This window comes from Panthera onca, chromosome A2, assembly GCF_046562875.1.
Source record: "Panthera onca isolate mPanOnc1 chromosome A2, mPanOnc1 haplotype 2, whole genome shotgun sequence".
Classification (NCBI taxonomy): Eukaryota; Metazoa; Chordata; class Mammalia; order Carnivora; family Felidae; genus Panthera; species Panthera onca.
This window is the reverse complement of record NC_138340.1, coordinates 156688380-156832558: the sequence shown is the minus strand read 5'-3', so window position 1 is coordinate 156832558 and position 144179 is coordinate 156688380. Positions and strand designations below refer to the sequence as shown.

At 39.9% G+C, this 144179-nt stretch overlaps 5 protein-coding genes, 1 long non-coding RNA gene, 1 other non-coding gene and 2 pseudogenes across 7 annotated transcripts; 4 read left to right on the top strand and 5 right to left on the bottom strand.

Annotated features, from left to right (window-relative positions):
* Positions 1-3328: 3328 nt before the first annotated feature.
* TAS2R39 (taste 2 receptor member 39) lies at positions 3329-4342 on the bottom strand. Its single transcript, XM_060629194.2, is given in 5 exon segments — positions 3329-3656; positions 3658-3796; positions 3799-3834; positions 3837-4174; positions 4176-4342. Coding segments are annotated over 5 exon segments (1008 nt in total).
* Positions 4343-34343: 30001 nt separating this feature from the next.
* On the bottom strand, positions 34344-41635 carry PIP (prolactin induced protein). The gene is made up of 4 exons (XM_060633377.3): positions 41520-41635; positions 39535-39643; positions 35130-35244; positions 34344-34576 (listed from the first exon to the last, which is right to left on the bottom strand). The coding sequence occupies exons 1-4, from the start codon at positions 41612-41614 to the stop codon at positions 34452-34454; spliced, it is 444 nt and encodes a 147-aa protein (XP_060489360.1). The 5' UTR covers positions 41615-41635; the 3' UTR covers positions 34344-34451.
* Positions 41636-66525: 24890 nt separating this feature from the next.
* LOC132679652 (large ribosomal subunit protein eL32 pseudogene) lies at positions 66526-66966 on the bottom strand (annotated as a pseudogene).
* Positions 66967-67004: 38 nt separating this feature from the next.
* Positions 67005-67144, bottom strand: LOC132679982 (small nucleolar RNA SNORA7). The gene has a single exon (XR_009610459.1). It is a non-coding gene; the product is annotated as a small nucleolar RNA SNORA7 (small nucleolar RNA).
* Positions 67145-67577: 433 nt separating this feature from the next.
* Positions 67578-89069, top strand: LOC144614540 (uncharacterized). Its single transcript, XR_013552340.1, has 4 exons — positions 67578-67767; positions 78531-78630; positions 86140-86197; positions 88806-89069. It is a non-coding gene; the product is annotated as an uncharacterized LOC144614540 (long non-coding RNA).
* Positions 89070-90688: 1619 nt separating this feature from the next.
* On the top strand, positions 90689-91984 carry LOC132679644 (olfactory receptor 6V1-like; annotated as a pseudogene).
* Positions 91985-100822: 8838 nt separating this feature from the next.
* LOC132679646 (olfactory receptor 6V1) lies at positions 100823-102260 on the bottom strand. Its single transcript, XM_060633372.3, is given in 3 exon segments — positions 100823-101503; positions 101506-101891; positions 101894-102260. Coding segments are annotated over 3 exon segments (939 nt in total). The 3' UTR covers positions 100823-101317.
* Positions 102261-117079: 14819 nt separating this feature from the next.
* Positions 117080-118024, top strand: LOC132677133 (olfactory receptor 9A4-like). The gene has a single exon (XM_060629022.3). It carries the CDS (start codon positions 117080-117082, stop codon positions 118022-118024), a length of 945 nt encoding a protein of 314 aa, XP_060485005.2.
* Positions 118025-132228: 14204 nt separating this feature from the next.
* LOC132675182 (olfactory receptor 9A4) lies at positions 132229-133173 on the top strand. Its single transcript, XM_060627609.3, has one exon. It carries the CDS (start codon positions 132229-132231, stop codon positions 133171-133173), a length of 945 nt encoding a protein of 314 aa, XP_060483592.1.
* The last annotated feature ends 11006 nt before the right edge of the window (positions 133174-144179 follow it).

The following is a 144179-nucleotide window of genomic DNA, read 5'->3' as shown; positions in this document are numbered from 1 at the left end:
ACATGTGGTCTAGAAAATAGGTGATGGATATAACCCGGACATCCGGGTGGATGACAAACATGAATCAGGCTTAGGAGCCAATTATCAAGAAGGGAACGAGAATGAAAGGCATTGATCAAGTTGCTACTGGAAAAAAAAAAAAAGTGGATTACATCCAACTGACAGTGCCATGATTAAAATACTGAATTCCTTTGAGTAGGTGATAAGGAATATACTTATCTCTCTGGGAGGCAGGGCTGGTATAACAACATAAAGGAAGGCAATTGAGCAGGATTATCATAAACCCAAACTAAATTCTTTCATGTTGCTGAGTAAATGATGGAGTGTAAAAAAAAAAAAAAAAAATGCATTTGATTTTTATGCTGGAAACAATCTCCTTTTACCTGGGTTTATGGATTGTGTCATTGAACTTAATGAAAAGCACTTTTTGGTCTTGAGTCCAGTAATAATAGTTTTACTAAGAATATTAGAAATGCTATTTATTGATCTTCTACATTTAAAATAAATTCATAGATGAAGCACAGAAGACTGAACGATAGTTACAGAATAGCATATGACAATGTGAAAGGAGCATGTTGCTTTCAGCAGTTAGAATGTGGAAAAGGGGGTCGCCTGGGTGGCTCAGTCGGTTGTGTTCAACTTTGGCTCAGGTCATGATCTCATAGTTTGAGTTCGAGCCCTGCATCGGGCTCTCTGCTGTCAGCGCAGAGCCTGTTCTGGATCCTCTTCCTCCCTCTCTTTCTCTGTCCCTCCCCGCTGTGCTCTCTCTCTCTCTCTGTATCTCTCTCTCTCTCAAAAATAAATAAAAATATTTTTTAAAAAGCAGGTGGAAAAGGGAGAAGTAGTAAAAAGAAGGATGGGGCACTAACATACTCTTTTATATAATGTGGAGTTGGTAGGCATGGACTATAAATAGTAGAATAAGACATTGCAACTTAAAATGATCATTCAAGGGGCTCCTGGTGGCTCAGTTTGTTGAACGCCTAACTTCGGCTCAGGTCACGGTCTCATGGTTTCTGAGTTGAGCTCCGCATCGGGCTCTGTGCTGACAGCTCAGAGTGTGGAGCCTGCTTCAGATTCTGTTTCTCCCTCTCTCTCTGCCTGTCCCTTACTCATGCTCTCTCTCTCTCAAAAATAAATACACATTAAAATGATCATTCAAAAATTTAAAAGCAATGAGAATAAGAGCCAGAAGTAGTAATGCAATTACTACAGGGCAGCATTTGATGGCAATGTAAGTGACACTTCAGTCCTCACTATTTACAGTGATGAGTCAATAGGTGTTTACAGATGGATAATACAATGTGCGTGTCTATGTGTACCTGTTCGGAGCTATGAAAGTAACCACCACAAAAACTAGAGTCAGAAATAATAGAAATGTTGCTTTGGGGAAGTGAGATTTTGGGTGAGGCAGGAGACTTACTATTCACAAAAGACCTTTTCAGCATTTGTTTACTTATTTGTTGGCCAAAAGCTGATATTACTTTGAATATGATGATGATGACAATCAGCTTGAAACAACTCTAATTTCACTTCTGTAATATTTGGGTGGAGATTTAGAAATGAGTAATAGTGTTATGTTTTTGTAAGTATTGACAATCTCATTTAAAAAAAGCTATATGTGAGAATTGGAGGGAAGATGCTTTTAATAGACAGCTTTGTAGCAATCAGGCTATTTCACAAGAAAATAAATCTTACCATATTAACCAGAAAATAGTGACAAACAATGGTGACATGTGACATGTGATATATACTTCCCCAATTATCTGTTACTTGGTTTTGGGAGTTGCTCGATGAGAAATGTAACCATTTCCATCAATACTTTGTCATAGGTGATGGCTCTGATGCTCTATTTCCAGCTGCCCATGACTGTGTGTTTTGATAGTCACTCACTTAATGTCTTTAGCCTCTGAGAATGTTTACAAAGCACATCTATGAATTTTCTTAGCATCCAGTATATTATTCAGAATCCATTTGTTAAGGTACAAGGAAGCATGCTATCATTTTGAATATCAAATACTTTTTTTTTAAAACAACAAAATCCTTGATAGGGATTAAATGACAAATAGTGATGTATGTCTAACACTCACACCTGAAATAGTCGTGTTCCTTCTCTGAAGACTTTCACGGTGTCAAGTCATATTTACTTTCCGGTAGGTTTTAAGGATGGCACATGTGAGGAGTACTGGCTAGCACAGTTAAATCTTCAGCCCAGTGAGGACTCCCCCTGAGGTGTCCATGTTTACAGATTGTTCTATAGTCTGGTTATGAAATGGGGGAAGGTAGTTCACCTTTTCTTCTCTCAGGATGGTAGCCCTTTCCACTCCAGGACATGAGTAACGAGGCAGCCTGCAGTCCAGAACCTATCCTGAATAGATTCAAGTGGTCTTGAATTGCATCTCTCTCTTGGATTGAAAATTTCAAAATTTCAAAGTTGTTTTTACATTTTGCTCTTTTGCTTTTATTTGTTATCTTGCAAGCCCATGGACGTGGAAGTTCAGAAAATGAGACCTTTAAAGAAGAGTCTATCTTCTTGAAAAGAAAAAGAAACAATTCCTCTATTTCAGGAGAAATTTAACCTAATTTTTTCCAGATAGGAAGAGAAAGTAGAATAAGTTTTATTTGGTGAATTTTTCAAATATTAAGTTCTAGAGATTGGTGATTCAACATTAGTTGCTATCCCCAGTGTGGCTCCATTTAATAATGAATATAGCCATTTGGATGTAAAATATTGCAACAAATAATTGGTACATATGTCAATTTTTATGTACTCAAGAATATCTATAAAATAAATATCCCCAAGTATAATTGTCAAATAAAAGTATGTACTTTCATATGTATTACTAAACTGTACTTAAAGAAGCAGCAATTAACATTTCCATAAATTTATGAGATTGCCTTGTCCCCATGATCACACACAGTGTGTTACCAAACTTTTTGATCTTTGCTTATCTAATAGGTAAAAAATTATATCTCAAAGTGGTCTTCATTTTCTTCTTGATATAAGCCAGGCTGAGCATCTTAAACTTTTTTGTTTTAGGTTTTGGAAAACAATCACCTTAAGAAATTAAAAAGAATTATCTAAGTTCCAACACCAAAAATTCTGACTTAATTGATTTAGGGTCAGTTTCGACATTGGTATTTCAAAAATCTCCCCCAGAGATTCTAATGTGTAGAACCGCTGCTTTTACATAGAGCAAGTGGAGGTAAAATAGGAGGCTTAGGTAAAGAATATGTCAAACATCACTAAGACTGTGCCCAAGAAGCAAAAGAGAGAAATGAAGATTAACCTTCTGTATAAAAAACCACATCAGGTGGAAGGATCAGGTCAGGTTTGGGGAAGAAAGGAGGTGGGGGGAGAGGGGTCTGGGTAAGGGGGAGGCAGAGCTGGTTGGGCTTGTTTTGTGGTATTCTGGTTCTCTTTTAGGTGAAGATGAATTTGAGGCTGAAGCTGCTTCCAAGCTCTTCTCAACCCAGGGTTGTCCTGAATCAGCAGAATGGAGTGACCAGCAGGGTAGGCAGCCATGATGAATTTGCACAAAATATTCCAGGAACTGTTGGCGTCACAGATATTGGACATATAAAGAAATAGAGCAACTGCATTGGAAATGTAGAGAATGAGAAAGTAGCTGGTAACTTTGATGGTCCCCATGTGAGCCAGTGGCATTGCTTTCCATGTGTAGGGTGTGTCTTTTGAGAGAGATGATCAGCAGGGTGGCTGCAAAGATGAACATGATCGGAGGAATGAAGATCCCCAGGTTATAGAGAAGAACCAGGTTGACCACATTGGTCTGAGGAAGTATTTTTTCTTAGAGGAGTTGGGAGAGGGATAGAAGAATTGTTACAATACATGGTGTTGATGTCATTGGAGAAGAGCACACTGTAGCCTAAGGAAATAAACATTGATAGCCACAGAGCCAGGGCATCCGTCCCGGAAATTCTCTACTTCAGCTTGAGGAAAAGGGGGTGGGAGAAATCAGCGATCTTCACGAAGTAGAAGCTGAGCCAGGCAGCAAACCAGAGGCTACAATGATTTAAGAACATGAAAGTTACTTTGAATGTACCATATATAACATCTTCATTATAAAAATGTGGGGATGTTGAGCTTAAGGTAATTTTTATCATCATGAAGCTTTGGAGAGGTATTCTGGATACACTCAAGAAAAACAGGATCCTGCTTATTGGAAACTGCCTTATTTTTAATCCATTCAGCTGTATTTATAGCCATGATGAACCCATTTGCAACGATACCAATGATGCATTCAGTGCCTATAACTGTTAAAATTGAGAGGATGTGAAATGGTGAAAATTCATTATCTGCAGGATTGCAGGTTTTTGTCATCCTGAGTTGTTACCCCTGTTTGGTGTCTGGGGGAAAATGTCTCTCTAGCGTTTGATAGGCAGATCCTCAGTAGCTCCCACTATTCATGTCATAGGAGGAAGCCTTTGATGCATCATTTCCAAATTCATTCCATTTGTTTATCTCAGAATTCTTAGCTCTAAATCTGGAGATGCAAATGATGGAAGGATTTGCTTTCTAATCCTCTTCCATGTCCATTTGGACTTGTTGGTTTTAGTTCAATTATGGGGCCCAGGAAGGACTAGAGTCAAGCCCGATGCGGGGCTTGAACCCATGAACCGTGAGATCATGACCTGAGCCGAAGTCAGACGCTCAACTGACTGAGCCACCCAGGTGCCCCAATCTTTTGTATATTTTTAAAAATTTTTAAATTTTATTTAAATCCAGGTTAGTTAACATATAGTGGAATAATGATGTTACAAGTAGAATTTAGTGATTCTCATCACTTACATATAACACCCAGTGCTCATCCCAACAAGTGCCCTTCTTAATGCCCATCATCCATTTAGCCCATCCTCCACTCAATATCCTTCCAGCAATTCTTAGTTTGTTCTCTGCATTTAAGAGTCTCTTACAGTTTGTCTCCCTCTCTTTTTTTAATCTTATTTTTCCTTCTCTTTCTCTATGTTCATCTGTTTTGTTTATTAAATTCCACATATGAGTAAAATCATATGACATTTGTCTTTCTCTGGCTGACTTATTTCACTTGAGTACATGCTCCTTTATAAACCACTAATGTGGTATTGAGAACCATGGCCTTTACTAATGCCAGTTAAGTAGAACATCTGCCTGCCAAGTCACCATTTAACTTAGTTTCACTTGTGACCTCAGGGAACTGATTGGAAATAATAATAATAAATTCAAAGTCAATATAATATATAAATCAATGTATGCTATGTATAGCGTGTGTGTGTGTGTGTGCGCGCGTATGCTAGACACTGTTCAAATACTTTATATATATCATCAAATTTAAGCCACACAGCAATTCAGTGAAGAATGTATTTTATTATCTACAGTTTGCAGATGAGGAAACTGAGGCTAAATAACTTGTCCCAAGTCACACATCTAGAAAGAGACAGTGTTGGGATTCTACCTCAGGTCACCTGGTTCCAGAGACCATCTTCTTACCACTCTTTATATTTCCTACACCCATGTGTGGATCCTTTTGTGTGCGCCAAAGACCAAAGTCAGGGTTGACTTGACTGTAACATTTTTTTCCTGGTAGTCTTTTATGATGCCTTCACTATTTAAGGGAAGAATAATTGAGTTAAAAAAAAAAGCGTAATCCAGCTTTCTACCTGTGAGACTTTCTTTACTACTCACACAGAACACTTCACTTCTGACACTTCTGGTCATCGAACGTGTGTGTGGTTTTGTTTTGTTTTGTTTTGTTTTGTTTTCCCCACACCAGGCCATTCTGTGATAGTAGCTGGGTGTCCTACAATTTACCTCAATTCAGACACTAACTGCCTGTTTATTATTATTTATTAATAACAGTTTATTATAAAAAGATATGCTAAAGGCTACGGATGATTCTTCAGGTGGAAGAGACGCAGAAGGCAGAGTATGTCCACGCCCTCCCCAGGGGCCCCACTCTCCAAACACCTCACATGTTCACCAGCCTAGAAGCTCTCTGAACCCAGTCCTGTGTGATTTTTATGGAGGCTTCATCACATAGGCGGGATTGAGTAAATCACTGGCCATTAGTGATAGTGTCAACTATCACCCGCCCCCGCCCAGCACCCCAGTCTAGAAATCAGGGGGTGGGACTGAAAGTTCCAAACCTCTAATCACATGATTGGCTCTTCTGGCAGCCCGCCCCCAGCTTATGTGCGATCGATTGGAAAGCCACATCATTAACATAACCAAAGACACCTTTATAACACTCATCTCTTCGGAAATTCCAAGGGTTTTAGGAGCTCTGCTAGAGAAACAAGACCAAATGTATTTATTATAATATGATATGATATGATACAATATACATATTCATACCATAATATACAATATCACAATGGTAAAACAAGAAGACACTAATTTTCAAGAGATAGAACTTCGTTGCAAAATGAATTACTTGACAGATAATAAACTTCTTTTGTTACATATAAATATTTAAAGGCCTACACAACATTTACCTTTCATTTAAATAGAACACTACGAAAATGAGGGTCGAAGGTATTAAAAAAAGAAAACTGGAGGCACCTGGGTGGCTCACTCTGTTAAGTGTCCAACTCTTGATCTCTGCTCAGGTCATGATCACACTGTTTGTGAGTTCAAGCCCCACATCGGGCTCTGTGCTGATAGTGTGCAGCCTGCTTGAGATTCCCTCCTACTTTCTGCCCTTCACCTGCTTGTTCTCTCTCTCTCTCTCTCTCTCTCTCTCTCTCTCTCTCTCTCTCTCTCTCCCTCTCTCTCTCTCTCTCTCTCTCCCTCTCTCTCTCTCTCTCTCTCTCTCTCAAAATAAATAAATACACTTAAAAACAAAAAGAAAGAAAACCACAGGCCCAAAATGATGCCACTTAGACCAAGTTCCCAAACCGGAGCTTAATACTCAATCTAATTGCAACTTCAATCTCCCCCAGAAATATTGCCCTAATTGTCTGGAATTTTCTGGCCAGCACTAAAGAAGTAATCTGTCACTGGGACTCTCTCAGTCCCCCCCAAGAGATGAAGTAAACTGCAAGGTAAGATCCTCTGCCCTTTTCCCTAAAAGAAAGTGACCTTCCTGGAGCCATCCTTTCTTTTCTTTCCCTGGTAACTTCCTTGCCCCTCCTCCATCCTATGAACCTTCCATTTTGTACAACTCTTCGAGGGCCTTGCTACTTGCCAGATGGGGTGCTGCCCGATTCATCGCTTGTTGAATAAAGCCAGTTAGATCTTCAAATTTACTTGGTTGAATTTTGTTTTTGTTTTTGTTTTTTTTAACAAAGGAAAAGTTCCCTGTTCCTTTACAACATAGGCTAACCAACAGTAGGGTAAAAACAGCACCAGAATCACTCAATCTTTTTTGGAATATTAAAACTAAAAGAGATGGCCATTGTATAGCAGGATTCTCACACAGAGAGACGGGGCCGCGAGGCTTTCTTTTCCAGGAAGCACTTTATTTGTCGTGTCAGCATGGGCTCAATGGGTTTGTATCCGAAAAACCGAGCCCTGAGCGCAGCAGGGTGTAGCCTTTTGCGCAATTGCAGCTTCTTTGTCTCCCATATAGGGTGACACACATAGTCTGATTGAACCCAGTCCAAGTTTCAGAGTTGTGTCAGAGTTATGCATACGTGTATAGGAGTTGATTGGGCACGTTGCCTTCCTTTGTTCTGAGAAGGCCCCCACCACATTCCTTAGGGAGGGGCTCTACCTCTACCACAATTGAGGTGCTCATTTCTAATTTTAAAATGTATGCACGGGACAAATGATGATAAAATTGACCTCTCAATTCAGAGTAAATAGACTTTCGTGAATGAACATTAAAGTAATGACAAGTAATTCTAACAAAGAGAAGGTTGGTGAGTGAGGTGTCTCTGAAAATCTTCACGTTTGTTTTCTTCTTACTTAAGGCCTCTTTTTTAAAAAAGCAAAAAGCTTATGAAGGTTTTCCGGCCTGATAAACTGTTTGAGACAAGTTTTTATGGATTTTACCATCTTGTCTTTAAATCCCTGTTTTTGAACTCCAGATATTTCCTTCAAATACAGTGTTGTAAACAACTCCGCTTGTTTCCACACACTTGTGCAAGCAGCTCAGGACCTCTGATTTGGTTTGAAGAGGTTTTTCTTGTCACTGGCTCTTCCCCAGTTCTGCCCACCCAGGTCGCCGACAGTAAGGGAGAAGGGGACAAGCTCTGTTAAGAGTCTGATGATTCTCTCCTCCTTTCTTTGCTAATCACAGTGTCTCACTCTCAGCTCTGTCACCTGTAGTGCCTGACCCCCTGGGAGGCGGTACAGATACTTGCTGGTGAATGAGTGATCTTACCAATGGCCCAGAGAACTTCTTCCTAATGACTGGCATCCAGAGAAGGCAGTTCAACCACCCCATAAATCTAGAATTTTTGCAGGTTTGATGCCCAAATTGAGTGTGGGAGTGTGAATAACAAGGCTGAGTGAGAGCACAGCAGTTCTCTGTATTAAGGTCTAATACTGTGAGAGGAACACTGGTGGGAGATCGAGAGTATGGGGTGGGGGCGTGGGTGGGGATAAGTTAGAGGAAGGGGCAATGACCTCAGCCTGTGGCTGGGCTTCCTAGTGTTCAGGGGTCGCACAGAGGCAGTGGGCAGGAGCAGGGGCCACAGCCATCATGAGAGGCACCTCAGAAGAAGCTCTGCTTGTCACAGCCAACGGCAGAGTTGCTTCCTACAATGGAAAGAACATTGTTGTAGTTGACAGGAACTCCCAGGGACAGTCTGAAGTGGGGGGAGGTAACTTTTCTAGGTGAAGAGATGATCTTTAGAGTTTATTTATTTATTTTGAGAGAGAGAGAGAGAGAGAGAGGAGGAGAGAGGAGGAGAGAGAGAATCCCAAGCAGACTATGCACTGTTAGCATGGAGCCAGATGTAGGGCTCAAAATCATGGAGCCAGGAGGTCATGATCTGAGCCAAAACCAAGAGTCAGACACTTACCCAACTGAGCCACCCAGGGGCCCTGAAGAGATGATCTTTTCAAGTAGAACTAGTGGAATTAGTAGAACCTAAATGATAAATCTGGTTTATATATCCTGGATGTATTCAAGTGTATGTCTAACCACGGAAATCTCATCAAGAGGACACTGAACCATTAATGACAGAGAAAATGGCTTCAAGCAGTTCAGTTTATTTGCTATATCTTTAAATTATTATTTTGAAATAGTTTTTGACATAGAGATGTACTGTAAATATACTACAGAGAATTCCCATTTATACCCCTAACCCAGCTTCTCCTAATGCTTACATCTGACATAACTATGGCACAATGACCAAAACTAAGAAGTTAGTACTGTTACAAATACTGTTAGTTACACTGTAGGCTTTGTTTGGATTTTTCAGTTTTCCACTGATGTCTTTTTCCTGTTCCAAGATCCAGTCTAGAGTACCACCTTGTGTTTAATCATTGTGTATCTTTATTCTCTTTCAATCTGTAACAGATTCTTGGTCTTTTTTCCTTTTCTTTCATGACCATGACAGCTTTGAAGAAACATACCAGTCAGGTATTTTGTGAAGTAGTGCTTAGCTTGGGTTTGTCTCATGTTTTCTCGTGGTTATAGGGGAGTTACGGGTTTTGAGGAATACCCCAGAGGTGAGGTGCCCTTCTCATTGCAAGGGGTACACCCTGCCAGCATCTTATTACCAGTGATGGGAAACTTGAATACTTGGTTAACATGACATCTACCAGTTTTCTCCACCATAAAGTTACTTTTTTCTTTCTTTTCTTTTCATACTCTATTCATTTGAAGTGAGTCACTAAATCTGGTCCATACTCAGGGGGAGAGGAATTAAGCTTTGCTTCCTGGAAGGAGGAATCTCAAAGAATTTGTGGACATATTTGAAAACCTCCACAGGAATATTCTGGAGGGGATACTTTGAAGCTATGCAAATATCTTGTTTTTCCTTAAACCCTTCTCTGCTAACGTCAGCATTCATTAGCAGATGTTGACTGCAACAATTAAAAAAAATTTTTTTTTAATGTTTATTTATTTTTGAGACAACACGAAAGACAGAGTGCAAGCAGCAGAGGGGCACACAGAGGGAGACACAATCTGAAGTGGGCTCCAGGCTCTGAGCTGTCAGCCCAGAGCCCAACGCGGGGCTCAAACTCACGGACAGTGAGATCATGACCTGAGCCGAAGTCAGACGCTCAACCCACTGAGCCACTCAGGTGCCCCAACTGCAACAATTATTACATTGCTGTGCTGTTGTAATTTTTTATTTTCTTCATTCCTTTTACTTGTATTAATTAGATTTCTTCTGTAAGGAAGAGTTTTTTCTTTCCCATCATTTATTTATTTAATCAAACATTAATTTGCATTACTATATACTTATGGACTTTGTATTTATTCTGTTATGGTCTAATACTATTTTTATTTATAGTGCTGCTCAGATTGGTTAAGCTTTTGGTAACTGGGAACTCTTTCATGTAGCCTCTTATGTCTTTGATATGACTCCATTTTTGTTTTTGTTTTCTTACTTTCAGGCATTATGGGATGTTCCGGTCATCCTGCTCTAACCCTAGAATTATCCTTGTTGCTCCAATCCAATCCCTAAATCCCTAGCAACCACTAATTTGTTTTCTGTTGAATACTTTTGCTTTCTCCAGATAACATATAAGTGGTTTTATACAGTATATAGCCTTTTGGGTCTGGCTTTCACTTTGCAAAATGCCGTTAAGATGTAACCATTTAAATGAATTTATAGTTCAGCCACTTTTATTGTTGAGTAGTATGACATCGTATGGATAGATCAGTTTGTTATCCATTCTCTTGTTGAAGTACATTTCCAGTTTTCGGCAATGGTGAATAACATCATGTGTATAAGTTTTCTTTTCGCTTGGGCAAATCCCTGAAAGTAGGATTTCTGAGTTGTACAGTAAATTCTTAACTTTTAAAGAAACTGCTGAACTCTTTACCAGAGTAGTTGTACTGTTTTTCATTTTTACTAGCAATGTGTGAGAGTTCAAGTTGCCCTGCATCTTACCTAGTACCTAGTATTGTCAGTGTTATGTGTGTGGGGGCGGGAGGGGGTGGTGGGTAGGGAGGGTGGGAGGTTGGGGGGTTTGTTTTTGTTTGCTTTGTTTTAGTCATTTTAGATGTATAGTGGTATTTCACTGCGATTTTGATTTGCACTTACCTAATGACTAGTGGTGTTGAACATCTGTTTATAGGCTAATTGGACATAAATTTATCTTCTTTGATAAAATGTTCTCAGATTTTTGCCTAGTTTGAAAAAATCAAGTTGTTTGCTTATTGTTGAACTTTTGAAATTCTTTTTTTTTTAAAGGTTATTTATTTATTTTGAGAGGGAGAGAGAGAGTGCACATGCATGTGAATTGGGGAGGGGCAGAGAGAGAGGGAAAGAGAATCCCTGTCAGGGCAGAGCCTGACATGTTGTGCAATCCCAGAACTCTGGGAGTTGCTCAACTGACTGAGCCATCCAAGCACCCCAAATTTTTAAAATCCTTTATCATAGTTATGAGTCCTTTATCACCTGTATGCTTTGCAAATACAGTATAACCTTGGTTTGTGAGCATAATTAATTCTGGAAATATGCTTGTCATCCAAAGCGCTTGTATATCAAAGCTAATTTCCCCATAAGAAATAATGGAAATTCAGATGATTAGTTCCACAACCCAAAAATATTCATATAAGAATGATCATAACACTGTAATCTAATGCAAAATAATAAAAAATATAAGGAAAAATAAATTAACTTACACTTCTCTTTGAAAACCTTCATGGCTGGTGTGAGGGACACAAGAGACAGGAGGGTTATTGTGTAGAACCACTTCCATCACTATCACTAACAGAATCACTGCCGTCTGTTGGCTCAATGGAATCTTCTTCTGCATGGGGGCCATTGTATACACTCACATGGATGTTGACTATAGTACAGTAGTAATAAGCCTAGTCATATACTGTATTTAATGTAACTGGCAATAAGGCGGCAGAGAAAAGGGTCTATATCTGCAGGCAGCCTGACCTAGAATGAAGCAAAGCATTCCTAAGCTTACTCTTGTATGGAAAAGCAAAGGACGGTCCATATGTGCCAAGTGACAAAATACACTAGTGCCAGTTGTGGGAAACTTCCAACATTCTGAAAAATCACTGATTTCTGCCAAACACCATGGCCTGAGACCGAGCATCCCAGCATGGGAGCTGATCACCCACAATCTCACAACAAGAGAGTGAGAGAGAGAGAGAGAGAAAAGAACCATTGGCTCAGTTGTGATCATGTGATACTCTGCATCATGTACTACTCATATTGCAAGACATTGCTCTTTTACCAAGTTAAAATTTATTAGAAATGGTTGCTCGTCTTACAGAACACTTGCAGAACAAGTTACTTGCAATCCAAGGTTTTACTGTATTTTCTCTTAGCCCATGGCTTGTCTTTTATTCTGTTAACAATGTCTTCTACAGAATGAAAGTTTGATACTTTTATAAGTTTCAATTTATCAATTTTTCTTGAATGGACTGTGCTTTTGCTGTTATATTGAACAGCTCTCTGCCAGATCCAAGGTCACAAAAACCTTCTCTTGTTTTCTTTGAGAAGTTGTATAATTTGATCTTTTATATTTAGGTCCATGACCCATTCCAATTTAACTTTTGTATGAACTGTGAAGAATGTGTCAAGGTATTAGGTATTTTGTTTTGTTTTGTTTTGCATGTGGATAATCAGTTGTTCCAGAACCATTTATTGATAGAAGTATCCTTTCTTCATTGGCTTGCCTTGGTGCCCTTGTCAAAAATCAGTTGTCTATATTTATGTGGGTCTACTTTTCAACTGTCTCTTCTGTTCCATTGATCTATGTGTCTTTTTGTGAATAACACCACCAATTTTTTTTTCATTTAAAAAATTTATTTAATTCAAGTTAGTTAATATATAGTGTAGTAATGGTTTCAGGAGTAGATTTAGTGATTCATCACTTACATTTAACACTCAGTGCTCATCCCAACAGGTGCCCTCCTTAGTACCCATCACCCAGTTAGCCCATCACCCACCACCCCTCCAGCAACCCTTAGTTTCTTCTCTGTATTTAAGAGTCTCTTATGGTTTGCCTTTCTGTCTGTTTTTATCTTATTTTCTTTCCTTTTCCTTATGCTGATCTGTTTTGTTTCTTAAATTCCATACGTGAGTGAAATCATATGGCATTTTTCTTTCTCTGTCTTATTTTGCTTGGTACAACACATTCTAGTTCCATCCATGTTGTTGCAAATGGCAAGATTTCATTCTTTTTGATCACTGAGTAATAGTCCATTGTATATATATACCACATCTTCTTTATCCATTCATCAGTTGATGGACATTTGGGCTCTTTCCATATTTTGGGTATTGTTGATAGTGTTGCTATAAACATGGGGGTGCATGTCCCCCTTTGCAACAACTTTTTTGTATCCTGTGGGTATATACCTAATAGTGCAATTGCTGGATCGTAGGATAGTTCTATTTTTAATTTTTTGAGGAACCTCCACACTGTTTTCCAGAGTGGCTGCCCCAGTTTGCATTCCCACCAACAGTGCAAGAGGGTTCCCCTTTCTCTGCATCCTCGCCAACATCTGTTGTTTCCTGAGTTGTTAATATTAGCTATTCTTCCAGGTGTGAGGTAGTATCTCATTGTGATTTTGATTTATATTTCCCTGATGATGAGTGATGTTGAGCATCTTTTCATGTGTCTGTTAGCCATCTGGATGTCTTCTTTGGTAAAGTGTCTGTTCATGTGTTTTGCCCATTTCTTCACTGGATTATTTGTTTGTGGGTGTTGAGTTTGATAGTTCTTTATAGATTTTGGATACTAACCCTTTATCTGATATGTCATTTGCAAATATCTTCTCCCATTCCATAGGCTGTCTTTTAGTTTTGTTGATTGTTTCCTACTACCAATTATTGTAACTGTGTAATAGATTTTGAAATTGAATCTTCTGTATTTGTTCATGCTTTTCAGAGTTGTTTTGCTATGAGTAGAGCCTCTCGGGGGGGAACCCAAAAACTTTGAGCAGATTCTTTTCGGCAGTAACTATCATAGCATTTCACAGGAACATTTTCTTCCTTTGGTTTCTGTTTCCTACCACAGAAACTGCCACATCTTTCACTAGTCTCTTGAAGTAAAAAGTAGAGGGGCATTCCCTTCTTTCTTTTTATCTTTTATCTTTTTTTAAAAAATGTTTGTTTGTTTGTTTGTTTGTTTGTTTGTTTATTTATTTAGTGTGTGTGTGTGTGAGAGAGAGAGAGAGAGAGAGAGAGAGAATGAAAGAGAGAGAGAGAGAGAATCCCAAGATCCCAAGCAGGCTCCATGCTGCCAGTATAGAGCCCAAAGTGGGGCTCAATCTCATGAACTGTGAAATCATGATCTGAGCTGAAATCAAGAGTCAGACACTCAGCTGACTGAACCACCCAGGCACACCTCTTTTTTTTTTTTTTTTTTTAATGTTTACTAATTTTTGAGAAAGAAAGAGCATGCACTGAGGGAGAGGGGCAGAGAGAGAGGGAGACAGAGAATCCAAAGCAGAGTCTGCACTGACAGCAGATAGCCCCATGAGGGGCTCAAACCCACAAACTGCAAGATTGTGACCTGAGCTGAAATTGGATGCTTAATCAACTGAGCCACCCAGGTGTCTCTCCCTTCTTCATTAAAAAAAAAAAAAAAAATCTTTATTAGGGGCACCCAGCTGGCTCAGTCGGTGGACCTTGTGATTCTTGATCTCAGGATTGTGGGTTTGAGCACCATGGTGTAGAGATTACTTTTTTTTTAATGTTTATTTATTTTGAAAGAGAGAGAAAGAGTGTGAGTGGGAGGAGGTGCAAAGAGAGATGGAGACAGACAAATCTGAAGCAGATTCTGCACTGTCAGCACAGAGCCCAATGTGGGGCTAAACTCACAAACCATGAGATCATGACGTGAGCCAAAATTAAAGGTTGGTCACTCAACTGACTGAGTCACCCAGGCACTCCTGGGTGTAGAGATTACTTAAAAATAAAATCTTAAAAAAAAAAATCTTTATCATACTAAATCCAGAGGCAAATGATAATCTATACAGAGTATTATAAGATCACAAGATTTACATTTCATACTTGTTATACTCTAGAGATCCCTATAGTTGATTTTGTCAAGATAGCTTTGTTTTGTTCATGGCACAATTACCTTTCATCATGTAGTAAGCTCTGTGCTTCTTTTCTCCCCCGTGCACATGCTTATGACTCTCCTTACTTACAGAGATTCTATGAAAATATTTTGTGTAGTTATAGTTTTGATATTAATAATTATTTTTCATTTGAAAAGTGTAGAATATTTTAAATAACTATAAAAAAGACTAAAGTTTGCATCTCAGCAATGACTATTGTATTTGATATTTTGTAATTATCTAATTTCTACATATTTTATTTTAAAAATATTGGGGCACCTGGGTGGCTCAGCTGGATAAGCAACTGACTTCAGCTTAGGTCATGATCTCGCGGTTCATGGGTTTGAGCCCCGTGTCAGACTCTGTGCTGACAGCTCAGACCCTGGAGCCTGTGTTTACCTCTCTCTGCCCCTCCCTCACTCATGTTCTGTCTCTCACTCTCTGTCTCAATATAAATAAACATTAAAAATTTTTAAAATTAGTTGTAAAAACAATGATATGATAATAAACATTTTGCCTCAAATAAAAGACCTGTAGTTGTCTCATAAACAGAGGACAAACTGGTGATTGCCAGAAAGAAGGGGGTAGGGGGAGAGATGAAGTAGGTGGAGTGGATTAAAAGATACAAACTTTCAGTCACAAAATAAGTAAGTCACAGAAAAGTACAGCATACGAAATCTAGTCATTAATAGTGTAATAACATTGTATGGTGACAGACGGTGGCTACACTTATCATGGAGAGCATTAAGTAATGTATAGACTTGTCAGATCACAATGTTGTATACCTGAAACTAACATAACATTGTATATTAACTATACGTCAAAAGACAACAAACCCTTTGTTGTATTTTACACTCAGCTCAGATTTGCTGTTAAAACATATCTTCTTTTTGACATTTTATAGTTCCACTTCCTAACAAATGTTGATTTATTTATTTTTAGAGACAGGGAGAAAAACAGAGAGAGCATGTGCATGAGTGGAGGAGGGGCAGAGAGAGAGAGGGAGACAGAATCCCAAGCAGGCTAGGCGCTGTCAGCACAGAGCCCAAAGTGGGGCTCCAACTCCTGAAACCATGAGATCATGACCTGAGCAGAAATCAAGAGGCCGGCGCTTAACCCACTGAGCTACCCAGTTGCCCTTTGACATTTTATGGTTTTAATCTTAAAAGCAATTCACAAAGAATAAATAAAAATAAAAAATAAAATTATTGGTATATGAAAAAAACTTTCTAAAAATGTACTAGCCTCTTGGCATATACTCTCTATATAAATTTTTACCACAACAATATTGTGACCATTTTTCTACATTGTTAGGTGTTCTTTTATTTATTTATTTATTTATTTATTTAATTTATTTTTTATTTTATTTTTAATTTTTTTAAATTTATATCCAAATTAGTTAGCATATAGTGCAACAATGATTTCAGGAGTAGATTCCTTAGTGCCCTTTACCCATTTAGCCCATCCCCCCTTCCACAACCCCTCCAGTAACCCTCAGTTTGTGCTCCATATTTATGGGTCTCTTCTGTTTTGTCCCCCTCCCTGTTTTTATATACTTTTTGTTTCCTTCCCTTATGTTCATCTGTTTTGTCTCTTAAAGTCCTCAGATGAGTGAAGTCATATGATTTTTGTCTTTCTCTGACTAATTTCACTTAGCATATTGCTCTCCAGTTCCATCCACATAGTTGCAAAATGGCAAGGTTTCATTCTTTTTGATTGCTGAGTAATACTCCGTTGTAATTAAGTATTCTTTTATAGTATCATTTTATTTTTTTTTAATTTTTTTATTAAAAAATTTTTTTAAACGTTTATTTATTATTGAAAGACAGAGAGACACAGAGCGTGAGCAGGGGAGGGGTAAAGAGAGGGGGAGACACAGAATCTGAAGCAGGCTCCAGGCTCCGAGCTGTCAGCACAGAGCCCGATGCGGGGCTCTAATTCACAAAATGTGATATCATGACCTGAGCCCAAGTTGGACGCTTAACTGACTGAGCCACCCAGGTGCCCCTTATAGTATCATTTTAATGAATAAACATGGTATCACAAAAGAAAGCAATTCATCTAAAGTCATTTTTCACATAGTAACAACAATACCAATAGCAAACAGCGCTTAAACAAGGTAGGAGAGGGAAGTAGTGTGGAGGAGGGACAAAAGAACACCATGCGAGACAGGGAAATGACCCTCAAGTAAGACTCCTGTAAACCGCAAAGAAGCAGCTCTTCTTGCATACTGTTGGCTGATGTTAGTCATAGAGCAGCATTTATTCTCAGAAGAGGCTTGGAAATGCAATCTGTGTGGAGGTAATAGTGTCTGATCCAAAGTACAATTACATTGGATAAAGAGGATTTTCTTGTAAAGCAGCAGGGTGGACATTTGATTACAAATTCAATTTTTTAAATAGTTACCTGGTTAGTTTGTCAATTTTGCGGGGGAGTGATTTTAATTATTTATATTTTTTCTAGAAAAATGTCTGTTTCATGTGGGTTTTCAGCCTTCTTTAGCATAAAATTACACCTATGAGTTTGGAGTAAACCCCCACTATTTATTTTATAGTTATTGCCTCTTTTTTTTTCTTTTTCTAGTATGGTCTGTGTCTTTTCTCATTGTTTTCTAATTAGAAGTTTTCTTGTTTTGCTAGATATCCCATCTCCTACCCTGAAGATTCAGTTCTAGGTTTTGTTTATCTTTCATTGTTTCTTTCATTTCTGTTGCATTATCTCTTCATGTATCATTAATATAATTTTACATCTTCCTTTAGTTTTATTTTGTCACTTTTTAAGGTTTTTTTTTTTTAGTTGAATGCCTAGACAACTGGTTTTCAATTTTTCTTATTTTTCTTAATGTTTATTTGTTTTTGAGGGGAGGAGAGAGAGAGAGAGAGAAAGAGCAAGCAAGTGAGCACGAGCGGGGAAAGGGCAGAAAGAGAGGGAAACACAGAATCTGAAGCAGGCTCCAGGCTCTGAGCCGTCAGCACAGAGCCCGATGTGGGGCTTGAACCCACGAACTGTGAGATCATGACCTGAGCCAAAGTCGGACGCTTAACCTACTGAGCCACCCAGGCGCCCTGCTTTTTTTTTTTTTTTTAATAAATAAGTATATACATTTACTGCTAAGTACTATGTTATAGTAGCCCTGTGAAATTTGGTGTGTAGGACTTCTATTGTCATATGTTTCCAACTATGTTTGTAACCTCCCTTATGATTTCCTTTTAAAGAATTTCTTTGAATGGGTAAAACATGTACATACTAATAAATTTTTTGAGCACATATTATATACCAGGCACTTGGGATACAGAAGTGAAACACAGGGATCCTATCTCAAGAAACTCTAAAGATTAGTGCCTATGGGTATTACAATAGGTTTTTTTTTTTTTTAAGGTTTTTTATTTTAAGTTTACTTATTTATTTTGAAAGAGAGAGAGAGAGAAAGCATGAGCAGGGAGGGGCAGAGAGAGAGAATTCTAAGCAGGTTCTGTGCTGTCAGTTCAGAGCCTGATCCGATGCAGGACTTGATCCCACAAACCCATGACCTGAACCATAATCAAGATTTGGACGCTTAACTGACTGAGCCACCCAAGTGCCCCATAGGTATTACAGTTGTAAAAGGTATTTTCTCTCAATGACTTAGTATGTTGGATGGTAAGTAGGCAAGTTGACTGCAATGGTTAAGTAAAGGGCTCAGATGAATGAGGCCAAGATTAATGTTCAGTACAGGTGCCCATAAATCAGCCTCTTTTTGTTCCTGGTACAGCTAATCTCAGTTACTGATCTTGTAAACAGTTACCCTGACACAGGAAAAAGTAATGCAACTAGGTCAAACATTTTTATTCACTGTGTGCTTAAAGAGTTGTATTCCTACATAACTTTTTATTATATTTATTAGAAAAATAACCCTGTTTACTTTCCCCTCCCCATCTCATTTCCCCTCTTCAGAGGAAATCATTTTCAATTCGTTTATCCATTTCATTTGATATTTTTCTCCATGTCTCTAAATAACATACCTATTGTGCTACCTCTTGATTTTTTTTTTTTTCTAGTTTTGGTCATTTTCTTTTGACTTCCCACTTTGCAAGATGAGGGTTTAGCTCTATTTCACTCTCCACATAACAGCTTCGTACACCCACACTCACACATTCTTCCGGTCCCTCATGCCTCCCATACATTATATATATAATAAGTGGTTAATACAATGTCTGATATTTACATCACTATGACAATGCAAATAAAGTTTGTAGTTGAGCCTCAGGTGATACCTTGTGATTACTTTTTGTTTTATATGCAGATTTTTGTTCTCCCTAGAGCAATTGAAAGAAAATTTGTTGCTTAGTTTTTTACGTATTTGTCATCAACTCATCCCAACTTTGATCCTGATTTTCTAAATATTTTTTCAATATGCTCAGCCATATCAGATATTCTATGTCTTGTAGACATAACTAGTTGATCCTTTCTATCTACTCCAAACTGGACAGGTTTGGAGACCTCTGGAGGCCTGCTGCCCTCTCGCTATTTTAGACTCTCCCTTCTCTATTATCCTGGTGAGTCTCTTTACTTTTGTCTTATGGTGAATTCCCTGTTGTCTGGTTTTCTTGGTTTACTCCCTTAATTTGGTGGAGCACTTCTTTAAATTTGCATGTCAAAAAATATCTTTATTCTAACTTCCCAACCAATGAATGTTATGGCTGTGAATTGAATTCCTCAGCCATTGCCATTGAAGAGTCTAATCACAATTTTGTTCCTTTACATGTAACTTAACGTCTCTTTCTCTGGAGGCACAAAATACCTTCTCTTTGTCTACACTATCCTGAATTTTCATAATGATATCTTTTGCTGGATGTCTATTTTACTAACTGGATTGGGATTTCAATCTGGAAAATCACATCTTCCAATTTGGGCAGTATGTCAATTATCAATTTATTGATTCCTTTTACTTTTTTTCTCCCTTCTTTCTTTTCTGAATTCCTAATATTTGTGGTTGGACTTTAACATTTTTTTCATCTCTTTAGCATTTTATTCTTGTTATGCCCAAAATTCGTGATCCCCAAAGACCACCAGGGAGCTGGGTCCGATGCAAAAGCAAAGAGCCTTTATTCGAGCTAGCTCGAGCTCAATCCCCTACCTGCACCGACGCAGCGGTGAGATACCGGGGAGAGAGAGCGAGTTTCAAAAGGACAAAGGTTTTATTGGGGCCTAGGGGCAGTTGGTGAGGTAATGGCTGTGGCCTCAGCCAATTGGCTGGGGAAGGGTCGGAGTCCTGTTACGCAGGTCGCCGGGCGTGTTTTGATTGGGAAGTTTGAACGGGTGAGCAGGAGGTTACTCAAGGGGAGGAGGCGTGGTCAAGGTGAGGGACACAGAACAAGATGGAGTCAGAGGGCGTAGGCCCACCCTTTCAATTCTAATTTCTGAGAGATTTCCTTGACTTTTTCTTCCAACCATTCCATTGAATGTTTTCATTTCTACTATTGTTTTTTAAACTTCCATATGTCTCTTTCTCCCCTCTAATATTCCTTTTTTTTAAATTAAAAAAAAATTTTTAATGTTTATTTATTATTGAGAGACAGAGAGACACAGAGCGTGAGCAGGGGAGGGGTAGAGAGAGAAGGAGACACAGAATCCGAAACAGGCTCCAGGCTCTGAGCTGTCAGCACAGAGCCCGACGCGGGGCTCGAACTCACAAACTGTGAGATCATGACCTGAGCTGAAATCAGTCACCCAACCAACTGAGCCACCCAGGCACCCCTCTAATATTCCTTTTTAATAATGCCCTGTTCTTGCTATATGTATGAAGGTGTTTTTAATTGTCTTTTGAAGTTTTCATCTTCTGACATACTGTCTATTTCCTCTAAGTTAATCCTTCTCTTTGATTTGATCTTGTGTTTCTTGGTAAAGACTTTCAGCAACTCTCTATTAATCTTTGGATGACTGTTTCTCTATGAGTGAGGTTCTCTTAGTTTTTGGATGTCTGAATATATTTTTATTTTGCTCTTATTTTAATAAGATTTTGACTAGGTAAAAAATTCTAGTTTGACAGTGATTTTCTCTCAGCACTTTGAATATTTGGATTTGTTAGTTTCTTATTTCTGGTATTTATTATTGTTGATGAGAAATATACTGTTATTCTTTAATATTATCATTTTTGTTGTATCTTTGAGAGTTTTAAGATTATCTCTTTTTAGGGGCACCTGAGTGGCTCAGTTGTTAAGCATCTGACTCTTGATTTTGACTCAGGCGTGACCTCACAGTTGTGAGATGGAGCCTCCATAGGGCTCTGTGCTGGGCATAGAGCCTACCTGGGATTCTTGCTCTCTCTTTCTCTCTGTCCTCCCCTGCTTGCACTTTCTTGTGTTCTCGCTTTCACTCTTGCAAAAATAAAAAAGACTATATTTTTAAATTTTCTGTATTTTTCTACTATGTGGCTAAACTGGACTTTTATTATTATTATTACAAAAAAATTTTTAATGTTTATTTATTTTTGGGAAAGAGAGAGAGACAGAGTGCAAGCAGGGGAGAGGCAGAGAGAGAGAAGGAGATCCAGAATCCGAAGTAGGCTCCAGGCTCTGAGCTGTCAACCCAGAGCCTGATGTGGGGCCCAAACCCACAAATGGTGAGATCATGACCTGCGCTGAAGTCCGATGCTTAACCTACTGAGCCATCCATGTGCCCCTATTATTACTTTTAAATATGTCTTGCTTGGCATTCAGAAAGGGTCCTAAATATGACATTTTATACATTTTTAAAAACTGGTAAATTTTAGCAATATCTTTAAATATTTAAAAATGTCTTTCAGACTTTTCTTTCATTCTCCTCATCTGGAATTCCTTTTTTTTTTTTTTTAAATTAATGTTTATTTATTTTTGAAAGAGAGATAGAATGCAAGCGGGGGAGGGACAGAGAGACAGAAACACAAAATCTGAAGCAGGCTCCAGGCTCTGAGCTGTCAGCACAGAGCCCAACGCTGGGCTCGAACTCATGAACCGGGAGATCATGACCTGAGCTGACATCAGAGGCTTAGCCAACTGAGCCACCCAGGCTCCCCTGGAATTCATATTAAACCTGGTTTTCTTTATAATTATTGCAAGTTTTTAGTATTTCTGTCTCCTTATTCTGCATTCCATTTAGGGTAACCGTGTAATTTATCATGCAAATGAGACAGTTTTGGGAATGAAAAAGGGCACTACAGTGATTATACAGTTAGTAAATCTGAATTTATTGGCTGAAAATTTTTATTATTTGTTGGTAGACTGGTAAAATAGATCTATTCGAAAAATATTTTTTAAATGTGGTGGGGTGCCTGGGTGGCTCAGTTGGTTAAGTGTCTGACTCTTGATTTCAGCTCATGCTATGATCCTACATTTGGTGAAATCAACACTTGGGTCAAGCTCTCTGCTGACAGTATGGAGTCTGCTTGGAATTCTCTCTCTCCCTTTCTCTCTGCCTCTCCACTGCTCACTCTCTCTCTCAAAATGAATAAGTAAGTATTAAGAAAATAATAAAAATACGGTGCACTGTTGGTGGAAATGTAAATTGGTGTAGCCATTATGGAAAATAGTATGGAGGTTCCTCAAAAAATCAAAACTAGAAACACCATAAGATCCAGTAATTCCACTGTTGGGTATTTACCAAAGAAAATGAAAACACTAATTTGAAAAGATATATGTTTCCCTATGTTTATTGCAGTATTATTTATAGTAGCCAAGATATCTATCAATGGATGGGTATATATATTGTATATACATATATATATATATATATATATATATATATATATATATATATATATACACACACACATATATATACATATACAGTATATATACATGTATATATGTGTATATATATGTGTGTGTGTGTGTGTGTGTATATATATATATATATATATATATATATATATATATAAAATGCAGCCATATAAAATAGAATGAAATCTTGCCATTTGTGTCAATATGGATAGACCTAGAAGATATTATGTTAAGTGAAATAAGCCAGACAGAGAAAGACAAATATCATATGATTTCACTTTCAGAAACAGACTCATAAATACAGAGAACAAACTCGTGGTTGTCAGATGGGAAGGGGGTAGAAGGATTGGTAAAATAGACGAAGATGTTTAAAAGGTACAAGCTTCCAGTTATAAAATAACTTAGTCAAGAGGATGAAAAATACAGCATAAAAAATATAGTCAATAACATTGTAATAATTCTATATGGTGACAGATGGTAACTATACTTTTCATGGTGAGCATTGCACAACATGTAGAATTGTCGAATCACCTTGTTGTAAACCTGTAACTTATATGACACTGCATGTCAACTATACTTCAATTAAAAGTCTTTCTAAAAACCATATATCCTTTAAAGAAATTGTGGTTTATATACACAATGGAATACTACGTGGCAATGAGAAAGAATGAATTATGGCCTTTTGTAGCAACGTGGATGGAACTGGAGAGTGTGATGCTAAGTGAAATAAGCCATACAGAGAAAGACAGATACCATATGGTTTCACTCTTATGTGGATCCTGAGAAACTTAACAGAAACCCATGGGGGAGGGGAAGGAAAAAAAAAAAAAGAAGTTAGAGTGGGAGAGAGCCAAAGCATTAATGACTGTTAAAAACTGAGAACAAACTGAGGGTTGATGGGGGGTGGGAGGGAGGGGAGGGTGGGTGATGGGTATTGAGGAGGGCACCTTTTGGGATGAGCACTGGGTGTTGTATGGAAACCAATTTGACAATAAATTTCATATATTAAAAAAACAAAAACAAAAACAAAAACAAAACCATATATCCTTGATCTCTAGAGCAAAATTAAAACTACTTTCTTGTACTGACTAACTGAACATTTAAAAAAATGCAAATAGACAACTTTTCTGTTATAAATTCATGTACTTTAATAAACTTTTTAGTCACATTTATTTCCAATACCATATCACTGATAGTGTTCTGAATAACATGTTTTTCAATACCTCTTATTATCGCTCTTATCTTCATAAAATTACCTGCAGTGTTATTCATAGTTGCATTTTATGGCTAATGCATTTGAAATTGTTGACTCTTCAATGGACTCTTCTTTATTAAGAAAATAGTCTTCACAGGTGTTGATATAATTAGTACATGCTGAGAAAATTTTGTTAAACAGATGATATTCTCAATACTAACTTTTTTAGTTAGAACTTTGTAAATATTTTAGCTTCCATTCAAAAAATCGTTCTTCAAAATATTTTACAAGATGAAACTCAAATACATTTTCCATGTCCATGATTCTTCTGAATATTTTACCAGTTTTAAATCCTGCATAATTCTCAATTTTATTTCATTGTAACATTGTAATACAGAATGTACATTTACCCAATTAAAAATAATAACTATCAAAATATTTGTTCTAGAAGTTGAGGTATTTATTTATTTATTTATTTATTTATTTATTTATAGATGTTTATTTATTTTCCAGAGAGAGAGAGAGAATGAGCACATGAGTGGAGGAGGGGCAGAGAGAGAGAGGGAGACAGAGAATTCTAGGCAGGCTCTGAGCTATCAGCGCAGAGCCCAGTGGGGGTGGGGTGGGGCTTAGGGCTTGAGCTCAGGAACTGTGAGATCATGACCTGAGCTGTAGTTGGATGCTTAACCAACTGAGCCATCCAGGCGCCTTGAAACTGAGGTGTTTTAAAGCACAATTTTTAAATTTTAAAATTAAATTTTCTGTACCATTGAGCACTCATAGTTTATTTTGTTTAGTTTCTTTTTCTTTCTGTCCTTTCTTGTGTAGGGATAAATGTCAATGTTTTCCTATTTATGAGTTGTTTTCCAATCATTGTAACTTACTAAAAGTTTTAAAAACTGAAATGTTTTCTGCTCCCTATGTTTAAAACTTGGATTATTGGGGCACCTGGGTGACTCGGTTGAGCACCTGACTCTTGATATCACCACAGAAAGTGAAACCAAGGATAAGGGGAGGCTACTGTAATCAGAACTGACAGGAACTGTTTACCAAAACGTTCAATATAATTGTGGGAAACTTAGTTAGGTTCATCTATAAAACAGTTTTTCAAAGGTTTGAACATACCTGAAGTACGACTAATGAGAAGAAGCGATGGGAGAAAGTGTGTAGTGCCATGCCGAAGTACTTTTTGGTATCCAATAGGAGACACATCATGGAAATTTTGTAGGTCAGTTATTCTGCTTGTATAAGAAAATATTTGCAAAGCTTGTCAGCTACAGCTTCTATTTTGATTGGTAAAGTAGGTCCGCTTCTTTGAATGCTATTTAAATTATGCTTGTACCACAAACAATTCCAATTATCTTTCTGATTCACAGATTTCTTTTTTTATTTAAAATGTTTTAATGTTTATTTTTGAGAGAGAGAGAGAGAGAGCGAGTACAAGTGGGAGAGATGCCGAGAGAGAGGGGGAACAGAGGACCTGAAGTGGGCATTGACAGCCTGATGTGGGGCTCAAATTCACGACCCAACCATGAGATCATGACCTGAGCAGAAGTCAGAGGCTTAACTGATAGCCACCCAGGCATCCTGAGAATATTTGCTTTTAATGTGACACTGTCCTCTACTAAAATTTGTGTTCATATTGTGAACTACCAAACAAATAATTTTTATTTTCAATGTTTACCTTTTTAAATGAGTTTGTAGCACACACCAACATGTCAGCTATTTCATCTTCAAACAGAAAGAACTTCCAAAAGCTTCACTTTTTTAATTCATGAATTGGGTGAACACAATCTATTGTTTGAATTAACCGATGCCTCTATTTGAAAGACTGATAAAACTGTTGTAAAACTAAGGTCATATTACTGGGAATTTTCTTCTGTTAATGGACTCAGCATGAATGGCTTTCAATTCCTTTTTGGTATATGCACAAAAAACATGAAAATGTAGATGTTGGCAGTTTACTTCTTCCTTTTTGATTTGGATACCTTTTATTTCTTGCCTGATTGCTGTGGCTAGGGCTTCCAGTCCTATGTTCAATAGAAGTCGTGAGAGTTGAAAATCTTTGTATCGTTCCTGATCTTAGAGGAAAAACTTGGTTTTTTACTGTTGAGTATGATGTTAGCTGTGGGCTTGTCATGTATGGCTTTTGCTATGTTGAGATACATTCCTTCTAAACCCAATTTGTTGAGTGTTTTTATGATGAAAAATTGTTGAACTTGATCAGATGCTTTTTCTGCATCTATTGAGATGATCATATAATTTTTATCCTTCATTCTGTTAATGTGGCGTACCACAGTGATTGATTTGCCTATGTTGAATTATCTTTGCGTCCCAAGGATAAGTCCATTTGCTTATAGTGTACGATTCTTTTAATAAGTTATTGAATTTGGTTGGCTAGTGTTCTGTTGACGATTTTTGTATCTATGTTCATCAGAGATACTGGCTTATAGTTTTGTTATAGTGTCTTTGGCTTTATTAGACTAATGCTAACCTCACAAAATGAGTTTGAAAGTGTTCCCTCGTCTTCAGTTTTTTTGAAGAGTTTGACAAGGATTGGCATTAATTCTTCTTTATATCATAGAAGCCACCAGTGAAGCCATCTGGTCCTGGGCTTTTATTTGTTTTGATTACTTATTCAATCTCCTTACTTGTTATTGATCCCATTCATATTTTCTATTTATTTATGATTCAGCCTTGATAGATTATATGGTTCTAGGAATTTATCCATTTTCTTCTAGTTTATTCAGGTTGTTGGCATATACTTGTTCATGATAGTCTCTTATGATTCTTTGTATTTCTGTGGTAACAGCTGTAATATCTCCTCATTCATTTCTGATTTTATTTGGTCTCTTTTTCTTAATCTAGCTAAAGGCATTTGACCAAAATGAAAGGTCGTGCTCTACTGAGAGATATGAATGAAATGCACCTTCTACAGAAGTACATTAATGTCATCTTTAGGTCTAGTCTTTTAAAACTAACAACTAACTTTTTTTTTTTTAATATTTATTTATTTTTGAGAAAGAAAGAGACAGAGGGTGAGTGGGGGAGGGACAGAAAGAGAGGGAGACACAGAATCCAAAGCAGGATCCAGGCTTCGAGGTGTCAGCACAGAGCCGACGCGGGGCTTGAACTCACAGCTGTGAGATCATGACCCAAGCCGAAGTCAGATGTTCAACTGACTGAGCCACCCAGGCAACCCGTTCTTTAGTTTTTTTTTTTTTAATGTTTATTTATTTTTGAGAGAAAGAGACAGCATGAGGAGGGGAGGGGCAGAGAGAGAGGGAGACACAGAATCCGAAGCAGGCTCCAGGCTCCAAGCTGTCAGTAGGAAGCCTGACACCAGGCTGGAACCCACAAACCGTGAGATCATGACCCGGGCTGAAGTCAGAGGCTTAACTGACTGAGTCATCCAGGTGCCCAGTAACAACTAACTTTTGAAGTAGACTTAGGTCTAGGGTTTTCATGTGGTCACCAATATTATTGTAGTCTGCACAATAGATGGTAAATGACGACAAGCATATTCATCATCAACTTTCTTGAGAAATAAAAATTGAGTACTTAATTTTTTTATTATCATACATTTTTTTTCTGAGTCCACTTAGGCCAACAGGTTTATCACTAAAAGTTCAAATTATAAAGCAAATAAGTAGTTGTAGATTTACACCACACACAAACAAATGCAAAGTACCGTATCAGGAACATTCATTCAGACCACTCTCTACATACTCTATGATAGGACTGGTCAGTCTCTATTTCTTATACACTTTTCACCTAAGCTATAACTTCTTGCATTCCTCATTGTTCTCACCAACTGGTGACCCACAGGCTTCATGCAAATCTCAAATTTTGCCCTGCTTGTGGGTGGAGCTGGCAAGAATGGCATCTTTTTTGCCTTTTTAGTACCTTCTGAGGCTGGAAGGAGACAGGGGGCCCAAGCCACTCACTAATGAGGGCACCTTGTTTTTGCAGTAAGTTCCCTGGACACTGTCCTTCAAAAGAGTAAGTATTAGACCCACTGGTTTCTGAAATGTGTGGGGAAAAGCCAGCTGGGTTTTTAGTGGAGCATCTCACATACTATTAGAGAAGACCTGGGCAGAAGTTGGAGTACTAAGTGAAAGTGTCAAACCCATCCTGGCATGTTTTAATGCAACTAATTAAAAATTTTAAATATGGGACAAATGATAAATTGCACAGGGCTCTGGAGCAAAAGGCACGAACTAATATGTTCATAGAGCTCTTCTCTAACTTGAGATGAATTCTTCAACATTATCTTCTAATTTACAAATATTTTATTCATTGGGTCCATTTCAGTTTATTAATTTTTCTTTGCACCTTAAAATGCTTCAGTGAGTATATTTTTCCTTTGCAAGGTTTCTAATTGGTTACTTCTATTTATTTCTCATTGTTTCATTTCTGCCTCTAAAATTTTTTGCCTCTTTTAAGACTGTTCTATTAGTTTAATAGTAGATTGTCATTAGATTTCTTTTTAAAAAATTTTTATTTTCTTGTAGCAAGAATACTTAACATGAGATCAACCTTTTAACAAATTTTTAAATGTACGGTACAGTATTGTTGATTATAGGTACAATCCAGAACTCTTGAACTTACTCATCTTGCTTAACTGAAACTCTAAGCCTGATGATTAGTTTCTTTATGTGTTTGCAGTTTGGCTTTGCAGTTTCATCTTGAACCAGGGGAATCTCTCCTCTCTCCATGATCCCCCACTCCCCATCTAGCATGTGGTGTTTAAGTCACCTTTTCCTGGTCCTCTGATTTCCCAATCCAGAACTACAATTGTTGCCTGGTGTTGATTTTGTTGGTATTGCAGGTGCTTTGGTTCTGTGATTTGTGGCCATTTCTAATGTGTATATTTTGGGTAACCATTTGGCTGCTGGTTGCATGTAGTTTTCCTTCAAGATGATATCTCCTTTTTAACCCTCACCCCATTTTGGACCCTAACACTTGACAAAAAGTTTAGTGTTTTATTTCGATTTTGTTGTTAGGTCCCATTAAAATATGACCTTAGCTAAAGTGGCTATACCAAAAGAGATATATCAAAATGTTTTAGAACCATTTTATGCCATTGCTATCTGATATGATATAACAGTGTTCTTTTTCTTCCCTTCCTTTCTGTGGGAGTTGCTGTTGGTGCTACAGATGTATTTCCTCAGCAATCACTGTTTTTTTTTTTTTTTTAATTTGAGAGAGAGAGAGAGAGAGAGAGAGAGAGAGGCAGAGTAAGAGAGAGAGAATCTTTTTTTAAAATCTTTTTAAATTTTTATTTATTTTTGAGAGAGAGAGGGAGAGACAGAGTACAAGTGGGGGAGGGGCAGAGAGAGAGGGAGACACAGAATCCGAAGCAAGAGAGAGAGAGAGAGAGAGAGAGAGAGAGAGAATATCTTACGCAGGCCCCAAGCTCAGTGCAGAGCCCAATGCGGGGCTTGATCCCACGACCCTGGGAACATGAGCCAATTTGACAATAAATTATATTTAAAAAAATGAAATTAATAAAAGAAAAAAAAAGACACTCAACTGACTGAGCCACCCAGGTGCCCCAGCAATCACTATTCTTAAACACCCGGAAAAATTCATCTTAGTTTGTGTTCCCTCAGGGGCAGACTTTGAGGCAAAGATTTGAATGGAAGTGTTTTTTGGTTTTTTGAAAAATTTAGGAAACGTGCGCAGGAGAGTGTGTGTGTTGATATGCTCAGGGGAACATAATAAATAAAGGGTACATTATTAAGCCAAGTTGTCAGAGTGGAAGACAAGCTTAATCCTGAGGGAGATCTCTGGCAGACGGTTAAAACGCATGCCTCATAAGTATTACACTCCAGAGACGTAATAACTTGGGTATATCCATGCCAATTTCCATGTCATGGGTTGAGGGTTTCTCCTCAAGGTTTTTGGTGCTCCCATCCCCACGCTGCTTTTCCAACCTGCCATGTGTGTGGACAGAGTGGTCTTCCATATTTCTGAAAGAAGACCACCAGCAAAGAGATACAGATCACGATATTGTGATTTATAAGAAACATATATTTGGCCATTTGGATGACCAAAATGTATTTCTAATATATATTTTGTCTTTGTCCATCCACTATTTCTGGCTCACAGCTCCTCAAACCTTTGGAATTTCTTGTGATGAGAGTGATAAAGGTCTTTTATTAGGTTAATGAGGTGATGTTTGGAAAGCCTCTAAGGATGGGGGGCTGGTAGCCAGGAGAACTGAAACCTTGTGATTGGGAGGTTGGAACTTTTAGCTTCCCTCTTTCCTCCTGTCTCTAGTGGGGGAGAGAGGCCCTTAATCACTAATGGCCAATGATTTAATGAACCATGACTATGTAGTGAAGCTTCCATAAAAACCCACAAGGACAGGGTTTGGAGATCTTCCAGGCTGGTGAACATGTAGAGGTTCTGGGAGAGAGGCACTCCGGAGAGGGCATGGAAGTTCTGTGCCCCTTCTCGCATACCTTGCCTTCCACACCTCTAACATCTGGACGTTCATCTCTATCCTTTAACGTATGCTCTTATAATAAACGGTAAAGTATAAGTAAAGTGTTTTCCTGAGTTCTGTGAGCTGCTCTAGCAAATTAATTGAACCTGAGAAGGGGGTCATGGGGGATTTCTGACTTACAGCTGCTTGCTTAGGAGCCCAGGTGACAACCTGAACTTGTGACTGCATCTGAAGTGGAGGGGGCAGCCTTGTTGGGACTGGTCACTTGACGTATGGGCTTCGATGCTATTTCTGGGTAGATAGTGTCAGAATTAAGTTGAATTGTAGAGCACCCAGCCGGTGTTACAGAGAATTTCTTGGTGGGGGGAATCCCCCCTCTCCACATTTGGTGACTAGAAGTGTTCTGTGTGAGTGTGGTAGTAGTGTAGAAGTAAAGAAGACATACAGGAGGAAAACACAGTAGGGAAAATCTGTTTTTTTCCTATGTAGGTGAAAAATCGAGTTTTTCCAACACATAAATAATGGCTGGTGAAGTTGTTCAGAGCACACAGAAATAAAGTCTGAGGGATAGGGACAAGACAGGTAAATGTAAGGCTTTTTGCTTCAGACACCTGCAACTTCATCCTTGGAGTATCTCTTGAAACACATGGCATCGTGTGCCTGGGAGTCAATCCTCTGGGAAAACAGCTACCAAACAATAATGGAGGGGAGCCAATGGAAAAATACCCCAACTCCTTCAAGGGGGACAACCTCAGAGATTCCAGAATACTTGGGTTCCAACTATCCACAGTGGAAACCCATCATTAGCTCACCCTGCACTTTCTTCTTTTTCATGTATTTCCCGACTGAAAGTGGGATTCCAGAGTTGAATCAGTCCATATACTATAGAGTCACAAAGACTCCACTGCAGGTATTAAGTGAGGTGGGGGATAGCTCCCGGCACACTGTAGTAACAGGATATTTAGACTTTAGGGGCACCTGGGTGGCTCAGTCGGTTGAGCGTCTGACTTCAGCTCAGGTCATGATCTCATGGTCTGTGGGTTCAAGCCTCATGTTGGGCACCTGTGTTGACAGCTCAGAGCCTGGAGCCTGCTTTGGATTCTGTGTCTCCCTCTTCCTCTGCCCCTGCCCCACTTGCACTCTGTCCCTCTCTCAAAAATAAATAATCAACATTAAAAAAATATTTAGACTTTAACTTTTGATAAATTGAAATGGGATGTAGGTCATGTTTGAATAATATGTGGATAAGAGTAATGATAAGGGTTGTGGCATTGGATACCTGGAGCTCTTGGCCTAGAAAAAAACCCAGAAGAAACAACAAGGTCAGGCAGGTCAATGACCAACTCAGGATTGGTGTCAACATGAGAAAGTCTTTAGTGCAGCATAAAGACATCCTCTTCTTTTGCAATTTTCAGCATACTTAATGAAAATCAGCTGTGCTCACTTTCAACAATAGCTAAATTATGGAAAAAGCCAAATGTCCATCAACTGATGAATGGATAAAGAAGATGTGGTTTAAATATACAATGGAATACTACTTAGCAATAAGAAAGAATGAAATCATGCCATTTGCAGGAAAGTGGATGGAACTGGAAGGTATTATGCTGAGTCAAATAAGTCAGTCAGAGAAAGACAGATATCATATGTTTTTACTCACATGTGAATATTGAGAAACTTAACAGAAGACCATGGGGGAAGGGAAGGGGAAGAATAGTTACAGAGAAGGAGGGAGGCAAAAACTGAGGGTTGATGGTGGGGGGGCGGGGGAGAGGGGAACATGGGTGATGGGCATTGAGGAGGGCACTTGTTGGGATGAGCACTGGGTGCTGTATGTAAGCAATGAACCATGGGAATCTACCCCTAAAACCAAGAGCACACTTTACACACTGTATGTTAGCCAATTTGACAATAAATTAGTTAAAAAAAAAAAAAAAAGAAAATCAGCTGTACTGAGAATCAGGCTCGTGATTTCACTGCAATGGTGGCAGGTTTAAAAAGGACTGATTTACAACACTAGCAAGGTTCCTATGATAAAGTCAGGACCCTCATAAGGAATAAACAGATTCTGAGACTTGGGATAGAGAGTTTATGTAGATACAAATGAAAACATTGATCTCAAGATAAGTCTGAACCTCTGAACTTTGTTAGAAAAGAGCAAAATTTTTTTACCTAGAGACCATGTACCTAACATGGATGTTTTGTCTTGAAATCTGCCCCACCTCCATTTGCATGATAAATGCTTTTTCATCCCTTCACTTTCAATGTGCATGTGTCTTTTGATCTGAAATAACTCTCTTGTAGGCAGCATATACAAGGGTCTTGCTTTTTTATTCATTGTATCTCCCTGTGTTCTTTGATTGGAGTTTAAATGGAGTGTTTAGTCTATTTATATTCAAGGTGGTTATTGATAGGTATATACTAATTGCCATTTTGTTAGTTGTTTTATGGTTGTTTTTGTAGTTCTTCTCTATTCTTTTCTATTGCTGTCTTCTCTCATGGTTTGCTGGCTTTCTTTAGTTTCTTGGATTCCTTTCTCTTTATTTTTGGCATATCTATTACCAAGTTTTGATTTGTAGTTACTATTAGGTTTATATATAACATATTATGCACATAGCAGTCTATAAAGTTTATGGTTGTTTAAGTGTAAAACCATTCTAAAAACACTAAATTGTCATTCCTTACATTTTAGGTGTATGGTGGCATACTTTACATCCTTTTATTTTGTGATTCCCTTGACTGATTTTTATAGATATACTTAATTTCACTGCTTTTTTTCTTTCTATTTTCCTCATTCTTGCTTATGGTCTTTCCTTTCCACTTAAAAAGTCCCCTTTAACATTTCTCGTAGGTTTAATGGTCATGAATTCCTTTAACTTTTGTTTGTCTAGGAACTCTTTAGCCCTCTTCCTATTCTGAATGATAGCCTTGCTGGATAGAGTATTCTTGGCTACAGGTTTTTTTCCTTTTAGCACTTTGAATATATCATGGCGCTCCCTTCTTGCCTGCGGGGTGCTGAAAACTCAGCTGATAGCCTGATGGGGTTTATCTTGTACGTAACTGTTTTTCTTTTTTCTTACTGCTTTTAAACTTCTCTGTTTATCACTACTTTGGTCATTTTAGTTACTATGTGTCTTTGTGTGAACCTTATTGGGGTGATTTTGTTGGGGGCTCTTCATGCCTCCTGGATCTGAAGACATACCTTTTGGTAAAACAGGAAGGAATGTGCTATTGGGAGGGTGGGACCCTGGAATCGTCTAACAGACAAACAAAAAATCCCTTGACGGCTGCTTTGTCAGATGTGGTATCTTTACAAGAATAGATGAGCATAGTCTCTGACACTTGCTCTGTGGCTATTGATATGATAAATGCCCCCCCCCCCCCTTTTTTTTTCATCAGGAAAAATCAATGAGAAAGAAAAGATCAAGAGTAGTTTATGTTTGTCTGGCTGGGCAGGCATTCATACACATTCACATTTTTACCCTGGTGCTGTGTTAACCAGCTGTGCCTAATGGCCCCATTGACCCTCATTTCCCACAAACATTTGGCATTCCCTAGCTTTCTGAGTTTTTCCCTACAGTAAGGAAGCACAGGGCATGGGTACAGGGAAGGGGCATCATATTTGGGAGCCCAGGGAATTTCTGATTCTGTGACCTGTCTCTATTTCTTCATCTCTCCCTCTTCATACCAATGGACAATGAGAAACCATAAACTCTCTTCAGTAACAGTTCTTTGAAAGAACAAAGTTCCAGATATTCTGGGTGCTCCGAGGCTCCTCTGGGACAGATTTGGAAGGGAAGACACAGAAAACAGAGAAGCTTATGAGAAGTTTATTTTACAGACCACAACAGATACTCCAGCCCAATTTCTGTAGAGGAACCATCCTCGGGTGCAGACAAGGGCTTCCACCAAGATCAGCCTACGGTTATGGTCCCAATGGTATAAATATATTTTTGTCCCAAGGGCACCACTGCCTCATTGTTGGGGCAGATATCTAGTTGTGCAGTAATTTGGGCCACTGCTGCTATCTTTGCAGTTTCTGAAAGAGACAAGGACAAAGATCTTCTCTGATAACACTGTAACCTCCAGTTTTCTGGCTTTTTTTACTAGTTTCAGGAACCTCTCTATTGGGACCCAGTTTCCCCCCAATCATCTGCAAATATATCTCCCTTGTTAGCTTTTCTCATACAACCCCTCACCTTTCAGACCCGGGTATAGTCCCCATCCACTCTCCCTTTTCCTTCCCTCCTTTCCCTCCACCCTTCTGCCCTGACATTCTGCTTCATATCTGGAGTAACATTTCTCTTTATGATTTCCCTACCCTAGTAGATAGTTCTTCACTTGGATGACCCCTATGCTTACTATTTTTTAAAAATTTTTAATGTTCATTTATTTTTGAGAGAGAGACAGAGCATGAGTAGGGGAGGAACAGAGAGAGACGGAGACACAGAATCCAAAGCAGGGTCCAGGCTCTGAGCTGTCAGCACAGAGCCCGATGCGGGGCTTGAACCCACAAACAGTGAGATCCTGACCTGAGCCCAAGTCGGACACTCAAGTGACTGAGCCACCCAGGTGCCCCACCCTATACTTACCATTGATGTGAAAGTCCCAGTAGAAATTTCTTGGAGCATTCTTACAGAGGCAGGTGGTGAAACGATAGTTAAAAGGACCTTGGATTGTAATGTTGCTTCTGAGGTAAGATGTAATCTGGGGAGGAAGAAGTGGGCAGAGAGGACCCAGTGTTAGTCTGGGGAGTGGGAAAGGGAAAGAAAGACAAGAGAGCATGAAAGAGGAAAAGGAGGAGGCAGAAGAGGAGGAGGAGGAGGAGGAGAACATCTTTCATGCACAAAGAGCAGGGACAGATGTAGACCAGAAGCACTGGGGAGTCCTCTTTTGTCTATCATTTTCAGGAGCTAAAGCCTAGGTTAGAAGGTTTTCTGGCAACATGTCCTGCTTTAGTGCTATGTCTGGGCTCCGAAGGGAAGAGGTAAGTGAATTGACAGGACAAGGAGAACTCACTCTGAGGCAGCCTTCATCTGAGGAGCAGGCTTGCTGTGGTTTCCTGGCTAGGGCTTTCAGGAATGGCCTGCTACCACAGCTTGGATCTTGGGTGTGGAGGCCAAAACCGGACCTTGCTCCTGGAACTATGCTCCTCCCAACTCTGTGACCTTTGATGATTGGAGTGACATCTCTCAGTCTCTCTTTCCTCAGTTGTGAGAGGAAAACAGTCACCTACCAGACTTGGCTGTTAGATAAACGGATGAAATCTTGAAGGTAAATTTCCTTTTTCCTTTTTTAACTTGAGAGGGCTTTGCAACTTGATATATAAGTTTCAGCAGCATCAGGAAGCTTTTGTCTGGTTAGTGTTCAGCAAGGGGTGTTACCCTGGAGTCCATGGACCCAGGGGGTCTGTGGATAGAATTCACTGAGTCTGTGAACTCAGATGGAAAGAAATTGTATCTTTATTTTATTAACCTCTCACTGAAATTGAACATTTCCTCCCACTATGTCATCAATGATCCTCAGTGGCATTTGCAGTGTGTGTGATTTTATCACGAAGGGAAACAGATGTGTTCATACCATTTTACAGGTTTATATATCTCAAACTATTATCTGAATCCATCACTACCTTGAACACAGGGACATTATATCACGGGGTTGCATGGTCATGGCTGGGGCCATCTGCCCATCTCCTGAAGCTTGCCCAGGTAACTGGAAACTGTGCACTAAAATAGCTTGTCAGCTCTAAATGGTGAACTCCAGCTTTCTCCCCATTGGAATTTTACTCAGAATATTTTGGAGATCCTGGCATTTCTTTCAAGAAACAAACTCTTGCTGGGGGTTTATATCTTATGACATTTACAACAGTTTATCCTAATGAGTCAGAATTTTCAACACTTGAATATTCAAAACAAAAAGTCAGAGGCCACTGGAATTCACTTGTCAAAACCAATGTACAGTTGGAGCTACTTATTCAGGCTGAGCAACAAGAACCGTTATGTAGATCATCTTTATAAGATAAATTTTAACTTGTCTATATTTTAAATGTATTGCCTTTTTAGCTAATATGTCAATAAAGTAATGTAAACAGTACCGTGTCAAAAGTTTATTTTTAATAATCATTATCACTTGTTTTTCAATATGGTAGTTTTCCTGTGTAGTCCAATGCATTTTATTTACACATTTATTTATTTATTATTTTTTTTTTTTGAGAGAGAGAGAGAGAGAGAGAGAGCAAGCGCACCAGCCAGGGAGAGGGGCAAGAGGAGAGAGAGAAATAATCCCAAGCAGGCTCCACACTCAGCATGGAGCCCCATACAGGGCTCAATTCCACGACCCCAGGACTGCAACCTGAGCTAATGTCTAGAATCAGATGCTCAACTGACTGAGCCAAACCAAGTGCCCCTATTCACACATTTAAAAGTAATTTCCTCATAAGCATTCCCTAGACTTCAAGAGATCAACAAAATGGTCCATACCACAAATGTTTAATTTTTTTTATGTTTATTCAGTTTTTGAGAGAGAGAAAGACAGAGAGAGAGAGAGAGAGCGAGAGAGAGAGGGGCAGTGTGAGTGGGGAGGGGCAGAGAGGGAGACAGAATCCGAAGCAGGCTCCAGGCTCTGAGCTGTCAGCACAGAGCCCCACGTGAGGCTCAAACCCATGATGAGATCATGACCTGAGCTGAAGTCCGACACTTAACTGACTGAGCCACCCAGGCACTCCCATACCACAAATGTTTAAGCAAAGCACTATGGTTTGCTACAAGTTCTCTTCAACCTTAAAAGATTATACAATCTTTATATTCATGATTGAGGGTATAATCTATTTTAATTTTAAATTTGTGATCCTAATACCTCACTTGATCAAAAATTTACTTGCAAAACATTATAATTGTTAGAAAATGAAGATTAGGTATTAGAATCTTCACACATAAAAATTATATTTTCCTAAATTAAAAAAAATCTGAAGATGTTTCTGTAGCCAGACATTTTTTTATATTGAAAGCTACAAATAAAAATTGGTTGACCAGAACTAACAAAATTCTTTCTAATTTGCAATGTATTCTATGAGATTCCTTGTACTTGGGTAGGTTTTAAAAAGATTGCCTAGGTGGCTCAGTTGGTTGAGCATCCGACTTTGGCTCAGGTCATGATCTCTTGGTTCCTGAGTTCGAGCCCTGTGTGAGGCTCTGTGGTGACAGCCCAGAGCCTGGAGCCTGCTTTGGATTCTGGGTCTCCCTCTCTCTCTGTCCTTCCCCCACTTGCACTCTCTCTCTCTGAAAAATGAATAAACATTAAAAATTATTTTAAAAAATTGTTCTTTTATTATTTTATTTATTATTTTTTTAATATGAAATTTATTGTCAAATTGGTTTCCATACAACACCCAATGCTCATCCCAACAGGTGCCCTCCTCAATGCCCATCACCCACTTTCCCCTCCCCCCACTCCTCAGTTTATTCTCAGTTTTTAAGAGTCTCTTAATGTTTGTCTCCTTCCCTCTCTGTAACGTTTTTCCCCCTCCCTCTCCCCCATGGTCTTCTGTTAAGTTTCTCAGGATCCACATAAGAGTGAAAACATATGGTATCTGTCTTTCTCTGTATGTATTAGCATTGTTCTTAAAACATAGTCCTATGAATCACAGTAGCACAAAATCATTTCACGTGTGATTTTGTTGATTAAGCACATTTTTTTATACCTATCACTTTTTCAGGGGTGGAAACAGACTTTCATTATCTATCATTACCAGGAACTACCATTATCACAAGACCTTTATGCACACATTCTCATTCTTTTTGTCATCAGTCATTATGATAAACAAAAGACAAAATTGAGAAATTATGATGTGGCCTCCCTCCCACCCCCAGCTAACATGCAGTATTCACATTCTTGGACTGTGAACAGACAAATTTGACAAAGCAGCCATTTTGTTCTTTGCTCAGTGATCAGAAATCTTTCTCTTACAGATATGGGGCCATTTCTAGAATATATTTTAAGGAATAACAATTCTCATACTTCCAATTCTGTTTTCTTTTTAATCATTGTACTTAAATCTAATTTGAGTTAGGAAACTCATGTATGCGCTGCCTGAGAGAGTGTACTTCTAGAAGGAGGCAGGGGAGAAACGCCTGGGTTTTGGCCATAGAACAGAGGTAGCTAACAAGGGGCAGATTGCGTGTGGGGGACAACACGAGAGGAGACTGCTGGCAGGGAAGAGAAGGACACACTCTTCCCTGGGGAGAAGCCCTAAACCTGCATGGGTCCCTTCTCCTTGTGGCCCAGAGCAGCTGGTGATAAGGCACAGGTGAGACTTATGCTCATTTCCATTTGAAAACCTCTGATGTAATAAAGGGATTGGACCTCCCTCCCACAACTGCGAATTGGAGAAAGGGGAGAAGACAGCGTGGGCTCCTTGTTGGGGAGAGGAGGCTGGAACAGGAGTGAACTTCTGACGATAGAGCAAAAGGGCAGAGGGAGGGGGGTCAACGCAGCTTTTGCTCAGAGTTCACTGCCAAGGAGCAAATCTTATCCCTTGTGTTCTGTGCAACATATCTCTTCTGCCCACCTGCCTCAATGCACTGGATGGGGTTGCAGTTTTCCTTGTGAGAACCCCCTATCCCCACCTCTCCTCTCAAACAATCATCTTCCGGACCTTGGAGGAACTCTTACCACTTCTCTCCCAGCTCATAAGCTTTTCCTCTCTTCTCCCTCTTAGCTGTGCTTTTCTTCACTACCCATTCCTTCTTTCCTTCTCTTCCTTCCTACACCTCAGGATCGGATTCCTTTATCTGTAAAATGAGAATAGTAATCTGCCCCGAGGTCTGATGATTGTTCTGAGGATCAAGTATATATGAGAATTGGGAGCATGAGGATTGCAGTTCATCATATTATTAAGTATAATGCATGATATTAAAGGGAGAGATTAATCTAATTGTATTCATAACTAAGGAGTCAGATTTGTCTCGAGTTCACCCCCTACTCCAGGCCTCTACTTACCACCATACATTCTAGCAATTCTGTTTTAACATTCATCTTCACAGTGATTTCTTCACTTGCGTTTGCTCTGCGGGGCATCTGTACCTCCATTTTTATCACTTTTCGGCCGCTTTGGGGAACAGGGAAGGAGGGTTGAGATCAGAGATCTGTCCCGTGCACGAGAAGAGCACACAATGAGCAGAGCGTAAGCAACAGGGAAGGTGTAAAGCAAAGGGGATAATGAGAGCTGAATCAATTGCTGAGCGTCAGAACCCCTGGACTTTTTTTAATTTTTATTTTTTAATTTACATCCAAGTTACTTAGCATATGGTGCAATAATGAAGAACCCCTGGAAATTTTTGATCCTTGTTTGCTTTGGTTGTTTTCTACAAGACTTTGTTTTGTTTAATATAGCAGCTTTGATGCTTTATTTAAAATTGAGCATTGTCTTTCTTTCCACTGACAAAAAATGAATTTAAAAAAAAGGAATAAAAGTATAATATTACATGTCATTTCTTAATAAAATCCTTCGGGTTCTGTTGACTGTCCACTAATGTGGGGTGGGGGAGGCTCAAGTCATCATTACTAGAAAATTCCATGTAGACAGAATCGTGTTAAACCAAAAACATCTCAGTGCACTGGAGGAATTTTTAGAGTCATCCTTGAGATCATCCTTCTTTGATTCCTGGTGGGGCCTAGGTATTTGTATTTCTTTAGCACTGCAGAGAATTTGGACATATGGCCATGTTTGAGGCCTTTAGATGCCACCCTACTTTTAAGCCACATATCACAATCTGATGGGAAAAGGAAATGGAAGCAGAGAGAAGTCAAGGATTTCTTCATCAGGGAGACCTGGGTTCAAGACTAGGAGAGTTACTTTCTTTCTCCCAGAAACTCCTGGCTGAACTCCTTGGTATTGGTGGGACAGGAGGGAATTTACGGTTTTGGCTACAATGCTTCACAGTCCCATTTTCCTATGGTAAATCATCTCAGATTTTGGAGATATTGCATTTCTTGTGCCTGTTGCTCTAGTGCTCAGTGTACAGGAATTCCAAAATTCCTCCAAAATTCCTCTCATTTGTAAATGAATTTAGGAGTGATAAGATGACCAGCTTAGCTAGAGTGAGTGATCAGATCAGCTTGCCCAGGAGTGAGGAGCTTCTTGGGATGACAGCCTTTTAGTGCTAACACTGAGAAATTTCTGGGCAGACAGGGATTCTGATCACCCTAATTAGTGCAGCTTATTTCACCAACTTGCTGCCCCCTAAAGGGCTACATGGGGTGATATCTGTGTCTGAACCTGTCCCCATTCAAAATTTCTTAGGACATTGGGCTCCATTCTACCAACTTGTCAAAACTCTGAATGTTTTACTCCAGGACAGGACATCTGGTTGTGCCACAGAGGGTACCATCAGAATCACAGTCCCAAAACCCAGCATTCAAAACCCTGTTCTTGTTGAGAAAACCCCCTAGATTTGCTGAGTGTCCCTGCTTCTCCCAGACCCTGGCTCCATTTCCTACTTCATTCTCACACCTTGCCTCCTAGAACAGCAGGTTTAGCAAGTCTGTGAGTTCTAGCAATAGCTTTAAGCAATGTTGGTAGGACTCACTAAAGGATCAGAGGCTCTGATCACTGATCCTTGACCCCATGGAGGCAAGGTGTGAGAATGTAAAGTTTACTGACCAGAAATCTGACAAAGGTGTAGACTATGGACAGGATGTGGATGAGAGCCCTAGAGCAAGACTGATTGTTACTTATAGCCTATATGCACACTGGGAGACTTATTTCCATGAACAACCTAGAAGAACCCAGTGGAAATATGAGTATAGTTTATGAGACTTCCTAAGAGGAGAGAAGTGGAACTTGAAATGGGGTTTAGGAGAGTCTCTGGGACCAGAGTTCTGGAAAGTTGAAAAGTTTTCAGGAAAGGATATAGAGATTTTCAGGCTAAGATAAGATCCTTCCCTGAAAGGATTTTTGTGAGGAAGAGAAAGGCTTGGCTCACGTGTTTTCCTGAGCTTTGTTGGTCCCCAGCTGCAGACAGAGAACCAGGAGCAGGGCAGCAGAGCTGGCTCTGAACAGGAGCTGGAGAAAGTGCATGGTGGAGGAGACAGAATGTGACGTCTTAGAGAACACAGTCCCAGGTGCCCAGCATCCTCCTTATATGCAGATCAAGCAAGTGAGAGAGCTGCCAAGCGGATCCCTGTGGTCAACTACCCAAATACCCTTCCCACTCATGATCTTTCCTTGTTGAGCTGAAGTTTGTTTTCCTATGGAAAAAGTCAACATTCGTCTACAGTGTTAGTGTCTGAGAAAAGAGATTATCCTTCCTCGTTTACTTGGTATGTCAGAATTTCACAGAGTGTCCAGGACCTCAAAAGACCTCAAAAGCTCTTCCCTCTTATGCAAATGTTTTCTTTTCCCTCATAATCATATGCATGCTGTATGTAGCTTTAGCTACAGTATGCTCCCCTAGTCTCTAGAGGCAGAGCCCAGCTGTGGGTAGCAGGTTTCAGATCACAGCTGTAGGAAACTTTTGCTATCCCCTTATGGTAAGTTCAAGAGGAGATGTTCTTCAAAAAATTTTGTAGGGCTGCTAGGGTGATTAGGATTCTCCTAGGGGTTACCACCAATCATAAGAGAGGAGAAAACTAGAGGTGGGCTGATCTGGATGATGGGGAATTAAGGCCATATAACTGGGTGACATGAAGATGTGTGTGATTGTTGAGTCCTTAATTTCAGAGACTGTAACACACACACACACACACACACACACACACACACACACACACACACACTCTATTGGTTCTATTTGAGAATCCTAATACAGCTGGTGTTTGGGAAAGGGCAATAAATGTTGAAAGGGTTGGAACCCATATTGGTTGCAAGTGTATTTGAAACTTGGGGGTGAAATCAGGTTCTAAACCCACAATATAGCAGGCATTTCAGATGGGAAGGACAAATGTGGAGTAGAGAAGATATGGCATCTAGGCAAGTTGTACTGAATTCTTAATGTCATTTTTGCTGGGCTTCAACATTCTTTGGTGTCACTTCACTAGGTGGTAATATCCCGGGGTATAAGACAGATTATTGTCTATTGAACATAATTTGGAGAGGCACTTCATGATGATATTTAAGTATATATTAGTTTAAAAATCATTATTTTTTAAAGTGATGGTCACATTGGTCAAGGGTATTGTGGAAAATGATATCCACAGACTAATGGAACATGGTGAATCTGCCTTAAGGGTTAGTAGGAATGACCACATTTTATCTTTCACTCCATCATGTATGTCCAAATATAGGACTCCAGGGTATTTTAGCTTGATGTAAATGTATGCAGATATTGGTTAAGTAATTTTGACTAAATCGGCAATAGATATTTATTCTAGAAACTGATATGATTTGGGGGCCAATAAGCCAATAGATTGCTGTAACATAGTTTCTTCAATGCCTACCCACATTGCATCAAAGATCTGGATGGAGATGAACAGTATCAGGCAAACCTTGGTTTTAACTTGGTTTTAGGAATGAAGCAAGTCCACCAGCAAAAATCCATGTGTCTCCCCAGTTGACAAAGAGGCGTCAGTATTCATGGGGTTTAATATATCTGGAAAGACCAAGTTTTCTGAGGGAAGATAGAATGTAAGTAATTGTTGCAGTTCTATAGATGGTATGCAGGGAAGTGTTTAGAATGTTATTTATGATAAAAGCTTGAGAATAATATCATCTTCTCCATGCTGTTGTTCAGGAAACTGATCTAGCAGATGGCTCCCAGGGGGAGAAAAATGAAGCTGAAACTGTCGTGTCCTCTAAGTAATGAACAGGTCCAGTAGGTTTCAAAAAACAAATAGAGATTGATAAAATCAGATTGTAAACAATTCAAGAAGCTCATAAAAGAGAATGTACGGGAGCAAGGGGAAGGGATTAAGGATTAAAGAGAAACTTGCCACAGGCTAAATTTGTGAAGAGAAAGGTGATCCTAGGTCTGACAGGGCTCACACAAGAGGGAGATAAGGAATGACCACAAAAGGGAGTTAAAGAAGCCAATACATAGTGAACGTGTACTATGTGCCTGACACTGTGCTAAACATTTCACATGTATTAACTCAATTTTCAAAACAATGCTATGAAGTAGATGCCAGCTTATTCCATTTTACAAATGGAGAAATGGAGGCACATAGCAAATAAATATATTGAGTTCAAGTCACAGAGCCAGTAAGTGGTGGAGCCAATGTTGGATCCACGTTTTGTAGAATCTGAAAGTTTTGTTTTACAATATTGGGAGCCTGTTTCAGAAATAGAATGCAAATTCTCAAATATGAAATACATACACAGGGCTTTGGAAGAGGTTGTAAGTAAGGGGCCCTAAGACTTCACATCACTAACTTTATGGTACATGTGGACAAACCAGAATTTGAATGCAGGCAGTCTGGCTCTAGAACCTGAGCTTTTAACTACTCCATTGCCTACCAGTGAGGACAAGGCCACAATGAGGCATGCCCAAATACTAATAGAGTCCCAAAGTAGGTAAGTACAAGGCCTACTCTAAGTACACATTTATCTTCTATGGCTGACCATTCTAGGGTGTTTTCCCATAAAGTTGATGTAACAATCTTAGCATTCATCCTTTCTTTTATGAATTCATCTCTCTACCCATCATCTACCTAGTTCCTTCAGTTGATGTATTCTACAAATATTGATTAAGCACCTACCTTTACAGAGAGGCTTAAGGTGATGGGCATACAGAAATGAATGAGACAGAATATAATGGGGGAGGCAGTCAAAATAACAAATTTAATAGGCTGTGATCAGAATTCTAATATTAGTTTCTGTTTATTGAGGACAACTAAGTATGTTATAGGGTTAACCTAAATGGAGCAGGCAGTCATGAGACCTATTTCTGTCTTCCCATAGATTTTAAAAAGCATCCAGAGCACCTGGGTGGCTCAGTCAATTAAGCGTCTGACTCTTGATTTCGGCTCAAGTCATGATCTCATGGTTTGTGGCTTCAAGCTCTGCGTCAGGCTCTGTGCTGTCAGCACAGAGCCTGCTTGGGATTCTCTTTTTCCTTCTCTACCTGCCCCTTCCCTGCTCTCTCTCTCTCTCTCTCTAAAAAATAAATAAACATTAAAAAAAAAAGCATCCAAGCAAACACACCTAAAAATGAAAAAAATACAAATTTGATTCAGAAGTTTTGAATAATATAAAAGTTCTTTACTATAATTATAGTTTGGGGGTATGGAGAAGTTTTACACATTATAGTACACAGACACATTTCTTAGTGTCTTCCTTGATCCCCACATTTTCCTCTTAAAGGTAGCTACTAGAGATTTCTCCTGTCTCTCTTGTCAGTGTACTGTATTCAACACCATGGTGTTTCCCCATTCTCAACACTTTTTGTACACTGAGTACTTTTGACATATGACCCTCCCTTCTGCTATACAAGATGCAGAAGTAGAGCTCTGCTCCTTTTGTCTCCTACTGCCTTGAGAATCACATACCCTAGGGGCGCCTGGGTGGCTTGGTCGGTTAAGCGTCCGACTTTGGCTCAGGTCAAGATCTCGCGGTCCGTGAGTTCGAGCCCCGCGTTGGGCTCTGTGCTGACAGCTCAGAGCCTGGAGCCTGTTTCAGATTCTGTGACTCCCTCTCTCTCTGCCCCTCCCCTGTTCATGCTCTGTCTCTCTCTGTCTCAAAAATAAATAAACGTTTAAAAAAAAAAAAAAAAAAAAAGAGAATCACATACCCTAGGATTATTGTATACAGCTTCTTCAAATAGCAAAAACAACAATGAGAGCAAATATTTATACAGTGCTTACTATAAGTCAGATTCTCTGCTAAGTGGTTAACATATTAATTCATCTATTGCTTAAAAAGATCATATAACTTAAGTATTATCCTCATTTTATGGATGAAGAATTTGAGGCCTAGAGAGAGAAAGTAAATTGCTCAAGGTTGCAAAGTTAGTAACTGGCAGAGCTGGGGTTAAAAATCAAGTAGTCTGGGAACACCTGGGTGGCTCAGTCGGTTAAGCGAACAACTTCAGCCCACGTCACGATCTCACGATCTCATGATTTGTGAGTTCGAGCCCCACATCGGGCTCTGTGCTGACAGCTCAGAGCCTGGAGCCTGCTTTAGATTCTGTGTTTCCCTCTCTCTCTCTGCCCCTCCCCTGCTCACACTCTGTCTGTCTCTCTCAAAAATAAATAAACATTAAAAAAAAATTAAAAAAAGAAATAGGCCTTATTTTCCAAATATAAGATTTTTCTAACTGCTCTAGTGAGGTATGTTTCATCTATAAAAAAACTTCACATATTTAAAACACACAATTTGATGAGTTTTGGATATATGCATATACCTGTGATATACTATCACAATAATCAAGATAAAAATATAGGATTTTTAAAATTATTGATTTTAGCTTATTTATATTAAGTTTGGAGGATATATTCTGAGTAGTAGACAGAATAATGGCACCTCAGATAGTCTGTGTTCTAATCCCTGGAGCCTCTATGTTACTTTATATGGCAAAAAGGACTCTCTAGATATCTTTAAATTAAGGGTCTTGAGATGGGGAGATTATCCTGGGTTACCTGGGGTCGGCCCATTGTAATTATAAAAATTCTTATAAGAGAAAGAGAGAGTCAGGAGAGTTAGAGTGAGAAGAGATATGATGACAGAAGCAGAAGTCAGAGAGATACAAGGAAGAGGCTGCAAGCCAAGAGATATAGGTGGCTTCTAAAATCTGGAAAAGGAAACAGATTCTTCCCTAGGGCTTCCAGAAGGAACAGAGACCTGCTGACACCTTGATTTAGGACTTATGAGCTCTGGACCTGTAAGATAATCCATTTGTGTTGTTTTAAGCCACTAAATTTATGATAATTTGTTACAGCAGCAATTGGAAGCTAATGTATGGTACATAATTCGCCCTCTAGCTTCTATGAAGTTATGTGTGTGCTTGAAAGAGCACATAATACTAAAAAATATTGTCAGTGATACAAAAAATAAAAAGAAGGACCTAATGTTTAAAAAATAGTGTAATATTACATGTCAGATAATTACACAAACACTAATGAATATGATACTTTACCTTGAAGAAGACATGACATTTCATCGTGGAAGGTAGTAGCTTGTGGGTTATTGTGAAATGGTGGGCAGAGGATTATCTGAAATCAGGTGAAAGGTTGTAACACCAGATATGAGTAGGTGTGACTTTCCTTGCTTTGATATTGGCCTCTGATCTTCCACAACCTTTAAATACTTGGGCATGTTTTGTTTTGTTTTGTTTTTGCCTTTGGATTGTGGGTCTTTCAAGGTTTTCCTCAAAATTGCAATTGTTATTTCAGTGTGTTGCTTTCCTCCTCAATTAACTTTAGGATCATGGCTGGAAACTTTTTTGTGGCTTTCTCATCTGCACTTGTGGTTTCCCCCAAGGGCTGAAGGCTTTGGAAATTATAGTGATGTTTGAAATCACTAAACCAGCAACTAAGAGCACTAAAAGGAGCCACTTATACAGGATTTGGTGATTTCTTTTAAGGTCCTCACATATAAATAGTATTGTCTTTTTTTGTTTGTAGTCCTTGGCATTTTGAACCAGGACACTGAGATATATTTGGGATGTTGAGTGTGTGTTTGTTTATACAGAAAAGGTTGTAGTTACAAACAGATAATAAAATACAACTTTGTAGGATAACACACCCAGTGGACTGAGGTACCTGGTGGATGTTTGAGTGTATTTTGGGTATTACTTTGTGGATTGTTTCAGCTGGGTACAGGTTCTATTATTCCATCTTGTGTTTCTTTTTTTTTTATGTTTATTTACTTATTTTGAGAGAGAGAGAGAGAGAGAGAGAGAGTGTGTGTGTGTGAGCAGGGGAGGGGCAGAGAGAGAGGGAGAGAGAGAATCCCAAGCAGGCTCTGTGCTGTTAGTGCAGATCCCCACACTGAGCTCAATCCCATGAACCATGAGATCATGACCTGAGCCAAAATCAAGAGTCGGACACTCAACCGACTGAGCCACCCATTGGGGAACAACGTGCAAATTGTTCCCTAATAAATCAATCAAACTGAAACAAATTCAAATTTTCAAAATGAGTGTTATTGCAGAATTGACTGCAAGTGGGAATGGAACTGACTGGTCATGAGGCATCCAGTGTTTATAGGGTACCAGTTGTTCATCTTTAGCTAGTGCCAAAAAAATCTTCCGATATTCATCCAGCCAGCGGTATGTATGAAGTCCAGTCACTCTGCATCCTCACCCACAACTCTATTTTGTCTGTTTTTGTTGTTGCTGTTGTTGTTGTTAGTTATTCTGGAATGTGTGTAACTGAATCTCATTGTAGTTTTTATTTGTATTTACCTAAGGACTAACGATAATGAGGCCATTTTCACAAGCTTATTTCCTGTTTATATATACCCAATGTGAAATACCTATGTAATTATTTTCCATGTAATTATAAATTATTCCTCATTTGGAAGTAGGCAAAGTAGCAGAGTAGTCGCAAACACAGGTCTTAACATCAGGTAGACTTGAGTGTAAAGCCTAGCTGTGCCTCTAGCAAGCAGTGTGATTCTGTACTAATTTCTTTGCCTTTCATGTTAAGTGCTCAAAAATGGCATTTATTACTATTTTCAACTGAAGCATGTACTTTCATCACATGGATGTAGCTTAATTTTCATGAAGAAAATATACTGGGGGAATTTATCTGAAGTTGCAACCAGAATAGTTACTATAGTAAACGGTTTTTTGGAGCCTTTCTCAAATTTGGATGTTTGGCCAAATCTTTATTTCTTTAAGTTTATTTTTTTATTTTGAGAGAGAGCACATGAATGGAGTGGGGGGCAGGGAGAGAGAGAGAGGGAGACAGAGAATCCCAAGCAGGCTCTGCACTGTCAGTGTGGGGCCCGACTCGGGGCTTGATCTCACAGACCGTGAAATCATGACCTGAATGGAAATCAAGAGTCAGATGCTTAACCAACTGAGTCACCCAGGCGCCCCTGGTCAAATATTTAGTAGTGGCTGGTGTTACAGGATCCGAAGTGGGAAGGAGTTTGTAGGCCTGAATAATGAGGAGATGTCCCTTGGTAATGAAATCAGGAGTATCTGCTTATTTGTCAGTAGAAATTTGTGCTTCTATGGATATTTTACTAGACTCAGCAAGATTTCTTCTTGCAGATTTTTTAAAAGAGTGTAAGCTGTTGTTCTCAACGCACCTGACTCACACAGACTAAAACATTCCACCCGGCTATTCACTAAGTCAAGGCACTGGTTTGCTTCAAGGATTTACATTTTCCTGAGTGTGGCAATGACCTTTCAGGATTCTATGTCTGGTACTGTGTGAGAATAGGGTACCTTCCCACTCCACAGACTATGTTACACCTGTTCACTCTTCAATTATTAAGAAGGAATTTAAACTGCCACGTGTTATATTTTGGTTCAGGATGATTTTAAATCTTCTTGACCTTCCCTTGGAGTAACAACAGCTCCCATTCATGTGCTATTGCTGTTGGGTTAGTGATGCAAGAGTCAGAAGGGTTTAACATAAGCCCTGTGCTGCTCCTTGCCCAGGATGCCATATTTTTTGACTGGCTAACATTTCCCCCTCTCTGGGCCATTATACTTACACATATCTTTTGGCAGTGTTCAAATTCCTCTCAAATTATTATTTTTTTTCATCACCTCCATCACATATGGTACTCCAATGTTGATGTTACAAAGATGTTCTTATATAGCCACATTTTTAATCAGCCAGTTAGCAGAGATTTTAGTGCCCAAGGTTGAGAAAACTATTCCTCACATTGAGTTATACAAAGGTATCTGTTCATGAATGAATGAAAACCTCAGACCTACATTATCCATGGGGATGGGAACCTGGAGAGTACCTAGGTGGGGGAGCCTGGAGCAGAGGTTTAAGGTATAACTAGGTCATAGCAGGAAGGAAGAAGTCTGAATGGCTCAGGCCCAGAAGAACCTAAGTCTGGCAGAGACTTTGTAGACCAAAGGAGAAGCTGGTGACCTCTATGTAGGCCAGTGTAGGCCAGTAGGCCAGTGTTAGGCAGGCTGTATCCAAATCTCTGGTGTAGCTATAAAAATAAAACAGATTGCTGGACTCTGGACCCAACAGTTTTGATTTAGAAGTTTCATGAAATGACATAGGAATGTGGTATTTTTATAAAGCCCTGTAGGAAATTCTGAGATGCCATCAATGGTATAGAGATCATAAAATACATTGGTTAAAGGCTAAATTCTTGGGGATCAACAGTTTGAGTGAAACCTGAATGCTAAAGAGATATCCAGGAAGATGGTTGAAAACAAGCCTAAAGATATAGTAACCCTGCACTGAAGTGGGTTTTCAAGGGTTTTTTAAAAATAATTTTATTTTTTTAATTTACATCCAAATTAGTTAGCATATAGTGCAACAATGATTTCAGGAGTAGATTCCTTAATGCCCATTACCCATTTAGCCCATCCCCCCTCCCACAACCCCTCCAGTAACTCTGTTTGTTCTTCATATTTAAGAGTCTCTTATGTTTTGTCCTCCTCCCTGTTTTTATATTATTTTTGCTTCCCTTCCCTTATGTTCGTCTGGTCTGTGTCTTAAAGTCCTTATAAGAGTGAAGTCGTATTGTATTTGTCTTTCTCTGACTGACTAATTTCGCTTAGCATAAGACCCTCTAGTTTCATCCATTTAGTTGCAAATGCCAAGATTTCATTCTTTATGATTGCTGAGTAATACTCCATTGTATATATATACCACATCTTCTTTATCCATTCATCCATCGATGGACATCTGGGCTCTTTCCATACTTTAGCTATTGTTGATAGTGCTGCTATAAACATTGGGGTGCATGTGTCCCTTTGAAACAGCATATCTATATCCCTTGGATAAAAACCTAGTAGTGCAATTGCTGGGTCATAGGGTAGTTCTATTTTTAGTTTTTTGAGGAACCTCCATACTGTTTTCCAGAGTGGCTGTACCAGCTTGCATCCCCACCAGCAATGCAAAAGAGATCCTCTTTCTCCGCATCCTCGCCAACATCTGTTGTTCCTGAGTTGTTAATGTTAACCATTCTGACAGGTGTGAGGTGGTATCTCATTGTGGTTTTGATTTGTATTTCCCTAATGATGAGTGATGTTGAGCATTTTTTCATGTGTCGGTTGGCCATCTGGATGTCTTCTTTGGAGAAGTGTCTATTCATGTCTTTTGCCCATTTCTTCACTGGATGATTTGTTTTTTGGGTGTTGAGTTTGATAAGTTCTTTATAGATTTTGGATACTAACCTTTATCTGATATTTCATTTGCAAAAATCTTCTCCCATTCTGTCAGTTGCCTTTTATCTTTGCTGATTGTTTCCTTCGCTGTGCAGACGCTTTTTATTTTGATGAGGTCCAAATAGTTCATTTTTGCTTTTGTTTCCCTTGCCTCTGGAGACATGTTGAGTAAGAAGTTGCTGCGGGCAAGATCAAAGAGGTTTTTGCCTGCTTTCTCCTCAAGGATTTTGATGACTTCCTGTCTTACATTGAGGTCTTTCATCCATTTTGAGTTTATTTTTGTGTATGGTGTAAGAAAGTGGTCCAGGTTCATTCTTCTGCATGTCGCTGTCCAGTTTTCCCAGCACCACTTGCTGAAGAGACTGTCTTTATTCCATTGGGTATTCTTTCCTGCTTTGTCAAAGATTAGTTGGCCATACGTTTGTGGGTACATTTCTGGGTTCTCTATTCTGTTCCATTGATCTGAGTGTCTGTTTTTGTGCCAGTACCATACTGTCTTAATGATTACAGCTTTGTAGTATAACTTAAAGTCCGGGATTGTGATGCTCCTGCTTTGGTTTTCTTTCTCAAGATTGCTTTGGCTATTCGGGGTCTTTTCTGGCTCCATACAAATTTTAGGATTATTTGTTCTAGCTGTGTGAAGAATGCTGGTGTTATTTTGATAGGGATCGCGTTGAATATGTAGATTGCTTTGGGTAGTATCGACATTTTAACAATATTTGTTCTTCCTATCCAGGAGCATGGAATCTTTTTCCATTTCTTTGTGTCTTCTTCAATTTCTTTCATAATCTTTCTATAGTTTTCAGTGTATACATTTTTCACCTCTTTGGTTAGATTTATTCCTAGGTATTTTATAGTTTTTGGTGCAGTTTTAAATGGGATCGATTCCTTGATTTCTCTTTCTGTTGCTTCATTGTTGGTGTATAGGAATGCAGCCGATTTATGTGCATTGATTTTATATCCTGTGACTGCTGAATTCATGAATCAGTTCTGGTGGGTTTTTTTGGTGGAATCTTTTGGGTTTTCCATATAGAGTATCATGTCATTTGTGAAGAGTGAAAATTTGACCTCCTCCTGGCTGATTTGGATGCCTTTTGTTTCTTTGTGTTGTCTGGTTGCAGAGGCTAAGACTTCTAATACTATGTTGAATAACAGTGGCGAGAGTGGACATCCTTGTCTTGTTCCTGACCTTAGGGGGAAAGCTCTCAGTTTTTCCCCATGGAGGATGATATTAGCATTGTGTCTTTTGTATCTGGCTTTTATGATCTTGAGGTATGCTCCTTCTACCCTACTTTCTTGAGGGTTTTTATCAAGAAAGGGTGCTTTATTTTGTCAAATGCTTTCTCTGCATCTATTGAGAGGATCATATGGTTCTTGTCCTTTCTTTTATTGATGTGATGAATCACATTGGTTGTTTTGTGGATATTGAACCAGCCCTGCATCCCAGGTGTAAATCCCACTTGGTTGTGGTGAATAAATTTTTTTATAATTTTTTTTTAACGTTTATTTATTTTTGAGGGAAGAGAGAGACAGAGAATGAGTAGGGTAGAAGCAGAGAGAGAGGGAGACACCAAACCTGAAGCCGGCTCCAGGCTCTGAGTTGTCAGCACAGACCCTGATGTGGGGCTCAAAGCTACAAACTGTGAGATCATGACCTGAGCTGAAGTCGGACATTCAACCGACTGACCCACCCAGGTGCCCCCGTTGTGAATAATTTTTTAAATATATTGCTGGATCCAGTTGGATAATATCTCGTTGAGGATTTTTGCATCCATGTTCATCAGGGAAAGTGGTCTATAGTTCTCCTTTTTAGTGGGGTCTCTGTCTAGTTTTGGAATCAAGGTAATGTTGGCTTCAAAAACAGAGTTTGGAAGTTTTCCTTTCCTTTCCTTTTTTTGAAACAGCTTTAAGAGAAGAGGTATTAACTCTTCCTTAAATATTTGGTAGAATTCCCCTGGAAAGCCATCTGGCCCTGGACTCTTGTTTTTTGGGAGATTTTTGATTACTAATTTGATTTCTTTACTGGTTATGGGTCTGTTCAAATTTTCTATTTCTTCCTGTTTCAGTTTTGATAGTGTATAGGTTTCTAGGAATTTGTCCATTTCTTCCAGGTTGCCCATTTTATTGGCATATAATTGCTCATAATACTCTCTTATTATTGTTTTTATTTCTGCTGTGTTGGTTGTGATCTCTTCTCTTTCATTCTTGATTTTATTTATTTGGGTCCTTTCCTTTTTCTTTTTGATAAAACTGGCTAGTGGTTTATCAATTTTGTTGATTCTTTCAAAGAACTAGCTTCTGGTTTCATTGATCTGTTCTACTGGGTTTTTTTTTTTTTTGTTTTTGTTTTTTTTTTGGTGTTGATAGTATTAATTTCTGTTCTAATCTTTATTATTTCCTGTCTTCTTCTGGTTTTGGGTTTTATTTGCTGTTCTTTTTCCAGCTTTTCAAGGTGTAAGGTTAAGTTGGGTATCTGAGATCTTTCTTCCTTCTTTAGGAAGGCCTGGATTGCTATATACTTTCCTCTTATGACCGCCTTTGCTGTGTCCCAGAGGTTTTGGGTTGTGGTGTTATCATTTTCATTGGCTTTCATGAACTTTTTAGTTTCCTCTTTAACTTCTTGGTTAGCCCATTCATTCTTTGGTAGGATGTTCTTTAGTCTCCAAGTGTTTGTTACCTTTCCAAATTTTTTCTTGTGGTTGATTTCGAGTTTCATAGTGTTGTGGTCTGAAAATATGCATGGTATGATCTCGATCATTTTGTACTTGTTGAGGGCTGATTTGTTTCACAGTATGTGGTCTGTTCTGGAGAACGTTCCTTGTGCACTGGAGAAGAATGTATATTCTGCTGCTTTAGGATGAAATGTTCTGAATATATCTGTTAAGTCCATCTGGTCCAGTGTGTCATTCAAAGCCATTGTTTCCTTGTTGATTTTTTGATTAGATGATCTGTCCATTGCTGTGAGTGGGGTGTTGAAGTCTCCTACTATTATGGTATTACTATCAATGAGTTTCTTTATGTTTGTGATTAATTGATTTATATATTTGGGTGTTATCACATTTGGTGCATAAATGTTTACAATTGTTAGGTCTTCTTGGTGGATACACCCTTTGATTATGATATAATGCCCTTCTGCATCTCTTGATACAGTCTTTATTTTAAAGTCTAGATTGTCTGATATAAGTATGGCTACTCCAGCTTTCTTTTGTTGACCATTAGCATGATAGATGGTTCTCCATCCCTTTACTTTCTTTTTTTTTTTTAATTTTTTTGTTAAGTTTATTTATTTTTGAGACAGAGAGAGACAGAGCATGAACGGGGGAGGGGCAGAGAGAGAGGGAGACACAGAATCAGAAGCAGGCTCCAGGCTCTGAGCCATCAGCCCAGAGCCCGACGTGGGGCTCAAACTCACGGACCGCGAGATCGTGACCTGAGCTGAAGTCATACGCTTAACCAACTGAGCCACCCAGGTGCCCTTCCATCCCCTTACTTTCAATCTGAAGGTGTCTTTAGGTCTAAAGTGGGTCTCTTGTAAACAGCATATAGATGGATCTTGTTTTCTTATCCATTCTGTTACCCTATGTCTTTTGATTGGAGCATTTAGTCCATTGACATTTACAGTGAATACTGAAAGATATGAATTTATTGCCATTATGTTGCTTGTAGAGTCGGAGTTTCTAGTGGTGTTCTCTGGTCCTTTTTGTCTTTGCTGCTTTTGGTATTTATTTATTTATTTATTTATTTAATCTTTTCTTCCCTCAGAGAGTCCCCCTTAATATTTCTTGCAGGGCTGGTTTAGTGGTCATAAATTCCTTTAATTTTTGTTTGTCTGGGAAACTTATTATCTCTCCTTCTATTTTGAATGGCAGCTTTGCTGGATAAAAAAAATTCTTGGCTGCATATTTTTCTGATTCAGTACATTGAATATATCTTGCCACTTCTTTCTGGCCTGCTAAGTTTCTGTGGATAGGTCTCTTGCAAACCTGATCTGTCTTCCCTTGTAGGTGAAGGACTTTTTTCCCTTGCTGCTTTCATGATTCTCTCCTCACCTGAGTATTTTGTGAATTTGACTATGATATGTCTTGTTGATGGTCAGTTTTTGTTGAATCTAATGGGAGTCCTCTGTGATTCCTGAATTTTGAGGTCTGTATCTTTCCCCAGGTTAGGAAAGTTTTCTGCTATGATTTGCTTACATAACCCTTCTACCCCTATTTCTCTCTCTTCCTTTTCTGGGACTCCTATGATTCTGATGTTGTTCCTTTTTAATGAGTCATTGATTTCTCTAATTCTAAAATCGTGCTCTTTTGCCTTAATCTCCATCTTTTTTTCTGCTTCATTATTCTTCTTAAGTTTGTCCTCTATATTGCTGATTCTCTGTTCTGCCTCATCCATCCTTGCTGCCATGGCATCCATTCGAAATTGCAGCTCAGTTATAACATTTTTTTATTTCATTCTGACTAGCTTTTACTTCTTTTATCTCTGCAGAAAGGGATTCTAATCTATTTTTGACTCCAGCTAGTATTCTTGTTATCGGGATTCTAAATTCTGGTTCAGACCTCTTGCTTGTATCTGTGTTGGTTAAGTCCCTGGCTGTCGTTTCTTCCTACTCTTTCTTTTGGGATGAATTCCTTTGTTTTGTCATTTTGAAGGGAGAAAAGGAATTAATGAGGTAAACAAAATTAAAATTAAAAACATTAAAATTAAAAAATTAAAAACACACACACACGCAAAAAATCGAATAAATGATGCTAGACCCTAGATGTGTTTTGGTCTGGGTGTTGAAAGGGGCTTGATAGATTAGAGAAAAAAAGGGAAAGAAAAAAAGGAAATCGTTTGAAAATTTCAAAAAATGAATACACTGAAATGATGGAGGTAATATAGAATTTGAAAATTTTACACAAAAGTAAAAAATAGTAGAAAAAATGTTAAAGAAAAATATTTTTAATAAAAATGAATTTTTCTCTCTCTGTAGTCAAGAAAAAGAAACAAAAAAGAGAAAAAAGAAAAAGAAGGAAAGAAAGAAAATTGAATAGAAGGACCAGCGAACAGACTGAAATATGACTGAAATAACTGAAATAACTTTGTTTTCCCCTAGAAGTCAAAGTATGAAGCGCTTTATAGTCCATAAACTCAGCAGGCGGAGAGACTTGTGTTCCTGAAGAGGGAGGTTGGCCCAGTTGGGCAGGGCTTAGTGTAATGGCTCCATTCTCCACTAGATGGTGCTAATACTTGCTGGGGTGGATTGTTGTGGCGCTTGTAGGTGTGTGTATGCCCGGCAGCGGTGAAAATGGCGTCTCCCAGCTACCCAGTCTCTAGTATCAGAACTCTATTCTCCCCAATCAGCAATCGCGCACCCATCCTTTGTCTTTGGCTTCCGTCCACTCCCCACTTCTATACAGTCCGTGACCAAGCCCCAAGCAGCACCTCTCTCCTGAGTTTTGTCTCAGATGTGGCTGTTTTTCCCGACCCCTTACTTCTGAGGGACTGCAGCTTTGACCCATTCCGCCCCCCCTGTGGAGGGTCTCAGTGAGCTATGGCCGGGTGCTAGCCACACCCAGGAATGTTTGCAGGTCTGTGCTACTGCTGATGCCCAGAGACTGCGGCTGGGTGCCAGCCTGCCCCAGAAAAAGTTTATGAGATAGTGTAGCAGCAGTGCCTTAGGGATTATGGAAAATCACAGCACACACCTGGCACCAGGCTTCACCCTTAATGACCTTGTTCCAGCACCCACGAATGTGGTTGTTCTCCCGAGTCCACTAGGGTCTTGCCTTTGGGGGACCACACAGCCTCTACCAGGTGTCCTCCCAGCAGGGGAACCACCTCTCCCTGTGTGGCCTGAAGAACCCAGACTCCACTCTGCTCCTGGGGATTCGCCCTTCTCACCAGAGCACCATGAGGTATTGAGCTGTGGATTTTTAGACTCTGTGCTCCCCCTGTTTATAGTCCTAGTGGAATTTAAACCCTCTCCTTTCTCTTTTCTCCTTTCTGCCTTTTAGTTCAGCCCCTGTGGCTGTTTCCACTTTTCCATTTTCTCTCTAGCTGCTTTGGTGGAGGTGCTTTTCCCGTATTCTGTAGCCCCCATCTCTCTCTGCATTCAAAGGCAGCTTCCTGCCCTCTGCAGCTTCTCTCTCCCCCAGTTCTCCTCTCTGCACCACGTACCTGCTGAATTCTGTGGTTCAGATTGTGCAGATTGTTGTGTTAATTCTCAGATCAGTTTTCTAGGTGTGCATGATGGTTTAGTGTTGGTCTGGCTGTATTTCATGGACGTGAGACACAAAAAACTTCCATGGTGTTTTGCCTTCTTGGCTCCTCCTCCTCAAGAATTTTTAGTAATGAATTTCAGCTGAAGCCCTAATGAGCTTGGAGCTTTAGAATTTAGTAGACCATGGTTTCTCACACCCCCATGTAAATAAGAACTGCTTGAACAGGTAAAAAACAAAAACAAAAATAATGGGTCCATCTTAGAAATCCCAAATCAAAATCTCTGGGTAGGCAGGGCTTTGGCATTTTAAAATTTAAATGATTTTACTTATATTTCAAATAAGTATACTGTTTGTTAAGGAGATAGTTGAACATTATTATTGCATTATTTTGATGATCTTGGAGGAAACTATTGAAACAAGACGCTGAGAGATGTAGGGAGGGTAACGAGGGAAGCATTTTTAAAAAAATTTTTTTTAACGTTTATTTCTTTTTGAGACAGAAAGAGAGACAGAGCATGAACGGGGGAGGGGCAGAGAGAGAGGGAGACACAGAATCAGAAGCAGGCTCCAGGCTCTGAGCCATCAGCTCAGAGCCTGACGTGGGGCTCGAACTCGCAGACCGCGAGATTGTGACCTGAGCTGAAGCTGGACGCTTAACTGACTGAGCCACCCAGGTGCCCCATGAGGGAAGCATTTTTACACACTTTCCTCCACTATCCCACACATAGACCTCATCCTCAGACAACTACCTGGGAAGTGAGGAGTAGGCTGTGCATGTGCCATATACAGAATGGCAAATTTTTGTAATATTCTGAACACATCCCTGTGACCTGCTGCATTTGTGAATGTTTGCCTGCCCAGGATTCTACACCCACCCCCATTTCCACCCACAGGGCTCTGATGCACAGATATCATCTTCTCCAGAGAATCTTTCCTGATGGTCTTAGCCAAAGTGATCCCTCTTCCTTCTGGGGTCTCGCTGTACTTGAAATTCATTGCAAAATTATAAATGCTTATTGTAGAAAAAAATGTAGCCAAACAAAAGAAAACAAAAATCATCATAATTTGACCACTGTTCTCATTCTAGTTCAGCTTTCAACTCTATTTTTCTTTCTCATTCTTTATTGACCAAAATATAATTATAAATTTATAATTCTGTAAATTTTATAAATTTATGATTTTCATATATATACATATACATATGCATGTATATCTATATACATATATATGTGAGGGAAAATTTTTTTTTTAATCTCTCTAAATCAAATATATCTGGAAATACATCCTAGCTACTAGACTTTTCTTCCTAGCTAATCTTCCTTTTTGGTGATGAACTTAGATTCCTATTATGTAGCTCCCCCAGTATACCAGCCTCCTTTGGGTCTATACACTCACTCTTATGCCCTGATCTGTCGAATCCCTAAGAGATAACATAATTTGTGGCCTCAGACTCAGCACACCAACATATATAAGAATGGGGAGGGAATGATATCTCGTAGTTCTTCCTATAGCAGCAAAAGCAACAATAAAAACTCACAAACCAGTATTTCATTGAATTGTCTTGGCACATGTGTGCTCATGTGCATGTGCCCATATACACATGACATATGATTTATAAATGAATCCATACTGTATATTTTGTTCATATTACCACTGTTTGCTGTGCAGTAGTTTAGAAATATTTGCCACTATAATTGGATTTCTTCTGCATTAATTAATTGTATTTATTTATTTTTAATTTTTTTAAACATTTATTTATTATTGAGACACAGAGAGACACAGAGCGTGAGCAGGGTAGGGGTAGAGAGAGGGGGAGACACAGAATCCGAAGCAGGCTCCAGGCTCGGAGCTGTCAGCACAGAGCCTGACGCGGGGCTCAAACTCACAATCTATGAGATCATGACCTGAGCTGAAGTCAGTCGCTCAACCAACTGAGCCACCCAGGCGCCCTTTTATTTATTTTAAAGTTTGTTTATTTTTATTTTGAGAGAGAGAGAGAGAGAGAGAGAGAGAGAGCACTAGTGGGGGAGGGGCAGAGAGAAGGAGAGACAGAATCCCAAGCAGGCTCCGCACTGTCAGTGCAGAACTCGATGTGGGGCTCAAACTCACAAACCATGAGATCATGACCTGAGTCAAGATCAAGAGTCAGATGCCTAACCGACTGAGCCACCCAGGTGGCCCATCTTCTTCATATTTTAAAGGCTACCTAATATATAAGAACAGAAATTATTTACTTAACCAATCCCTTACTTAAACATTTTAAAAAGTTTTTAAGTTTCTTTATTTTGTGTGTGTGAGAGAGAGAGAGAGGGCACGAGTTGGGTAGGGGTAGAGAGAGAGACAGAAAATCCCAAGCAGACTTCACACTGTCAGTGCGGAGCCTAATTCGGGGTTTGAACTAATGAACTGGGAGATCATGACCTGAGCTGAAGCCATACCCTTAGCCATCTGAACCAGCCAGGCACCCCACCCCTTATTTAAATATTTAGTTATCTTCAATTGTAACTCTTTCAAGGAATACTGTAATAATTCCCTGACTTGAATATAAGAACCATGAGGGTGGATATAGTTTGTGTGTGTGTGTGTGTGTGTGTGTGTGTGTGTGTGTGTGTGTATTTCACTGCCATATTCTCAGTGTCTAGAGCAGTGATCAGAGTGAAAAAGTCTCAATAAATTGTAGATGATAAAAGAATAAGTAAATCATTATTCCTGGATGTGGAATTACTAGGTTAAGAAGTTCCAGTTCCAAAGTACTTTTTCCAAAATGACACCTCCTAGAACAATGAATGTATTGCATTGCCAGTTACCCTACATTCTTACCCACATTGAGAGTGATTAATTCAAACAACAAACACCATCTTTTCCCCATTACATTACATTATGCCATGAATTGTGTTCTGACTTTTATTCTTTGCTTGAGTATGATAATTGCATCTCCTTTGCAGGTCCTTCTCGTCCTTAAGCTTTCAATCTTGGATGACCCTCACTTGCTAAGATCATCTATCCTAATGGTTTTTATGTGGTAATGACTCCCAAATTGTATCTCCAGCCCTGACCTTTCCCCCTGAATTCCAGATATGTTCATTTAATAGCCTGCATAACAGTTCACTGGATGTCATAAAGCATCACAGATTTCACACATCCGGGTCAAAACTTTTGATTCTCTGCATTCCCAAAACACCCCTCCCACAGCCTTCCACACATTTTAGCAAATGGCATCTCCAAGTACCCAGATGATTAGGTCAAAACTTTGGAGTCATCAATGATAATGTTCTTTCTCTTGCAACCCACATCCAATCTCCCAGCAAATCCTGTGGTTTTACCATAAAAGGTATTTATAATGCTATCTCATTTCCCATCCCTAATTCCAATCCCTTAGTCAGATCCCAAGCACCTGTCACCTGGACCACTGCCACATTTCCTAACTGTTCTCCTTGTTTCCACCTGTACCCTTATATAACCTATGCTACAGATAGCAGGCAGCATGCGATCCTTTAAAAACAAAGCAGATTTTATACTCCCGCCTCCAAAAACAAAACAAAACCCTTCCTGATGGCTTTCCATTATCTGTGGAATAAATTTCATTGCCCCTCCCCACTCATGGTCTAGGGAGCCCTAAGAGATCTGGTTATGACAAAATTTTCTGATTTCAGTTTCTATCATTGTTTTTCTCCCTATTCTGTTTCATTTGCCTTGGCCTTCTTCTCGTCTTTGAAAACACCGAGCAAACTCCTGCCTCGGGAGTTGTACCTGCAGTTCCTGCTTGGTAACCTCTACTGTAATGTACTTGAATGGTAGCCTCCTCTGTTCAGATGTGTCCTTTCCAGGGAGCTCTTCCATCATCACCTTGTTCCAATGATTACCCTCAGACTCTTTTTATCCCTCTGGCTTGCTCCATTTTTCACCATGGCACTTATAATCCAGCATTTTACTATATATTTCTTTATGATTTGCTTGTCTCTCCAAGAGGATGTAAGTCTCAAGGGGCAAAGAATTCCTATCTCCCATTTTCTGCTTTATCCAGAAGGCATAGAACAGTAACTCTCAAATAGGTGATCAATAAATATTTGTCAAAAGAACAAATGAGTGAATAAATTCCTTTCAGAATTTCAATTTCTTGAAAACTTGGAAGCAATTTTCTCAGTTCGGGAGAAAGAATGTGTAAATCTTAAAATTTCCATGTAACCTGGCAGCTTTTTAGCACGTCCGGGTGGTGTTTGCTGAAAACTCTGTACACCCTGCAGCTCAGCTCTTGGCTGGGAGGCAGTCTTCCCCTCATTTATTCACACCAAAGGAGGACAGCAGTGACAAGGAACTGAAGTCTAAGAGAGGTGGTCCTGTACAAATGTGGAAGAATCAGGAAAGCCTGAAGTTTCCTGCCTTTCCAGCCAGTCCAGCCCAGGAGAATAGAACCTTCCATTAATCTTGTTCAAGTGACTGGCTTGCCACCTTTGGTGGTCATGAAATGACCACCTCTTCATCCCTCTTCCTGTCTAGATTCTCACTCTTTTTAGGTATCTTGGGTCAGTAACTTGGGAACAAAGGTTTAACACTCTAGAAACCCATAAAGCAGATAGTTCTGTATCATGTCTTATCCATTTCCCTTTGCTCAGCAACAAAGAGCCCAGAGGACCAGGAGAAGTAAGAGGAAGTGGAAAAATAAAGTTCTCTAATTCTAGGGGCCCCTGGGTGGCTCAGTCGGTTAAGCGTCCAACTTCGGCTCAGGTCATGTTCTCGCGGTCCATGAGTTCGAGCCCCGCATCGGGCTCTGTGCTGACAGCTCAGAGCCTGGAGCCTGTTTCAGATTCTGTGTCTCCCTCTCTCTCTGACCCTCCCCCGTTCATGCTCTGTCTCTCTCTGTCTCAAAAATAAATATTAAAAAAATTTTGTTTAAAAAGTTCTCTAATTCTAGACTCCTCCTTTTTGGAAGGCCTCAGAGTTCCCTCCCTTTCATAGATTTATGCTGGAAGCTTATATTCTTAAAGAATTCTTCAAACATTTCCAGACACATGCTAGTCCTCTACTGTGGGCATCTTTCTTTGGGATCTTTCATGGTCCCTGATGAGCTCATTGTGTATGGAGCAAAGTGAAGATAGGGGACAGAGGTGAGAATTGAGACACAGCTGGGAGCAGTTGGAGGAAACACTGTGGTTTGTTTTTGTCACAGGAACTATCTCTGGGATTAGGGGAGGGGATCATTTCTGACTCAGTTACCCAATCCTGGTAGAGAGAGGGTTTTGGAGCAGAATATCTCAGAGGTAGAGATAGCTTCATGTCCCTCCAAAATTAGAAAAAAATAAGTTCCAGAGCCCTTTTTACAATGATATGGAAGCCACTGGTGTGTTTTTGAGCTGGAAGTCTGTGAAAAAATGGAGAAGTCAAAACTTTCTGGCTTTGGAATGAGAGCTACAGCATGCAGTTAAAGTATAGCTCCCGAGGAAGGATGAGAAAGAAGAGAGGACTTCTATCCGCTGGTTACGATTCTAAGCCAGAGGGTCACATGAACACACACACACACACACACACACACACACACACACACACAGTGCCACACATAGTCATACACACAGTCATATACACACACACAGTCACATACACAGTCACACAGCCACACATATACACAATCACACATGCATTCATACACACACACACACACACACACACACACAGGGAGCTGGGTCACTCTGTGTGGGAAGAAGGGAGGTTCCCTTTCTCATGTATTGGCATGTGCTTGGTATTTTCATACAGTTATGTCTCTGTCTCACAAAACCCCTTATGTAATACCTACTATTAAACCAATGCTACAAGTTAATTTGACAGAGGTAGTAAGTGACCAGACTAAATCAATGTCTAGGTGTCTTGACTTGCAAAAGCCATCCCCTTCTCATTGTACTGTGCTGCCCCTCACAATTTAAAATTATGGTTTAATCTTTGTGGCCAACGTCTGCTCCAGGAATTCAGGACTAATATCTAACCTGGTAGCTCAGTTAAGTACAGGAGAATGAGTAAGCATTGCCCGCTGGGTTTTCTGAAGGGATGGAAAGGAGGAAGAGTGGTTTGTGAGTCTCTTAAGGCCACTTGACAGGGCTTCCCAGCACATCCTCTTAACCTTTCCAGGTACCCTTTGCGACAGAGTCTGCTTCTATAGGAAAAGTCAACAGGATCTGCCCAATGGCACATGTCATGACTACATTGCCAGGACAGGAGATGGGCTGTTCTTCCTGGTTTTATAGCCTAAATAATGTCCTTGTATCAGAGGTCAATTTAATTGACCTGTCTTCACTTGCTTGCCATATCAACCACTTCACTCACATGAAACAATGGTTGCTGACTTCTCTTTTGCCAGCCTGGCACTGTCCTTATCCAAGTCCTGCCCTCTCACTCTTAATCCTCTCTTCTGCTTTGTGGTATCTGCAAAGACTGGACGCCAGATACTTTCCCTGGTTAAGTCTTGGAGCTCTGTTTCTATTGGCAAATGGTTGCTGATACCGTCCTCCTCCCTCTGCATCCTGCACTGCTCCCCGCCCCCCCCCCCCCCCCCCAAACTAGGAGCTTCGTCCATCTGGCTTGTACTCACTTTACCTATAAATTTCTGCTTCCCAGCCCTGGACACATTTTCAGAGAACTTAAGGAAATAATCAAGATGAGACCTACGGCATTTCTGCCCACTTTCTTCATCCCACCACTTTGGGTGAGACCAACGTACCCTGGTTTGCCTAGAACTTTCCATTTTAGCACTGAAAATCTTTTAAGCTTGGAAACCTCTCAGTTCTTGACAAGTCAGGATGGTGACTACCCATATTTCTCTTCTTCCAGATCATCAGCTTCTAGATTAGCATGTCCTTCAGGTCTTGGGATAATTTAAGGGGACTCTATTACACTGGGAACAGGGCCAAGCAAATACTAAAGTAATCCACTCCAGAGTGCTCTCTTTCTTTGAGATACTGTCCTTTAAATCTCCATTAGAATCTTTGCTATTGGAGACTTTCAGCTCAAGATGGCAAAATTGACCCACTTGTTTGCTTTCTTCTCTCTGTGAAATAAATCAGTGAAACAAAAACAAACAACAACAAATACACCATAGCAAAAAGAGAGGGATCGCTTCTCCTCTTTTTTTTTCTTCAAATTTTCATTTAAATTCTAGTTAGTTAACATACAGTGTAATATTGTTTCAGGAGTAGAATTTAGTGATTCATCACTTAACATACAACTCACAGTGTTCAACACAAGTCCCCTCCTTAATACCCATCGCCCATTTAGCCCATTCCCCACCCACCTCACTCCACTTATTAGAATACGAGCTCAGAGATGCACATTACATTATACTTTGAGATCCTGGAGGTCAAGTTCTGTGCTATATTCTCCTTTCTATCTCCAGTTTCTGGCACAGAGTAGAACTCAAAATTCTTTATGAAATAGATGACTGTGATTGGAAAATCTGAGAGAACAAAAGGAGCTCTAACATTGAAAACTTTGAGACCTGAATCATCACAATTTGAGACCTGAATCATAATTTCTTACACTCAGCACTGGTCGGGCCACCTGTGAAGAGTCGTGCTGAATTCTGAGAACTGATTCTCTCCACTCCAGCCTGGACCTCAGGTAAACTGTAGGCAACCAGTTGTAGAAGGTGGAAAGTAGGAGACACAGAGTGAGTCCTAACTTCAGGCAGCCTGTCCCAAACTACACAATTCACCCAGGCTCTGGAGAAAAAGAGAGGTTATCTTAGGATATTGTCCAAGTCCAATTCCTGGAATTACTTTGGCTGTGTCCCAGCTCTAGCCTGCAGGCATAGACATGTGACTGATGCCTGCTCAGGTAAACTTCCTTTATCTCTGGGAGACCTTGGAGAGGGGTGGAAGGAGAGGATAGGGCAGCTTGCCTGTAATTATTGTAGCAGTTGCCAGTTCTCAGAAGCAGTGGGTTGGATGAAATGACCTTTGGCAAACAGAGCAATATGAAGAGAAGGGTGAAAGGGAGAAAGGTGTGTTGAACTAGTGTTCTCAGCCCTCCGTAGTGACCGCTGTTTCTGTAGTGGCAGGGATGAGAATTTGAGAAAAAACTCTCGTCATCAAAATGTCTAAGCCTTGCTTCCTGCCTTCACTGTGTGGATTTACATTTGGGCTCCCCCTCTTCCACTTGGTATGGAGAAGAGCAGTGAGATTGGCTAGCTCATCTCCTTAAGGAAGTACACTTCCTTTTCCACTGGCAAAGGCATCGTATCCCTGGAGGTATAGGGTGATATCTAAGGAGATGAGAAAGGAGGGGAAGTAGGTAGTTTTAGCTGCTCACCATATTCTCCTTGGATGTAAATATCTGCAGGTATTGATAATGAGTCATAGGTATCAGAAGGGGAATGATGTGCAAGTTACATGTGCGTGTGACCTCACATGTTAGCCAAGCGCTGGTGACCACGGTCTGTCTGGAATTACTTTGCACATGTGTCTCTGTGTTGGTATTTCCAATATAAGTCAGTGTCTTTCTGTGGGTCTGTGAGCTCCAGTATATGGGTGCCAAACACGTACATTCCCAGAACTGTGTGTACACTGCTTTGCCTTATTTTCCTATTATAACCTTGGAAGTCCAAGCCTGGGGTAAATATCTAACTGCTGGCATAGGCCAGAAAGCCTTGGGCTACATCACTTACGACATTGGGCTCATTCTACAGTGTTGTTTTTGGATGATTCAGGAGACATGAATCTTTGGGACAGAAAATTAACCTTGTGACTGCTGGTCAAGGACTAGGCCGGGCAGGACTGAGTCACTGCACCAGCTATTGAAGAAGGAACTGTTTTTCTAAACTGCTGAGGGATGTACCCCAAGAAACATACCCTTATAGTATATTCCAAACAGGCAGATGATTTAGATGGAGAAATGACTACCTGTATCTGTTTTTTTTTTTTTTTTTTAACTACCTGTATCTTTAATGTTATGACCATTTTAGGGGCTGGGACAAAGCGAGATAGGAGGTGTCCCCTCACTGAACATTGGAGGAACTGACTCTGAACAAAAAAGAGGGGAATACACTTGGAGGTGCGGTGTTGTAGAAGAAGGGTACTATTTGTTAAAGTCAGCTGCATCAGGATCACTGCATACACGATATACCAATGTCACCACCCGTTCATAGAACCCAGGGATTCCAGTGAGAATGTAGCTTATTATACACTGTCTTACTTTCTCCATGAGCTCATTCCCTATTATGTATATTCTCATTCTGGAATTCTGCAATTCTGAAAGGAGAGATATAGGTATGTGGGAATAAGCTACTTCCTTCCTTTGAGCCAATACCGTCTGTTTTTGGCAATATAGGCCTAAAATATGGAGGATTAGCTGAGTGTTGTCAGAGAGCATCTGTGCAAGTAGCTGATGCTGATGACAAAAGCTGGAAGGATGCCATTAGTCATAGGCTCAGGAAGCCACTCATCAATTCTCCCAACAGTGCACTAAGAGCAAGTCTTCATGGTTTTTTGTTTGTTTGTTTTTTGTAGTTTTATGGTTTTATTAAAACAAATGTGATGTGCACATAAGCTGTCTGTCTATTCATTTTCTTTGCTGTGCAGCCTGGCATTGGGATTCGTGACTCTGATAGCCAGCTGAGCTTCTCGTTCCACTATGGCTTTACGGTTCTTGGAGGAGACATTGTAAGCAATCTCTTCACGGTAAGATTCGTTGCACATCAGCAGCACCTCAAGCTCCTTGACTTGTGGACTAGAAACTTCTGAGAGCCACTGGGCAGCATGTGCTTTGTTTTCTTGTTGCTCCCATAACCCATGTTGGGCATCAGGATCTGGCCCTTGAATCTTCTGCGCATCCTATCATCAGTGCTTCTGTGTTTCTGCCAGTTGCACTTAATTTTGACATACTGGTCTGACTGGTGCCAGATGAACTTCTTTGTCCTCTTTTTAATGATCTTGGGCTTCACCAGAGGTCTGAGGGCAGCCATTATGCCTTCAGGAAAGAAGCAGAGATGGTATCATTGAGTCCTAGAAGGAAGATTTCCTGCTCAGGCCTTGAACATTGTTGCAGACTGTCTTCCAATCTCCAGCTGCTGAGCAAACTGGGAGTAGAATGGGTACCTCTGCAAGGCTCGCTTTCTCTCCCATTTACGAAGATGGCAGAATATTAACCACTCCCCAGACACGATCCTGGGAGAAGTCTTCATGGTTTTTGATGTGTGTGCACAATAAAATCACCTGGGAAGCCTCACCCAATCAATTATATTGGAATTTCTGGGGATGGGTTCTTGGCATCAGAATTTTAAAATATGTCTTAGAAGTGGTTGTAATATGCAGCCAAGGTTGCAGAATACCTAAATTCTGGAACCCCTCAGTTCAGAAACATGAAACCAGAATATTCAACCAGGCACCTGACATTGAAAGAGGAATCACAAGGGAGACTGTTTCCTTTGTCCATGTGAGATGCGGGGTTAACTGCACACCATGTGACACTTTTACAATGTTCAGTAGACATGTCTAAAAACTAATCAGCTAGGCTGATTAGATATTCTCTCTCAGGGACTTGAAGGGGGACACAAAAGCTGTGGTGGATGCCTGACCTGAAAGTTCAGGGTACGTTGGGGCATGGGATCATTATGGTCACAGATTTGTCAGGTAGGGCAGACTTGGAGGAGGTTGGTCAGGAGAGGGAAGAGAATGAAAGAGCAGCTGGAGAAACAGAAGGACGACACAGGGGACACAAGCAGGGGAGGATGGCCAGTCCCCACGGATGCCTTTACTCCTTAGCTTGCTGAGACAGTTGCAGTGCAATCTGGGAGAACCGTAAGTAGAACTCTGATTTAGAATTTTAAGTGAGAAGGGTGCGGTTTCCTCTTAAGTCTTCAAGCCTGGCGTATACCTGTCTTGAATGCACTTCCTTTTTCTCTCTGTCACTCAAACACCTAATCCTTTCTCAAGAACAGTTTGGATGTCATTCCTACTTGGCCTCCAAGAACACACTACAATGCATACTCTGCTTCCTTAAATGAGATTTTGCTCATACCTTTATTTATTCCTTTCCATGCTGAGTTATCATTTTCTACTTCCTTGTCTCCTCTACTAGATTTTGAGCTCTTTGAGGCTAGAGGTTGTATGTGACTTACATTTTTCATCAGTGTCTAATGCAGTTTTTGGCACATAGCAGTTGTGAATAGAAGCTTGAATTAATTGAATACACTCTTAAAGATCAGATGGGCCTGAGTTTGTGGAACTTTCTGCTTCCTCATACACTCAGAAAAGGGTTAGTATACATAAAAATCTTTCTAGAATTCTAGATTGTAAACTTCCAAGGAATTTGTCCAGTAAATTCTTATGTAAAATATCTAATAAATAAAATAAAATAAAATAAAATATCTACTAAAAACCCTTAGCAGGAAATTCTCCCCTTCGGTCTTTAAACATCAAGCCTTCACAGAAAATTTAAGAGAACTAAGACATAAGAATAAGATTAGTTTATAAACTGAACGTATTTTGTTATTTAATGGTACTATGCCTGTACAAATGAATTATCCAAATAATTACAATGAGCCATTTAGCCTAGCTGCCCCCAAGATAGGATTTTGAGATGCAAACTTAACTGTTGTTATAGTGACGCCTTGATTTGAATTTCATCTGCTGTTGTGTAAATACTTAACACCTGCAATCAAAAGGGAACCATATTTTGCCTACCTTCCTGAGCCAATTACATGAAGCCTGTGGCTATATATGGAGCTCCATGGACATCCTATAAACCTCACATTATAGAAGGATTTTTTGTGTGCGACCCCTGATCTATGACTTTGGATGCATTCAATAAGGAGTAATGGACTCTGTGCTACAATCCATCACTGGCTGGTCAGACAAATGTGAACCGAGAGCATTAAAAAAGAATTTAAGCTTTTTCTGCTATTAGCAAAATATGTCCTTTATTCCCATGGCTCACTCCCATTCTCCTCACCTTCCCTACCAGCAAGCAGTCCCTCTGATCTCCTCAGTGTCTATTTTCTGCATGTGTTCTTGGAAAACACATAATGATGATTTGTATGCAGATGCTTTTATTTTTTCTTAAAAACATTTTTATTTTGAGATAGCAGTAGATTTACATGAATTTGTATAAAATAGTGCAGAAAGATTCCATGTACCCTTAACCCAGTTTCCTCCAATGGTAACATCTTAAAGAAACTAGTACATATCACAACTAGAATATTGACATTCATAGTTAGGATAGGGAACATTTCCATTAGCAGTTGTGTAAACACATGGCACCTGAAGTCAAGATGGAACTATATTTTGCATATCTACCTAGCCAATTATGGGTTTCTTATGACTATATCTGGAATTCCATGGGCATTGTATGAAATTCAAATTGATGTTCACATTAAAGTTCAACCAGGATATTGACTTAGACAGTTAAGATACAGAACATTTCTATCCCCACAAGATCCCTCATGTTGCTTTTGCTTAGTCATACCTACTTCCATCCTCCTCCACCCCTTCCTTAAACCCCTGGCAAACCCTAATCTGTTCTCCATTTCTGTAGTTTTTTATCATTTCAAAAACGCTATAAAAGTGGAAGAATCATGTAGCATATAACCTTTGGGGATTTGGGGATTAGCTTTTTTTTTTTTTTTTTTTTTTGCATTCGACATAATTCTCTGGAGATTCATGCATGTTGTGTGTATTGGTAGATTTTTTTTTTTAATTGCTGAGTAGTCTTCCACAGTGTTGATAGATTACCATTTGTTTAACAGTTGACTCTGAAAGACATCTGGGTTTCCAATTTTTAGCTACTTTAAATACAGTTACTGTAAACATTTGTGTACAGGCCTTTGTGTGAACATCTCTTCATTTCGCTAGGATAATACCTAGGAGTGTAACTGCTGAGCCCCATGGTAGTTGCATGTTTCCTTTTTAAAGAAACTGCTAAACTGTTTTCCGAGTGGCTTTATCATTTTACCTTCCCACCAGCAATGTATGAGTGATGCATTTTCTCCACATCTTCACCGGTATTTAGTGTTGTTACTATTTTAACTTTAGACATTCTGATAGGTAAATCTATGAGATTTTATATCCCATTGTGGTTCTATTTTTCCAATAGCTAATTTTGTTGAAAATCTTTTCATGTGCTTTTTTTTTTTTGCCATCTTTATATCCTTTTTTGATTGAACGCCTCTTTATGCCTTTTGCCTATTTTCTAACAGGACTGTTTATGGTTTTAATGTTGAGATTTGCTAGTACTTTATATATTCTGGAGAATAGCCTTTTCGGATATGTAGTTTGCAAATATTTTCTCTTTGTCCCTATCTTGACTTTTCATCCTCTTAATAGAGTCTTACAAAGTAAAAATTTTACATTTTGGTCAAATCCAATTTATCAGCTTATCAACTTTTCCTTTTATGGATTTTGATTTAGTGTCAAGTTTAAGGGCTCTTTTTGCCTAGCCCTAGCTCTTAAAGATTATCTCCTCCGCTTTTTAAAAATATATTTTATAGTTTCATGTTTTACATTTAAGTCTATGATCCATTTTGAATGAATTTTTGTATAAGGTGTGAGACTTAAGTCATGGTTACTTGTGTTTGTTTGTTTGTGGCTGTCCAATTGCTTGCTCCAACACCAGATACTTGAAAAAGCTCTCTTTTCTTCATGAAATCACTTTGTATCTTTGTAAAACATCAGGTGGGCATATTTGCATGGATTTATTTCTGGGTTCTGGGTTCTGTTTTACTGATCTGTGTGTCTACCACAATGCCAATATCACATAGGCTTTTTTTTTTTTAATACGTAGTGTTGATTTCTATAGTATCTAATAAGTCTTGAAATTGGGTAGATCCATTGTTTGAGCTGAAATTGGGTAGGTCCATCCAAAATTGTTTGAGCTATTCTAATTCCTTTGCTTTCCCATGTAAATTTTAGAATAATATTGTTGATGTCTATAAAAAGAGAAAAGAGTTGCTGGAAATTTGACATCTTTGCTGTGTTGAGATTTTCCACCACGAATACGGCATGTCTTTCTGTTTGTTTAGATCTTTTTGATTATTTTCATCAGTGTTGTGTAGTTTTCAGCATACAAGTCCTGTAAATATCTTGTTAGGTTTATACCTATATATTTTACTTTTTAAAGAAATTATACATGCACAATTTCATTGATTCCTTCCTGATATACATGACTTTTATTGCCTTTTTATATTGGTTTATAACTTCTAATGTTGAATAAGTGATGATGAGAGCAGACATCCTTGCCTTGTTCCCAACCTTAGGGACAAAGCATTCAGACTTTCACCAGTAAATATAATGTTAGCTGTAGGATTTTTCTGTGGCTTCTCTTTATCAAGTTGGGGTAGTTTTATTCTATTTCTATTTTTCTGAGAGTTTTTTTAAAATTATAAATGAATGTTGAATTGGTCAGATGTTTTTTCTACACTGTTTAGTATGACAATGTGATTTTTCATCTTTTGCTTGTGATAGGTTACATTGATTTTTGAATACTGAATCTGCTTGGTATCACTGGAATAATCCTCACTTGGTTATGGTGATAATTCTTTTTACATATTGCTGAATTGTTTGTTAATATTTGTTAAGGATTTCTGTGTGTATATTCAAAGACATATTTGTTTGTAGTTTCCTTTTTTGCATTATCTTTATCTGGTTGTGGTATTAGGGTAATATTAGCTTCATAGAATGCATTAAGACAAATTCCCTTTCCAGATAGAAAGGAAGAGGTTATGTAGAACTGACATTAATTCTTCTCTAAATATTTGGTAGAATTATCCAGTTAAAGTATCTTGGCCTGAAGATTTCTTTTTAGAGAGTTTTAAAATTATGACTTTACCTTTCTTGATAGTAATGGGGTATTCAAATTACCTTTTTGTATGGGATGGCTTGTGCTAGTTTGTGTCTTTTGAGGAAGTGGTTTCTTTTGTATAAGCTGTCAAATTTATGCGTGCAGAGTTGTTCCTAGTACTTTCTTATTATCCTTTTTTGTGTTCAGTGTCTATAGTAATCTCTTCTTTCATTCCTAATGTTGGTAGTTTATATCTTCTCTTTTTCTCTCTCTTATCTGTATTGTTAGAAGTCTGCCAGTTTTACTGATGTTTTTCAAAGAACTAGACCTTTGTTTCATTGGTTTTTTTTCCTGTTGTTTTTCTGCTTTCAATTTTATCAATTTCTGTTCTTAGGTTATTATTTTCTTCCTTCTTTTGCTTTCAGTTTATTTTACTTTTTTTCTTTTCTGTGTTCTTGAATTGGGAGCTTAGATTTTCGATTTAAGACTTTTCCTCTTACCTAACATATTCATTTTTAATGTTATAAAAATTTTCCTCTCAACACTGCCTTAGCTGTGTGTCTCATATCTGTTTTTTTTTTTTTCTGTTTCTATTAGCATCTCTGGAGGGTTTGAAAAAATAAGAGTATATTTAGAGATACAGTTAACACCATGTCCATCAATAGCAGATGCTTCTGATAGCTGTCCTCTGGTATTTGTCCTGAAGTAGTAACACAGAATTATCTGCTTAGAAAGGTATATCTTCTTTCTGAGAAGGCTAAGTATGAAGATACGTGAGATATATAATCTAGGTGATGCTGTAATAACAAACATCATAAAAATGCAAGTGGGCAAACATACCAAAAGTTTCTCACCTGTGTAAAGTTCACTGTAAGCCCAGGGCAGCTATCTTCTCTCTGGCCGTGGCTCAACATTTTAGGCACCTTTAATGTGCGTCTCCATCCAGTTACATGCCTCCGTAGTCAATGTGGAGAAGAGCAGACATGGAGTCTCTCAAATGCTTCTGCTACAATTGACTCATGACATTTCTATTCATATGTGACTGGCCAAAGCTAGTCATATTATCATGCCCAAATTCAAGGGTGGGAGAAGAGTGTGTGCATGTGTATGTATGTGAGAGAGAAAGAAGGTGTGTGTGTGAGAGAGACAGAGAGACAGAGAATTCTAATATGTATCTTGTTAGGCAATTGTATACATATTACAGTGTATGTCACTTTTTTAATGTTTATTTTATTTTGAGAAAGAGAGAGAGAGAGAAAGCATGCAGGTGAGAGGCAGAGACAAGAGGGAGAGAGAGAATCCCATGGGATTCGACACGGGGCTTGAACCAATGAACTGGGAGATAATGACCTAAGCTGAAACGAAGAGTCAGATGCTTAACTGACTGAGCCACCCGGGCACCCCAGTGCATATTACTTTTAACTTATACAACGTCTTTGTGAATATTTATTGCCTTCAATTGTACAAAATAAGGAGTAGAAGTTCAAAGTAATAAATTGTAAAGTCAGAATTTGAACTCGCTTAAGGCTATCTGACTTCAACATTCATGCTTTCTTTTTAACATATACAGTGATAAGCAGCCTATAATGCTAAATCCAACATCTCTATTAATTCTGCTTTGTTTGAACATTTGGAATAGTCTAGGATGATGAGAAAATAATCCAAATAAATCACCCTGGATGGAGGCAGTTGAATATTACAGAAGAGTTCAGTTTAACAAATTTATAGTTGGCCCCTTCTGTGCCATCAGGCACCAGTAAAGCTCATAGTCTAAAAGACATGTAAACTAATAGATACACTTAGTATGTGATACCATAGAAATTTGCAGAGTGCCATAGAAATACTCCAGTATTCACCTAATAACAATTGATGGAAGAAGAGTCCAGGTAGGCTTTTTGGAAAAGATGATGTCTGAATGAAGTCTTTTAGACCTCAGTTATCTCTGCTATTTTGGGGCTGATATCACTGATTATCTCCTGCTCTACTACTCCTTTTCCCTGTAACCGATCGCTCTCCTGAAAAATCCCCTTCACTCATAGAAGACTTTGGCGTCCAGCTGAGAATTATCTCTTTCACCCTCGCTTATGTCGTCCATCATTCCAGGTAACTTCTATGTCTGCGTCGATAATCCATTAAACATCTTGGCCTCTCTTGATCGCAACTCTGTTTGCTTCTACCTAAACTCCCCTCCAATGACTTGCTTCCTCTGTTGTCATTAAGTATTCAGAAAGGTGGATATTCAACTTATAGATTCAAGTCTGTATAATTTACCATTCTAATCCTGCTGCCGGTTAGCTGGCCATTCGGATCCTGTCCTCTTCTACCTTTTTTTTTTGAACCCCCAATTTATTATTCTAAACAGGTACCTGTGGGACAGAAGGACAGAGGGGTTTATGAGGAAGGCTGAAGCTTGAAGGTGTGGCCCCTACAGAAGCATACATTTATTTAGATACTGCAAGCAAGAAAGATGAGGGAGTTGATGAGGAATATAATCTGTGAACTGTAGGGGCTGTGGTAGTTTCGATTTCAGCTCTTTTTTTAACGTTTATTTATTTTGGGGGGGGGAGGAGAAGAAAGAGGGAGACAGAGGATCTGAAGCAGGTTCCGTGCTGTGAGCACAGAGCCCAATGTGGGGCTCAAACTCATGAACCATGAGATCATGACCTGAGCTGAAATAAAGAGTTGACAGCTTAACTGACTGAGCTATCCAGGCACCCCTCAGTTTCACTTCTTTACACTATAATCTTCTGAGTTGCTTACCTAAGTCCAACCTTAAATGGTTTTTGCTCTGGCTAGTTAAAATGGCAAAGGAATGTATAATAAATTATCAAAGGATGAGCAATAATAAACAGGCAGCACAAATTGTGTTTTTAAAATTTAGACCACACCTCCCTAGAGAAGAACGGGGTGAAGTTCCCCATACTGTCTCAGCTGCTAAGTGAACCTAGAACTGAACTGAAAGCATATTCTATTTAAAAGTTTTTTTTTTAATGGTTATTTATTTTTGAGAGACAGAGAGACAGAGCATGAGTGGGGGAGGAGCAGAAAGAGAGGGAAACACAGAATCTGAAGCAGGCATCACGCTCTGAGTTGTCAGTGCAGAGCCCGATGCGGGGCTTGAACTCACAAACCGTGAGATCATGACATGAGCTGAAGTTGGATGCTTAACTGAGCCACCCAGGCGCCCCTATTTTTAATATTACATTTGTAATTAAACAAAACTGAAGAATAATCATTGAATCTAGGAAAAAAGTTTTCCATGTTGAAAGCTGATGCTTTGAAAAGAGTAGATTAATAAATAGAGAATGAGGGCAGAGATGGGAAATTTCCTGGTTCTCTGCAGGCATCTTCTGCACATGTCCAAGGGGCTAGGGGATAAGTCCTCAGGTTCTTTGTCATTTCTAATTGGAATCAACACCTGGGGTAGGCACCTGGGTGTCTCAGTCGATTAAACATCGAACTTTGGCTCAGGTCATGATCTCACAGTCTGTGGGTTCGAGCCCCTTGTCGGGATCTGTGCTGACATCTCAGAGCCTGGAGTCTGCTTCAGATTCTGTGTCTCCCTCTCTCTAACCCTCCCCTGCTCATGCTGTGTCTCTCTCTCTCTCTCTGTCTCAAAAATAAATAAACATTAAAAAAAATTTTTTTTTAAACCAATGATTTTCCAAAATGGTAACTGTCATTTTCTTTGGGAAGATGTATAACATCATATTTACTTCTATCTTCTGGTAATCAGAAAAAGCACAAATTATTTCTAAAAGAAATTTTCTTTTTTCTTGTTAACATGTTAACTACCATTAGTCGTAGACATCTTGGTCTTGACTTCGGTGGTTTTAGACAAATAGAAAGGGGATAGAGAAGAGAAGTGCTATCAGAACTCAGAAGCTTGGGGTAAAAGACTCACATGTGAGTGTGACAAAAAATGCCTAAAATCTATAAGTGGTGAGAGAGGAGGTAGGGAGGTGGGAGGCAATGGTTCACACATAGCTCCTCTGTGCAAGGAGAAAATAGGTGGCTGGAAAGGTAACTGTCAGATAATTTTTTATTTCCACTCCTACATGAGGAGGGTGGATGTGTTAGGGAGGTAGAGTATCAACGGGCCCTTTATATTTATAAGACATTTGTGAATTTTGTTCACAATCATGGTCTTCTTATCCATAGCTTGTACTTTTATGTATGGTTTGAACCTAAATATCCTGAACTAAAGCTGCTATTGCCTTCAATTCCTGAACTTCCCATTTATTTCTAAGTGTATTTCCTACATAATGTTCAATTATTTGCTAGGAAGCTACAGTCAGACACACAGAATTTTGCTGTGATAAGTGTTTAGCACCCTTTTGGGAAAGGGTGCTACAGCAATTTTGCTGCAAGGCTGTAATATATGGTGATAATGATGCTTCACTCCTTTAGAAATGGTACCAGGGGGCCGATCCCTGAGAGCAGAGTGCAGAGCTGCCGAGGTCTGCCTCTTTAGGAGGTTCTATGGATTGCTTAGGATGAGTAAATGTTTAATGAGCACTTTATTCTCATTACAGGGTAATGTTGGATATCTAAGAACAACAGCATACCAACTCCTTTGTTAATTCTCATCGATTTATAATTTCCTTCTAGTTGTATTTTCTTTTTTCTTCCCAGTCTATATTAAAGTGAGTTTGACTTGGGCACCTGGGTGACTCAGTCGTTTAAGCATCCAACTCTTGACTTTGGCTCAGGTCATGACCTCACAGTTCATGGGATTGAGCCCTGTGTTGGGCTCTATGCTGAGAGAGTGGTGCCTGCTTGGGATTCTCTCTCTCTTCCTTTTCTCTCTGCCCCTCCCCTGCTCGCACATGATCTCTGTCTCTCTCTTTCTCAAAATAAATAAATTAAATAAACAAACAAAAAAAGAACTCCTGTGGTTTGCCTCCATCTCTGTTTTTATTTTATTTTTCCTTCCTTTCCCCTATGTTCATGTGTTGTGTTTCTCAAATTCCACGAGTGAAATCATATTATATCTGTCTTTCTCTGACTTATTTCACTTAGCGTAATACACTCTAGTTCCATCCATGTTGTTGCAAATGGCGAGATTTTATTCTTTTTCATACCGAGTAGTATTCCATCATATAAATATACCACATCTTCTTTATCCATTCATCAGCCAATGGACATTTGGGCTTTTTCCATCATTTGGCTATTGTTGATAGTGCTGCTATAAACATTGGGGTGCATGTGCTCCTTTGAATCAGCATTTTTGTATCCTTTGGATAAATACCTAATAGTACAAAGTTCCATATTTCAGACCATTTCAGCCCTCAGAGTTCATAATCAGTACTTGGTTTGTACAGATCCTAAGTTGCCTAACTTTTGTATTCATGGAGACTATGAGAGTGGTCTGTATTCCTATCAAGAATTATATCAGGCAAGAATGATGTGTAGGCCTCAGCAAAGATAATATTTCAAATGGTGGGAGAGAAACAGAGGAAAGAAGAGGAAAATTTGTATGTAGATCAATTTGGATGGTTAAGCTTTTTATCTTCAAAACACATCAAGTTCTTTACAATGAAAGGGAATTAGAAGTCTTGCCTATTTGCCTTCATAATTTGATTCTATTTTAACATCAAACTTCAATAGTCCTAATGTCTTAACAATAATTGTTACATCAGTTGAGAATTACTGTCATGGAAGCTAATGCAAAAAGGAAATCCAAGTGGATGATAAAACAAACTTATCGGATCACATCGTGCAATCAAGATAATCTAATAAATAGTTTCTGAAACACTGAAAAAAAAATGAACTCCTTAAAAAAAATAAAGTGTGCTTGATTCATGTGGAATCTAAGTCCTAAATGCTAAATGGAAGATCAAAATGAAATGATATTAGCAGTTAGGATTTTATGATAATGGAGAGAGACTGGTGAGTTGTTTTATGTGTGGTCGGATGTGAGGTGTGGGAAGACGGGGTGCACCATTCCTGGGGGGAGCAAATGACTAAGTAGCAGGTCCAAGGAGAGAGAGGCTGTCATGATACAAAGGGTAACTAATTTGCTTGAGTAACAAGAAAGATTCTGCTGGTGTGTGGAATGGGAGCACGGGTGAGGGATGTTGTTGAATCAGGGGGTGTTAAAGAGGCAGATATAACAGAGCTTCTGCCACTGTGAGGTTTGTGAATTTGACCGGGGGCTAATATGGAACCTAAATCAGTTTTGAGATGGTGATGCTGCTGTGTTACTTGGGGTCAAACCAACCATTGTAGGTGAAAGATTTAGGGTCCAAAGGGGAAGTTAGTATCGTGTGTGTGTGAGTGTGTGTGTGTGTGTGTGTGTGTGTGTGTGTGTGTGTACACACACAGATGCACAGATGGAACAGTGGTCATTGGGCGAGACTGTTATTTCAAAAGGGGGGAATATAGAAAGGTATGTTCCATCTCAGAGAAGATCATTACTTCCAGCTACTTCTTTAGGCTCTAAATCCTCCAGAATGTAGAGTAATTAGCACCATGAGAATCAGAGCATAAAAACTGCACCCATTCATGCGCCTATCTCCACCATTCCCGGTTCTCTGAAATTCCTGAGGTAGCATTACCATGACGTTCACCTGACTACCAAGTATTCCCCTCAAAGGAGGCCAGAGATTGACCAAACCATACCCAAATAGCCCTAAATCCAAGATTCTCTTCCAGGCAGATTTTTCACCCTATTGGCTTGGGATATTTTCTATTGCCTATACAATAGAAAGGGGAAAGACATCAGAAGGGCGATTTTCTTTTCCTAAAACAATGTCCTGCAATTCTCCATTTCTCTTCTCTACAGGTTATCCAACCATCTACCAACCCCCAGGAAGTGCAACAAACTCAGAATCTGCTCACAGGGAAAACAGCAGAAGGAAAATATAGGAAGAGTTTACATACAGGTGGGATAAATTACAGGTGCCTCCTGTTTACTAAGTACAAGCTTGCAGAGGTAGACAGTCCCTGGTGGACTCTCCCGATTTCATTCTCCCTTTAGCAGCTCTGGGGTCATTCATTTTTCTGGTCAGGACATCTCACCCTCACACTCAGAAGAGTTGCTTTACCTGTTCATGTATTCTCTCTATTGCTTTCACTCTTTGCCCAGCCGTCACCTCCTCCCAAATCAATGAGAAAAAAAGTGTTTCCCGCCAGAGCTGCAAATACATCCATGAGCTCTGCCCTGAGATGTTTCCTCAGACTTTTGAGCAGTGTCTCATCAGATTCTGGGCACTCTGAGCAGTTATTTATGTTCTGTTGCCAAGTACCCTATCTGAGTCATCACACACCAGAATCTCTCTGGTGGGTTTTCTCCATTTCTTCTATCATTCTGTGTTTGGTGTTTTTCTTACAGGATGATTAGCACAGTACATCCACTTCACTCAGCTCTTTCGGTGTTCTTTGTGATGACTTTCTAAATCTAGTTCCTTTAAACACAGTCTCCAAGCCCCCAGTGTCTCCACCTTACCTCAATCTGTCTCTACCACTATTCCCTTGGTCTCAGAAGGATCACTGACAGCTTCGAAATACAAATATGTTATAAAACTGCTTATAAGTGATTTGGAAATTCAAAACCCTTCTCCATTTTTGCTACGCTTTATCATTTGAACATTAAAGTTTTGTTGGTTGTGCCTGTCACCATATTTAACATGAACTTAACCAGGTATTTGCAACTCCATCACAAAATAAACTTACTTTCCCCACAGATTGGGGAAAAGGATGAGAAGTCTAGAAAAAGAGAGCAACAGATATCTCACAGAAACATGACTGTCATACCTCCTTTATTTTTTAAAAATTATTTATTTAAGTAATCTCTACCCCCAAAGTGGGCCCCCAATTCACAATCCCCAAGATCAAGAGTCTCATGCTCCTCTGACTGAGCCAGTCAGGCACCCCTGTCATATTTCCTTTAAATTCTACCTTCATATCCTTTCTTTCAGAGCTTAGAGACTTGTACATAGGACTTTATCCTGGGATCAGTCTTTGAGATAGATGTACTGTATATTTTTTCCCAAAAAATTCTTGTGTAAATTCACTATGCAAATAGAAGTTCACCAAGCTTGGGATATTTGCCTTACAGATAAATGGGGAACATATTCTGTAAAACAGATCTTTGGATGGGAAGATCTATATCAGGTGATGGGGAGTTAAAAGAGCAAAAAGGATGAAGAGGGGACCGAGAGAAGAGAAACAAAATAGGAAAAGGAAAAGAGGATGGAGAATGAAGAAGAAAAGGCAAGGAGCATGGGAAGCCTGGCAGGGAATTCTGATTATCAACAGTACACCCCAAAGTAGGATTCCTAGTGAAAAATCAGTGAGTGTATTATTACCTGCAATCCAAAGCCATGTCATTGTATGTGTATAGAAGGTGATATCTAGGTGCAACCGTTCTGTATCTTCTGGATATATGTAAAACTTAATAATGGAAAAATTGGAAGTTCCTCTTTGATTCTGCCAAGAAAGTCCAAAGAGATCTGGAATAAGAGAACTGTATCAACAAGGAAGAATTTGAGAAAAGTTGGAGAAAGAGAAAATGTTAAGTCTCTAGTAGCTGTTAAATACCAGGATTGAAAAGCTACACTGGAGAACACCTGACTGGCTTAGTGGGTAGAGTATGTGCCTCTTGTTCTCAGGGTCATCAGTTCAGGCTTCATGTTGGGTGTAGAGTTTACTTAAAAAAAAAAAAAAGAAAGAAAGAAAAAAAAAGAAAACCTACTCTGTTCTTCTGATGAAATGGAGGAGGACATCCATAAATGACTTCTCAGTGGTTATCCCCAATTCTTAGGGTGGGGTTGAGGGTGGTCTACAGTCTTTGGTTGGGGTCTAGCAAGCATAGAGAAGCCTTCCCATGGGCATATATCGTGATCTTGCCTTCGCTTCCTGCACTGTATGTCCTCTTAACATCATGGCCTTAACAGCATCATGTCTACACATTTCCTTCTTAAAAATGTTATTAGAGGGGCGCCTGGGTGGCTCAGTCGGTTAAGTGTCCAACTTCGGCCTAGGTCATGATCTCGTGGTTCACGAGTTCGAGCCCCATGTCGGGCTCTGTGCTGACAGCTCGGAGCCTGGAGCCTGCTTCCGATTCTGTGTCTCCCTCTCTCTCTGACCCTACCCCCATTCACGCTCTGTCTCTCTCTGTCTCAAAAATAAATAAACATTAAAAAAAATAAAAAAAATGTTATTAGATTCCCCTTTTGTTGTGTGGTTCGGGGAAGTGTACTCTCCTGCTTCTCCTTAGTTATGCTCCTGATTTCTAACCCCTGGGAAGGTAAGAAGTATGTGGGACATTCTTTTCAAAAGCTGCAACCTGGGCCACAGTGTTTATTATTGTTGGGCTCCATCTGCATAGCAGTTAATTCAAATAATAGAAGTTAATAAACTGCTCTGATGACAGAAGAAGAGATCTGGGGACAAAGAGTAAGCTTAGCTTAGCCATTGAATCCAATTAGACTTGCCTCAGAATTCAGTGGTTAAAGCTTTTGTGATTCCAATCACTCTCATCTGCCATCTTCCCAAGACTGACACTATCCCTCATTCAGCTCTCTGTTGAGTTATCTTCTCCCTGACAACCTACATCACTCTTTCCCCTTATTTGGTTTTATTTTCTTTTCACCTCTTATCATTACTTTAAATTTATTATATATTTGGTTACTTATTACCTGTGACCTTCATTATATTGTTAGCTCCATGCAGGGAAGAATTTGTCTTGTTCACTGCTCTATGTTGGGTACCTAAAATAGCACCTGGTACATGGTTGACATTTGATAACTCTTTATTAAAGGAAGAAAAGCACCTGGCTACTCTTTACCAAGGTTCTAGGAGATCCTTTTTTTACTTAGTATGTCCTTTGATTCCAGATTTAAAAACATATACACATACAGTATGATTTTATTTTATTTATTTTTTTAGAGCATGCGCACGAGAGGGTGGGAGTGGAGAGGGGCAGAGGGAGAGAAGGACTCTTAAGCAGCCTCCAAACTCAGTGCAGAGCTCCACACAGGGCCTGATCCCACAATCCTGGGATCATGACCTGAACCTAAATCAAGAGTCAGATGCTTAACTGACTGAGGCTCCCAGGCATACCCCTCCCACCCCCCAACAGTATATATCTCCAATAAAACTCACGGTTTTGGCTTTTCCTATGTTCATCTCAGCACATCTTTAGTGTGACATCTTTCTCTCTTTCTACCTCTATTGATGAATCCACCCAAGAGATACTCTCTGCTCTCAAGCTATTTCTAGCTGATTTATCCCTGTTCAGATAATGTATCCCAAGATTTCAAAAAATATTATTTAATTTTGTTCTTTTCTCTCATTTGAGCATACAATCAACCAACTTAGGTTCAGTGAACTGTGGATTGAGGCTAAAAGATGGCCCATTCTTACCATACCTAATGATAACCAACTTTGTTTTGTTTGATTACATTTATGAGACTTACGCTTTTTTTTTTAAGTTTATTTATTTTCAGAGAGAAAGAGAGAGTGTGAATGTGAGTGGGGAGGGCAGAAAGAGAGGGAGAGAAAGAGAATCCAAGCAGGCTCCATGCTACCAACGTGGAAACTGATGTGGGGCTTTATCCCATGAACAGTGAGATCATGACCTGAGCTGAAATCAAGAGTCAGACACTCAACTGACGGAGGCACCCAGGTGCCCCTGAGACTTATACTTAAAAAAAACACAGGCATCATTACTTTTCATTTTCAATTTTCACTTTTTATTATTTTTCAGCAAAATACTTAAATAATAGCACAGACAAAACTGAATATTTAGGTGGCAGGGGATGCCATATGTGATACTTGAAATGTTCATAGATGAGCAGATATATGAATTCAGCAGTGTGAAAGGTGAATTAGGTATGCCAGCATAGAATGTGCACAAGGTCGTGTACTATAAAAGTCTAAAGTACACAAATCAAAGATCATCTGTTCTTTGCAGTTTGGGGTTCAAACCCAGGTACCACGAAGTAGGTGTGTGTCCTAGAGTAAGGGCTTCCTCTGGACCATCAGCAGAGAAATGAAAACCTCAGAAACAGCTATTCACAGGGTTGTTTAAAGAATCAAATGAGACAATGCCTGTGGGAAGCACGTGGTAAAGGTATTATTGCTATATGAGAGAGAACAAGGGACAAGGAAGAAGGACTATGTAATTTCCTGATTCCTTAGGCACTGGAAGTGATGCATGTCCTTGGCTGAGTGGAAAAGCCAGGGAAGCTGGTCTTGCTGATAAAGAGATATAAAATACCTTTGGCTTTGGTATTCATGACAATGGAATCATAATTCTATTAGTGTTTCTTTGCCATAGTTTTTCATTTCTTCATAAATTTATGTAATATACAAAATTACAAATACTATGTGTACGTGCATATGTATAATTACTATTTCATAACTGTAAACAGGTCCTCAGTGTTTCATTTTGGTTTCAGTTAATATCTTTCTCTAGTGACCATGGCCATGATTCCTTCATTAGTGGGTCCCCCTCCCGCTCAGGAATGTACGTTTAGATTTTGAGTCCCCTGTTATATGTGGGCAAACTGAGGCCCTGAGAGAAGATGCTCTGAAGATTATTCTTAAGCATGAGAGTGAACCCCACTCAATATCTTGATGCTCAGGTCCTGGTGATTCCTATTTTTTAAAAGAAATGTTTTTACTACTTCAGGATTTCTCTGTTTTGGACCCTGTTTTTCCCTCCAGGGTGACCAGAGACAGGGAGATCTCTTAGCCCACTGTTTTTGCTCCTCTACTGTCTGTGTCTAAAACATCTGGTGCCCAGCTCCTTGTCCTCACTCTCTCTTCTCCTCACCCCCCCCCCCCCCTGCAGAACCCAGATCCTAGGACTATTGGGGCACACTGAGCTCTATGCCCACAGGAGACAGGAGAGAGTGAGAGAGAATAGTCAGGGTTCCCCAGGAGGCCCCTGTGGACTCACAGTAGTCTGCCTTTTTCCTCAAGCTCACGTTTCCCAAACTGAGTATAATGCTGGGATGTGCCCAAGTGTCCAGTGGAGACAGCTGCTCCTTGGGAACCACTATCGTGCTCCTATTCAACCCTGTAGGAGCACACCATCAGCGTGTGTGAGAAGGGCTGGAGGCTTCCACCTTTCCCAGTGCCTTTTGGTTTCAGATCTAACACCAGTAGTGCCTAAAGAGCAGGAGGAAGGGGATATGGAGAAAGGGTCCCAGGTAAGGTGGAGTGTTTCCGTCCTGGTGTTGTGTTATCTTCATTTACTGCAGACTGCCCCAGAGATCCTAGGTTTGGAAACTGTGCCTATAGAGAGTTTGAGGAGGACCTCTTGGCTCCATTCAACCCATTTCACTTGCCTTGTTGTCCCCTGTGTGCCACCCACCACTGCTGAATCTTGTGTCTGGACCTGGGTGGCAGGATGAGACCTACCACTGGTAAGTCCCCTACCTTCCCCTCAGCCTCTTTCATGCTCCTTTCATTGCCATCACAGCATTTGTCACGGGTTGTCATTTAAAACTTATTTATTGTCTGTTTTTTTCAACTTGGCTGTAAGGCCTGGAACTATTTTGTTCACCACCATATCCCTTGAACACCAACAGTATCTGACACAGTCAATCATATTTTTCTGAGTGAATGAGTGCATGAATGAATGATTTGAGTTTCCTGTGTCCTCTTGCACACTGGGCTATTGCTGATTTCAGTGCAGCAATGAATCCCATGACAGGACCCCACTCCCTGCCTTGGCCTCATTCTGTTCTCTCTCTTGGGGAAGACCTAGGGGTCTTCTTCCAGCCCCACTCCTTCTGCCCCACCCTAAGAGACCCGGGTTCAAGGGAAGCTCTGTCTAGTTTCCTTCTTGATGCATCTCTGTCTTCTTTTTGAGGCTTTAATTCTTGTTGCCATCCGGTCTGCTGGCCCCAGTGTGCTGTTTACTCTGTGTCCTCCCTGTGTCACCTGCCCTTGCAAAAGCCTGTGAACCATAAGGTGATATTCAGTGACTTTCTCTGCTTGCCCCTCTGTCCCATTCCTCACCCCTGCTCTTTCATTCCCTCCAGAAGCTCGGCATGTCCCATGACACTGGTGACCAAAACCACTGGTACAAATAATCATGGTGATGGTATGCTAACCCCTCTGAATTCCAAGTTGTTAAACAAAGGGTTATTTCCAGGGTGAGAAAGTTGTTTCAAAAGTCAAAAAGCATGGGGCACCTGGGTGGCTCAGTCGATTAAGCATCCCACTCTTGATTTCAGCTCAGGTCATAATCTCATGGTTCATGAGTTCAAGCCCCATGTCAGTCTCTGTGCTGACAGTGTGGCACTTGCTTGGGATTCTCTTGTCTCCCTCTCTCCCTGCCTCTCTCTCGCCCTCCCTCAAAAACAAACAAACAAACAAACAAATATTTAAAAAGTCAAAAATTATAAGAATAATTCAGTCAGAAGAATTGAGAGGGTTGATGTGGAGAGACAGTAAGATGCATAACAAGGCAGGGGGGATTTCAAACAGGTGCCATGTCTCTGGGGGGTTATTATACACAGACAGGTGAGCTCTCTACTAGGTGACACTGTAACAGAAATCTGAACAGCAAAATCTACAGCACAAAGAATTTGGATAGGGATGAACAGGATCTCTTACCTGAGAGAATCTTTACCAGAAATGTGTGAGGGAAACAGAACATACCAGGGAGTCCAGACGTTCGAGTACAGGTAATGTGTGGCCTAGACGAAAGCATGTGCTGCATAGCCAACAAAAGCCTTGGCCAGCCTACTTTGTGAAGGTTAAAGCTGCCATTGGCCTGCTTTGATGAGACACTGCATTGTCTTCTGATTGGAGAAACCAGGAGGATGTGGGACCCCTGGGCCTGAGAAAAGATGTATTCTGTAGCAAGGGAGGGAGCGGGATGCTCCAAGGGGTATCGCAGAAGCTGCACTGAGGAAAATCTGCTTGCAGCAGACACTGATGCAGAGGAAAGCTAGTTCTATGTTCAAGTTGAACCTTGCTTATGTCAGTTTTGCCTGTGTTAAACAATCAGTTTTGACAAATAAGAACTTGAGATGTAACATTATTCAATAAGTACATCAGGTCCTAAAACATGCTCCGGGGGGCCTGTCCTGAGCTGTGGGCCAGATGGCTGAGTTGGACTTGGGGGGGAATGGTGGCTCAGAGTCTGGAAGCAACATGAGGGAGATGGTAGTCCATCATGGACAAAGGGGAGGGTACCAAGTTATCCAAGCTGAGCGGGGAGGCAAGATCTTGAATAGGAAGGGAAAAGTCTGAGGTGAAATGTCCAGTAGGCTGGAGAGGGGTTGGTGGGAGGAAGGCAAGAGGGGTTTGGAGGAGGGTGTAGTAATGGGGGCTGTGCTGGAGGCCTGTTTGTGAAGGACACTGCACTGAACGGAGTGTTCCTGACTTCAGAGTCACCTCTGAATCAACGTTTTCATCCCCGATTGCAGGACTTCAAATGTTTTAGACTGTGGAACTGCAGGATGCTTTGTCACAGACACCTGTCAGGTAAGAAATATGTTGCCCTTCAGGTGGCAGTGATGGTGAATAAACCATAATAGGCCCATGGGTTGAATTTCTCATTCTTGCTCAGGCATTTATAACACCTGCAGAGTATGAGCCATGTCAATATGGGAGTGCGTAGGGAGAGATCACAATCAGGAAGGTTGTCGTGGAGAAGCAGCCTCCTGGGGGCCCAAGCCCCCTGTCTCTCAATGAGAGATGGAGTATTGAGGGCTGAACCTCTGACTGGTCCTGTGGTAGCGTTAGAGATCACGTTCGATCCTTTCTGCGGGGAAAGGACACCCTCCCTGTCTCCTACTCATCACTGCTAGTCAACAGCTGATCATGGGAACTTACTCTTTAATATATTGCTTAATTTACCATTTACTAAATACTTTTTCCATTTGCAAATGTAAGTAATAGGCTTTGGATTCTGTGTCCAGAAATTGATAGGGCACTGTGTTCATAAATTTTGTAGATTCTGTGTATTTGACATTGTGATTAAACAAATAGGTACTTGAGTCAGAAAACCCTGGATTCAAATCCCAGATGTACATTTATTAACTGCATGACTTGGGATTGAGGTCCTTAAACATCCTGAGCCTCAGTTTTTATCACCTGTGATGCGGAGATAGTCACCATCTCACAGCTTGGTCGCAGCACAGAAACCAGTGCATGGTGGCACTCAGTGAGTGGGGTCTCCCCATTCACCACTCCATGTCCACAATTCTGTATCAAAATGCTTTGACAACTGAAAGTTTTTTCTAATTTTGTGTATATGCTTGCCTTAGAAGATAAGAGAAGGAGTAGGTGTTGTTGGTGGTGTTTAAAAGAGTTTTTCCTGATCATTGATCTGAACTTACCAACTTGAGGCTCTTTGTAGCCTCTATCTCTTCTGTTAGGTGTGAATATTTATGTATTTTGCTGGAGAAATAGTATTGTACAGTATTTGGTCACAGGGTGCTGCCTAGACCCTCTGGGAGTGGATTCTGAAACACACCTGGTCACATTTTCCTTTTTCTGATAAGAAATTGGCAGGTCATGATTGCCTCATTGCTTGTCTGTTAAAGCCCACAATGCACACGCACGAGTAATCATTAAAGAACATGCATTTCCATTTGTCAAACTTTTCTTCTCAGGATTTGGAATGAAAACTCGATAGAGGTACTCATTGATTTGTTTAGCTAAGATGTACTAAGAACATACATTGTGTAAGACATGTTGCCGGGTATTGGGAGGACTATGAAGATGACAAGAGAGCGCTGCTACTGAGAAACAGGTGTTTGAAAGAAGGCCGGCACAAGAATAACTATAATGCAAGGGAGACAGGCTAACTTCCACAGGTGGGAATTCCAGGAAGAGTGAGTTCACATCTGAATGGGGGATGAAACTTCATAAAGGAGGGATATTTGAGACAGTCCCTGAAGGGGACTTCATTCTTTAACTAACACAAGAATTTGTCAGGCAATAATGGCAGGACAGGGTATTCCAAGCATAGAGAACAATAAGGAAGAGTTTGTGAAAGCAGGTTGGAGTTAACATTTGGAGAATAGCCAGTGGTCCAGTCTGGTGATAGCGTGAAGTGTGTGGCAAGAAAGAGGTAAGGGTGAGGTTGGAAGGGTAGGTGGGTAGAGCTGTGTAAGGCTAGGATAGCCAGGGGGAGTATGTGCCTGATTTAGCAGACAAGAGAAGGAATAGATGTTGTTGTTGGTTTTAAAAAAGTTTCTTCTGATCACTGAAGTAATATGCATCTAAAGGAAAAGAATTTGGAAAACAAACAAGATAAAGATTGGTATAGATATAGATACACATTGAACTGTCTATAATCCACACCCAAGATCACCCATTAGTGATTTAAAATACATCCTTCTAGCCTTTTACTGTATGGATACAAGGTAGATGGCTAACTAGTTTGATTAATTGATCTTGAGAGTAATGTATAAATGAAATCACATTGCCTTAGATTGTTACAAAAAGAGCCTGTGGACATAATACCTTAGAAACATAAATATAACAGTAGTATGTGGGTAGGTCAGATACAGAGAAATCTATAAATGAGAAAGTCATGGGGTGCCTGGGTGGCTCACGTCAGTTGTGTCTGACTCTTGATTTTGGCTCTGGTCATGATCTCACAGTTCATGAGAGTGAGTCCTGTGTTGGTCTCCGTGCTGACAGTGCAAAGCCTGCTTGGGATTCTCTCTCTCCCTCTCTGTCCCTCCCCCACCTGTGCGTGTGGTCTCTCTCACAATACATAAATAAACATTAAAAAAAGGGGAAGCCATTAAGAATGCTGTTGCAGTGATTAAGAGGAAACAAGTCCTTGAACTTGGGGGCTACGGGAAAAAGAAAGGGGGAGTGCAGATTAAAAAAATATTTCTAAGGATGGCAGTTCAAGTGGGTTAGAAGAAGGTAGGGAAAACCAGAGATCCCTTCCAGATGACAAGCCTGGATGACTGGGGGATTGCAGAATGATGAACATGATCTGGGCTTTGGGGAAGGGGAGGATTATGTGTGTATTTTTATACATGGTGAGTATATTGTGGTAGTTAGCAGACAATCAGAGATGTGGGTTGAGAATAAGAATGCTGATTTGAGATTCATTTATATTTTCTAGATTGTTATAGTTAAGGAAGAAGAGAGATTTCTGAAGGAGGAAATAGTTGAGAGAAGAACACAAAGAGCACTTGGAGTGGGCAGTCCTTGTAGTCAAGGGTGGAAGTAGTTTCAAAAATGGGTTATTCATAGCCTGAAATGTCACAGAGACCACAAGAAAGATGAGATTGAGCACAAAAGATGAAAAGAAGTCAAATATAAGGTTCCTAGCACAGTTCCAAGCACATGGAAAGAACTTCACTCACAGCAAGTATTATTACAAGGAAATGACCATTAAATATGGTAGTTTTTTTTAAATTGATAAATTATTTTATTTTATTTTTTGTTTTTTGGGTTTCTTTTATATGAAATTTATTGTCAAATTGGTTTCTATACAACACCCAGTGCTCTTCCCAACAGGTGCCCCCGTCAATGCCCATTACCCACTTTCCCCTCCCTCCCAGCTCTCCATCAACCCTCAGGTTATTCTCAGTTTTTAAGAGTCTCTTATGGTTTGCCTCCTTCCCTCTCTGTAACTTTTTTTTCCCCGTTCCCCTTCCCCTTGGTCTTCTGTTAAGTTTCTCAGGATCCACATAAGAGTGAAAACATATGGTATCTGCCTTTCTCTGTATGACTTATTTCACTTAGCATAACACTCTCCAGTTCCATCCACGTTTCTACAAAAAGCCATATTTCATTCTTTCTCATTGCCAAGTAGTATTCCATTATATATATAAACCACAACTTCTTTATCCATTCATCAGTTGATGGACATGTAGGCTCTTTCCATAATTTGGCTATTGTTGAGAGTGCTGCTATAAACATTGGGGCACAAGTGCCCCTATGCATCAGTACTCCTGTATCCCTTGGGTAAATTCCTAGCAGTGCTTTTGCTGGGTCATGGGGTAGATCTATTGTTAATTTTTTGAGGAACCTCCACACTGTTTTCCAGAGCAGCTGCACCAGTTTGCATTCCCACCAACAGTGCAAGAGGGTTCCCGTTTCTCCACATCCTCTCTAGCATCTATAGTCTCCTGATTTGTTCATTTTAGCCACTCTGACTGGCGTGATATCTTAGTGTGGTTTTGATTTGTATTTCCCTGGTCAGGAGTGATGTTGAGCATCTTTTCATGTGCCTGTTTGCCATCTGGATGTCTTCTTTAGAGAAGTGTCTATTCATGTCTTCTGCCCATTTCTTCACTGGATTATTTGTTTTTCGGGTGTGGAGTTTGGTGAGTTCTTTATAGATTTTGGATACTGGCCCTTTGTCTGATATGTCATTTGCAAATATCTTTTCCCATTCCATTGGTTGCCTTTTAGTTTTGTTGATTGTTTCCTTTGCAGTGCAGAAGCTTTTTATCTTCACGAGGTCCCAATAGTTCATTTTAGCTTTTAATTCCCTTGCCTTTGGAGATGTGTCAAGTGAGAAATTGCTGCGGATGAGGTCAGAGAGGTTTTTTTCCCGCTTTCTCCTCCAGGGTTTTGATGGTTTCCTGTCTCACATTCAGGTCTTTCATCCATTTTGAGTTATTTTTGTGTATGGTGTAAGAAAGTGGTCTAGTTTCATTCTTCTGCATGTTGCTGTTAAATATGGTAGTTAGGGAGTGTTTACAAGACCCACCAAAATTCTTACACAGAGTTGGGGTTTAACAAATGTGTTGAATGGAATGATGACTGATGGAATACAATACAAAAAGAGTGTAGGAGTTTGATAACACCTGTCCAACTCCTGGACAGGTTAATCAGAACTTGTTAGTTCTTGCCCTTTGGGAATATATCTTCTGGACTCTGAGATTAACCATGCATGCTGGTTAGTATGCTTGAGGGGCCAGGCCAGCCATCAGAGAGCATAGTCAAGACAGGCGTTGATTGTGACTTCCCACTAAGATTTCCTGGCTTCTCATAGGTAGTACAGAGAACTGGCATCAAGTGCGATGAGTAACTTCTGTGTGGTTAGGGGATTTTTACTGCTGGGATTGTCACACCTCCATGAGTTCCAGGTCCTACTGTTTGCATTCATCCTTTTGATGTGTGTGCTGACAGTGCTGGAGAACCTGGCCATTATTACCCTCACATGACTTGACTCCTGCCTCCACTCACCCATGTACTTCTTCCTCTGTAACTTCTCCCTTATGGAGATGCTGGTCACCTCCACTGTGGTTCCTAGGATGCTGGCAGACCTGCTGTCCCTCAGAAGACCATTTCCCTGGCTGAGTGCCTGATCCAGTCTCTCTTTTACTTCTCCTTGGGTTCCACCAACTTTCTGATTCTCACAGTCATGGCCTTTGATCACTATATGGCCATCTGCCACCCTCGACACTACCCAACCATCATGAATGGTCCAGTGTGTACGAAGCTGGCGGCAGTCTGCTGGGTGGTTGGCTTTGTCTCCATCATCTCCCTGATCCTGCAGAAAACACGGCTCTGGTTCTGTGGCCCTAATGTCATCGACCACCACTTTTGTGACTCTGCCCCACTTCTCAAGCTTTCCTGCTCTGACGCCTGCCACGTTGAGTGCATGGATTTCTTCCTGTCCTTGCTCTTCACGCTGGCCACCATGCTGCTGATCATAGTGTCCTACATCCTCATTGTGGCTGCAGTGCTACACATCCCCTCTTTCTCTGGGCACCAGAAAGCCTTCTCCACCTGTGCCTCCCACCTCACTGTGGTGGTTCTAGGCTATGGTAGTGCCATCTTCATCTATGTGAGGCCAGGCAAGGGCCACTCCACACACTTCAACAAAGTGGTGGCTCTGATGACTGCAGTGGTGACCCCTTTCCTGAATCCCCTCATCTTCACCTTCCGGAATGAGAAGGTCAAGGAGGTCATTGGAGATATGACCAAAAGTCTCCTCCTCAGAGACCCAGCAGCCTGTGGATGAGAAGGCCAGAGAACACCTGTCAAATCACAGGAGTAAGGATCCTCCACTGCAGGTGGGCACCTGGGCACCCATGCTGGAGCTCCTCAGTCTCCTTCTTCATCTCTCCTTCTCCCTTTATCCCCCACTCACTCACTACAGAGAACTAATGAGCTTACATCATCTGAATGATTCCAAGGCAAGTATATGTGAGCCTGAGATAAACAAGGAGGAGATGATTTTGAGGGAGCTGTGGAGTGAAAACAGTATGATAATGTCAACTAAAAGAGAGTATCCAAATAAAACCCTCAGTCCTGGGTCTGGTACATAGTAAAAACTCTGTAGATGTGGCTATTATTATAAAAATGTGCTATTAAAACCTCTCCTTCCCAGTCTGGCTGTATGGTTTTGTTTACATTCCTTTACATTTCTTTGTCTGCAAATTCTTTGGGGGTGTATTTCTTTCTCATGAACTGGCTTCAGAGTGTAGGATAGGGTTCTGAAAATGGGAGTTTCTCTGAGAAGAGCAGAGTGGCCTGGCATCCCCCAAAGAGAAGAAACTCCATGCCTCTCATTAGGACCGTTTCTTTGGGGATTATTCCTGAAGCAGAAGCACTACTTATACCCAGGAGGCCCACTTCTGTCCAGCCCCTCAAAATCCCTTGTTTTTAAACAGAAATGACTCTAGGGGCCACTTTCTCAGCACCTTCCACAGAGAGGTCCTGAGGGCTCCAGGCCTAGACTTTATCCTTTTTATGCACTCAAGAAAGAAAGGGAAGCTGGACCATTGCTCTCACGCTGGCAGCTTTCTCCTTCACATGCATTAGCAACTGTCTTCTCCGACAGAATCTTAGGTCCATGTCCCAGAGCGAGGGCCCTCTGTGTTTGGCTTTCCCGGAAGCAGCCCGGACAGGAGGTCACCAGGGCCCTGGTGGTAAAGCAAAGATAGTGCAAGCCAGTTGAGAGGGAAGAAATGGGGTGGTATTGGGGTTATGAATAACAGGGGGGTAGGGCAAGGTGGGGGAAGGCTTTCCCTGGCAGTTTGGGAATGGTTTAGGAAGTCGGGGGAGATGTGGGAGTGGGAGTAGCTCTAGTGTCTGATTTCTCGTATCAGGGTGAATCTGGACTTGGGCTGGGATTTGCAGAACAGGACAAAGAGTAGATGCAAACTTCTTCCTACTTCTGAAGCTAGTTCTGCCTGATGAGGGAGCATAATGCAGGCTGCAGGCAAAGTACAAGCTAGAGTGTGCGTATGCGTGCGCGCACACACACACACACACACACCAGGTGTAGGTGGGATATGTGTGATATTCCTCAGGCACTCCTGGCTGCCTATGAGCAAAGGAAAGGAAAGAAAACATATGGTTAACTGGTAGAGATCACAGTCATAGAGGACATGGGTCTCCATCTGTTTACAAATATCTTATTAAATGACAAGAAAAAGGCAATCTTATCAATAGCCTAATCTGCAGAAACCTGTGGACTCAGTTTCCTGGAACCCCAACGTCACCCCTCCATAGTGATATGGGGAACAAAGGCAAGAAGGAAAAATTAGATTTCCTTATAACCTACAGCCCATTGACAAATATTTGAGGCAGGCAGAGGAAAACATTCTTCCAGGAACTCCCACTGTCTTAATGTTAATGCTTTGCTAGAGGGAAAACAATTTTAGCTTGACCATAGCTTGGCCTCCAGCATCCTGTGAGTCTTCTTTAACATATGCAAATCTCCTTGGAAACTTCTCATTTGCCTTTACCTCCCCAAATCCATAGTATGTAACCAGTCACTCTTCACGACCCCAGTGCAGCTCTTTCTGCCCACGGGTCCTGTCTCCGTGCTTTAATAAAATCACCTTTTTGCACCAAAGACATCTCAAGAATTCTTTCTTGGCCATCAACTCCGAACCCCACTACCACCCCAAAACGTCATCATGCCCACAGGATACCTATAGGAGAGGTCGTAGTCCTAATGTGTAGCATGGATAGGCCCACAGAGGGGCCACACTGTAGAGCCACAGCTGTGGAGAAAGGGGTGGTGGAGGGGAACACGTCTGGGGGCCCCCACCCAGAGGCATGAGTCTCTGGTTATTACTGGGGAGCTTGACATCCAATTAAGCTCTTTTTTTAACTACCATAGGACAAATTACCATTTGTGGGTCTCTCCAAAAGGGGGCAGATACTTTTGATTCTGTGGTAAAGGGCAGCAGGGAAAACAGTTTTTCATCCTTAGAACTTTCTCTCCTCCACCTCTCAAGGGACTAATTGCTTACTCTCCTTGCAAACTTGGTGAAAAAACTTAAGAACTAAATGGGAAGCAATTATCTCCTTCTGATATGCAAACACTTTCCTTCAGCTTTTCCTCCTAAAGTAATCAGCACACAAATCCGCTCAGATTTGCCTCCTGAGAGATTCCTTCCTGCTGCTACTCTCTCATTTCTGCACATTCCCTTAAAAAATTAAAAATAATCAACAGTCTACAGCCATCTATTGCCTCTTTTTCATGGTGTGATCTTAGCAGTGAGATATCTGACTGGTCAGATTGGGAGGGTATAGCTTGCCTTGGGGCTCCACAGTAATCACCCCCTCATACAGCATCACACAGTCATGATGAGGGAGCTTGGGGCAAGCTGAGGGCAAAATACAGGCTAGCACCCTGCCCCACACCCCCTCAGGTAGAATATTTGTGATATTCCTCAGACACTCCTGGCTACCCAAGAACAAAGGAACAAAGGAAAGGGGTTTAAATGCTTGCTGTGGTAATGCCGGAAACTAAGACAAATGAAAAATTAAATTCCCTTACTGACTATAGCCCATTGACAAGTCCTTGAAACCGGCAGAGTGACCTCCCTGTAGGAGCTCAGCTGCCTCAAGGATGACACTTTGCTGGGGGGAAAAGAGAACCTTAGCTTAACATTATCCCAACATCAAGGATCCTGTAAGTCAGTTTCCTTTATCTCAACTGTCCCAAGATATATGCTGGCAATCACACTCCAAGCTTATGGCCCCCTGATATATATCTGAAGGGTCTCATGACCGAGGTTGTATTAAATGATAATAAATGGCATTTCCCTAGCAACAGCTAGCCTCTCAAGGTCCTGGAGACCTTGCTTCCAAAATTCCTTAGAGACATACTCTATCCCTGACCCCCTCCCAACCTGAGGGTATATAATGAGTTACCCATCATGACCCCAGTGCAGCTCTTCCTGCCCATGGGTCCTGTCCCCATGCTTTAATAAAATCACCTTTTTGCACCAAAGACATCTCCAAGAATTCTTTCTTGGCCTTTGACTCCAGTCCCTATGAAACCCCCATCACCCCAAAACTTCATCAATGACATTCCCAACAAAATTACCTGTGTGATGCTTGGAACAGCACTGTCCTCTCCCTTAATACAGAATGCTGAACCTCGGGCCCCACCCTAGACCTGCTGAAACAGAATCTGCATTTTTTTAAAGTTTATTTATTTATTTATTTTGAGGGGGGGAGGGGTAGAGAGAGGGAAAGAGAATCTCAAGCAGGTTCTGCACTGTCAGCACAGAGCCTGATGTGGAGCTTAAACTCACGAGTTGTGAGATCATGACCTGAGCTGAGAGTCAGACCTGACCAAGAGTCAGATGCTCAACTGACTGAGCCACCCAGGCACCCCACAGATCTGCATTTTAACAGACCCCCTGGATGATTTATATGCACCCTAATATTTGAGGAGCACTGATCTAGACAATCTGCTGGTGGAAGTTTCAATCAGGAAATTGTGTACGAAAGTCCTTGTCTTGGTGACAATACTGTGAAAGGCACTGGAAGGGGGCATGTGCTTGCGATTACCGGAGCCATCCTCCCTTCAGGACTTTTATCCCAGGGCCTATTTCTGGAGATGGTAACCAGGATTTAAGCCCTGAGACTTTTATTCTGGTCTGACTTTAAACTACTTCTTCTCCTTTTCTTCTTCCTCTTCGTCCTCCTCCTCCACTTCCTCCTCCTCTTTCTCCTTCTTCTTTGAAAGAGCTCGAGCTCGAACTCATGTGAGTGAGGGAGGGACAGAAGGAGAGGGAGAGAGAGAATCCCAAGCAGGCCCCGTGCTGTCAGTGCAGAGCCTGAGGCGTGGCTCAATGTCATGAACTGAACTGTGTGATCATGACCTGCGCCGAAATCAAGAGAAGGATGCTTAACCAACTGAGCCACCCAAGTGCCCCATGACTTTAAATTTCTTGAGAAACTTAGGCCAATGGTCCAGCCTGTGATTTGCTGTTAGAATTCTGTGTGGCCTTGACCTAGAGATGTTTTGGTTCCATACATTTGTCTTAATGTGACAGGGACTCTCAGTGTGCACAATATCAGATAAGACATAAGCCTGGTTAGACTTAAGCCAAGAAATACTGATAACAGACTTTTCCATCTTGCTGGAAGGAATCTAAGGACACCAGTTCTAGGGCAAAGTGGGTGTATGCAAGTCTCCCCAGGTTTAGAGTCACGATGTGACTAAATCATTGCCTCTTGGAATTGCAAGGCAGTGTGTGGGCCGTCCAGGCACACCTCCTCTCACTGCAGGCCTCCCTGCTGTGGGACACTTCGCAGGTCAGCAAGGAGACCTGCTGGAGCCAAGTCTAGGCATGGCACACTCCCAGCTGCGAGGCAGCCCCTGTCTTTGCTATAGCGGTCTCAGTTTTAAGATGAAACCTTATGTCCAGCCATTGAACTATTTCTAGACCTCTCACCCGCTGTCCACATTGCTTCCTCTGGTCCCTGTTGTTAAGTGGGTCTTGGAACTGGTTGTGGCACTAGGATAGACAGCTAACTGGATAGAGTGCAGTGGGATAAGTTCTTCTTATGTGTTGTTTACTTCTTTCTTTTAATTATTATATGAAATTTATTGTCAAATTAGTTTCCATACAACACCCAGTGCTCATCCCAAAAGATGCCCTCTTCAATGCCCATCACCTACCCTCCCCTCCCTCAGTGTTACAGTGTCTACTCATATTCCAAATTCATCTGCAAACCTTGTTCCCAAAGACAGCTAGCATTTATTGAACATCTGTGTCCTAGGCATAGGAGATACAAAGGCATGTAAGAAATGGGACCTAACTTAAGGAGCTCAGAATTTTGTGTGGGAAAACAAAACTATGTAGTTAGTTACTAAGATATGCAAAGCACCCTGGAAATACAGGGAGGGGGTGCCTGATTTTCCTTGGTTAAATTGAAAGTATTCTCAAACATGGTATTATCTGAGTTGAGCTTTGAAGTATGAAGAGCCACTTCACAGTCTGAGGAGGGGAAATGTGAATTCCAGAGAGAAGCAGCCGATATGTAAAATAATGTAGACATAAAAATGGCATGTTACATGGGCAATGAAAGCACAGGGAGATGGAATTAATGAATGACTCTGGAGAATGGTCCTGGATATTTTCACAAAACAGATCCAGGTCTCTCAGGGGGAATTTGTAAGTGTCCTCTGAAGGATAATGCACTCACTGAACTCACAGGACACAACTGTTTTACAACGAACTTGGGAGTGGGTACAGAGGGCATTGATGTGGAAACCTTTGCACGCTTGGGCAATTATACTGTATTCACAAAAGGTACTGTTTCTCTTCAGTGCTGGAATTTTATTGTTTGCAGTTTTGAACATGACCCAAGGAAGTTCAGAAAGAGCTTAGGAATAGTTCTGTGAAAGGACAGTTCCTTGTAGTTTGCTTCCATAGGACTTGGGATGTATCTGACTCAAGGGAAGGAGAATGACAAAGATTCTGGGTTGAATGGGGAACAGGATCCAAGGGAAAACCCAGAGGCAGAATGCTACAGTGATGCTCTGGAGCCCTCTCGAGAACTGACTGTTAAGTTTTCAGGAAAGTAACAGAACATTATTAAAAATTAAATAGTAGAATCTTACAATCAAACAGATTATGTGAAAAACAAAGGTAACAAGAATTCAAAACTCATAATTACTTCACTACGTTTTACTTTTATCTATGCTACTGAAGGTGTTGGCCTCATGTTAGTAGTTTGAAACTGGACTGGATGGGGGTGAAACTGACACCAGGGAAATTGGCAAATACTGGAGGTCAGAAAATGCTACAATTAGAGAGAGGGTGGTTAAACATTTACCAGCAGACCACTGGACCACTGCCACCTTTCTTCAGTATCTGTGAGGCATTGTTGGAAGGACCATATTTATATTCAGAAAGTGAGAGCATAAATAAGTGGTGAACTGGACTGATGTCAACATGATCCCTATAGACAACACTGAAATTTCCCAACTCGGCCTTAGAGGGTTTTACACCTTACCAAACTTCCAAAATCCTGTGTATGCAGGGACTTGCTGCTACCTGCTGGCCACTGCAGGACCCAAGCCTGACTTGTATTTGAAACATGATTCAATTCCTTTATCTTCCTTCATCAAAATTCCCATACTCTATCTTGCTCCCCTGTCCTGCCAACCAGACGAAATAATTTTGCTTTTTGGCTTCCTATTGGGATTTACATGTGTGACAATTGCTTTTTTTTTTTTTTTAAGTTTATTTATTTTGAAAAGAGAAAGGCAGAGAGGGAGGGGGAGAGAGAATCCCAAGCAGGCTCTGCACTGACAGTGCTGACTCGGGGCTCGATCCCACCAACTGTGAGATCATAACCTGAGCTGAAATCAAGAGTTGGCTGCTTGGCCGACTGAGCCACCCAGGTGCCCCAACAATTGTTTCTTATGTTAGCCATTCAGAGTCCTGTATTTCTTCTGGTTGCTTACTGGAACATGGTTGTCTCTGCAACTGGGATGCCAGGCAAATGGAGGTACCTTGGGGTAGGGCAGGCATTGTAGAGTCCTGAAATCTAGCCTTGATTCTACCTATAATTAAATCAGTTCTGGGTGTTACAGTCCTGTCCTCCTACCACCCTGCAATTATGTTCCATTGAAACCACTTCTGTGGAGTGGGAAGGCTGTTGCCTTCTGTCAAATGCTCTTAAAGCAAATGATCTTATGAGACTAACAATGAACTCAATTGTTCCCATCTCCTGAGAAACATGGTATTACAGATATTCCCTGCTTTTTGAAAGCTTTTGTTGCACCGCTTCACTTTTCCAAAAGACCTACATTAGTACCTGTTTTCACTAATCTTAAGAAATTGGGGCACACCTGGGTGGCTCAGTTGGTTAAGCATCCGACTCTTGATTTCAGCTGGGGTCATGATCTCACAGTTAGTGAGGTCAAGCCCTGCCTTGGGATTTGAGGATTTGCATTGGATGCGAAGCCTGCATGGGATTGTCTCTCTCTCTCACTCTCCCTCTGCCTCTCCCCTGCTTGTGCTCTCTCTCTAAATAAATAAATAAACATTTTTAAAAAAGAAATTGGAAGAGGATTTTTGCTTTTACAAGAAAAGGAGAAAAGCAGAAATAGCGCTGGGCATTCATTCTGCACAAGCTGTTGCAGAGGTAGTGCACACCCCAAGCAGTGAGCATGGTGCCACCGAACTTCTTTCCCAGGAACCACACTCAGCGTGTCAGCATCCAGCTGCCAGAGCTGTGACCTGAGTGAGCATCCACGCTTTCTCTCGATTTACTTTGTGCATCTCTTAGCAAGATGTGTCCTAAGACACCAGAAAAGCCTATGAGATTATTTTTTGTGTTTCTGGGAATGCTCAAAAAATGTTCATACAAATTAATGGTAATTTCTTCTTTGCTTTATGCCATTTCAGTTTAGGAGAGGTTTCATAAGAATGCTGTATTTTTCGATGGTGGGTGGGGCAGGGGGAACCTGTGTAGCAAAGGAAGTGGGAATCTACCTGGCAATGAACGTAATGTCTGGGCTGAATAAAACTATTTCTTGCACGTACAAGTGTTATCTGTTATCTTTCAAATGTTTGGGGATACTATTACAATAAATGGAATACAAATATTTAAAAGTGACTGATTCTACAATTTCTTTCTGACAGTATGTTTCTTTCAAGTGATGGGTATGGAACATCCAACTATTGTTATGAAGGAGTTGGTAGAATTACTGCAATTGCAATTGTATACACCTGATGGGAACCAGACGGATATACCCTGAATTAGAGGCTGGAGGAGTCTACGTGGAGTGGCTTCAGATCCTGGAGATTCCAACATTTAATTAACCCAACTCTGAAGAATTTCTGAGGATGAAGAGGTGGAAAAGAAGTTTGAAGAAACAGATTCTACTGTTAGCTCTGCCATCACTTTGACCAGTTCTTTTTTTTCTCAACTATATTTTTCCTTCTCTTGAGTGTGTCCAAGTACTGCCTAGCTGCAGCCCAAGAATTGGCATTTCCCTTCTGGGCTGTCTTTATGACACTCATTTTAAGTGGGAGAACCCCCTTCTCAAAACGTTTTAGAATTCATTATAGCTTTTCCTCTCTCTCGCAGGTGGAGAAAACTTTTGAGGTTAGAATCCACATTTCTTTGATCTCTAATGACCAGTGCTAAGCAGAGTGCTTTGCTCATGGTGAGTGATCAGTGATTCTTTATTTAACTGAATTTTACTATGAGGATAAAACCAAATGGAAAACATGTATAAAGTGGTTTATAAAGTGTGAATATATATGTGTATATACACACATATATAAAAAACTAAGTCATTATCGGTAAAGTTAATCTTACTTTCTTATCCTCCTTCCACTTATTCTATAAATATTTACTCTCTGAGGTGGTGAGCAGAGGATAATTAGAGAAAATAAATCCGTTTGGGCAACAGCAAACATCAGTCATTGCTCTGATGTGTTATTGAGGAGATGCAACACTTTCAACCAGAAGCTGAAACCAGGAACCTAAAGACACCCTCTGATTTGAGTGAGGGCCAGCTCAGCAAGCAAGAAATGAGTGTTTTGGAAAGTCAAAGGGACACTTCTGTTAGGAGGGGCTTAGCCTGAGGTGACACTGGAAGTGTATAGTGAGAACCAAAGGGCCACCAAGTGGGCCACATCTCCAAAGCTAGACACTATGTGTCCACCAAAAGAGCGTACAATTCCCTGCCTTGTTTATTTTCACATAGTAGACTTGTAAAACTCTGGACATTTGTGGTAAATTAGTAGTTTTTGTTGTCTTAAAATAAGTGGGGCTAGGAGTACTCTCTTGATGAGTGAAGTCATCATCATTTACTGAGAAATGCAGTTTGGTAAATTAAAATGTATTTGTAGAAACAGGCAGAATATTTTAAATTGGGGCTGTTTTACAAAACCCAGGATAGTTAAAAGCTAAGAGAAAACCATGAGTCTGAGGTCAAAGTAGTTGGAGACTTTTTAAAATTTCAGATTATAGTTGGGAGGGAAAGAGAGTGGAGCAGATGTTTCATCCCAAATCTTTCAGGAATTTCACACACACACACACACACACACACACACACACACACAGTGGATAATATTTCTTGATTGGAGAATACTTCTTGGCTGCTGTCCTTGAATGGAAAGCCCATGTACTTCCTTGTATTGAAAGTCTTACCTCTGGCTCCCCAGGCTTTGAGCTACTTTCAGAGTTCTTGTAGCTACTAGTGAGTATGGGGAGCGCTTCCATGGTGGCCTGTGAGAGCCAGACAGGGTAGCACTGGGGACTCACTGTAGTTACCACACAGAAGCACAGAGGAAAAACCCTAAAGAAATTCAGGTAGTAGTCTTCCCACCCAGTCTGGTACTCTGCCTCCTCACAGACCTACTTGACTGAAGCTGGCCAGGTTCCTCAGGCTCATCATAGTGCCTTGTAGAGGCCTTTAAGCCTCTGCATCTGCCCCCGTAGCACTGCCTTGACTGTCTCATTGCAGAGGGTAAGGATAAAGATATTGAGAAAGGGGGTGAGGACTGATGTCACCAAGGCTATGGTCTTGTTGACTTCCATAGAATGTTCTTTGCCAGACCTGACATGAAGGAAGATGGTGCCGACCTGTAGCCAATGAAGACCAGGGTGAGGTGGAATCCACAGGTTGAGAAAGCCTTCTGATGGCCGCTAGCAGAGGGGATGCTCAGCACAGTGGTCACAATATAGCCATAGGAGATGAGGGTAACCAGGAAGGAACTGAGGACAAAGGCTGAGGCCATCACAAAGTCCCAGAATTCCTGCAGGCTGGTGTCTGAGCAGGACAGTTGCAGCAGAGGTGCACTGTCACAGAAGAAGTGGTTAATGATGTTGTCATGGCAATAACTGACATAAGCCTGGAAGAAAATAGTGGGCACCATGGCTAAGAAAGGAGCTGCCCAGGAAGCCCCTGCCAACTGGATATACACATCCCAGCTCATCAAAGTTCCACAGCGTAGTGGATGGCAGAAGCCACAAAGTGGTCAAGAGCCATGTCTGACAGGATGAGGAAGGAGGTGGAACCCAGGGAAAAGTAGAAGTAGAACTGGGCCATGCAGCCATTGAAGGAAATGACTTTGCAGGGGACCAGCAAGTCTGAAAGCATCCTAGGCACTGTAGTTATGGTCACCAAGGTCTCCAGCAGTGAAAAGTTACCCGGGAAGGAGTACATGGGAGTATGTACGTTGGTGTTGGCTGTGACTGTGACTATGATGACAGTGTTTCCCATGAAGGCAAGAAGATAAAGCATGAGGAAAGGCCCACACAGCAGAACTTGCAGCTCACCAAAAGAGGAGAAGCCCAAGAGCACAAATTCAGAAGGGTGGCTCAGATTTGTCATGATCCAGGAGCTGGGTGCCTGTATGGGAAGGAAACGAGAGAGAGAGAGAGAGAGAGAGAGAGAGAGAGAGAGAGAGAGAATCACTGATCATGAAACAAAATGAACAGGGAGAGCAAGACAAGTAGATGGTCAGCGATAAACAGAGAGATAACAGAAAGTGATAGAGAGAGAAACAGAAAGAAGGAGATAAACAGAATGAGAGTATGAGAGCATCATACATTTAGGGAGTCTTAGAACTAAAAGCATTGAAAGCCATTGATATGGAGAGAGAAAAACAGAGAGGAGTGGATTAAGGAAGACAACACAGCAGCAGACATCAACATTTCTGGAGAAGGAAAGAAGAAAACAAAATTGGAACACAATTAAGAAAGGAAGACCAAATGTATGAGAGGGAGAAACAGAAAGATAGGGAGGGGAGGAAACATGGAAAGAAAGAGAGAATTAGTATAAGTCACCCCCAAGTCCTTAAGTATGGGTTGGTACTGGGGGAGGGGGTCTGTGTCATGACTCAGAGACTGTGAACCAAGATTCCTTTTAAAGGGTCCATTCAAGTCTTTCGGGGCTATGTCTCTATTGAGGACTCTCACTCATTCACATTTCTCTAGCTATGATCATGAAATTAATGGGAAGTCAGAGTTTTGTGTTAATAAATTAGGTTCCTTTGGTGGTGGTGGTGGTGCTGGGCTCTAGTATATGCATTCAAGATGGAAAGCAGAAAAGACATACAGGGTCATGGAGATAAACCTCAGAACCAGGTGGCTGCCCTGCCAGTGATGAGAAGATCATTAGCATCCGACCTCCTGGTGCTGTTTTGCTGCTGCAGTGTGTCCCTTCCCCTCCTGACTCCTCTCATTCTTGCATGGTGGTTTGGGGCACAAGCTGTGAACCTGTGTTTGAATTCTGATCTGAAACTTGTTTGTGGAACATAAATCTTCTCTTTATAACATGCTCTCTGAACCTCAGTTTACTCAGCTATAAAATGAAGATAATGATAGTACTGGGTTTCTAGGGCTTCTAGGGCTATTGTGAAGATTAAATGAGTGAACTACTTAGTATAGTGACAGGCACATACCAAGTGCTCCACAAACAACTATGGTCATTGCTATCATTATCCTATGGCTGCCAATGATCTGCCAAAAATTTCTGTCCCATCATCTCTCCACACTTCCTGAAGGCCAACAGATGGTGTGTGTGTGTGTGTGTGTGTGTGTGTGTGTGTGTGCGTGTGTGAATATTTTTACAACTTTATGCTGTCTTAGACTTTAAGTTCACTGAAAGGATACCTTTAAATTTTTCCAATTGTCAAAGGAAATAAACACTATAATACAAACTATCAGAAGTGGAAAGAGCAAAGCTGTGAATAGTTATACTCTGGCTCTCTCTCTGGCCCCATTAAAAGCTTCATCTGAGGCTGTGACTTGGCCACTAGCAATGGCCTTCCAATTTAAAGAAGAGGCTTTGTCCCTCCATTAGCTTCTATCCATCCTACTAATAAACCCTAACAGTAGGTCTAAAATCTACATCCAGAACTGATCAATTGAAACCCAATTTTGATGTCTGTGCTGCACAGGAGCTCAACCCATATGCAAACCTAAGCCACTTACTTTGAGTGTTTTCTTGAGCTGCTCACATTAAGAAATTCACGTCTGGAGATTTCTGCCTAATGGGTTCACTCTGTAACATGAGTGACATGAGATATGTGGTCCACTACCCTTGGTTAGTGTGTTACAGCTGGCAGGAGTAGTAAGGGGCTTCTGTACTGCTAGGTGAGTGGCTCCACAAGCTACAATATCTCCAGTCCTCTACTGATTTCCTAATTAAAGACTTATCCCGTGTCACCATAAAGCCCTGGGCAGCAACTTTGATGAGACCAGAGGAGAAAGGTGCTGTCTTTGCCCCTTTCCTCCCAACGATAAGTGTTCTTGATTCTCTCTACCCACCATGTCTCCAAGTCCCTGGTTTCTTGATGTGGTTTAGAGCTAAGCATACATTGGATGGAAAAGACTCCAGCAGTGTTCTTCAGGGGAATGATGGGAAAACAAGGAATACTCTGGGGATTAAGAGGCACTATTGTTTTTCTTTAGAATAATGAGAACTCCTGTGTTCTGAGTAAGTAACATTTGAGAAAAAGATGTGAATGAAGAAAGGGATAGAGACCTAGATACACCTAAGCAGCTGATGGCTTAGGTTGGTCCATGGCAGTGCTTGCTTTCTGACCCTTCCTGGATTAAAATTATGGCAGACTGGATAGATAGTGAGGGTTAGATACAGTTTTCATTTGGAGATTTTGTCTCCCTCCCAGATCCAGGGTTTTGAGATCAGGAGAAGTAGGGAATGTAGGTATTGGACCACATCACGCTCTTGTCTGAACTCTCCAGTGTCATCTGTAGAAGTTGGGGAATTGAAACAGTAAGCTTAAGAAGAGATATCCTCCTCTTGGAGCCATGGCCGCTGATAGAAACATCTTGGGAGCTGAGCAACCTGAAGGGCCTGTCTCTGACTTTTGTGAGAAGATGTACACCTTAGGGAGGGATGAAGGTGAAGGCAACATAGCATAGATAAAGGATCAAGCTCCCCAGTTAACTCTGAGTAACATCCTTCACCTCAGAGAAGTTCAGACTTTATAGATGCCACCCAACTTAGCCCCACCCACAGACAAATAATAACAAAGGGATATGAAGCAAAAGCTTTCCTATGAAGACAGTACAAGTGGATCCCAAGTTTAAGACCCACAAAGCTGGACAGATGGCCTGGCAATCTTTCTGTAGGACCTGAGTCTAGAACTGAGTTTTTAGGGCAAAGCTTTGATTGCAAGGAAGATTTTATGTCTGGACAGAAATGGGGGATAATGTAGAAAGGAGCATATTGCTACTCACTCAACACTTAGTATATACTATTAAAATAAATTGAAAATACATGTCTGAGTCTGTGTCTGAATTCTCTGTACTATTTCATTGGTGTATATGTCTACTGATCTACATGATATCATGTCAATAACATACTGTCTCAATTATTGTAGCTTTGTAAGAAGTCTTTAAGTAAGATTTGTGAGTCCCCCAGCTTTGTGCTTTTTAAAAATTATTTGGCTACTCTAGAACCTTTACATTTACATATAAATCTTAGAGTCACCTTCTCAATGTTAAAGCCAAAATAACAGTTCTGGGATTTGAAAAAAAAATTTATTTGAGAGAGAGAGAGAGAGAGAGAGAGAGAGAGAGAGAGAGAGAGAACCCACATGAGCAGGAGAGAGTGGCAGAGGGAGAAAGAGAATCTTAAGCAAGCTCCATGCTCAGCACTCAGTGCAGAGCCCGAAGTGGCACTTGATCTCACAACACTGGGATCATGATCATGACCCGAGCTGAAATCAAGAGTCAGACACTCAATGGACTGAGCCACCCAGGTGCCCCACGGCTCTGGGATTTTGGTTGAATTTGTGTTGAACCTTTAGACTAGATTAGAAAGAATTGGCTTTATAATAAAATCGAGTCTTCTGATTTGGAATATTTCTTCATCTATTTAGGTCTTTAATTTCTTTCAGTAATGTTTTATGACTTTATTTCTTGCACATAGTTTGTTAAATATATCCTTTAGTCTCTCATATTTTTGGATACTATTGTATATTATAGATTTTATTTCCATTTCTAATGTTTATTGCTGGTGTATAGCAATACAACAGATTTTTATATACTTAGCCTTTGTCCTGTGACCTTAATAACAACTTGTTAGTTCTAGTATTTTTTTGTGGACATTTTAGGATTTTTTACATATAAGGTTATGTCATATGTAAATAAATAGTTTTATTATTTTTATTTTCTAATTCTATGCTTTTTATTTCATTATCTTGCTTTATTGCATTAGCTAAGACTTCCAATACAATGTTGAATAGAAGTAGTGAGAATGGATATCATTGCCTTCCTTCCCATCTTTCCTAAAGGGAAAGCATTCAGTCTCCCCACAGCCTCCCCACAGGCAAAGGTCCCAGTAGACCACCAATTATAGCCATGTTTGCTGGTGTTGGAACAAGGATGCTAGGATGCCATGAAGCCTGATGCCAGATGTGTGTTGTGCTTTACCATAATCCCTGAACCACTGCTGATACATGATTGCATGAAATGTTTCTGGGGTGGACTGGCAACGGGATGCAGTCTCTGGAACTCTGCAGTGGCACAGTTGTGTGAGTGTTCCTGGGGGCAGGCTGGCACCCCACGATTCCTTGGCGAGACCCTCCTCTAGAGGGTCGGAGCAGGTTCAAACTGAAGGGCCCTAGAAGTGAGAGGTTTAGAAACACAGCCCTATATGAGATAAAATTTGGGAGAGAAGGGCTTCTTGGTAGGCTGAAGGCTTGGTCATGGACAGTGTAGAAGTGGGGAGTGGATGGAAGCCAGAGAAAAAGGAGGGGTGCTTGATTGCTGGTTGGTGATAGCACAGAAAATGGGTGACTCCATTTTCACCTCTCCTGTGCATGTGCATACACGCATACATGCGCCAAACTGATCCACCCAAGTAAGCTAAAGAGAGCCACCTAGTGGAGAACCGAGCCATTACACCAAACCCTGACCAACTGTGCCAACCAAGCCCTAGAGGACCATCACAAGTCTCTCCACTTGCTTAGTTTACAGACTATAAAGTGCTAAATAGTTTGACTTCTGGGGAAACTGGATGTAATTTTACTCAGATTTCATTCTGTTTGCTGGTCTATCCATTTTTTTCTTTTCTTATTCTTGGATAGAGAAAGAGAAAAAAATTATTTTTATTTTCCATTTTTGTAAAAAACATTTTTCTTCATTTTTTCCTACTATATTTTTTATTTGTGTGTGTGTGAAGTTTTTAGTCTATTTTACTTTCTTCATTTAATTTTACTCTATTTTATTGTATACAATTACAAAAATTTTAAAAATGTTTTCTTACTGTTTTTCACCTTTATTTCTTTTCTTTTTTTTGCCTTTTTCCTCCTCTATTCTACCAAGCTTCTTTCAACAACCAGACCAAAACACACCAAGGATCTAGCTTCCTTTACTTGATTTTTTGTGTTGTTTTTAATTTTTTTAATTTACTTATTTATTTTATTCTTTTTCTTCCTCCAAAATGATGAAATGAAGGATTTCACCCCAAAAGAAAGAACAGGAAGAAAGTCCTGACAGCCAGGGACTTAATCAACACAGATATAAGCAAGATGTCTAAACCAGAATTTAGAATCATGATCATAAGAATACTAGCTGGGGTCAAAAAAAACATAGAATCCCTTTCTGCTAAGATAAAAGAAGTAATATCTAGTCAAAACGAAATTAAAAATGCTATAACTGAGATGCAATCTCGAATGGATGCCATGGAGGCAAGGATAGATGAAGCAGAGCAATGATCAGTGATATAGAAGACAAACAAGGAGAATAATGAAGCAGAAAAAAAGGAGGGGGAACTAAGGCAAAAGAGCACAATATAAGAATTAGAGAACTCAGTGACTCATTAAAAAGGAATAACATCTGAATCATAGGGGTCGCAGAAGAAGAGAGAGAAAAAGGGGTGGAAGATTTATGTGAGCAAATCATAGTAGAAAGTGTTCCCAACCTGGGGAAAGACACAGACATCAAAATCTGAGAAGCACAGAGAACCCCCATTAGATTCAACAAAAAACGACCATCAGCAAGGCATATCATAGTCAAATTCACAAAATACACAGATAAGTAAAGGATTATAAAACAGCAAGAAAAAAGAAAGTCCTTAACCTATAAGGGAAGACAGATCAGGTTCACAACAAACCTATTCACAGAAATCTGGCAGGCCAGAAAAGAGTGGCAGGATATTTTCAACATGCTGAATCATAAAAAAAAAAATATGTAGCCAAGAATTCTTTATCCATCAAGGTTGTCATTCAAAGTAGGAGAGACAAAGAGTTTCCCAGACAAACAAAAACTAAAGGAATTCATGAGCACTAAACCAGCCCTGCAAGAAATTTTAAGGGGACTCTCTGAGGGGAGAAAAGATGAAACAAAACAAAAAAGGTTTAAAGTAAGAAAGACTAGAAAGGACCAGAGAACACCACCAGAAACTCCAACTCTACAAACAACACAAGGGCAATAAGTTCATATGTTTCAGTTCATATGTTTCAGTACTCACAATGGACTAAACTGTCCAATCAAAAGACATAGAGTAACAGAATTGATAAGAAAACAAGATCCATCTATATATGCTGCTTACAAGAGACCAATTTTAGACCTAAAGATACCGTCAGATTGAAAGTAAGGGGATGGAGAACCATGTATCATGCTAATGGTCACCAAAAGAAAGCCAGAGTAGCCACACTTATATCAGACAATCTAGATTTTAAAATAAATCCTATAATAAGAGATACAGAAGGGCATTATATCATATTTCAGACACTTTAGATTTTAAAATAAATCCTGTAACAAAAGACAAAGAAGGGCATTGTATTATAATCAAAGGGTCTATCCACCAAGATCTAACAATTATAAACATTTATGCCCCCAGTGTGAAGAAACACAAATATATAAATCAATTAATCATAAACATAAAGAAACTCATTGATAATAATACCATAATAGTAGGGGACTTCAACACCCCAGTTTCATCAACGGACAGATCATCTAAGCAGAAAACCAACAAGGAAACAATGGCTTTGAATGACACACTGAACCAGAGGGACTTAACAATTATATTCAGAACATTTCATCCTAAAGCAGAGGAATACACATTCTTTTCGAGTGCACATGGAACATTCTCCAGAATAGACCACATACTGGGACACAAATCAGCCTTTAACAAGTACAAAAAAATCGAGATCATACCGTGCATATTTTCAGACAACAACACTATGAAACTCGAAATCAACCACAAAAAATTTGGAAAGGTAACCAATACTTGGAGACTAAAGAACATCTTATTAAAGAATGAACGCGTTAAGCAAGAAGTTGAGGAAATTAAAAAGTGCATGGAAGCCAATGAAAATGATAACACCACAGCCCAAAACCTCTGGGATGCAGCAAAGGCAGTCATAAGAGGGAAGTATATAGAAATCCAGGCCTTCCTAAAGAAGGGAGAAAGTTCTAAGATACACAACCTAACTTTACATCTTAAAGAGCGAGAAAAAGAACAGCAAATAAAACCCAAAGCCAGCAGAAGACAGGAAATAATAAAGATTAGAGTGGAAGACAATGCTATCGAAATATGAAAAAAACAACAACACTAGAACAGGTCAATGAAACCAGGAGCTGGTTCTTTGAAAGAATTAACAAAATTGATAAACCCCTACCCAGTTTGAAAAAAAAGAAAAAGGAAAGGACCCAAATAAATAAAATCAGGAATGAAAGAGGAGAGATCATAACCAAATACTGCAGAAATACAAGCAATAATAAGAGAATATTATGAGCAATTATATGCCAATAAATTTGGCAATCTGGAAGAAATGGACAAATTCCTAGAAACATATAAACTATCAAAACCAAAACAGGAAGAAAGACTAAACTTGAACAGACCAATAACCAGTAAGAAATTGAATTCGTAATCAACAAGCTCCCAAGACTTAGGACCAGATGGTTTTCCAAGGGAATTCTACCAAATATTTAAAGAAGAGTTAACACCTATTCTTTTGAAGCTGTTCTAAAAAATAGAAATGAAAGGAAAATTTCCAAACTCATTCTATGGGGTCAGCATTACGTTGATTACAAAACCAGACAAAGACCTACTGAAAAGGAGAACTGAAGACCAATTTCCCTGATAAACATGGATGGAAAAATTCTCAACAAGATACTGGCCAACTGGATCCAATAATACATTAAAAGAATTATTCACCACAATCAAGTGGGATTTATACCTGGGATACAGGGCTTGCTCAATATCTGTAAATCAATCAATGTGATACATCACACTAATAAAAAAAAGGACAGGAACAACATGATCCTCTCAGTAGATGCAGAGAAAGCATTTGACAAAATATAGCATCCTTTCTTGACAAAATCCCTCAAGAAAGTAGGGATAGAAGGATCATACCTCAAGATCATAAAAGCCATATATGAGAGACCCACTGCTAATATCAGTCTCAATGGGGAAAAACTGAGAGCTTTCCCCCTAAGGTCAGGAACATGACAGGGATGTCCACTCTCACCAGTTATTCAACATAGTTTGGAAGTCCTAGCCTCAGCAGTCAGACAATGCAAAGGAATAAAAGACATCCAAATCAGCAAGGAGGAAGTGGAACTTTCACTCTTCACAGATGACATGATACTCTATATGGAAAACCCAAAAGATTCCACCAAAAAACTGCTAGAACTGATTTATGAATTCAGCAAAGTCACAGGATATAAAATCAAGTACAGAAATTGGTTGCATTTCTATACACCAATAATGAAGCAACAGAAAGAGAAATCAAGGAATCAATCCCATTTACAACAGCATCAAGACCCATAAAAAACTAGGAATAAACCTAACCAAAGAGATGGAAAATCTATACACTGAAAACTATAGAAATATTATGAAAAAAACTGCAGACACACACACACACACACACAAATGGAAAAATATTCCATGCTCATAGACTGGAAGATCAAATATTGTTAAAATGTCAATACTACACAAAGCAATCTACATATTTAATGCAATCCCTATCAAAATAACACCAGCATTCTTCACAGAGCTAGAACAAACAATCCTAAAATTTGTATGGAACCAGAAAGGACCCTGAATAGCCAAACCAATCCTGAAAAAGAAAACCAAAATTGGAGGCATCATAATTCTGGACTTCAAGATACATTACAAAGCTGTAATCATTAAGACAGTATGGTACTGGCATCAAAACAGACACTTAGATAAATAGAACAGAATAGAGAACCCAGAAATGAACCCACAAATCTATGGCCAAGTAATCTTTGACAAAGCAAGAAGGAATATCCAGTGGAATAAAGACAGTCTCTTCAGCAAATGGTGCTGGGTAAACTGAACAGCAGCATGCAGAAAAATGAACCTGGACCGCTTTCTTACACCATACACAAAAATAAACTCAGAATGGATGAAGGACCTAAATGTAATACAGGAAGCCATCAAAATCCTTGAGGAGAAAGCAGGGAAAAACCTCTTTGACCTCAGCCGCAGCAACTTCTTACTCAACACGTGTCTGGAGGCAAGGGAAACAAAAGCAAAAAGGAACCATTGGGACCTCATAAAAATAAAAAGCTTCTGCACAGTGAAGGAAACAATCAGCAAAACTAAAAGGCAGCTGACAGAATGGGAGAAGATATTTGCAAATGACATATCAGATAAAGGTTTAGTATCCAAAATCTATAAAGAGCTTATCAAACTCAACACCTGGAAAACAAATAATCTAGTGAAGAAATGAACAGAAGATATGAAGAGACACTTTTCCAAAGGAGACATCCAGATGGCTAACAGGCACATGAAAAAATGTTCAACATCACTCATCATCAGGGAAATACAAATCAAAACCAAAATGAGATACCACCTCACACCAGTCAGAATGGCAAATATTAACAACTCAGGCAACGGCAGATGTTGGTGAGGATGCAGAGAGAGAGAGGATCTCTTTTGCACTGCTGGTGGGAATGCAAACTGGTGCAGCCACTCTGGAAAACAGTATGGGGGTTCCTCAAAAAATTAAAAATAGAACTACCATACAATCCAGCAATTGCACTACTAGGTATTTATCCAAGGGATACAGGTGTGCTGTTTTGAAGGAACACATGCACCTCAATGTTTATAGCAGCGCTACCGACAATAGCCAAAGTATGGAGAGAGCCCAAATGTCCATTGACAGATGAATGGATTAAGGAGATGTGGTATATATACATATACAATGGAGTATTTCTTGGCAATCAAAAAAATGAAATTTTGCCATTTGTAACAACATGGATGGAACTAAAGTGTATTATGCTGAGTGAGATAAGTCAGAGAAAGACAAATATCATATGACCTCACTCATATGTGGAATCTATGATACAAAACAGATGAACATAAGGCAAGAGAAGCAAAAATAATTTAAAAAAACAGGGAGGGGGACAAAACATAGAAGACTCTTAAATGTAGAGAACAACCTGAGGGTCGCTGGAGGGGTTGTGGGTGGGGGGATAATTAATGGGTAAAGGACTAAATGGGCTAAATGGTAAAAACATAAACAACAGGCAAAATTGATCAAGAGTCCAGCTAATAAAGAATGGGGCATTCATATGGAGTACTATGCAAAAAAATTAAAAAAAAAAAGAAAGCCAAATGTGTTGATAGGAGAAATTATCTTCTTAAATTTTGGGTTAAATTGTATATTTTTGTTTTATTTTATTGAGGTATAATAGACACACAATGTTATATTAGTTTTAGGGATACAACATAGTGATTTCAACTCTATACATTATGCTATGTTCACCACAATTGTAGCTACCGTCTATCATCATACAACACTATTACACACCATTACAGTACCATTGATTATATTCTCTATGCTGTACCATTCATCCCAACAACTTAGTCCATAACTGAAAGCCTGTATCTCCCACTCCCCTTCACCCATTTTGCCCAATCTCTGTCCCCATCTCCTCTGGCAGGCACTATTTGTTCTCTGTATTTATGCATCTGTTTCTACTTTTGTTTGTTTGTTCTATTTGTTTTTGTTTTTGATCCCACATAGTGAAATGATACAGTATTTGTCTTTCTCTGTCCAATTTATTTCACTTAGCATAAAATCCTCTAAGTCCATCTATGTTGTCACAACAACAAAGCAAGATCTCATTTTTTTTACGGCTAAGTAATATTCTGTGTGTGCGCGCGCACGCTTGTGTGTGTGTGTGTGTGTGTGTGTGTGTGTGTACCACATTGTTTCTATCTATTCATCTACTGATGGACACTTAGGTAGCTTCCATATCTTGGCAATTAAAGAATTGCTGCAATAAACATAGGGGAGCATATGTGTTGTTTTTAATTAGTGTTTTTGGTTTCTTTGGGTGAATACCTAGTGGTGGGGTTACTGGATCATATCATATTTCTATTTTTAAACTTCTGAGGAACTTCCATACTGTTTTCCACAGTGGCTATACCAATTTACATTCTTACCAGTAGTACAGCAGGGTTGTATTTTCTCCATATGCTTGCCAGAACTTGTTATTTCTTGTTGTTTTGTTTTGTTTTGTTTTGTTGTTTGTTTCCAGTCACTCTGATAGGTGTGGGATAATATCTCATTGTGGGTTTTAAAAAATTTTTTTTAATGTTTATTTATTTTTGAGAGAGATAGAGAGAGAGTGACCAAGTATGACTGAGGGAGGGGGCAGAGAGAGAGGGAGACACAGAATCCCAAGTGGGCTCCAGGCTCTGAGCTGTCAGCACAGAGCCTGATGCGGGCTCAAACCCACGAACTGTGAAATCATGACCTGAGCCAAAGTCGGACACCCAACCCACTGAGTGACCCAGGCGCCCCTCATTGGGTTTTGATTTGAATTTCCCTGGCGACTAGTGATGCTGACCATCTTTTCATATGTCTGTTGGCCATTTTTATGTCTTCTTTGAAAAATGTCTATTCAGGTCCTCTGCCTATTTTGAAATTGGATTATTTGGGGGCTTTTGGTGTTGAATCATATAAGTTTTTAAAATATATTTTGATATTAATCCTTTATCAGATATATCATTTGCAGGTATGTTCTTCTATTCAGTAGGATACCTTTTCATTTGGTTGATGGTTTCCTTTGCTGTGCAAAAGCTTTTTATTTTGGTGTGGTACCAATAATTTATTTTTGCTTTTGTTTCCCTTGCCTGAGGAGATATATCTGGAAAAATGTTGCTAAGGCTGAAGTCAGAGATTACTGCCTATGTTTTCTTCTAAGGGTTGTATGGTTTCAGGTCTCACATTTTGTGTTTAATCCATTTTGAACTTATTTATGTGTGTGGTGTAAGAAAGAAGTCCACTTCCCTCTTTCACATGAGAGGTCCACTTTTCCCAGCACCAGTTATTGAAGAAACTTTCTTTTCACATTGCATATTCTTGCCTCCTTTCTCATAGATTGACTGTATACCCATGGATTATTTTGAGAAGTGAGAGAGAAAATGCCATAACAGATATCCACAGCATTTTCTGTTAAAAATATGCAGATACATGCTTAGGAAATTTTTCCAAGATTATATGGCAATCTTGTTGGGCTCAGGCAATGTCAGGCATGGTTAGGATGATTGTCCCCAATTTATACCCTTTTTCACCTGGTGATATTCTCAGATTTAGCAGGTATTCTTCAAATGAAATCTCAAATATAAATAAATATTTTGTAGCTGCCACTTTTTCTGTCTCACTCTAGTATAAAGCAGATTTACAATTTACATTTGTCAGTTGTTTCAGGTTGTAAATATAACTGCCTACATTGGCTGTCCTTACGCTGTCCCCACTTTGAAGTGCCCAGCTGGCAAACATGGACACACCATAGAAATAAATGTAAGAATCTTGCTTGAATGCATACAGACAACATGCATGCTTTAAGATATTGGTGCACATTTTAGATGTCAATTGTAATGTGTCCTACTGGGGCCTGGGGGATGCTTGTTTTCTCTGAATAGCTAAAAGAATCAGGGAAAAGTCTAGGATATAGGGGCAGAAGGGGTGATCTGCTTGGAGTCCGAGATGTCTTCTTGAAACCTTGACTTGGGGCCTTTGAGGAGGCAGTCTTGGTATGGAAAACCTGTGATTGGTGAGATTTCAGGTTTCTTCATTAAGCAAAAATTTCAAAAGTTCTGGCACTTAATTGGTCAAAAATGGGAATACTAAAACTCTGTTCCGCTTTCCGCAGTCTGATTGCTTAGGGACGCCCTGAACCTGGCGTCCTAATTAAGAACAGGTACCTCAGTGACTAAGTCCCCTTGGGAAGGAGGGTAGTGAGGGTGAAGAAGAGAGAGAGAAACCCATAGTTCCCCTAACCCTGTTATTTCTGGACTTTTTCCTAAGCTCCTCCCAAGAAAGTTGCTCTGGCTCCTGAGCAGTAACTAGATAGGAGTTAGCCTTGGCTGAGTCCTGGAGAGCCTGAGAAGTGGTGGAGAGACCCCTCTATGAAGGTGAGTGTCTTCTCACGGTTGCTTTCTGCCAAGGAATCAGTAGGAGAAGATCAAGTATAGAGTTATGGGCTTGGCTGCCTGCAAGAAGGAGGTCTAGCTTCTGAGGGGTAGAATAGTGGAGCAGCAGAATTGAGAGGCTCATCTCCAAATCCCCTCTACACAGCAGAGAGCAGACTCAATTCTTCTCTGTCCCAGTACTAAGAACAGTCACTGCTAACATTCTTCTGTATTTTTTTCAGCTAGTGCTCATTATGTAGACATTATATAAATGTAGATCACTGAGAGCTATCCCAACAGTTCTGTCCTTGACCTCTTTTCCCATCATTCCAGCCCACAGAAGCTTAGAGGAGGTGACATGAATAAGGAAAGTGAGGAAGGGAAAATGGTAATGTGAGCCATGAAAGCAAATCAAGAAGAGTAGGCTCCATGGGGTATGGCCCAACTACTTTAATGAGCATCAAGTACTATTTAACCATATAGCACACATCCAAGCAACCATCATGTAGGAAAATTTATCAGCATGACTTTATAGCTCAATAATAATATATATATATATATATATATATGTATATATATATATGTATATATATATATATATATATATATATGTATATATATATATATATATATATACACATGTCCTTGCCTTCATAGAGTTTATATTATAGTATCATAGATGAACAAAGAATACATGAAATTGGTTTCCTGTCCTTCTTCCTTGCCTTATATTTGTTCCAGAATGATGAATAGACTAACATCATAATTTTACTTACTTGTCTTGTATATAATCTGGCATCCACCCTCCCCTTGAATGTAAGCTCCACAGGGCAGGAAGTTTTGTTTGTTCTATCCACTGCTGAATTTGCTTAATGTTCAATGAAGGAATGAAATTAGTATACATATCATATCAGGTAATAAGAAGTGCTACAAAGAATGGTAAAGTCCAAAAATGAACAAGTTATTCCTAATTGGTGTAGGGTTACTGGAAAGAGTCTTCTGAAGAGATATCTGAGTAATGGGATGGAAAAGTGAGAGGTCGAGATCCAGACATCCACAGGGGCTACTGGCCTCAGATCTATCCTTGTTAGGGACAGGTGCCACCTTTCCTCTCTCCCAACATTTTGCAAAGCACATGGATTTAGAGAAGAATGATTCTGCCCTGGGAAATTATCTCCAGAGAGCTCCAGAGCTCTCATTTGTAGATATGTCTGCTCTGTACAATGGAAGTTTACACTCTGGGGAAAGCAGGGGTGTTGGTCTTAGTCCTCTGCTGCTTTTCTACTACCCCAAGTTGGGTCTAGACAATTCCAGTAAGGATGACGTGTAGGGTTCAATGTTCCAGGATTTGACCATCACCTAGAACACTGTTATGTCATCTGCTACAGTTAACATAAGAAGAATGACACAGTCCCCGGACTGGTGTGGCTGATCAACACAGCTTCATAAGTGGTCAGTTTAAACACTCTTATCCTCTGTCCCTGGAGAGAAGGCCTATCCTGTGGTGTAAAAAGACAGAGAACGTTTTCTTATCCTCAGTAGAGATTCAGGAGTCTTCCCCTATTCCAGACAGGCAGACTTGTGCTAGATTGAAGGTGATCACATTTATGTCTGACCTTGTGCAGAGCATTGCAGTCGGGGCATGTCACCAGGTTTTCAGGTTGAAAATATTTTCTCATCCTAACCTGTCTTCCTTCTCTTTGGAGAACAGGACTATGTGGCGCCATGTTACCAGTCTTTGAGCTCTAGGTTTTAAGACAAACAGAAACAAGGAGTAAATGATGAACAATCTCTCTAGTGCCACTGAATTCTGCCTTCTAGGCTTTCCTGGGTCCCAAGAACTACACCACATTCTTTTTGCCATATTCTTTTTCTTCTACTTAGTGACACTAATGGGAAACACAGTCATCATTGTGATTGTCTGTGTGGATAAACGTCTGCAGTCCCCTATGTATTTCTTCCTTGGTCATTTGTCTGCCTTGGAGATCATGATCACATCCATCATCATGCCCATGCTGCTTTGGGGATTGCTGCTTCCTGGGATGCACACAATATCTCTGGTTGCATGTGTCACCCAGCTCTTCCTGTACCTTGCTGTGGGGACCACAGAGTTTGTCTTAGTCGGAGCGATGGCTGTGGATCGTTACGTGGCTGTCTGTAACCCTTTGAGGTACAACATCATTATGAACAGCCACACCTGCATCTGGGTGGTCATTGTGTCATGGGTGTTTGGGTTCCTTTCTGAAATATGGCCAGTCTATGCCACATTTCAGTTTACCTTCTGCAAGTCAAATCTGTTAGACCATTTTTTCTGTGACCGAGGGCAACTGCTCAAACTATCCTGTGGTGACACTCTTTTCACAGAGTTTGTTCTCTTCTTAATGGCTGTTGTCATTATCATTGGTTCACTGACCCCAACAATAGTCTCCTACACCTACATCATCTCTACCATCCTCAAGATCCCCACAGCCTCGGGCCGGAGGAAAGCCTTCTCTACCTGTGCCTCTCACTTCACCTTTGTTGTGATCGGCTATGGCAGTTGCTTGTTCCTCTATGTGAAACCTAAGCAAACACAGGCTGCTGAGTACAACAAGATAGTTTCCCTGTTTATTTCTGTGGTAACCCCTTTCCTGAACCCTTTCATCTTCACCCTGAGGAATGACAAAGTCAAAGAGGCCCTTCGGGATGGTATGAAACGCTGCTGTCGACTGGTAAAGGATTAAATCTCTCTACATCAGTTTTGTGACAATGTCCTCACTATACATTTTTCAGTAACCTAGAAAACCCCACCTTTTATCTTATCATTATTTTCCCTTCAAAAATCAGTAGTGTACAACTTATAATCAGGGCCATCAAAGAAGACATGGAAGGTAAGAAACCCATTTTCTGCCTATTAGATTCTCATTCCTCAGTTTCTGATGGTTCCCGACTTGAACCATTGAAGCCTATCCTTGGGAAGTGGGAGGATTGGGTAAAGGTAATACATACATGTTTGTATTTTTCCATAGCTCAATTAATTCGCCTACAATGCATTTTTGAGGATATATTTCTTAGTGGAGGAAGGAAGTGGGAAGAAGGGGAGGGGAGGCATCTGCCATAATAAGTACCAAGGGGGAGATGCTCACATTGTTTCTTTATCAACTGTTGTAGAGATTTTCCTATATTTTTGTGCAATTTCTTGATGCGATGGCAATATGCACTTTAAATATTCTATGGTTCTCCTTTTCTCTGCTGGTTCTTCATGTTATCCAGGCTCCGTTGCTAGTGCAAAGTACATACAATGTTATATACTCTTTGCCACAGAACCAATCTAGAGTGGAGATACGGGGATTGGAATACTTTTAGTAAGTCTTAACGATGTAAAGATATGAAATATTTTGGGACATATGGGGATTGAGACAAGTAAGAATTAAATGACTAATTATAGAGAAAGAATCCTGTGTTGTACAACTGCTTAAATCTACTATGTCTGTTGAGACTACTCCCAGACCCAGACTTTCGGCCTCATGATGCCTTTAGTTCTCTGTCTCTGAAATCCAGTTGTCTCAGTACCCTGTCATAGATTTTCTCTATGGGGAGCATCAAAGAAATGAGAAGCTACCCTCTCAACTTGCAGCTCTTCAAGAATACAAGGCATGGTTTTATGACAATGCAAGTGTAGGAAGCTCATCATGTTGGAGGAAGGGGTTTGAAGGAAGGTAGGTTTTTAAAATTATTTTTATTTTTTATTTAAAAAAAGTTTATTTATTTTGAAAGGAGAAATTGTGTGAATGGAGGCAGGTGCAGAAGAGAGTGGAGAGAGAGAATCCCAAGAAGTCTGTGTGCCATCAGTGACACAGTGCTGGACCTCACTACCCTGAGATTATGACCTGAGCCAAAATCATAAATGAGACTCTTAACTAAGTCACCCAGGTGCCCCAGGAAGATGTTGGTTAAATGGTAATGCTCAGCACTTCCTGGCAGCCCTGAACTGGTGGCAGATATTCAGCCACCTAGCCGTGGATGATGGTGTTCCATAGAGTTGCAGAGTACTGTGTGAGGGTGCCTTCCCGTTTGGTGAAGACAGAGAAGTCTACCATCCATGATATAGTTGATTCCACCTCATATGGGCAACATATGAGGTGTTGGGTGGGGTCTTAATCCAGCCCATGCTCTGGTAGCTAACCAATAGGTTGTAATGGGACTGCATTGTCTCTGGGCTTGTAGAGGCAATTTAGGAGGACAGAAAAGAGAGCCTCACTGTCCTCATAGGTTTCTTTGGTTTCTGAACCTTCATCACCGATGCCTACTGCACCCTGTCCTGATCATCCTTAGTTCATCCACCACCTGTCTTCTTCCTTCTTCCTCTTTCCCCTTGTCCTTGAGCTCTCCTATTCCTCTCTTTCTCCTTCTTTCCCTTTCTCTCTTTTCCCTTTCCGCTTGAATCAGGCTCTGATCACCCACTGCTAATGCATTTCCTATTCTTCCCCTTGTCCTCCATCAACAATTCCATTCCTTTCCTGTATCTCAGGGATGCAGTGCTCTAAACTGCTTCTCTGAATGCCCCTGACCATGAGGAAGGAAGGAAAGTTCCAGGTCTAGTGATTTGTGATGGGGCATGAAACATCTTTTGTACCAAAGGGAGGTTCTTCTGTTTGGTCTTTGATCCTGAATGAAGGAAAGTTAATGTTTATGTTAGTCTGCCTGGGCTGTCATTTCAAAACACTACACATTTGGTGGTTTAAATAAGAAAAAATTATTTCTCATAGTTCTGGAGACTTAGAAGTCCGAGTTCAAGGTTCAGGCTAATTTAGTTTTGGTGAGAACTATTCTTATGTGATGAGGCCCCCATCCATTGACCTCCTTTTAGCTTAATTACTTAAGAGTCCCCATCTCCCAAATCAGCTGCACTGGGTGTCAGCATTTCAACATATGGATTTTAAGGGAACATAAACCTTCAGTCCATAACACTGTCACTGTGCCCCTGCCCTGCAAGCCATCTTATTCTCAACCAGAATGCCTACTCCATGTTCACACTGGGAGCTGGGAGACAGATATGTCTGCCCACTGAGGCTTAATTTCTCAACCAGCGGCTGTCTCCTACCCCCAAATGAAGTGAGATTCCTCACACCATTTCCTCACTACTATATACACTATCAAGTCTCAATAACATTTGTTCTATTTATTTTTTGTCTTTACTTTTCACAACTAAGTACACAGATAATCAATACAGATATCTAAATATAAATACGAGTAATATTCCATTCTATATACACATCACATTTTCTTTATCTGTTCATCCGTTGAACAGTTGGGCTGTTTCCATCTTTTGGCTGGGGTAGATCATGCTGCTATAAACATCGGGGTGCATATAGCCCTTTGATTTAGTATTTTTGTATTCTTTGGGTACATACTTAGTAGTGCACTTGCTGGATTATAGGGTAGTTCTATTTTTAACTTTTTGAGGAACCTTCATACTGTTTTCCAGAGTGGCTGCACCAGTTTGCATTCCCACCAATAGTACAAGAGGGTCCCTCTTTCTTCACCTCCTCGCCAACACCTGTTGTTTCTTGTGCTGTTGATTTTAACCATTCTGACGGGTGTGACGTGATGTCTCATTGTAGTTTTGATTTGGATTTTCCTGATGATCAGTGGTGTTGAGCATCTTTTCAGCCATAAAAGAAAATGAAATCTTGCCATTTGCTATAACACGGATGGAGTATTATGCTAAGCAAAATAAGTCAGAGAAAAACAAATACTATATGATTTCACTTATATGTGGAATTTAAGAAATAAAACAAATGAGCAAAGGGGAAAAAAGGAGAATGAGAGGCAAACCAAGAAACAGACTCTTAATTCTAGAGAACAAACTGATGGTTACCAGAGGGGAGGTGGGTGGGGGGATTAAATAGGTGATGGGGATTAAAGGGCACGCTTGTGATTGAGTACCAGATGTTTGTATGGAAATGTGAGTCACTAAATTGTACACCTAAACCAATATTACACTATTTGTTACCTAATTGGAACTTAAGTAAAAGCTTTAAAAAAAGGAATTAAAAAACACTCGTTATCATAATTCACATGTAATTATCATATTCAAATCTTAGGTATAATTTGATGTATCTCAGACATGATGTGTTGCAACTTTGTAACTTATTTTAAATATGTACCTCTTAACATACTTTGTATTCTTAGTTATATGGTCAGAGTTAAAACAAAAACAAAACTGGAGAGAAGACTACTTTTACCAGGAAGTTTTTAGTAGTTTCTGTTCAGGAAAAGTTCCTTGGTGAAAGAAAATGCTAATCCTAGATAGTGTCTGTTATATACATCTGAGAAGACATTCACTTTTTTCCTGTTTTATTTCCTACAGGTATTTCATTATATTCATACTAAATGTTGCATAAATATTGTTGTATAGGATACAAAGTAAAATAAGTTTTTTTCCTTAAAATTTTTTTAAAAAAATGTTTACTTATTTATTGTCACACACACACACACACACACACACACACACACACACACACACACACACAGCATGGGAGGGGCAGAGGAAGAGAGAGAGAGAATCCCAAGTAGGCTCTGCTTTGTCAGCACAGAGCTCAATTGGGGGCTGTAATTCACAAATTGTGAGATTATGACCTGAGCCCAGATCAAGAGTTGGACACTTAACCAGCTGAATCATCCAGGAGTCCCTACATTTTTTTTATTTTTAAATTTTTTTTAGAGAGAGAGCAGGGGAGGGGTGCAGAGGAAGAGAGGAGAATCCCAAGCAGGTTCCATGCTCAGCACTGGAATCTGACAAGGGCTGGGTGGCATAACCCTGGGACATGACCTGAGCCCGAATCAAGAGTCCAACACTTAATGACTGAATCACTCAGGTGCCCCAAAATATGAAATATTCTAGTATAAACTAATGTTCCTTATTAGGAGATAAGGAGAAAAAAGGAGGGGTGTGTAATTAAAACTTCTATTTCTTTTGCATAGCCACTGCAAATATTTATTTTCTTTGTTCCTAATGGAAATACCTCCAATGTTTTATTAATATTGATAATAATTTTTAAAACTGAATAGGTTTGTGTGATTCCAAATTTTGCTCTTAAACGTCTTTGTTATTTTGTCCTATGAACATGAGGAAGTTTTTTCAGTAAAGATGCTGAATATAACTTTTATATAATTTGATTGATTTTTATACATTGAATATCTACTGCAGAAGAAACTTTGCTGAATGTTTTGGAATCATATAGATGGAAGGAAGGTAGTATTGATTGTATACTAAGTACCTTGTAATTTCTGTATATTGTCATTTAATCCTGGCAATAAGCTGTTAGGTGAGTAGTATTGTGTTCACTTAACAGATTAGTATATAGAAACTAAATAAGACTTTAACAGGAGCACCTGAGTAGCTCAGTCAGTTAAATGTCTGATTTTGGCTCCAGTCATGCTCTTAAGGTTCGTGAGTTCGAGGCCTGCATCGGGCTCTGTGCTGACAGCCTGGAGCCTGCTTCAGATTATGTGTCTCCCTCTCTGCCCTCCCCTGCTCGTGCTCTCTCTCTCTCTCTCTCTCTCTCTCTCTCTCTCCTTCTCTCCTTCTCTTTCTCTTTCTCTCTCTCTCTCAGAATAAACATTAAAAACTTTAAGACATTAAACAACTTGCCAAAATATACTCAGCCATCAGCCATATCATTTCTATCTGATTGGGGAAAAGCAAAATTCTAAGAATCCTATTGTTCATGTGAATTCTGATGAATAGAGCTTTTATTCATTTATGATGGGAATATAAAATATTATGGCCCTGGTAATTCATAACAAACTTAGTAAGCATATGTTGTGCTTGTACACTGTGGCCTATTCTCATATGTTAATGCTTTCTTCATCTGCTTTAAGTGTCCTGATGATCTTATGAAAAAATTCTTTTTTTATATATAAATAAATGTTCATTCATTTTTGAGAGAGAGAGAGACAGAGAGAAAGAGACAGAGAGAGACAGAGAAAGGGACAGAGGATCTAAAGGGGGCCCTTCACTGATAGCAGTGAGGAAGGGAGAGGCAGAGAGGGAGGGAGAGGAAATCTCAAGCTCAATGCTGTCAGTGCAGAACCCAACACAGTGCTTGATCTCATGAACCCATGAGATCATGACCTGAGTTGAAATCAAGACTTGGACGCTGAACCGATTGAGCCACCCAGGTGCCCCAATTTTTAATTTTTTGAAATAAAAGTTTATTTTATTTGTGCATAAAGTTCTCTTCTAAATTGGTAAGTTCAATAAAGAAAAATATAAATGGTTTTTGAAACTATGAAAGAGTCTAACTTGATTGAATATTAAGAACAGATCATTCAGCAAGAACATTTTTTGAATAACAGTTACCTTTCAGACAATGTGCTGAAAATATAGCAGGAAACATAGTGGACATGGTCTCTTCCCTGATAGAGCATATTTGGTGAAGAGATACACCATACAGAGTGAAACCACACACACACACACACAAAATATATAATTAAAACTGTGGATCATTCAGGAAAGAAATTGTGAGGTTGTCTTAAGTCTGGGAGTGATCTTTGAGACAATTCCTGTAAAGGTGTGGGGGAGAATATGTTTGGGCAGAGGGGAAGCTGACTGGTAATGAAGTTGCCACAGAGGCTTCAACCCCAGGAGGAACCAATCCCACCGGGAGCCCTGGAGCTAGGATGGCCCTTTAGAATTGTGCTGACTTGTGTCCCTACTTCAAACACAGGAGCTGGACATTTGCACTCCTGCATCTACAGGTCATTGGGTACAGGCTACCTTAGAGGACAGGCTATAATCTTGGTGGAGGCACTTATGCTTAACTGAGGGCAATTTCTAGGGATAACCTCAGCTATGGGGTGGGGGGCAAGTACCTTGGTCCTGAGGGAGGTCTGGGGAAGGCACATAGCATCTACTACAAGGGTATTTGGAGAACACCTGACAGGGAACCTGAATATGTCTGTGGAGGTTAGGGAAAGCCCCTATAAGAAAGGATCATGGGGTGCTCAGTGGCTCAGTGGCTCAGTTGGCTAAGCATCCAACTTCAGCTCAGGTCATGATATCACGGTTTGTGGGTTTGAGCCTGGCATTGGGCTCTGTGCTGATAGCTCAGAGCCTCCTTTGGATTCTGTGTCTCCCTGTCTCTTGGCCCCTTCCCCGTTTGTGCTCTCTTCTCTCAAGGAGATTATTTATAATAACTCTCAAAGAATTATTAAATAAATAAACATTTTTTAAAAAGTTACAAAAATAAAGTGATCATTAACTGATGTGTGGCATGAACAAGGCAAAGCTGGGTGGGAATGGAGCGAGCACATTAAGAGTGCATTAAGAGCAAAAAAAAAATTAAAAAAAAAAAAAAAAAAAAAAGAAAATGGGGCGCCTGGGTGGCGCAGTCGGTTAAGCGTCCGACTTCAGCCAGGTCACGATCTTGCGGTCCGTGAGTTCGAGCCCCGCGTCAGGCTCTGGGCTGATGGCTCGGAGCCTGGAGCCTGTTTCCGATTCTGTGTCTCCCTCTCTCTCTGCCCCTCCCCCGTTCATGCTCTGTCTCTCTCTGTCCCAAAAATAAATAAAAAACGTTGAAAAAAAAAAATTAAAAAAAAAAAAAAAAAAGAGTGCATTAAGAGCATGCACTAAAGCCCTTGAAGGAACTAAAAGAATGTCAGTGCTGCCGGGCAGCATGGGGTGAAGGAAGGGAAAGACAGACGACATTAGAGAAAAGCATTTCTAGAAATCATATAGATCCTTAGGGCACTCGGGACAGTGACCAATGAGCAGTGAGAAGGTTTTAATCAGGGGAGAGACCTGATCCAATCTGTGTCTTAAAAGATCACTCAAGCAGTTATGGGGAGAACAGAGCAGAAAGAGGGAAGTGATGGCAGACGTGAAGGTCAGTTAGCAGACTTTTGAGGCAGGCAAGTAAGGATAATTTCCTCTCATCCCTTCTTTTGTGGGCAGGCATTCAGCACTTGGGGTAATAACCCTATCTGTCCTCCTAGATCATCAAGATGGCTCTTTATTTCTCTGGTCCATGTTGACTTCTCCTCTTGCCTGTGTCTGCAGTATACTTATGTGGAATATGGAAAAAATATAGACATGGAATGGCCTTCAGGTTTGGCCAACTTTGAGTTTGGGCAGTCACCAGCTTTACTCACATAAACAATCCAGTAAGCAAGGGTAACTTTAGGTACTGAGTCTGGTGTGGTCTATGAATGCCCATGAGGTTATCTGGAAAGAGCTGATTCTGACAAAAAGTTTAGCTTTGCAGAGGGGTTCCATGACCAAAGGTAATGAGTGGAGAGCCTCAGCAGGAGGCTGATAGGCTCAGTGCATCAATTCAAGGCTCAAGGACTAGCTCAGTTTCTGCTCCTTGCCCCTTCACTTTGGGCAAGGTAGAGATTCTGAAAGAGAGGTCAGACATCCTGTACCTCACTGCCCTGATATTTCAGAAGAGAAAACCAAAGCCAGAGAGTTGAACACTCACACACCGAATTGAATATAACATAGCTAGTGGGTATGAAAAGGAATTAGCATTCAGGTTCCTGATTCTAATCTCAATAGTTTATCCACGATTGTTCACTGTCTTGAGATCCTTTAACTTTCACCAAAGACGAATATTTTAAAATTGTGCTCTCATGTTATAAGCTTTACTGGTGGTTTATATCTGTCATCCATTTTACAAACTAAAGTTTGTTTGTAAACTTAAGAGGTGCTTGCAGAAAGTTACTCAAAAAGGTGATAGAACATGGTCAAAGAGAACATCTGTTTGGAGAATGGTCTGGAAATTACTTGTTACATTCTGACATCCATTAGGGTTAGTTAAGCCTGGTCTTCACCTTGTGTTCTTTTGACTTTCCCCATCCTCACACCTAATCCACAACCATATTCGACATACCTTACTTTGTCTACCTATTCTGTTTAGCCTTCAGTTATATACTTTATAGTTAATATAACTTTATACTTCACTTAACCTTACCTCATTTCTCTACCCATCAATCCCTTAATGATGAGCCCTCTCCTGTTATAGTTTGGATTTATTTAAAAAATATTTTCGGGGCACCTGGGTGGCTCAGTCGGTTGAGCGTCCGGCTTCGGCTCAGGTCATGATCTCACAGTCTGTGAGTTCGAGCGCCGCGTCAGGCTCTGGGCTGACAGCTCAGAGCCTGGAGCCTGCTTCTGATTCTGTGTCTCCCTCTCTCTCTGCCCCTCCTCTGCTCATGCTCTGCCTCTCTCTGTCTCAAAAATAAATAAAAAAACATTAAAAAAATTAAAAAAATATTTTCAACATTTTTAATGTTAATTTTCATACAATAATGTAGCCATTTGATGTGTAAATTTCAGTGAGTTTTAACAAATGTATATATACATGTAGCTATCACAACCAAATAATAAAATATTTTCATCACCCTAAAGGTTTCTTTGTGCTCCTTTTGAATAAATCTCCATTTTCATTCCTAACCTCAGGCTGTTTTCTGTTATTATAGATCAGGTTTTTTGTTTCTTGAGCTTATTAATGAAATAATAATATTTATGTCAGGATTCTTTTGCTTACTGTAGCCCTGTACAGAATTATCCATGATGGTGCATCTATCAATAGATTTTTATTTCTGAGTGGTGTTCCACTGTATGAATGTACCATTTATTTATCCATTCAGTTATTAATCATCACTTGGGTTTTTCGAGTTTGTTGTGAATAAAATTGCATTCATGAAGATGTCTTTTGTGGTGTGTGTTTTCTTATAGATTGGGAAAATATCTAAGAGTGAAGTTGAATTATGGCTTTGTAGGGTAAGTGTATGTTTACTTGTTGTTGTTTATATCACCAGCAGTGTACGAAAGATCCAGTTTCTCCACACCTTCACCAACACTTCATGTGGTCAAAATCAATTAAAGATGTATGTTGGCATTTGTGTCTGAATTCTCTATTCTGTTTTATTGGTTTATGTCTGTTGATCTAATCATAGTATGTAAGTAAGATAGTGTTTTGATTACTGTAACTTAAATTAAGTTGTAAATAAGGTATTGTGAGTCTCCCACCTTTTTTGTTCTTTTTCAAAATTCTTTTGGCTCTTCTTAGTTCTTCATAGTTGCATAGAAATCTTAGAGTCAGCTCTTCAATATTAAAATAAAAACTTCCTGGGATTTTGAGTGACACTTTATTGAACCTAGAGACAAATTAAAAAAAGGCATTTTAACAAAATCCAAGTTTCTGATTCATGAAAACACAATGTTAATTTATTTAGATATTTCTCAGTTTATATCAGCAATGTTGTATAGTTTCAAGTGTATAGTCATGTACAATTTGTTGAATTAATCTCTTAGTTTTTCATGGTTTTGCATCTTATAATTTAAAATTTTTATTTTCATTTCTAGTTTCTTGCTAGTAGGTAGCAATATAATAGATTTTTGTATATTGAGGCCTTTATCCTGTGGCCTTGGTAATCACCTTTTATTTCTAGAAGGTGTTCCTTTTTTTTTTTTTTTTTTTGCAGATCTCTTAGGATTTTCTGCATATTGGATTATGTACTCTACAAGTATTTTTTTTTCTTTATTTGCTAACTGTATGCTTTTAATTTCATTTTCTTGCCTTATTGCATTAGCTAGGATGTCCAGTTTAATGTTGAATAGAAGCGGTGAGAACAGATATCGTTGCCTTCCTCCCTATCTTGGAGGAAGAAATTAGGTCTTTCATCATTAGGTTTCATGTTACCATTAGGTTTTTGGTGGACTCTGTTTATGAATTTAGAGAAGGTCCCACTTGGGGCACCTGGTTAACCCACTGGGGCTCAGTCGGTTAAGCATCCAACTTCAGCTCAGGTCATCATCTCATGGTTGGTGGGTTTGAGCCCTGTGTTGGACTCTGTGCTGATAGCTCAGGCCCTGGAGCCCACTTTGGATTCTGTGTCTCCCTCTCTCTCTGCCTCTCCCCTGCTCACTCTGTGTCTGTCTCTCTCTCTCTCTCTCAAAAATAAATAAACATTAAAATATTTAAAAAAATAAAAAATAAAGAAGATCCCATTTGTTCCTAGTTTGATCAGAATTTTTCATCATTGGATGTTGATTTTAGTGAAATGCCTTCTCTGCTCCCATTTAAGTGACCATGTGGTTTTTCTCTTTATTTCTGTTCGTATGATGAATTATATTGATTAATCTCCTAATGTTAACCCAATCTTGCGTATCTGGAGTAAAATCATCCCTTTGTTATGGCACATTATTTTCTTTAAGTATTGCTGGATTTTATTTTCTCATATTTTACTAAGGATTTTTCCTTTCATATTCAAAAGGGATCTCAGTTTCCTTTTCTTTCAGTGTCCTTGGTCCTTGGTATCAAGATTTAAGTCTGACTTCATAAGATTAATGAGCAGTGTTCCCTTGCACTCAATTTTCTGGAAATTCTGTGTAGAATTGGAGATATTTCTTCCTTAAAAAATTGATAGAATATACCAGTAAAGCCATTTGAAGCTATAGTTTTCTGTATGGGAGAATTTTATATAATGAATTCAATTATTTTCCATATTTAGGAATACTTAGGAAATGTGTTTCATTTCTTTTGAGTCAGTTATGGTAATTTTTATCTTGCAAACATTTCACTTCAATAGGTTTTCCAATTGATTTCTCATGTGAGGTATCTTAATATTGTTCTCTTCAATTTTAAATGAATTTTCATTATATCATTGTTAGTAGTAGATCAGGAAATCAAGAGTGCTCTTATCACACAGTCTTCGTGTCAGTGTGAATCAATCCAAAATCTTTGGTGTATTATTTGGTGTTAATAGAAACCAATACCTTCAATGTATCTCCCTTTTAACCTAAAAGTGTCCAGTCTAGGGGTTTATTTCAGAAATATCAACATGTATAGACTTATAAATGTATAGGGATGTTTATACCATCATTTTACACAATAAAATGTAAACAAGAGCAAACAATGATCAATAGAGGGCTAACTAATAAAGAATGGGTCATCCATATAATGGAACACTATGCAGAAAGAAAAAAGTGGTCAGCATGTGTAGATTTGGAGGACTATCTTTTATATATTGTTAACTGAGAGAGAAAAGGTTTTAAAATAGATTTTCACAGGATTTTCTATAAAGAATATGCAGATACATACTTATAAATTTTTTCTAATATTATATGGCAATCTAGTTGGGCTTGGCAACATCAGAAATGGGAAGGAAGATTATTCCCAAATTATACCCTTCTGCATCTATTGACCCTCTCAGATTTAACAGGTATACTTCAAATGAAATCCCAAATCCAGATACATGGTTGTAGCTGCCATTTTTTCTGTCTTGCTCTAGCATAAAGCAGACTTACAATTTACATTTGTCAGTTGGTTCAGGTTGTAAATATAACTGCCTACATTGGCTGTCCTTATGCTGTCCCCACTTTGAAGTGCCCAGCTGGCAAACATGGACACACCATAGAAATAAATGTAAGAATCTTGCTTGAATGCATACAGATGCATGTGTGTTCAGAAGAGTGGAAACCTGAGACAGTAGCAGAGAGCGAAGTACAATTTGGAGGCAGAAACTCTCCCCAGTTTTCTGGAAGGTCCTCAGAGTTAGGAGCAGGAGCCTCTCTATGAAATGAGTGAAGGAGGAAACAGGTTTTGTAGGGGATTTCTGGTGAAGTTAAGGCTTTGACTGAGACCAATATGCATGCTTTTAGGATACTGGTGCACATTTTAGATGTCAATTGTAATGTGTCCTATTGGGGGTTAGGGGATGATTTTTTCTCTGAATAGCTAAGAGAATCGGAGAAGAGTCTAGGATATAGGGCAGAAGGGGTAATCTGCTTAGAGTCTGAGATGTCTCTTGAATCCTGGACTTGGGGCCTTTGAGGAGGCAGTTTTGGTATTGAAAGCCTGTGATTGGTGAGATTTCAGGTTTCTTCATTAAGCAAAAAGTTTCAAAAGTTCTGACCCTTAATTGGTCAAAAAAGGGAATAACTAAAAGTTTGTTCTGCTTTCTGCAGTCTGATTGCTTAGGGACGCCCTGAACCTGGGCTAATTAAGAACAGGTACCTCAGTGACTAAGTCCCCTTGGGAAGGAGGGTAGTGGGAGGGAAGGAGAGAGAAAGAGACCCTCAGTTCCCACAATGCTGTTATTTCTGGAGTTTCTGCTCAGCTCCTGTTGAGTAAGTTGCTGTGGCCCTTGTATATGCATCAGCAGTAGCCAGACAAGTTATCCAAGTCCTGGAGAGTCTGAGAAGGGTGGAGAGGCCCCTCCATGGGGGTGAGTATTTTCTCAGGGTTTTCCTCTAGGAAGGAAAGAGTAGGAGAAGATCAGATTGGAGTTCTGGGCTTGGCTACCTGTTAGAACAAAGGAGGCCCAGAGCTTAAAGAGTGGTTGAGGACATCACCGAATCCCCTCTACACAGCAGAGAGCAGATTTATTTCTCCTCTGTTCCAATGTTAAAAACAGTCACTGCTAAGATTCTTCTATATTTTTTCACCCAGTGCCCAATACACAGACATTTTAGCAATGCAGGTCACTGAGCCATCCCCACAATACTGTTCTTAACCTGTTTTCCCATCATTCCAACCTTCAGAGGCTTAGAGGAGGTGGCGTGAGTAAGGGAAGGGAGGAAGGGGAAATGGTAATGTGAGCCATGAAAGCAAATCAAGAAGAGTAGGCTCCACGGGGTATGGCCCGGCTGCTTTAATGAACATCAAGTACTATTTAACCATATAGCACACATCCAAGCAACTATCATGTAGGGAAATTTATCAGCATGACTTTATAGCTCAACAATAATATAGATATAAATATAGATGTAGATACAGATACAGATATAGATAGATATATACACACATGTCCTGCCTTCATACAGTTTATATTCTAGTATCATAGATGAACTGTGAATACATGAAATTAGATTTCCTGTCCTTCTTCCTTGCCTTATGTTTATTCCAGCATGATGAATAGACTAGCATCATAATTGTACTTACTTGTCTTGTATATAATCTGGCATCCACCCTCCCCTTGAATGTGAGCTCCATAGGGCAGGAATTTTTGTTTGTTCTATCCGCTGCTGAATTTGCTTAATGTTAAAATAAGGAATAAAGTTAGTATACATATCAAATCAGGTAATAAAAAGTGCTACAAAGAATGGTAACAGCAAGCCATTCCTAATTGGTGTAGGATTACTGGATAGAATTCTCTGAGGAGATGACATTTGAGTAATAGGATGAAAAAAGTGAGAGGTCAAGTTCCAGACAGACATCCTAAGGGCCTACTGCCCTCATATCTATCCTTGTCAGTGCCAGGTGCCACTTTTCCTCCCTCCCAGCACTTTGCAAATCACATGGAGTTAGAGAAGAATGATTCTTCCCTGGGAAACTATCTCAAGTTCTATAGTTCTCATTTATAGATGTTTCTGCTCTGTACAATGGAAGTTTACACTCTGGGGAAAGCAGGGGTGTTGGTCTTAGTCCTCTGCTGCTTTTCTACTGCCCCCACGATAAGTCTAGACAGTACTAGTAAGGATGAGGCACAGGGTTCAATATTCCATGTTTTGAACATCACCTAGAACACCTTTGTATCATCTGCTACAATTAACATAAGAGGAAATGACACAATCCCAGGCCTGGTGTGGCTGATCAACACAGCTTCATAAGTGGCCAGTTTAACACTCTTATCCTCTGTCCCCTGAAAGAAGGCATATCCAGTGGTGTAAAAAAACAAGAAAGGGTTCTTATCCTCTATAGAGATGAAGGAGTCTTCATCTTCAAGACAGGTGATCTTGAGGTAGATTGGAGGTCACCACATTGAGGTGTGGCCTTGTGCAGAGCATTGCAGTTGGGGCTTTTCACCTGGTCTTCAGGTTGGAGATAGTTTCTCATCCTAACCTGTCTTCCTTCTCTTTGGAGAACAGGACCATGTGGAGCCATGTTACCAGTCTTCAAGCTCTAGGTTTTACAAAAACAGAAACAAGGAGTAAATGATGAACAATCTCTCTAGTGCCACTGAGTTCTGCCTTCTAGGCTTTCCTGGGTCCCAAGAACTACACCACATTCTTTTTGCCATATTCTTTTTCTTCTACTCAGCAACGTTAATGGGAAACACAGTCATCATCATGATTGTCTGTGTGGATAAACGTCTGTGGTCCCCTATGTATTTCTTCCTTGGTCATCTCTCTGCCTTGGAGATATTGGTTACAACTATTATCGTGCCTGTGATGCTTTGGGGATTGCTGCTCCCTGGGATACAGACAATATCTCTGGCTGCATGTGTCACCCAGCTCTTCCTGTACCTTGCTGTGGGGACCACAGAGTTCGCATTACTGGGAGCGATGGCTGTGGATCGTTACGTGGCTGTCTGTAACCCTTTGAGGTACAACACCATTATGAACAGCCACACCTGCATCTGGGTGGTCATTGTGTCATGGGTGTTTGGGTTCCTTTCTGAAATATGGCCAGTCTATGCCACATTTCAGTTTACATTCTGCAAGTCAAATCTGTTAGACCATTTTTTCTGTGACCGAGGGCAACTGCTCAAACTATCCTGTGGTGACACTCTCTTCACAGAGTTCGTTCTCTTCTTAATGGCTGTTGTCATTATCATTGGTTCGCTGGCCCCAACAATTGTCTCCTACACCTACATCATCTCTACCATCCTCAAGATCCCCACAGCCTCGGGCCGGAGGAAAGCCTTCTCTACGTGTGCCTCTCACTTCATCTTTGTTGTGATTGGCTACGGAAGCTGCTTGTTCCTGTTTGTAAAACCTAAGCAAACACAGGCTGCTGAGTACAACAAGATAGTTTCCCTGTTTATTTCTGTGGTAACCCCTTTCCTGAACCCTTTCATCTTCACCCTGAGGAATGACAAAGTCAAAGAGGCCCTTCGGGATGGTATGAAACGCTGCTGTCGACTGGTCAAGGATTGATTCTTCTATGTCAATTTTGTGTGGAAACACAGTAATCATTGGGGATTATTAAGTAACCTAGAAAACCCTAATTCCTCTCTTATCATTATCATCCTTTCAGAAGCAAATGGTATGTACAGTTTCCAGTCAGGCCATGGAAGAAGACAAAGAAGATGAAAATGAAACCCATCTGTGCTCACTAGAATCTCATTCATTAGTTCCTGCTGCTTCCACTATTGAACTATGGAAGCATATCTTTGGGAAGTGGGAGGAAGTAGAGAAAAGAAACACATATATTTTTGTAGCAATCTATAGCTCAGTTAATTCGCTTATAATCCCTTTCTCAAAATGTGTATCCTGATGGAGGAAGGATATGGGAGAAGGCTAAGGGTGCAGGTCTGGAATAATTAGAGTACCAAGGAAGAGAAGCTCACTTTTGTTGTTGCTGTCACCATTGTTATCTGTTGTAGACTTTTTCTATATTTTGTCCAATTTCTTGACAAGATCGCCACATATATTTTAAATATTGTGTTTCTCTCTTACTCTTGTGGTTTATTATGCGGTTTATTCTTGTTCCATTCTACTGAAAAGTAAATAAAATGTTATATACATTTTTTTTTTGCCACAGAAGCAACCTAGATTGGTGAGATGGGGATTGGAATACTTTTTTTTTTTTCAGTAAATCTTTGTGAAGTAAATATATGAAATATTTTGGGATGTTTGGGAATTGAGACAAATAAGAATTAAATGACTAATTCTACAGAGAATTAGCATTCTACAGCTGCTTAAATCAACTATTTCTAGTGAGACTGCTCCCAGGCCCAGACTTCAGGCTTCATGATGCCTTATTTCTTTGTCTCCCAAATCCATGTGTATTAGTATCTTTCCATAGATCTTCTCTGTGGGGAGCATCAAAGGAATGAGAAGCTACCCTCTTAACTCACAGTCCTTCAGGAATTCCAGGGCATGGCTATTTAGCAATGCAGTTGTAGGATATTCATAATGTTTGAGGAAGGGATTTGATGGAAGGTGTTGATTAAATGATAACACTCAGCACCTCCTGCCAGCCCTGAACTGGGTGGATATATTGAGCCACCCAGCAGTGGATGATGGTGTTCCATAGGTTTGCAAAGAGTGCTGTGTGGGGATGCCTTCCATTTGATGAGGACAAGGAAGACCACCACATATGACCTAGCTGATTTCACCTCATATGAGCACTAGATGAGGTGTTGAGTGGGGCCTTAATCCAACCCATGTTCTGCTAGCCAACCAGTGGGTTGTCATGGGACTTCATTGGCTAGAGAAAGGGGTGAAGGTTGTCACAAAGGTATTCACCCACATCCACATTCATTTTCTGAGGTCTGTCATTTTTTTCTCCTTCAGTAATGAAGAAAGGATGCCTTTTCTAATTTGTACAAAGGCTTTTCATAGCACAAGAATAGGAACTTTTACATATTTTTGGTGGGAATATAAAATATTTTGGTCCAAGTAATTAGACAGTAGGAAACTTAGTAAACATATGCTGTACATATATAATATTGCCTATTCTCAAATCTGTTGGTTGTTTTTTCAGCTTTATTGAGTCTACTGATGAGCTTATGAAAGGAGTTCTTTTCCCCTCATGCAGTATTTTTTAGTTTATAATATCTTCCTTTGATTCTTTCTTACAGTTTTTATTTCTCTACTGAAAACCCTTCTTGTTTACGCATGTTGGTCACCTTTTCCACTATATCATTTTACATATTAATCCTAGTTACATTACTTTTACGGAAGTCAATATTTACTAGTATAATATTTTATTTATTTATTTACTTGGATTATAGTACTCTTTATTTTTAAATTGAAGTGCAATTAACATACAACGTTACACTAGTTACAGATGTATGGTGTATTGTTTCAACTATTCTATACATTACTCAGTGTTTACTACAATAAGTGTAGTCAGCATACAACATTGCTACAATATGATTGACTATTCCCTATGCTGTGCTCTTCATCTTGGTGCTTACTTCATAACTGAAAGTTTGTACTTTTTAATCCTGTTTATCTATTTCACCCATCTCCCAACCCGCCTCCTCTGGCAAATACCAATTTGTTCTGTACTGAGTTTTTTTGGCTTGTTTGTTTTGTTTTGTTCATTTGTTATGTTTTTTTAAGACTCCACATATAAGTAAAATCATATGGTATTTGTCCTTCAATGTCTGACTTACTTCACTTAGTATATATTACTTTCTAGGTCCGTCAATACTGTCTCAAATGGCAAGAGCTTATTTTTTAATGAATGAGTACCATTCCATTTTACACACACACACACACACACACACACACACACACACACACACATATACATTTATCCATTCAATTATTAGTAGACATTTAGGTTGCTTTCATATCTTGGCTATTGTAAATAATGATGTAATAAACATAAGAGTGCATGTATCTTTTCTAATTAGTGTTTTCATTTTCTTCGGGTAAATATCCAGTAGTAGAATTACTGTATCATATGGTATTTCTATTTTTTTTTTTTTTTGAGAAAACTCCATACTGTTTTCTACAGGGGGTGCACCAATTTACATCGCCGCTGATTGTGCACAAGGATTTCTTTTTCTTCACATCTTTGCCAACACTTGTTATTTCTTGTATTTTTTAACTTTAGCCATTTTGACAGGCATGAGGTGATATCTCATTGTAGTTTTGATTTGCATTTCCCTGATGATGAATGATATGGAGCATCATTTCATGTGTCTATTTGCTATCTGTAAGTCTTCTTTGGAAAAATGTCTATTCAGGACCTTTCCCTATTTTTAAACTGGATTATTTGTGGGTGTTTTTTTTTGCTGTTCAGTTGTATTGTTTTTAAATAATAATTTAATAATAATTTTAATTTTAGATCATAATTCTTATCAATATATCATTTGCAACTATCTTCTCTCATTCAGTGGGTTGCCTTTACATTTTCTTGGTGGTTTTCTTCACTGTGCAAAAGCTTTCTTATTTATTTATTTATTTATTTATTTATTTATTTATTTATTTATTTATATTTTTAAATTAATTTTTTAATTTAAAAAATTATTTATATTTTAATTTACATCCAAGTTAGTTAGCATATAGTGTAACCATGATTTCAGGAGTAGATTCCTTAATGCCTCTTACCCATTTAGCCCATCCCCCCTCCCTCAACCCCTCCAGCAACTCACTGTTTGTTCTCTATATTTAAGAGTCTTTTATGTTTTGTATCCCTCCCTGTTTTTATATTATTTTTGCTTCCCTTACCTTATGTTCATCTGTTTTGTATCTTAAAGTCCTCATATGAGTGAAGTCATATGATATTTGTCTTTAAAGGCTTTTTATTTTGATATCTTTGATTATTTTCATTTTAAAGTTTAAAACTTTTAAAAGTTCATTTTTTTTGATGATGCTCTATGACTTGCCATGTACATCTTAATTTAGAATTCACTTCACATGTATACTAACAATGCCAGTTAGCTAGGGAAACATTACTCCTATGTAGCTCTCTCCCCTTCTTTTCTTACTGTTCTTACAGTGTCTATATAGTTGCAAGCTTAGCAATACATTGTTACAATTATTACTTTATATTTTTTTATTTAAAACCTTTTTTACTTTATATATTTTTTAAAGAACATGGAAGAAGAAAGAAGAGCAAGTATATATTTATAGCATTTGTTGTATTATCCTCATTTACCTTTTCTGGTACTGTTAACTTTTTCCTCAGATTCAAGGTGCCATTTGGTGTCATTTTCTTTCTCCAGATCAGCTCTGCCTCTATCCACCTCCTTTGTGCTATTATTGGCAAATGTATTACATTTGTTTATGTTATCCATTCAACAATACAACTATTTACTTATTTTTTAATACAATTGCTTTTTAAATTAGTTAATAGTCAGAGAAAGACAGATATCATGTTTTTCACTCATATGTGGAACTTGAGAAACTTAATAGAAGACCATGGGAGAAGGGAAGGGGGAAAATAGTTACAGAGAGAGAGGGAGGCAAACCATAAGAGACTCTTAAAGACAGAGAACAAACTGAGGGTTGATGGGGGGGCGGTAGGGGAAGACGGATGGTGGGCATTGAGGAGGGCACTTGTTGGGATGAGCACTGGGTGTTGTATGTAAGTGATGAATCACTGGAACCTACCCCCAAAACCAACAGCACACTCTATATACTGTATGTTAGCCAACTTGACAATAAATTATATTAAAATAAATCAGTTAATAGAAGGCAGGGGAAGAAATATACATTTATACTCTCTTACATCATTACAGAATTACCCTTACCAATGCTGTTTCTTTGCATGTATATGGATTCTAATTACTTCCTGGGGTCATTTGCTTTTAGTTGGAAGAGATTTCTTCAGTATTTCTTATAAGAGGGGTCTGTTTTAGTTTATCTGGCAATGTCTCTTTTTGACTTTCATTTTTGAAAGATAGTTTTTCTGGATATAAGATTCTTGGTTGACTATTCATTTATTTATTTATTTTTATTTAAGTATGGCTTGCACACAATGTTATATTAATTTCAGGTGTACAACATAGTTATTGACCATACTTTCTTCTTTCAGCACTCTGACTATATCATCCCATTGCCTTCTGGTCTTAAATGTTTCAATGAGAAGTCAAGCATTTAACCTTATTGGGGTCCTCTTTTCCCTGAGATGTCTTTCTTTTACTGGTTTGAATTTTTTTCTATGCCTTTTAGAAAATGCACTATTGTGTTTTAGTTTGTGGATTTCATTGAATTTATTTTACTTGGATTTCATTGAACCTTTGTGGATGTGTATATTAATGGTATTAAAATTTAGAAAATAACTATCATTTCCTTAAATATTTTTTACTATCCTTTGTGTCTCTTCTATGCTTCTAGTGCTCCCATTGCATATATGTTGGTGACCTTAATGGAGTCCCATATTTCTCTGAGTCTCTGTTCCTTTTTTCTTCATTATTTTTTTCTTTCTGTTCTTTTTGTTGCATAATTCCTATTTATTTGTCTTCAATTTATTAATTTATTTTTCTATCAGTTAAAAATCTACTATTGAGCTCTTCTACTGAATTTTGAGAGAGAGAGAGAAAGAGAGTGAGAGCACAGGGGAGGGCAGAGAGAGACAGAGAGGGAGAGGGAGAATCCTCAGCAGGCTCCACACTGTCAGCACAGAGCCTGACGTGGGGCTTGTTCTCACAAACCATGAAATTGTGACCTGACGCTTAACCAGCTGAGCCACTTAAGCGCCCCATCTTCTCTTCCACTGAATTTTTAATTTCACTTATGCTTTTCAAGTCTTGAATTTCCACTTGATTTTCTTTTTTAATTTTGATCTCTTTGTAGAATATCTATGTGGAGAAGCTTTAGCAACATATCTTCCTTTTCTTCCTTAAGCATTTTTTCCCTTTGGTTGTTTGAACATATTTTTATGGCTACTTTCGTATTTATAATGGCTACTTTGAAGTCTTTTGACTATAAAATGTGATATCTGGGCCTCAACAAGCAGCTTCTGTTGTGTGCCTTTTGTATTGTGTATATGTCGTACTTTGTTTCTTTGCATGTCTTGTAATTTTTCATTGAAAACTAGACATTTTAGATATTATATGAAAACACTCTGGATGCTGGTATCCCACCTCAGGGGCTTGTTGATACAGTTTACTTGTTGATTTGTTTAGTATCCTGGCTGGACTACTTTAGTCCATTTCTCTGGCAGTGTGTACACTCTGGGGTCACTCCTTAGAGGCCACAGTCTTCACCATATGCACAATTTCCCTAATGTAACAGTGGTTTTAACAGGACTCTCTTTGACTGTCTCTTTCCCTTATCACACCTAGTTGTTAGGCTGTACTGATTGCTGGCTAATTCTTCTACTGTTTTTGACAATGTCCTGAGGCATAAATTGCTCCATAGTTGGATTCAACTAACTTAAGATTCCTTTACAGAGGTAATTTTTGAGGTCAGAGTTTGACATTTATTCTGACCCCAGGGAGGCATTTCTTAGCTGTCTCTTTCTCTGTTTCTGTTAAACTAGCTGCTCTATACTTTTCTTTGTACCCCTTTATGAAGTTACCACACTCCTCCTTTGCTCACCACCAAAACTTTTATTGTTTTTGAAAGTACTCTAAAGCTTGAACTTCCCCACACTGTTTCACATAGTCAGTTCCTTCAGAGCTGGCTGTCCCCTGGGAAAAATATCTGGGACATGACTCTGTAGCTGGGATTGAGGACAGTGGTGCAGTTTTTTCCAAGTGACACCCCTGCTTCAGTTTCAGGGTGATGGGGCAGTAGCAATTGTTTTTGAACTTCTTGGCTTGCCTTTCTGCAAGGGAGGGTGATTGAGGCCCTCATATTCTTAATGTGCTGTTCCTGAGGTAGAACCTCTGCTCTATGAATGAAGACTGAGCAGGAGCAGGAAGTCCCAAACCTGTTGTCTGCATTCTCCTGGCAATTAGCTTTTGCAACATGTAGTTGTGAGGGAGGAAGAGGAAGAAATGCAGACCCCTGCCCCTTTTGGGAAGATACTGTAGCCCTTGGCTTGGAGCTGGGGCTAAGGGAGCCCACTGTTCTTGGCTATATCTGCCTGAAGTGGACTTTCCTTCCCATACTGAATTAGGAAGGGGGAGGAAGGTGTTGGGTCATGTTTAAAGTGCCACAGACTCTTGCTGTTCTTGGCATATTCTCTTGAATTAATGTTTCTTCATTTGCTATATGCCTTTAGTACAATTTCCAGAGACTTCAAATATTTTTAAATAGTTGTTTTAAAGTCTCTCACTGATAGTTCCAATATCTGGATCTGCTCTGAGTTTAGTTACATTACTTTTTCTACTAAAACTGGGTTGTTTTTCATGTGTGTGTATGTGTGTGTGTGTATGTCTCATATGTTTTAAAATTAAATTCTTGGGGCGCCTAGGTGGCTCAGTTGGTTAAGCATCTGACTTCAGCTCGGGTCATGATCTTGCGGTTGGTGAGCTCAAGCCCTGCATCAGTCTCTGTGCTGACTGCTTCAGATTCTGTGTCTTCCTGTTTCTCATCCCCTCTCCTGCTTGCGCTCTGTCTCTCTTTCTCTTTCTTTCAAAAATAAGTAAAGATTTTTTTTTAAGTTAAAAAAAAATTAAATTAAATTCTGTACACTATCTGTAGAACAGTTGAGTCTGAGGTAAATAGTATTTGTGCCTCGAAATAGGCAGACCTCTTCTTGGGTTCAGTTGTAAGTTTGAGGAGTTCAGTTAATATGATGAGGAAGTCGAGCTGGATTGGGGGTATTTTGTTGCCTTTAGTGAACCAGATGCTTCAAATTCCTTTAGTGGTAGGCTGCTGTGCCTTGGTCTTAAAGTATCTAGACTGGGTATATGCATTATTGGATTTAACAGAAAACAATAATCACCTTGATACTTCATAGTTGTGAAATGTTTTTAAATCTTCCAACTGTTTTTGACACTGTCGACCTTTCCTTGCTCTACCCATAGATATGTTTGTATGAGGGATAATCCCCTATCTTGTGGCCATTGTTCTCAGTATGCTCAGATAGTCTACTCTTGGTGAAACATTTTTTTCACTGCCCTTTCTCCCAAACTTATTTTCTATTAATCTCAAGGCCACAAATGTACATGGTTTAAGATACAGTTTTAACCAAATCACTCATGTATACAAATGATCTATTTCCCTAGACTTCCAGCATTTCTTCCATAGGGTTAGCACTAAGCACCATTCTTTGAAAATTGACCAGGTTCTAAATCTATTTTCTCTTCTTCACCACTAAATAAAGACTTTTCTAGAATTCTCTTTTTTTAAAACTTTTAGTTTTACCTTCTATTCATTTTTTGAGAATAGGATGTTAACAACTGTACTGAAGACAACAAAAACTGTTCTAATTTTATAAAGAGTAATCCAGGTTCTAACATTACACACACAAACATTACATAATTTATCTATAACTCCCTTGAAATTCGCTTGTTGTTGGAATTTTCTCTAGTTACTTGAGACAATTCCATTCTTATATGAGATCTGTCTCTCACTAGATCAAAAAAAGTATGTCTTTTCTGAGGTGATTTTTTTGGAAGTTGTTGTGGAAATGGGATTGTTGGCATCCCCTACTCAGCATGTCCTCTACCAACTCACTGCATCAATCCCCCAGCTACTGTGAGGGTTGGCTTCAGCCAACGGCTCCTTCTTCAGACAACTGCCCTTGACTGGACAGGAGCCCCCTCATGCAGAACATTTATAACCTACCTTTCTCCAGAGAAAGACTGACTGACTGAGAGAGACAGAAAACCATTCCATTTGTCTCAACATGCGACCAACTCTATGGAACAATTATTTTGTCAAAAGTCCTATGGGACCAGGCTAAACTAGTCCTCAGTTGAGACCACATCTTTGAGTAGCTTTCTTTCCTTGTCCTATTCTGCTTCCCTCACTCTTCCTTTCCAGAGAGCACTCCCACCATAAATCACTTCCTCAGAAATCCTTGTCTTAGGCCATTTCTAAGGAACCCAATCTAAAGCAGTTGGTATTAGAAGTGGTCTTAAAAGCAGACACAGATGAGGAGACTCTGGAGGTGGATCACTTGTTGGTCAGATGTCAATTACTGACAGCTTGGATAGACCCTGGAATGATTATAAGGATATATCAAATGCAACTGTTAAGATTTTTTACTCTGGTAGACTAGTATCTGAGAGGTTCAAGGAAAATAGTAACTGTAAGGAAAATGGAATTTGGTAGATATTGTGAAGTGCCATTATTGAGGAAAGAAAATGGCAGGCTCCACTCTATTTAAAGCTAAGTGTGAGACTTCCAGGGCCCTCTTTGGCAACATTAAAGACACTCATTCTGTATAGTCAGAGGACTGACAGAGTGAAAAAAAAAGACACAGAATTTAATTATACAAGTAATTTAATTTCAAAGAAGGCTCATTCAACCTTGCCAATTCTCCTTGTTCCAAAGACAGGGCCCTGATAGGAAATGAGTGGGACTCTCAGTCTCAGTATGATGATTTCTGGGTAGATACAAATGAGAGCTTTGAACCCCCCAGATTCCTCTAAACTCTCTTGATCTGCAGTAATGACGCATTCCCCTTTTGGAAGACATGCCCCCTCCTTTCCTTTAGGACTAAAAGAAGTCAGATAAGGCACAGGCCTTATAAGACAATGCCATCTTCCTCAGGATCTTCATCCATCTCTTCTCCTTCTACCAGATTCATAAATTAAGTTTAATCTCCACATAAACTAGGGAAGAGCTAAATCTGCCAGCAGAAGAGAGATACACATCAAAGTTTCTGCAAGAACTGACTAACATGCACTAGCAGGCACTGGAAGAGCCTGCCCAGGAGTGAGTTTAGAGGGTGGGGGATCAAAGGATTGTTGGAACTTAAAACTGAATAAGAGAGAGTCTGTTGATATGGAGCCACTCCCCCATCATGCAGGATTAAAACCTTGGCAAGGGTCCTGGGGATAAGGTCTAATGTATGCAATTTTCTGACTCATAGAATTTTGAAAAAGGTGAGAGCCTTCTTTAAATTAAGTAAAAATGCCAAAAATTGCCTTGGAAGACTTGGAAGGAAGGAATAAAAAGGCTTAGAAAAGTAGAAATGTATAATGGGGCTATTATATAAGACTGAGAAACCCATCAGTTTGCCATGTTGCTTGGGAGGGAGGACCAAGAAGGTGATAAAAATGTATGGTTAGGGAGGACATCAGCTGAGGCTGTTGTTAGGAGATATTGTTACAGAACTGGGCTTCCTAATGGCAAGAGCATACAGGTGACCAGAATAACAGAGGCCACATGGCAACACTTAACTGTCAGATGCAAAGTGCACATACTTTCTCTATTAGACAGCAAGGTCAAAATGGCAAACAGGAGGAGCCAGAACTGCATCTTTGGATATAGAAAATAGAACATGGTGTTCATGGGGCAAGATATATGGGCAACCAACAAGAGTATTGCTTAGTGTACACAATGAAAGAAAGAATGAATGAGAAGGCTCAGATCAGCTACTCCAATGGAGTCATGATCCCTTTGCGCAATCTCTAGATTTGAACCATCTCTCAGCTCAAGTATCATCAAATAAAAGAGTGTGAAGCACCAGAAGTAGGACCCTATAATACCAGAACAAGTATATTCAACGTGATTTCTCCAGACTTGCCCCTAAAGCCCACAACCATTTACTTGGATAACCATCACTAGAGAAAGGGGGAATACTCAGATATTTTAAGAGCTGTGGGATATAGTAGGAATTGAAGCTTATATTCAGGGATGTGAGGCAACAGCCATGCTCCCTTACTAGAGAAACATGTGGGAGCCAGGTAATTAATGGAGTTTGGATCCAAATATCTCATAGTAGTTTCACTGGATTCATCTATTTTTAACTCTTTTTCTCCCTGTTTTCTTCTCCATTTTCCCTCTTTCTCTCTTCTCCTTTCCTCTCCTCTTCTACCCCTCTAAATTCCAATCTCTCTCTGTCCCTCCATCCCCCCCTCACTCTCCCTCCTTTATAAACACAAACTGAAAATATTCAGTCTGCATCAGGCCCTATGCTAAGTACTGAGAATTCAAAGATGAGATCCAGACTCTTCCATCAAAGAGCACACAGTGCAAGGAGGGAGAGTCGCAAGTCACAGAATAGCACATTGTGATAGGATCCCTCTCAGAATCATGCATAGGGGTGTGTGTCAGCATAGAGGGGGAGCCTCCAACTCAGCTAGGAAGGAGTAAAGTAAGGAAATTATTCTCAAAATCAATCGTGTTTCACTTCATGTTTGAAAGAAAAGTGAGCATTATCAGGCAGAAAATGGGAAATCCCCTGCGTTCTTATGCTCATTTTCAACTGGACCTAACTTCCTTCAAGGTTAATCTCTTGGCATGTATTCCTAGTCATGTTAAATAGACGTTTCAGAGAAGACACAGCTGGTGTTCAGTCAACCATAAGAACATTCAGAAAGCCATCTTGTAAGCAGGCACTTCCCCCCAGGAGTTTGGATTCTAGAAAAAAACTGGCTTTTGCCAGATTATATTATTTCTCTCTCACAGATGAG

Excerpts from the sequence above, each read along its gene's own strand:
- PIP (XM_060633377.3), bottom strand. The coding sequence starts at position 41,614 with ATGCACTTTCTCCAGCTCCTGTTCAGAGCCAGCTCTGCTGCCCTGCTC. Across the intron at positions 35,245-39,534 it reads AATTGCTAGAATGTATGGTG|ATTACATCTTACCTCAGAAG; the intron begins GTAAGTAGAGGC and ends CTTCCTCCCCAG. Across the intron at positions 34,577-35,129 it reads CTGGGACTTTCACATCAATG|AAACTGCAAAGATAGCAGCA; the intron begins GTAAGTATAGGG and ends TGTCTCTTTCAG.
- LOC132677133 (XM_060629022.3), top strand. The coding sequence starts at position 117,080 with ATGATGAACAATCTCTCTAGTGCCACTGAATTCTGCCTTCTAGGCTTT.
- LOC132675182 (XM_060627609.3), top strand. The coding sequence starts at position 132,229 with ATGATGAACAATCTCTCTAGTGCCACTGAGTTCTGCCTTCTAGGCTTT.